The sequence below is a fragment of the Capricornis sumatraensis genome, chromosome 2 (assembly GCF_032405125.1).
Source record: "Capricornis sumatraensis isolate serow.1 chromosome 2, serow.2, whole genome shotgun sequence".
Classification (NCBI taxonomy): Eukaryota; Metazoa; Chordata; class Mammalia; order Artiodactyla; family Bovidae; genus Capricornis; species Capricornis sumatraensis.
This window is the reverse complement of record NC_091070.1, coordinates 75,775,193-75,898,939: the sequence shown is the minus strand read 5'-3', so window position 1 is coordinate 75,898,939 and position 123,747 is coordinate 75,775,193. Positions and strand designations below refer to the sequence as shown.

Sequence of the window (123,747 nt, the reverse complement as noted above, 5' to 3'; positions counted from 1 at the left end):
CTTCATTGCCTTGCAAAGGCTGTCTCTAGTTGTGGTGTGCAGGCTTCTCACTGCAGTGACTGCTCTCATTGCGGAGCACAGGCTCTGGGTGCATGGGCCTCAGAATTTGCAGCACTCAGACTCAGTAGTTGTGATGCAGGCATTAGTTGCTCCACGACGTGTGGAATCTTCGCACACCAGGGGTTGAACACGTGCCCTCTGCCTTGGCAGTAGATTCTTATCTACTGCACTACCAGGGAAGTCTGCTAGCCTTAGTTTTGAAATGGTGGTTGGAATGAGAAGAGAGGAAAAGGTTTCTGATGTGAAGGGGGACCCTGGCCAATGGTCCACTCTTCAGTGAGAGGGCTCTGGATTAAGCCAGGTAACAAGCTGGGGCCTTGGGCAAGTGCACTGAGATTCAGGGCAATATTTCGCCTCCAGAAGGGAAGTGGAGTGAGAATCAGGAATTAGGACAGAAATCATTCCTATAGAGTGGGCAATCATGGCAATCCAGGAATTAGGTAACAGTTTGGTGAATTCCTAGAGGTGCAGGATTCTTATTTTGGTAAATCAGATAATGAGCCAAAGTGTTGAATATCCTCCCCTACTAGCTGCCTCCACAGTCTTCCTTCAGACTCCTTTCTGGATGAGGGTGGAATTTGCACACTTGCTCTCATCTTTTCCAGGTTGATTCAGAAACTGGATAGGACTAGGAAGTGTGCAGTTTCAGTACCGATAAGCCTGTTAGACTATAAGAGTCTCCTATGCCTAATTCATGGACAGAGGAGCCTGGTGGGCTACAGTCCATGGGGTCATAAAGAGTTGGACTGAGTGACTAACACACACACACACCTAATTCTGGGTTGTCCATGTTCCTCTCTTACCTTGCTTCATGGTGCTCTTCAGAAAGCTCACATCCCCTCTGTCCTAGGCCTTAATGACTCACTTGGGTTCTGGTTAAATTTTTCTGTCTTTTAGCAGCCCTCACCTCCACTTGGATTTACCACTATCATCAGTTCGGACTCAATCATGCTTTGTTGGTGCTATCGTTTTTCTTAGAAATGACGACAAAGCTTTTCAAAGCTTTGTCATCACCTTGAGCTTGTTCTCCTCTTATTTTCACTCGACTCCTCATGGAATTCTGTACTACTGAAACAGGAACTTTACTGATTCCTTCTCCCAGTATTTCCCTGTCAAATATACTGTTCTGGGCATCTGGAAATCTGATAGCAGAGAAGTTTAAAAAACAAAGGAAAAATATATACAAAAGAGTAAATATCACATAAAAATCCTACTTTAGGAAACTCCCTGACAGTTCAGTGGTTAGGACTTGGCCCTTTCACTGCTGCGGGTCAGGGTTCAATCCCTGGTTGGGGAACTAAGATCCCAAAAGCCCTCCAGCGCATCCCCCCCCAAAAAAATATCCTACTGCAAAACTAAGTGCCATTATTTACCTAGACTGACAGTCCAGGATATAGAGGCAACAATATCCAATTCCAAAGAGTGAAAAACTACATAGAAAGATTGTTCAGTAGTACATGGAATGAAGAGATTTTGGAGAGAGTGTAATTCCTTTACACAGTGTAAGAAGCCAAAGCAGGTGGCACAGTCTGGATAATGAAGAGAACATTTTCAATGAGCGCAATCTCCAAGTGACATTACATGGGGACCCAGAGACCGGCTGGGACAAGCATCACAGGTTAGGTTTATAGGCAGGACAGCCATAATTACTCTTTTAGGGCCACAGACTACATTCCAAATCTGAGCTAACTCTTGGGATCAAAGGATCATAGCTGGAAAAGCGTGAATTTATCACAACTCCTGCTAATACAACTACAAAAAAAATACATGTATATATACATATGCATATATACAAGCATGAATACATGTGTACGTCATTAGCGGTGAGATTATTGTCTTTTATCGTCTTTATTTCCTCTGATAGACATTTATAGATGATTCAAAATACAATCATTTGTATTTCTAATCAGAACAGTGAAAAAAGTACAGCTTGAGAGTGAACTGAATTAGAAGTAGTAACTTGAGCTCAAGCTCCAAATCAATTGCTGTTTTGGTTATCATGAGTAGATCCCTTAATCACTTTGAATGCCAGTATCTTAATCCATAAAACGGGGATAACACCTATATATGAACATCATAGGGTTATTATAGTCACAAGCTACAGAACTTGGGATAGTCCTAAGGACCTCTATGCACATCTTGAAAAGAATTTAGCTGATAGTTTGTAAATTCAGTTTCCAGGCTACATCCTTTTAGATTAGTGAGCTAGATGATGCCAAAAAAAGGGGCCAGTGTGCTGCAGCACCCCCTGAGACCACGAGTGCCATACAGAGGGTTACAGGTTTATGCCCAGCTAATGAAGACTAACATTGCTCCTGCGATAGGGATGTGGATTCATCTGGACTCCAGCTGAGGGTAAGGCACTTAGGGGGCTAGAGGTCTGCTAGTTATATATCAGTTTGACTCATCAGCAGACAGGTAATCTGAGCCCCAATGCATTACATGCTTTTCAAACAACTTACTGATGAATGTCAACTCTCATAACAGAGAAAGAACTAATTTAAGTGTTTGCTATGTGCCAGGCAGTGTGTTAAGTGCTTTACATGCATTATCTCATTTAAATGCCAATAAAACCCATAAAAAGTTGATGCTATTATTACCCTCATTTTACAGATAGGGAAACTGAAACTCAGAGGCATGAATTTATGCACCCAAGGTCACAGAGTTTATAAATGCTGAGCATTATTTAAACACAAGTAGAAGGACTTTTGAGCCTGCTTTCTTTATCATACCACATCTCCAGTGTAGATTCACCTCCATGGATGAAACTTATTGATGAAACTCTTACGTGGACTCTAAAAGTGGAAACAGTTAAAGGTTATCAATATCTTCTAGCAATCTATAATGGAAAAGAATCTGGCGAAATTCCCTGGCAGTCCCATGGTTAAGACTCAGCGCTTTTGCTGCTGTGGCCTAGGTTCAATCCCTGGTTGATAGCAAGTGCTCTCAAATAGGTGCTTGTTCATAAACCACTTGTCCAGTGCAAGTGGACTTGCATAGACTTGCATAGATTGAATAGAAGCTTCTCTGGTGGCTAGCCATAAAGAATCCACCCACAATGCAGAACAGGCAGCTTCCATCCCTGGGTGGGGAAGATCCCCTGGAGAAGGAAATGCAACCCACCCTAGTATTCTTGCTTGGGAAGTCCCATCTACAGAGGAGCCTGGCAGGCTATAGTCAATGGGATCCAAAAGAGTCAGACACAACTGAGCGACTGAGCATACACACACACAATTAGGCTCTAATGTTGTTTCAAATAGAAACATAAGGCATTTTATGCATAGTTTAATATACACTAAAATTTCTAGGAATGCCACTACCATGAACAACGTGGGATGACTATACCTTGTTTTGTTCAAAAATTTGCTAAAAATTATTTTGGAAAATCATGCTACATCAGCAATTCTGTTTGTGATATCTGAATCACCATTGAACATCCCTGTATCATGCTGCATCTGTAACTGTTAAATTCAAGGTGATGTTATAGAGAGATGTATACATCTAAGTATCTCATTGTGTCTTCTTATCGTGTCCAACTACTTATGTATATAAACACATAGTATTTTATAATAAATTACCTTCTCTCTACTGATTTTTAATATCTCTTTAGACATTTTATAAACTTTTGGACTGTGTATCTAGCTAAAGTACACTATTTATAATTTGTAGCTCAGGATCAAACAGGGAATATAAAAATATGTCTTATAAAAAGAGTGTTGGTACTAATGGGATAGGTGGTAAGAGAGGCAACTAAGGAAGTTAGGTGGGATCTGGTGCCTTCGATTCTGAGATGAAGCTCAGTTGTCACCTGAGAATGCAAGCGCCCTCCCAGGCTTGTATGCATGTTCAGCTGTGTCCAACTCTTTCAAGACCATAAATTGTAGTCCACCAGGCTCCTCTGTCCACAGAATTTCCTAGGAAAGAATACTTTAGTGGATTGCTACTTTCTCCTCCAAGGGATATTCCCCACCTGGGGATTGAACCCTTCTCTCCTGCTTGGCAGGTGGACTCTTTACTACTGAGCAAGCTGGGACGCCCACTCCCCACCCTTAGGAAAAGTGAAGTTAGTCACTCAGTTTTGTCCGACTCTTTGTGACCCCATGGATTGTAGCCCATCAGGCTCCTCTGTCCATGGAATTCTCCAGGCAAGAATTCTAGAGTGGGTTGCCATTTCCTTCTCCAGCAGATCTTCCTGACCCAGGGATCAAACCCAGGTCACCCGCATTGTGGGCAGACTCTTTACCAATGAGCCACTAGGGAAGCCCACCCTTCAATTCAGTTCAGTTCAGTCGCTCAGTCGTGTCCGACTCTTTGTGACCCCATGAATCGCAGCACACCAGGCCTCCCTGTCCATCACCAACTCCCGGAGTTCACTCAGACTCACGTCCATCGAGTCAGTGATGACATCCAGCCATCTCATCCTCTGTCGTCCCCTTCTCCTCCTGCCCCCAATCCCTCCCAGCATCAGAGTCTTTTCCAATGAGTCAACTCTTCGCATGAGGTGGCCAAAGTACTGGAGGTTCAGCTTCAGCATCATTCCTTCCAAAGAAATCCCAGGGTTGCTCTCCTTCAGAATGGACTGGTTAGATCTCCTTGCAGTCCAAGGGACTCTCAAGAGTCTTCTCCAACACCACAGTTCAAAAGCATCAATTCTTCGGCACTCAGCCTTCTTCACAGTCCAACTCTCACATCCATACATGACCACTGGAAAAACCATAGCCTTGACTAGATGGACCTTAGTTGGCAAAGTAATATCTCTGCTTTTGAATATACTATCTAGGTTGGTCATAACTTTTCTTCCCTTAGGAAAGGGATATTTTACTGGAGACAGGTAATCATAATCTGTTTTATATGAGGTAAGCATGTTTCTCCTGCTGGAATCTGTTTGGCTCTGCTCTTTATGAAACAGCACTAGCATTACCATCGTAAAGGTCACTTGTCTCTTTCCTGAGTCTGGTCTCACCTTTTGGGAAACAGTTCTGCATCACTCATTCAGAATGGCTCCAAAATTTTTTTTGTAATCCAAGGACCTCTCCCAGATGGACATAGGCATGCTCTTAGCTCACTCAGGTTTGATCATTTGATATTTACGTCCAGTTATAGGCAATTGCTTTAGACCTACCCTTCCCTTTTACTTCTATTTTTACCAAGTAACTTGCTCCTGAATTAACAGTCCCACTATATTTGATACCAGAACAAAATGTGTCCAGATCAGCAGCGAACATTGGAAGACAAAAGAGGAAGTTTCGCAAAATAAGAGAATTTGGTAGCAGGGGAAACCTGAGGGACAGGAAAAGAGAGGGCGAGGAAGGGGAAAATAAAGTGCGGCTTGAGAGTGGCACTAACCGCACGCCCCAGAAAAAGCTGCAAAGTGCTCGATCAATCCTCGTCGTCAGCCGCTCGTCTCTCCGCCCCGCGGGCCGCGCCTAGTCCTGCACAGTCTCCGCCCAGTCTCTCCCCGCCCCGCTCCGCCTCGGGTTTCCACTCTTCCTAACAGTGGAGCCCAGAACCGGATCCTATTTCTGCTGCCCGGAACCGAGCGTCCCGCGTGGCAGCTGGCTGCTCCCGGCCCGGGTGTCTCCCGGGAGGATCGAGCGCCGGCAACACCCGCCCCGGCCTGGATCTCTGCGTGGGCTCGGCCGCCGGGGCCAGCGGGAAGGGCCTAGCGCGGCCAGGTAGTGACCTCCCCGGACGCGGCAGGGCGGGCGCCGCCTGGAGTGCCTCGGCTGGGCTACTCGGACACCTCTGGGAGCGGAGGTGGAGTGTGAAAGAGGGAGCGAGAAGGCTGAAGGAACGGGAGGGCCCGGGGATGGGAGGGACACTGGAGGAAGGAGGAAGAGGCCAAATGAGAATGGGTCCTCTTCCTTGTTCTGTATGCTCCTTGGAAGGGAACCTGGGCTGTGCTTAAGCAGGGTAGAGTGTCACACAGTCAACTTAAAGGTGTGGTAGCTATTAACGTGCTTCCCAAGTGGCACTAGTGGTAAAGAACCCGCTTGCCAACGCAGGGGACATAAGAAATGCCAGTTTGATCCCAGGGTTGGGAAGATCCCTTGGAGGAGGGCATGGCAACTCACCAGTATTTTTGCTTGGAGAATCTCATGGACAGAGGGGCCTGGCGAGCTACAGTCCATGGGGGTGCAAAGAATCTGAAAGGACTGAAACAACCTAACACTACAGCTTCTAAAGTATGATTCTGTTTAGTGTTGTTTATGCCAAAGGCTTTAACTGTGTGGATCACAATAAACTGTGGAGAATTCTGAAAGAGACGGGTATACCAGACCACCTGACCTGGCTCTTGAGAAATCTGTATGCAGGTCAGGAAGCAACAATTGGAACTGGACATGGAACAGCACACTGGTTCCAAATAGGAAAAGGAGTACATCAAGGCTGCATATTGTCACCCTGCTTATTTAACTTATATGCAGAGTACATCATGAGAAACGCTGGGCTGGAAGAAACACAAGCTGGAATCGACACCACCCTTATGGCAGAAAGTAAAGAAGAACTAAAGAGCCTCTTGATGAAAGTGAAAGAGGCGAGTGAAAAAGTTGGCTTAAAGCTCAAATTTCAGAAAACTAAGATCATGGCATCCGGTCCCATCACTTCATGGGAAATAGATAGGAAAACAGTGGAAACAGTGTCAGACTTTATTTTGGGGGGCTCCAAAATCACTGCAGATGGTGACTGTAGCCATGAAATTAAAAGATGCTTACTTTTTGGAAGGAAAGTTATGACTAACCTAGATAGCATATTGAAAAGCAGAGACATTACTTTACCAACAAAGTTCTGTCTGGTCAAGGCTATGGTTTTTCCAGTAGTCATGTATAGATGTGAGAGTTGGAATGTAAAGAAAGCTGAGGGCCAAAGAATTGATGATTTTGAACTGTGGTGTTGGAGAAGACTCTTGAGAGTCCCTTGGACTGCAAGGAGATCCAACCAGTCCATCCTAAAGGAGATCAGTCTTGAGTGTTCTTTTGAAGGACTGATGTTGAAGCTGAAACTCCAATATTTTGGCCATCTGATGCAAACAACTGAGTCATTTGAAAAGACCCTGATGCTGGGAAAGATTGAAGTCGAGAGGAGAAGGGGACGACAGAGGATAAGATGGTTGGTTGGCGTCACCGACTCAATGGACATGAATTTGGGTAAATTCTAGGAGTTGGTGATGGACAGGGAGGCCTGGCGTGCTGCAGTCCACGGGGTCGCAGAGTCAGACATGACTGAGTGACTGAACTGAACTGAACGGAATCACTCTTTGTGACCCCATGCACTATAGCCTGCCAGGCTCCTCTGTCCATGGGATTTCCTAGGCAAGAGTACTGGATTGGGTTGCCATTTCCTTTTCGAGGGGATCTTCCTGAACCTGGGATGAAACCTTTGTCTCCAGCATTGTCAGGTGAATTCCTTACCGCTGAGCCACCTGGGAAGCCCCCAGATTACAGTCCAGTGACTCGATGAATTCTGCCTCACAATGATAGAAGGTGCTGACATCAAACCATCAAAGAAGAATCCTCTTGGTGTAAAGCAAAAGAAAGGAGGGGGTGGTGGATATGGGAGAAGAAGAAGCATAGACCCTACATGTACTTGTATATGCATAGAAAGTTTCTGAAACTTCATATAAAACTTAGCAGTGGTTGTCCCTGGAGAATGGATTTCGAAATGGGGATTTTTACTTTTCATTTGTAGGTCAGTTGAATCTCCTTCACGAACACCAGGGTGAGAAAAACATGTAACTTTATTATGGGACTTCTTTTTAAAATCTTGAGTCAATTCTGAGATTCCCCACTCCTTTTGCTGGGGGCTTATATAGCACAAAGACATGAGGGAAATGTACAAAGCATACAGGCTGTCATTCTTTTTGTTGTTGTTGTTATTAGTTTTTTTTTTTTTTAAAGATTGAAGTATAGTTGATTTACAGTGTTGTGCCAATCTCTGCTTTACAGCAAAGTGACTCAGTGATATACACATATACATTTTTTAAAATATTCTTTTCGATTATGGTTTTTCATAGGATATTGAATACAGTTCCCCATTCTATATATTAGGACCTTGCTTATTCATTTTAAATGTAATAGTTTGTTTCTACCAACCCCAGTAGCTTGTATGTACCAATCCCAGTCCATCCCTCTGCCTCCCTTCCTTCCCCTTGGCAACCACAAATCTGTTCTTTATGTCTGTGAGTCAGTTCCTGTTTTGTAGATGGGTTCATTTGTGCCATATCTTAGATTCCATGTATTAGTGATATATGGTATTTGTCTTTCTCTTTCTGACTTACTTCACTTAGTGTGATGATCTTTAGTTACATCCTTGTTGCTGCAAGTCAGGCCATCGTTCTTTTTGTAAATTTATTAAATTTTGGCTGTGCTGGGTCTTCATTACTTTGTGAGGGCTTTTCTCTATTTGTGGTGAGTGGGGGCTTCTCACTGTGGTAGTTTCTTTTGTTGCGAAGCATGGGCTCTAGGGCTTGTGGCCTTCAGGATTTGTGGTGTGTGGTCTCAGTCATCGCGGCTCCTGGACTCTAGAGCCCAGGCTCACTTGTTGTGGCGCACAGGCTTAGCTGCTCCATGGCATGTGGGATCTTCCCTGACCGGGGATTGAACCTGTGTTTCCTGTGTTGGCAGGCAGATTCTTTACCACCAAGTCACCAGGGACATCCAGGCCATCATTCTTCATTCCATTTGCCCACACTGATGTCCCATGAGATATCCGTTGTCCTTTCTGGTTCTGGATTGTCAGTCCATTCAAGTTTTCTTGGAAGTATTCTATATTTCAGTACATAAACTCTTACATATTAAAGATTAAATGACTGACTTAATCCTACAACATACTTTTTTCCTAAAATACTTAAATGTAAACAGGAGATAAGCATTTGTCCAAATAAGAGAGTATATGCTGCTGCTGCTGCTAAGTCGCTTCAGTTGTGTCCGACTCTGTGCAACCCCATAGACAGCAGCCCACCAGGCTCCCCCATCCCTGGGATTCTCCAGGCAAGAACACTGGAGTGGGTTGCCATTTCCTTCTCCAATGCATGAAAGTGAAAAGAGAGTATATACATTCCTAATAATATTAATTCAAGCATTCTGTCCAATGGAAGTTCTTAATTGGCAGTTAATGGAGATTCTAGGAGATACATGGGTGGACTTCCTGAAAACTGAATGCAAACTAGTATATACTCATGTGAAAAACCTCCATAGCTTTCACCAGATTTTCAAAAACTTCTGAATCCCATGGACTAGGCACTGTTCCACCAATGGTGAACAAGGCTGAAGGGTCTTTGTCCTCAGGAATTTATAGTCCAGGAGGATGAAAGACAAATGAACAGACAATTACAATACAAAGATGTGTTCTCTGCTTGAGGAAGTACAGCGTGGGAACATAGAAGGACCACCTGTACCAGGCTGGGGGCTGGGTTTCACCCGAGGCTCCGACTATTAAACTGAGGCCTTCAGAGTGAGAAGGAAGTAGAATTTGGCCTAGTAAAGAAGAGGCTGGGGAAGAGGGGTGGTCTCAGTAGAAGGATGAGTGTTCCAGGCCTCTGCCTGTGCGAAGATCGAGAGTCAAGAGATACCTCGGCAATTCATAAGCTGAAAAGAGTTTGTATGGTTCAAGCATAAAGTTAGATGGGAGTAGCAGGAAGAAATGAGACTGGGAGATTAGAAGCCAGGTTATGTGTGTGATGCTGGGCATACAGAGGTGAACCAGACAAAGGAGCCCTGACCCTCAGGGAGGTTTATCTTATTAAGGAGAAATGGTGAACAAGGAGGCAGATAACCTAACAAGATAAATTTTTATCTTGATGAAGTAAAGTGATGCAGTAAATGGTGGCTTCGGTATGTATTGCTACTGCTGCTAAGTCACTTCAGTCGTGTCTGACTCTGTACGACCCCATAGACAGCAGCCCACCAGGCTCCTCTGTCCCTGGGATTCTCCAGGCAAGAACACTGGTATGGGTTGCCATTTCCTTCTCCAATGCATGAAAATGAAAAGTGAAAGTGAAGTTGCTCAGTCGTGTCCGACTCTTCGGGACCCCTTGGACTGCAGCCTACCAGGCTTCTCCGTCCATGAGATTTTCCAGGCAAGAGTACTGGAGCGGGGTGCCATTGCTTCTCCGGGGTACGTATTGGGAGCTCCTTTAGGTAGAGCTTCGTACTGTGTGCCATGTGGACTGGAGCGTTTCAGCAAAGATGGTGACAGGCAAAACAGAATTAGATTTGGGAGATATTGAAGGAATAGAATCAATAGGATTTGGTAGTTTATTGGATGATAATAATAATAAATGACAACTTGCATTTAAGCTCCAGGCACTACTCTAAGTGCTTCATATATTTTTTTCTTCCTTATTCCTGTACAACTTTATGAGGTAGGAATTTATTTCAGTTTTGTTGATGAGGAGACTGGCACAGAGTTTAAGGAACGAGTCCAAGGTCTCATCGGGATTCAAACTCAAGCCTATTTTATTCAAACCCCTGTAAGCAGAGCGGGCAATGAGGGGAAGTGGATTTCGGGAAGATGTAGTAAAATGATGCCTTTGGGACCTATGGAGTATTGGGTACCTTTGGGTCATCCAAGTGGTGATGTCCAACAAGGGAATGGATAAATGAGTATGAAGCTCAGATGAGACCTGGGTCATGGAGAAAATATGTGAGTTGCCAACGTAGCAGTTATTTGGAGCAACAGAGTAGGTGAGACCATCTTGAAAAAGTAGTATATAGAAGGGTTAGAAAAGAATTCTAAGGAATATCAATATTCAAAGAATGGCAGAGGAAGAATCCCCAAGAGGTGCAGTCAGGGTTTTAAAAGGAAAACCTGGATGGCACCATGGAAGCCAAAGGGAGAGTTTCAGTGAGAGAGTGATCACAGTGTCATAGTATACTTGAGAGATAAAGTAAATAAGGGCCAAGATATGTCTATTCTTGTAGCAACCAGAATTTTATGTTATCTAAGAGGATAGCCTTGGAGAAATAGTGGGGATAGAATCCTATGTAGTTGGTTAAAAAGTGAGTAAGAGGCAAGAAGTTGATGTGGTTTTTTTTTTTTCTGCTTAAAATTGCTTTTTAAAAAATTTTATATATTTTATTAAAGTATAATTGACTTACAATGTTTCAGGTGCTCAGCAAGGTGATTAGTTATACATATATTATTTTTTCAGATTATTTTCCATTATAGGTTATTACAAGATATTAACTATAGTTCCCTGTGCTATACAGTAAACCTTTGCTTGTTTGTATCTATTAAAAAAAAAATTAGAATCCTAACATTCTATTCATACTGAGTCAAACAAGTAGAATCAAAATGTCATAATTTTTTTAGCTAGGCAAAAATTCATGTCCTCTAAAATATATATTATACATACAGTATATATATGTATACAAAGCCTTTTCTACTATGCTTGATAAAAGCTTGAGCAAGAACATTAAAAAATTAAAGAGACAAAGAAATTGGAAAACATAAATGAAATGAAGCACTGAATATGAAATAGAAAAAGTAAAACTAGATAAAAGTAAAAGATCATCATATAGTCTGGTTTTTAAACATGGCTGGTCATTAAAATGGAGAAGGCAATGGCACCCCACTCTAGTACTCTTGCCTGGAAAATTCCATGGACTGAGAAACCTGGTGGGCTGCAGTCCATGGGGTCGTGAAGAGTCAGACACGACTGAGCGACTTCCCTTTCACTTTTCACTTTCATACATTGGAGAAGGAAATGGCAACTCACTCCAGTGTTCTTGCCTGGAGAATCCCAGGGACGGAGGAGCCTGGTGGGCTGCCGTCCATGGGGTCGCACAGTGTCGGACACGACTGAAGTGACTTAGCAGCAGCAGCAGCTCATTAAAAACACATCTGGAGTTTTGGAGAAAAAAAGCAATAGAGGTGGTGAGTATTGATACCTGATCAAGATGTTTGTTTTTCTTTCACCAAGAATCCAGTCCAGATGACCAGTATGGCTCCTGTGCTAAGTTGGGATCATACTGATAGCTCTAGAGTTTTCCTTACCCCTTCATGTGAAGACATGTTCCTTTCCTGTCAAGCCCTTGCTTTTTCTTTTCTTTTTTTAAGACTTCCTTACTCTTAAACTTCTGCCTTATCTTTTCCCTATTCCTCCTCCTTAGAATACTCCCTGTATACTCTGGATTGAATACTCCCTGAATATATCCTTGGAATGAACCCAGTCCTAGAAAAACAAATAATGGTTGTTCTCTACCTTCAGGTCACTGGCATTACCAGGAGGACTATGGGAAAGATTTAGTTGCAGTACACATGCATTCCCAGTACAGCCAGCTGCTCATCATCTGTCTTTCTCTCCTTCTAGCTATATACAGGTTGGGCCCCAGTCATGGAGAAATGCCATGGGTGTGCGTCTACCCACATGGACATCCTTTCCTTGAAGAACCAGTGCCTGGCCACATTTCTTTACCCAAAGATGTCAGAGAAACCACCCGGGCATGTGTCTGCCCACTCAGACATCCTCTCCTTGGAGAACCGGTGCCTGGCCACCCTTCCTGACCTGAAGACCTTGGAGAAACCACCCGGGCATGTGTCTGCTCACTCAGACATCCTCTCTTTGGAGAACCGGTGCCTGGCCACCCTTCCTGACCTGAAGACCTTGGAGAAACCACCCAGGCATGTGTCTGCTCACTCAGACATCCTCTCCTTGGAGAACCGGTGCCTGGCCACCCTTTCTGACCTGAAGACCTTGGAGAAACCACCCAGGCATGTGTCTGCCCACTCAGACATCCTCTCCTTGGAGAACCGGTGCCTGGCCACACTCACCATTTTAAAGAGCACTGTGTCTATCAGCCCCTTGGTCCAGAATCTCCAGATATCTCACTTGGCTCAAGCTGATCTGTGCAGCCTGAACAGCAGCAACCACCTGCTCTCTGAGCCTCCAGCCTCGAGGGCGCAGTGCCTCTCTGACGGACGAGGCCTTCTGACCTGCTCCAGGGTCTCGAAAACCATCTCTGCCCCAGAGAGAGTTCAGGAAGCAGCTCTGGTAATGGCTCCGGGCAGTTGTGTTCACTGCAGCCGTATGTGTTGGATGCTCTAGTCACTAGCTTTCAGTGCCACAGTGTCCCTCTGTTCTGCATCTGTGTACCCTCTCTCCTCACAATCTCTTCCTGCGGTGCCCTTTACCCAAAGGCTGTCTTCATCAGCATCAATACTCTTATTGCACATATAGTTCAGAGGTTCTGAAAATAGAGCAAAAGTAGATTTTGTTCTTGGAAAGCCTCTGCATGGGAGGAGAGCTGGCATTATATTGCAGAGCAGAGTCAGTCAGAGACACAGCTGTAATACCCTGGATCACTTCACTGTGTGTGCATGTGCAAACACACGTCCACTTACACATCTGTATAAACACCCTTGGTATACAGGTCAGGATCGATAGACAGATACACATTCCTTCTGTGGAGACTTGAGATTTGGACTGAGGGAAAGGTGAATCTGAGCCTTCCCCCTTCTCTGCCTATTATTACAAGCCACTCAACCTTGGGCAAGACTCTTAACCCTTTGAAGCTTTCATTTTCTTACCTTTAAGATGAAGTCAGTGAAAGTCCACCTCATAGGGTCATTGTCAGGATTACAGCTACTGCCACCTTACATTTATTTAGGGCTTTGCAATTTGCAAAGAGTCATATACACATCCCATTTAATCTTCTAACAGCCCCAACAGGTAAGTGGCAGAGGATGAGGAAGCTGAGGCTCAGAGAGTAAGATCACGATTGCTGGGGGATTAATCCGGGACTTGGTCTTTTTTTCTTCTAACTCCATAATACCTTAATATCAATTAGAAGATGTGTTGTGAGGGGCCCCAGGTTTCTAGGCTATGAAATCAATAAGAAGATGAAAGCAGATCATGAATCATCTGAGCAAATACTCAGAATGTTGATTTGGGAAAGGGTGTGTGTGTCTCACTCCATCAGACAGGATAGATCCATGCTAGGGTTGAAGGGAGAGGAGTTTAGGTGCTAGAAGGTAGATGTGGACTCTTCCTAGCCCTGGATGTTGCTTTCAGCTCTCTGTCTGTTTGAGGGGCTGCTGGTATATGCTGGGATTAATAACTGCCACTATCCCCAGGGTCAGTGGTCATCTTCACGAGAGAAAAAGCCAGAAGAGAAGGAATGGGCAGAGGCTCAAATGCCTTTTTATAGCCTAAGCTTGGGAGAGGAGGAAGAGATGGAGGAGCTGGCCCTGAAGCTCACCCCTGGGGACTCTGAATCTCATCCTGAGCCTACTGAACAAGTCCTTCAGGAAGTGAAGGTAAAAGTTCCGGAGCTGGGAGAGGTTGGTGGTGGTGGAGGGGAAGGCATGAGGAAGATTAGAAGAATGATCACCAAAGGCTGATCCAGATCCCCTCAATGGAAAGAGAGGACAGGAGCTCTGGTGTTTCACTTGCTAATCCTCTTTTCAACCTCTTAGCCATCTTCCTGAATCTGGGTTCTTTCTGTCGGTCTTTGCCTTTGTAAGTTGGCCTGAGTGGATGCTTAAGTTGGTCTTTCTGACCCCTTTCCCCCCTTTCTTCCCTCTCTTTCTCAATTCCCAGATGGTTCTCATGAGTTTTCTGTGTTCTTCGCTGGTGGCAAATGTAAACACAGATGACGCAGCAGACTCTTCCCAGGCTTTCCTCCTCAAAGTCTGTAGCGAAGTTGCCCGCTTTGAGCCTGAATTTATCCTCAAGGTATTGTGACGTGAAGGAAGGGATGGGAGTGGGAAGCTAGGAGGAAGGGAATTTGGTTATGGTGTATGAGGGGGATGGTGGGCAGCTTCGTATTAGGGGCGGGAGGAGCTTTACTTAAGAAGACAGTAGGATCTCTGGGTGAGCCTGAGGCCCAGTCCCTAGGGTTCTCTGAGGAGGAGGGGAAGAGAGGATTGAGAAAGAGTATACTAGGGTTTGTTTATTTAGTAAGTTCAGTTCAGTTCAGTTCAGTCGCTCAGTCATGTCTGACTCTTTGCGACCCCATGGACTGCAGCACACCAGGCCTCCCTGTCCATCACTAACTCCCAGAGTTCACTCAAACCCATGTCCATCGAGTTGGTGATGCCATCCAGCCATCTCATCCTCTGTCGTCCCCTTCTCCTCCTGCCCCCAATCCCTCCCAGCATCAGAGTCTTTTCCAATGAGTCAACTCTTCCCATGAGGTGGCCAAAGTACTGGAGGTTCAGCTTTAGCATCATTCCTTCCAAAGAACACCCAGGACTGATCTCCTTCAGAATGGACTGGTTGGACCTCCTTGCAGTCCAAGGGACTCTCAAAAGTCTTCTCCAACACCACAGTTCAAAAGCATCAATTCTTCGGCACTCAGCTTTCTTCACAGTCCAACTCTCACATCCATACATGACCACTGGAAAAACCATAGCCTTGACTAGACGGACCTTAGTCAACAAAGTAATATATCTGCTTTTTAATAAGTGAAAGTGAAGTCACTCAGTCGTGTCTGACTACTTGTGACCGCATGGACTGTAGCCTATCAGGCTCCTCCCTCCATGAGATTCTCCAGGCAAGAGTGGGTTGCCATTTCCTTCTCCAGGGGATCTTCCCGACCCAGGGATCGAACCCAGGTCTCCTGCATTCCAGGCAGACGCTTTAACCTCTGAGCCACTAGGGAAGCCCCACAGGCTAAATACACAATGCCTTGAGGGCTATACCAAAAGATATAATGATACTTGGATCTGGCTCTTAGGGCATGTGTGGTATTGTTAGGGAAACAAAAGCAATCCCAGATATTATGTAAATGCAAATGGAGTAGTAGATAGCAAATATCTCAGAAGCAGAGAAGAGGGGGAAAATATTTCCTATTAGACTTTGGAAGATGGCAGGATAAATCAGCAGTCTGTAAAGTGAGAGGGGTCTTCCAAAGAGGGAAAGTGAAAGTATTAGTCACTCAGTCATGTCCAATGTTTGAGACCTCCAGTCTCCTCTGTCCATGGAATTCTCCAGGCAAGAATACTGGAGTAGGTTGCCATTCCCTTCTCCAGGGGATCTTCCCAACCCAGGGATCGAACCTGAGTCTCCTGCATTGCAGGCAGTTTCTTTACTGTCTCAACCGCCAGAGAAGCCCTCCAAACAGGGAAAGGGTTAAAGGCCCTTAAGTGGGGGGTATGGAGACTTAGGAGAAGACTGGTGAATAAGGGCTAGATTATGGAGCATGTAGAATGCCAAGCCAAGAAGCTTGGACTTTATAGACAATATGGAGGGCTCAGGAAAGGTTTTATGCAGGCAGGTTAGATAAGGAAGTTAGTTTATGGCATGATGCTATGAAGAGGTGGCTGAGAGGCCAGTGCTACCTACCCTGTTCCCTAGGCATCTCTGTACACCAGGCAGCAGCTGAATGTCCGGGATGTGGCCAACAAAGTCTTGGCTATTGCTGCCTTCCTGCCACTCTGCCGCCCCTACTTGCGACGGTACTTCTGTGCCATCGTCCAGTTGCCTTCTGATTGGATCCAGGTAGCCAGGTTCTACCAGGTACGGCATTCAGTTTCCCGAGCTTGGATTCTCACTTGGTTCCCTTTCCTTTGCTCACTGCATCCCTGGAGAAAACTCTCAGACACTTTGACCTGCTGTCTCAAGCCCGGTGCCCAGACAGGACAGTTTCTTGCAGTACCAGGCTGGGTTGCCCAACAGGGAGGGCGTGATTGAGAAGGGCTGGGCGGAGTTTGAGAAAAATTGGTGTTACTCTGGACCTCGTGTTTACAGTGAAGAGAAGGAGACTCTGAGAAGTCTGCTGACAGGTCCAGGACCACAGAAACTGTCGTTGTCGAGCTGGGGATGGGGACTTGGTATCCTGTGCTGTCACTGAACCCCATGAAGTGGTCTCACCCTTGATGGTTTTTCATCTCTTTGACAGCTCCTGTGTGGAGAACAGGAAGACTGTCTTGCTCCCCTGCCTGCCTGCCTGCGTGCTGCGATGAGGGACAAATTTTCCCAGTTTGATGAGTACCAGCTGGCTAAGTACAACCCTCGGAAGCACCGGGCCAAGCGGCGCCCCCGACGGCCACCCCGCCCTCCAGTCAGTCCCTGCCTCAACCCTGGTCATTTACAGCCTGGCCCCTTTTTCCCCAGAAAGTTGGCGGGGACGGGGGGCAAGGTGAGGGAACACACTGATTCCCCCCCCGCCGCCCCAACCTCCTCTGAACAACTGACATGTTTCTACCACCAGGAACAGAAGGAGTCAGAGAAATGCAGAGGAGCCGAGTAGCGCTCAGGCAGCGGAGAGCGGGGCCCTCCTCTTTCCCAGCCGCTTCCTTTGGATAGAGATGGGCTGTTGGAATGGGTCTCTCTAGGGACAACCATCGCCTCCCTTTTTGAAACGGTTTCTTCTGTCCTTACAGAAGGAACATACATTTTCTGAGACACAGACCTATTTGCCAAGGTTCATTTGGCCTATTCGAGGTGAACAGAGGATGGTGAGTGCTTTTCTGGGGTTCTAAATGTACATGTACAATCTTTTCTCAATTAATACTTTGAATGGAATTCCACTGGGTCTAGAAATACTAGTAGTGGGTGTAGTAGGCACATGCCAGTGTCCTTGGAATTCTCAGCTGTGATTTTGGGGCTTTGAGAACACTGGGAAAGGCTCCTTTTGTTTCCATTTTGCTCTCCTTTGTATCATTCTTTACTGACAGATGTCATGTCCAGCTGGATAAGCGAGTTAAAAACATGAAATCTCCACCTTCCACAAATTTAAAAAAATAAGCCCAATAAAAATTTTTTATTTTCTTTTTTACTTTAAGAACACTAGTCTTAGTGGTTAGGGCTTCCCAGGTGGCTCTAGTAGTAAAAAGCCACCTGCCAACGTAGGAGACACAAGAGATGCAGGTTCAGTCGTGGGGCTGGGAAGATCCCCTGGAGGAGGGCATGGCAACCCGCTCCAGTAGTTTTGCCTGGAGAATCCCATGGACAGAGGAGCCTGGCGGGCCACGGTTGCCATAGGGTCTCAAAGGGTCGGACACGACTGAAGTGACTTAGCATGTGCACGTACACACGCTTAGTGGTTAAGAGCATAGAATCTGGATCCAGACCACCTAGTTTTGAATCCCACCCCATCCCCACTCCTTACTTGCTGGCTGTGCAACCTTGGTCAAATGAGTTACCTTCTCTTGCCTCATTTTCCTCACATATAAAATGAATCGAATAATAGCAGGACCTACTTGACTGGGTTTTTTGTGAGGACTAACTAAATCAGTTACTGTATTTAAAGGATTTCTAACAATACCTGGATCTGAATGATGATATCATCATCATTAAAATAAGATTATTAGGGAAATATATTAGTATTACAAGAAAACACATCTTCAGTTGGTCCACTGGTCTTTTCATCCTATTAATATATCCCAAACTTAGCTCTTCTAAGACAGAAGATTCTGAAAGCCAGCTTCTTTCATTTTTAAACTCCTCACAGCTTACATTGTGCTCCAGTTGCATGTTTTAAGTCTCAGACATTTGTTCCCCAACCAGGGATTGAACCCATGTCTCCTGCAGTGGAAGCCTGGAGTCTTAACCACTGGACCACCAGGGAAGCCCATCAATGATTTAAATAAGAGCTGCTTTCCCTCTCTCTCCCTCTAAGAACCAGCTGTTCTCTGTTTAGTCAATCCCCATCTTGCTTTTGACAAGCCATTCATCCATTGTTAACCATTGATAGTCCAACTTGTATAGGTGAAACACAGTGACCCCACACAGCTACTCAGAAGCTCCTGCCGCTGAAGAGTTTTACTCTTTAGTCCTATTCTTTGTCAAATCTAGGTGTAGGATGGTCTTGTTTTCTGAAGAAAATGACCATGTGATAGATTGAATGACCCCTGTGGGACTTGGGAATATTTCCACAGTTTGAGACAACCTACGGTTCCACGTCAGAGAAAAAGAGTGAGCAAAGCTTCACCCTGAAGAAGTTGGTGCAGAGACTGCACATCCATGAGCCTGCACAGCTTGTCCAGGCCCTGCTGGGCTGCAGGTGAGAAGATGCACACTCCATCTGGATAACCCCCTGAACCTTCAACACCCATAGCCCCAGTCCTTATAGTTTGAGCAGACCTGGCTTTAACTGGGACTTACTGGGTTTGACTGACTCACTGCTCCTTTCGGAGTTATTTTCAGATGCCTTTGAAATAATGTTTTTCCTTGTCTGTTTCAGATATCCCTCCAACCTACAGGCCTTTTCTCGAAGCCACCTCCCAGGGCCCTGGGATTCTAGCAGAGCCGGGAAGCGGATGAAGCTCGCTCGACCAGAGACCTGGGAGCGGGAGCTGAGCTCACGGGGAAACAAGGCCACTGTCTGGGAGGAACTCATCGGTAGAGTGACCTTGACTATCATGCTCCCTTCCTGTCTTGCTCACTCATGCCTCTACATTTTGGCCCCTGAAAGAGAAGTTTCCATGGCATGGTACAGTTATTCTCACTTGGTAGTTCCATCATTGGAAATGATTGGATTTAACAGGTCTGCTGTTGACCACACCAAAGGGGCCAGTGGCCTCTGCTTTGAATAGCACTGACATCATAGGTAGGTCATTATTTCAGACGTGACTAGGTGATATGTCAGGTGATATAATACAAGCCTTTATCAATACATGACGAAAGCATTACCTTCTCTCTGACATCAGTTGTGTCGATACCTGTGTCACTCTTCCAGACAAAGTAGGACTGGGACATGGCACACTGAAATCTCCACCAAAGCCCGTTTTTAGGACACAGATGTTCCAGGTCATATGCCCACATGAGTAAAAAGAATTCAGTGGGGAGGACCAACTTACTCTCAGTCTGTTTTCTGGCTAGTTTATTTTTAACTGTAGAAGGCCCTTTTTACTCCATGTTTTCTTTTACTTCCTCCTTCATCTTTGAAAGTTTAAAATCAGCTTCTTTCTGTTGAAAAATATCAGACTGTAGACTTTTTGACTGCTTGCGGGTGTCTTGCGTTTGTTTTGTTTTCGTTTGTTTGGTTTTTAGTTGACTGTGTCAGGTATTAGTTACGGTGAGTGGGATCTTCCTTGCACCCGTGGAATCTTTCATTGTGTTGCACCGACTCTCTAGTTGTGTGCAGGCTCAGTAGCTCCACAGACAGCATGTGAGATCTTAGTTCCCTGACCAGGGACTGAACCCGAGTCCCCTGCATTGCAAGGTGGACTCTTATCCATCCACTGGACAAGCAGAAAGGACCACGAGAAAGTCCTGGCTGTTTGAGTTTTATGGACTTCATATTTTGGAGCTTCAGAAACCCAAGCTGGCTTTTCTTTCTCTGTGAGCTCTCACTTAGAGATTGTACTCAGGGCAGACCGAACAGCTCAGCCGCTTATCATCCCTCTCACTTTGTGATTGTCACTGATGGTGTATATATCAGAATCACATGAGAATTAAAACACAAAAGACACACACACACATACACACATGCTTGACAACCTTCTCCCTCCCCAACATTTGGTACAACTTGGGTAGAGTGGGATAAAGAGACCTGGATGGCAGCTAGCATGTTTTGGTGATTCTAGTATGCATCATCTCCACTTCCTCCCTCTGACCCTGAAAATTAAAACTGTGCCATTTATCTTGGTTGAGACAAATGCCCATAATCTAATCCAGTGGTCCCCAGCCCACTGGATTATATATTGCAGAGATAATTTTGGGGATACACCAGAATATATGTACATGTATTTTTAAAAATTTTATATGTGTACTAATAAATTATGTACTTTAGGAACTACATAACTTATATAAATATAGCTATGAAGATAAATGTAAAAAATAAAGTATACAATATAAGATAAAATATAATTAGATATACAGATCCCTCTTTGGTCCTCAGAGACTCATTAGTAACTCATTAACAGATTTTTTAGAATGAAATCAGTGAACTACTTCATCTATAGAATGAGTATTCATTTTATTTTCTAGTGTATCAAAGAATATGATATTGAATTTAATTTCTTATCAAATTGATCTGGTATATCTTTCATATATAGCAACATTTGAGCAAAACTTATGAGTTGACAAAGGATGCCATAGGTCATGACTTGTCACATACCACTTACACTGTGTATACAACTTAATTGTTTCACACAATCTAACTCAGAAGAAGACTTATGACTGGAGAACCCCAGGACTTCCAGGAGGCTGAAAGCTTTCTAGCTATAATTCAAATGAGACTTATGTAACCTTAAAAAAGTACCACCACTTTCCTAATGAAAGCTGTTGATGGTAGGCCTAGTGACTGGGATGTGGGTTGGGGCCTCATAGGCCAGAGCTGTAATGTGGTCTGAGTGTGTTTTGGGGGGGTACCCGGGAAAAATATCACACCTCCTGTTTATGTCTACCTTTATCGAAAGAGTGTTTCCAATATTTACTAAACAGATTGAACCCCTGTAATCACTTAGTCCATGTTACATGGTTGCTAGTACTCCATGTATATAATTTATAAGATTACACTTGGAAATTTCTCTTTTAGCCATCTAAAAAGTTTGGAAATCATTACTGTAGAGAATGTATTTTGCCAGTTGAGCCCAGTCTCAGGACTGGAGCCAACAAAGTGATGACCTAAGTTGTTTGTTGAAATAGCTAATTCCATAAACGTACAGATTTTGCTCCAAGACCAGGCAACCCAATTTTTATCTTTCCAGGCCTTTAAAACATTTTGTGGACAATAGATCACTTATTAGTACCTCATTTCCTCTAACGTAAATATTCTACCTGGCCTCTGATCATCTTGCTCTGACCTCTGACCTCTCTCATTCATCCTTTGTTTGCTTTTGTCATCCTGTGTCTACCTTCGGCAGACAGTGGGAAGCTTCCCTTCATGGCCATGCTTCGGAACCTGCGCAACCTGCTGCGGGTTGGAATCAGCGCCCGTCACCACGAGCTTGTGCTGCAGAGACTCCAGCATGCTGTACGTGTGAGGGGCGGGGAGCCAGGCTTCTCCGAGTGGCTGGGGAAGGTCATAGCCACTATGCTGTTTGAGAACTTTCCTTTTTATCTTCTGAGATCATTTCTGTGATTTAACTCGCTTAGGAGGGAGTCTGATATAAAAGAAACGGAACCTTCTGTTACTTCCTCTCCTTTTTTCTTTCCTCATCGTCTCTCAGGACATCTATTCTTTTCTACCTTTGTCTAATATCTATTTTGTCCTTTCCCACCTTCCCACAGGTCTAATAGAGGGGTTATCTCATCTTGCTGGCCCTTGAAGCCTCTGATGCTCCCCATCCCTCTTGGTCCTCTGCTCATGACCCCTCTCTTGCTTTGCAGAAGACGGTGATCCACAGTCGGCAGTTTCCATTCAGATTCCTTAATGCTCATGATTCCATCAATGACCTTGAGGCTCAACTCGAAAAGAAAGGTAATAAAGCTCTTCTTCCAACTCCTGTTTATCTCTCATGTCTGAGAACAGATGAGATAGCAGCACTGGTATTTTCAGCCTCTTACTTTCCACTCACAGTGTATGGGGCGGGCAGAGGTCAGACACTGGCCAGCCTCAGGAGTCGGGACTCAAGACAGCATTGATGGGAAGATAAGAGGAGGGAATAGAAGCTGCCTAACTCAGATACTTACCTGTTGCCACCCAGAGTTGCCATTTCCTTCCAACACACAACTGATAAAGCAGATAATAATTAAAAACACAAAATATGGCAAGAAGCATGCCTATTCCTGGCAGTTTCGCCAACCAAGCCGTCGGGAACTTCGGACAGCAATGATGATCCCTGTGATATATGAACAGCTCAAGCGGAAGAAGCTGAAAATACACAAGGCCAGGTGTGTGTGTGAGTATGTGCTATCTGGGAGCAAAGGGTGGGCGTGAGAGGCACCCTAAAAGGGCTTGGAAGTCATCTGGAAACCTAGCTTTTATTCTGTGAAAACATGCTTGTCAGTCATCCTAGTCGCTGAAACTTGACTGTTTCCCAATCGTCTTTTGCATAGAAAACCTAGTCTTTAACCTTGTCCTGCAGAGAGATCGTGAAACAAAACTAGTGTTTGGCCTCACTCTGTTATCTGTGGTTGCCTTGTTGGCTTCTGTGGACTCTGTCAGCCTATGTAGCATTTCCCTTTGTCCACGATAGTGCCTCTCCCCCTGTGCTCTGGTTCATGCTCTTCTTCCTTTTTCTTCTCTGTCTTTTCTGTTTCTTTTTCTTTTTGTGTCTCTCTTCTGTGAATTTTCTGACCCATTCACTTTCCTTTCTCTTTTGATACATATAAAATTGTTATCCTCAAGCAGACTCAAAGATAGGTATAAAACCGGTTCTGTAAGCTTGATGAGTTCCCAGTATGTTGTCCTTTTAGATACTTCTTCATTCATTTTCATTCACGACAAATGCAGGTCTCATCTAACCTTCTAATAGGACTCAGTGGCCAGGACTCGCCTGCGTCAGTGGGTCAGTGGCTGAACACAGGGCCGTTAAAGAATTAAGCTGAGGGTGTAGTCCTAACAGTGTGTCTTTGCTGGTCAGTTTGGTAGCCACCAGCTACATGTGGCTCTTGAGCACTTGAAGTGTGACTAGTGGGAACTGAGATGTGCTGGATTTTGAGGGCAGTGTGAAGAAGGATGCAAAATATCTCATTTTTAATTTTTGTATTAACATGTTGAAGTGAGAAATACATATATACATTAGACTAAAGTAAATGTGATATTAATCTTTCCTGTTTCTTTTTACTTTTTAAAATATGGCTACTAGAAAAACTTGCATTACATGTATAATTTCAATTTCATTTCATTAATTGTAATTTATTTCTACTGGATAGGCAATGGTAGAGACTGCTGGCTTCTCTAGATTAAAAAAATGATGAAAAAAATTAAGCATGTACACAGGTAATGAGAATAACATAATGGACTCTCATTCAGTGAAAAATCAAGATTTTACCAGCCTTCCTTTCCTGATCCCTCTCTTTTCTTTTTTTGAAGATGTTTTTAAAAACAAATGCCAAATAATATGATACATTTTCTATCATTCCCCCATATTTACTAGCTGGAGCTCTGAAAAGAACCACCCTCTGTGAACTAAAGCTATTTAGTTACTCTGAAATAGAGACTGTCTTGGAAAGGTGGGATGAATGTTTCTTTTTCCTTTAATTGCCATTTTTCAGAGTAAGAAGTTAGTGTTTGTTCTTCAAATTGCAATTTAAAAATAAGCAGCAGTTGGAAATTTCCTGGTACTCTGACTACTGGGGCCGGTTTTGTCCCTGGTTAGGCAGCTCATCTATCCGAAGCTGCCCTGCACAGCCCCCACCCCACAAAAAAGTTGCAGTTAAATCTTGCCTCATGAAGTAAATATGGATTGATGTGGTAAGCATGGCAAGCAGTGTCTGAGAGTGGGTCTACTCCATGGGATAGATTAACAGAGTTCTGTAGAATGGGGCCAAGGGAAGTTCTGTCCCTATTTTTTCTACTGACACTGGAGACAGGCTGTGGATGGGTGGAAACTTAATACTTGAGTGGCAAGTTCTCATCTTCCTGCCTGCGTCCAAGTGGCAAACAGAGAAGCCCCTGAGCCCTCCGTCTGTTTCTTTCCTGCCTGCAGACAGTGGAAATGTGACCGTGAGATGCTGGCTCGGTATCGACAGGCCCTGGAGACAGCTGTGAACCTCTCCGTCAGACACAGCCTGCCCCCACTGCCGGGCCGCACCCTCCTGGTCTATCTGACAGATGCCAGTGCAGACAGAATCCTTCCCAAGAGCAACCCACAAGGGGTAAGACGCTCCTGCTCGGCAGGCGGATTCTTTACCACTGAGTCACCTGCGAAGCCCTTCTACTTTTGTGGGGAGAGGATTTGTTTATTTACTTGTGTGGCTGTGCCAGGCCTTAGTTGTGGCATGCAGCATCTTTAGTTGTGGCATGTGGGATCTACTTCCCTGACCGTGGATTGAATCTGGATCCCCTGAATTGGGAGCATGGAGTCCATCACCAGAGAAGTTTTTGAAACTATTTCAGCTGGGGACTTGGTCCACTTTTCCCTAACCAGTGAAGACATTTGGTCTCCAGATTTGGGTGGGCAAAGTGGATTCTAAAATAGGGGAGCCGATTTCACCCTGATGCTTGTCCAATCAGCCCCCTCTGAACTATGTGCTGCTGTTGATCGCGATGATGATGGTACGGACGGAGCAGGTGGAGCTTTTGCTGTGTGGAGGGGGCATTGTGAAGACTGCTGTGATTAAGGCAGAGGAAGGCATCCTGAAAACTGCCACCGAACTCCAAGCTCAAGTTCAGGTCAGACACTTACCCCTACCTTGCAAAACTGCATAACTAGACAGATGCCTGGGAACAGCTAACTTCAGGAAAGGCTCGGATCTACTCAGTTCTGAAGATTAGCAGACTACAGTATTTGTTGTTTACTGACCATCTCCTGTGCAACTGCATGACATGAGTTTCTTTCCTTCAGAAGTCAGATGAAAACTGTGAACAGTCCCTGACTACTTTGGGGAAGCACTTGCTGTCTCTGGCTACCCAAAGGGTCCCTGTGAGTACTGCTCCTTCCCTGAGAAACTCTCCCTTCCTCCATGTTTTCCTCCACATGGATGTATCTCATTTTTCAAAGCTTCTTTGTAACCTGTGCACAATACCCTGCTGACTGCAACCCCCTACTCAGTGGTATGCTGGTAAATATTTTTTTTTATGCTGGTAGATATTTGCCTCAAAAACAATCTGGAAAAATCATCTTAGTTAATAGCTTTTGGTAATTTCCATGGTATAAATACTTCTTCCATGACTGATTTCAAACTATTCACATGCTTCATTGACCACAGAGTTAGAAAGAGTTGCTCAGTAGCACACCTTTGTATAGCAATTCTATAGTATATATAACATGGATGTAAATAAGGTCAAGAGTATTATATGGTGAAATGTGGTAAAATAATTAGGTAGTGATGATGTTTTAGTATTTATTACCTTTGTTTTTAATGTAATTTATTTTACTGTGAGCTTATACAATTTAATATTTAATGGTGGCCATATTTAACAGCTGGCTCACAGAGTTCTTATAAGTTTGACAGTCAACTTTTGTGAGCCTAAATGTGCCAGCTACACACTGCCCCTACCCCAAACTCCACTTTATTTTTTATTTTTGTTAAAAATTTAATATAATTTTAAAGGTTACGTTCCAAGTACAGTTATTATAAAATATCGAGTATAGTCGCCATGTACAATACATCCTTGAGCCTATCTCACACCCAGTAATTTCTGTCTCCCACCCCCCCCCCACCCCCATATTGCCCACCACTGGTAACGACTTGTTTGTTCTCCGTATGTGAGTTTGCTTCTTTTTTGTTTTATTCTCTAGGTTGTTGTATTTTTCAGATTCCACACATAAGTGATACCATATAGTGTTTGTCTTTGTCCTGTTTGACTTATTTCATTTAGCACAATGTCCTCCAGGTCTACCCATATTGCTGCAAATGGCAAATTTTCCTTCTTTTTTATGGCTGAGTAGTATTCCATTGTGTGTGTGTGTGTGTGTGTGTGTGTGTGTGTGTGTGTGTGTGTGTGTGTGTGTGTGTGTGTGACATCTTCTTTATCCATTCATGTTTGATGGATACTTAGGTTGCTTTCATATCTTGGCAACCCCTAATCCACTTTGATGCTCTTCATGTCAGGGTGAAATGACTTTTTGCACCCTAAGTATGCTCCAGAAAGGCCATTTACACCTACCTCAGAGTTCTCCTTGTTCCTCTGCCCTCAGAGATCCTGTCTCTTGATATGCTGAGCTCTTTGGCACCTCCCTGGGCTCAGCCCCTCCCCTTTCATCTTACAGGTGGACAGGGTCATTGTCTTTGGCCAAACTACAAACGAGAAACTGATAAATGCAGCCAAACAGCTCTTCTGGCAGCATGTGAATCCCAAGTGCCTCTTTGTTGGTGTTCTCCTAAGGGCAAGTTACCTGTAAGGGCGCTCATGGTCCTTGCTCAGTTCCAGCAGATAGTGATCCGTATTTCCTGTCTATCCCTACTAAAGCTTGGGATACTCCCACTCTCTAGGCCCCTCCCCATTTCTGCCTCTTACCTCTGTTGCGCTTCTAGTGCTGGAACCTTCTCTGAAGTCTTCAGCCTGGCCCCGTACCCCTTTGTGACGGTCCACCCCAGTTCTAGTCTAGCACAGAACCCTATTGAAGGTGCAGAGGTCGGGGTGGTGGTCCATCCTAGGGTGCTGGGGAGCAGTGACCCTGTGTTCTTGGCACTGTTCCTAACTGCTAGTGACTTCTTTCTTTGCCAGATGTACCGATTTGAATCCCAATGACGTGACACTCTCAGGCTGTACTGATGGGATACTGAAGTGAGTATAGCACGGACACTGGAGAGGTTGGGGGCTTTGTTAGAACATCTTTTAGAGATTATCTATGGCTTCTGCTCTAACCACTCCATTTTTAAGCAAGATAAAAGATTATTCTGCTTTTACAGCTGTCTAGGCTTGGCAGCAACATGATGTTACAGGTACCTGGGCATCTTCTATCTGTTGCCCCACCATTTTCAAATACTCTGCTGCTACTTTATTGTTCAAGTTGGCTGCTACAGCTCCAGCCATCACTTTTGTATTAATCTAGTGGGAAAGGAGAAAAGGGAACATAGCAGATTTTACTGTTTGCTTTTAAGGGTACAACTCAGGAGTTGGTCCCATCATTTCTATTCATTCTCTGAGGCTTTTGTTCCATTCCATTTCAGAGGAAGTACCATGTTAACTTTATTTATTTATGCCTGATCTACAGAAATCTTTGTTCTTCGTTTTTTCCTCCACTATTAGGCTTCCCACTTATTCGTTTTCTCCTCTTCCGTTTCCTTTGGATGCCACCCATTGCCTGATGTTAGGAAGCCTCATGCTCCTCCCTTCCCAGGGAGCTTTCATGGCTGGTACAGAGCTAATCAAGCCCAGAGCTGATCAACCTTAATCTTTACATCTTCATTCAGCCCAATTGCCCCTGGTCCAACAGAAAGCCTGTGATAACCATGCACACAGAAGGGGCTATGCCTGGGTTTCTTCTCGATTCCCTCATTCCTCTGGTTCTTCCTTCCTTATTTTAAATCTATGTTTATGGTAATCTTCCAAAGAAACTCCAGTTAACTGGTTGACCTAATTTAGCCATATCTTTGTCCCTTGCCTCCTCGGAAGACCTTCCTGATTTCCTCTCACTCTGCTGTTTCGTTCTCATTTATTTTGTCACTCTTTATTTCAGGTTCATTGCAGAGCGTGGGGCCTCCCGGCTTCTAGAACATGTAGGCCAAATGGACAAAATATTCAAGATTCCACCACCCCCAGGGAAGACAGGGGTCCAGTCTCTCCGGCCACTGGAAGAGAATATGCCAAGCCCCTTGGCTCCCGTTTCCCAGCTTGGGTCAGTCTGTTTTTGATGCCTTTGTGAACTGGGAGGGGCTTTAGTTGAAACCTAGAGAAACTCAAGTGACTGAAATTCTGGCTGTTGAGATGCTGCTTGCTCTATTTGCTGAGGAACATTTCTCCTTCCCAGGCAGGGGTTTGTCTAACACAGATGGTGAGCATGTCCCTTACTGTACTAGGGAGAGGGGGCTAGAAGGTGAGGCAGGCACTGGGCACCAGGGCTCAGACAGAGGCCTTCTTGGCACGGGCCGTGGCTTTCTCATCCTAGCTTTGCCAAATAGTAGCTGAAGTTTGGGCTAGTTGCTTGATGTCTTAAGCTGCAGTTTCTTTCATTTATTTATGTTGGGTTGCACTGGGCTTTTTCATTGCTGGGTGTGGGCTTTCTCTAGCTGTGGCTAGCGGGGCTATTCTCTAGTGGCTGTATGCAGGCTTCTCATTGTGGTGGCTTCTCCTGTTGTGGAGCACGGACTTGAGGCACACGTGCGTTAGTGGTTGTGGTGTGTGGGCCCGGTAGCTGTGGCTTATGGGCTCTAGAGCACGGGCTTAGTAGTTGTGGCACGCAAGCTTAGTTGCCCCATGACATGTGGAATCATCCCGGACCAGAGACTGAACCTGTGTCCCCTGCACTGGCAGGCAGATTTTTAACCACTAGGCCACCAGGGAAGTTCAAGCTGTAGTTTCTTGATCAGCAAATCAGATAGAAGGATTGTGCTTACCTCACAGTGCAACTCGGGCCCATTTCATGGGCAGGATAGTAGATGCATAATAATCATTGCTGACACAGGAGGGGAACACGAGAAATAGCCAGTGGGATTTAATTTCCAGGCTCTGCATTTGACATTACAAGCCTGTTATTCCCTGGAGGCCAGTTGGATACCCGCTGCCATCTGTTGTACCTGGCTCAGCAGGGTGAGGGGTGGTCACAGGCCTGTCTATGGGCTGTGGGGCTGACCCCTGGTTTACCCGCAGGTGGCGAAGCATCCGGCTTTTCATTTCCTCCACTTTCCGGGACATGCATGGGGAGCGGGACCTGCTGCTGAGGTCCCTGCTGCCAGCACTGCAGGCCCGAGCCGCCCCCTACCGCATCAGCCTTCATGCCATCGACCTGCGCTGGGGCATCACTGAGGAGGAGACCCGTCGGAACAGGTGTGGGGGCTGCTGAGAAGAGGGGCTGGGTTGGAGATGAGGGGCTTGAGTGGCGGCAGGGCTGGGGCTGCAAGGATGGCTGAGGGCTGTGGGCCAGAGGTGCTCTTTGGATGCTATGGGATGTGAGCCGGCCCCGTCTCCCTGACACGGTGCTCCCATAACCCTCCTGCAGACAGCTGGAAGTGTGCCTCGGGGAGGTGGAGAACTCGCAGCTGTTTGTGGGGATCCTGGGCTCCCGCTATGGCTATGTTCCCCCCAACTACAGCCTCCCTGACCATCCTCACTTCCGCTGGGTAAGACAGACACGGTTGGGGCAGGGGTGGGAGAAGTCACAGTGTGTCGAGAACCCCGGGACTCTGCACAGGCAGATCCTTGAGACTTGAAGTGAAACACAGGCAGAAGGTTCTGTGAGTGACCAAGTCCTAGGTGAGGGAATTCCTTTGGGAAATACCTCTGGGTTGGCCACAGGATGCGAGAGGTAGGCGGTCGGTCTGATTAGGCTTTGCCATCTGACAGAGCTGGGTTCTGATCACTCTTCCGTCACTGTGAGGCTTAATGGAAAATGGTTTATACTAATCTAGACTCAGCTTCTTCCTATGTTAAGGAGAAGCAGTGACGTCTACATTGCAGGGTTATTATGAGAATCAGAAATCTATTCCAAGAAGGCTCAAAAAAATGTCCAGCCTGTGAGAGGCATTCAATAAACGTTAGCTATTAGCTCTATTTTTACTGGCTAGTGTCTGGAGAGAGAGGGGAACGTTACCGAGGTGAAGTGCCCCAGGTCATGGCAGGTCTCACGGGAGGGAATAGTGTGACCAGGACTGAACCCACCTGCTCCCTGACCTCTCCCTGCAGGCCCAGCAGTACCCTGCAGGTCGCTCTGTGACAGAGATGGAGGTGATGCAGTTCCTGAATCGGGGCCTCCGCCTGCAGCCTTCTGCTCAGCCTCTCCTCTACTTCCGGGATTCTAGCTTCCTCAGGTACCTTCACAGAAGGCCAGATGGGCTCAGTGGGGGTGTCTTCTCTTCCTAATGTTCAGAGTACAAGAGGGGGTGCCTAGGATGGAGAAGCAGGAATCATAGAGCTTGCCTTGCAGCTGAAGGCAGGAGATCTCCATTGGAGAAATTTCTTGAGGAGTTTCAGGGAACCACAGCCAGGTCTGGTGGCTGGCGGAGGAGAGGTGCTTTGGTCTGAATCCAGCCCCACTCTTGGGGTGTCTTTGGTGGTCAGCTCTGTGCCAGATGCCTGGAAATCGGACTTTATTTCTGAGTCTGAAGAGGCTGCCCATCGGATCTCAGAACTGAAGAGCTATCTGAGCAGACAGGAAGGGATCACCTGTCGCAGGTGAGCTGGGAGAGGTAGGGAGCACCTGTCTGGAGAGATGCAATGAGGGGTGGGCCAGGCCTGCTCTGACCCTGCTTGTGCTCGCTCTGCCCACAGATACTGCTGTGAGTGGGGCGGTGTGGCAGCTGGCCGGCCCTATGTTGGGGGGCTGGAGGAGTTTGGGCAGCTGGTTCTGCAGGATGTGTGGAATATGATCCAGAAGCTTTACCTCCAGGTCAGCAGGAGTGCTGGTGGCCAGGGGGGTGGAAAGGGGGTAGGGTGTCCTGGGTGGGAAGTGACTTGGTGGGGGTGCTGTAAGTTTTAGGCCTGGGGTCCTGAGGAGTGTGGAAACATAGACAGTCACTGCCCCATGTGCCCTCAGCCTGGGGCCCAGCCGGAGCAGCCAGTGCCCATCCCAGATGACGACTTGGTCCAGGCCACTTTTCAGCAGCTAAAGAAGCCGTCGAGTCCTGCCCGGCCACGCCTTCTTCAGGACACAGTGCGGCAGCTCACGCAGCACCAGGGGAGGCTGAGCCTGGTGACCGGGCAGTCGGGACAGGGCAAGACCGCCTTCCTGGTACAGGGTCCCAGAGGCCTGGATGGGAGGGAGGGAGGGCTGCGTGTGCTCAGGAGGGCTAAGGAGGTGGGGCACCGGAAGCTGGCATATGTGACCATGTTTTCTGTTCTCTTCCCCCTCAGGCATCCCTTGTGTCAGCCCTGCAGGCTCCGGATGGGGCCACGGTGGCCCCCTTAGTCTTCTTCCACTTTTCAGGGGCCCGCCCTGACCACAGTCTTGCCCTCACCCTGCTCAGACGCCTCTGTGCCTATCTCCATAGCCAACTGGAGGAGCCAAGTGCCCTCCCCAGCACCTACCGGTGTGTTTCTCCCCCACCTAGACCGGCCTGCTGATAGCCCCTGATACCACCCCTGCTGACGCTGGCCCTCCCCCTCTGCACACAGGGGCCTGGTGTGGGAGCTGCAGCAGAGGCTACTGCCCAAGTCTGCTGAGTCCCTGAGAACTGGCCAGCCTCTGGTGCTGATCGTCGACGGGGCTGACAGACTGGTGGACCAGCGTGGGCAGCTGATCTCGGATTGGATCCCAAAGACCCTTCCCCGGGTGAGTGTGAGAAGGAGGCGAGGTGGGATGATGTAGGGAGAGGGGCTTCTCCAACAATATTCTCCCCGCTTTCCTTCTTCATCGCTACCCTTTTGTCCAAATCTCACAGGGGGTGCACCTAGTGCTGAGCGTGTCCAGTGATTCTGGCCTGGGGGAGACCCTTGAGCAGAGTCAGGGTGCCCACGTGGTGGCCCTGGGGCCTCTGGAGCCATCTGCCCGGGCCCGGCTGGTGCGAGAAGAACTGGCCCTGTATGGGAAGCGGCTGGAGGAGTCACCGTGTAACAACCAGGTTGGGTCCAGGCTGGGGCTGATAGATGTGAGGGCTGAATCTGGGAGCTGTGAGGATCTGAGTGCTGAAGCTACTAGCTGCCCTGCACAGACCAGCTCCTTCATCTTCTCAGGAAGTCTGTGCAGGGGAAGAGGACTGTGATTGCTGATAATACTACCTGGTCCTTTTCCCCTGGTGAATGGCTGTGGTTATCTATCTGGGTGGGCTGAACCAGCAGGTGCAGGGGGAGAGTGGGGCGAGCTGAGCAGAGAAGAGCCGGGCAGAGATGGCTGTGTCCTGAGCGACACGGTGGGTTTCTCCCCTGTGGGGGCTCTCAGAGAAGAGGCTGCCCGCACTGGGCTTGGTGCCCGAGTGGAGGGCAGTGGCCGGGGGCCGGCTCTCTGGTCCAAAGCTGAATCCTCGGCGTCTCGTCAGATGCGGCTGCTGCTGGTGAAGCGGGGGTCTGTGCTGCCGCTGTACTTGCGCTTGGTCACCGATCACCTGAGGCTCTTCACGCTCTACGAGCAGGTCGGTTGAGGATGTGACCCCTCACTCCTCATCTTCGGTATCCTAACCCCATTTCCCATTCACCATTCAACCTCTTCATCCGCATCCCTCACCCTTTCCCACCCTCCTCCTTTGCCACTTCTCATCCACACCCCCAACCTGCTTCCCTCCCACCAGTGTTTCCTTTTCATCCCTTCCCACGCTTTTCCCTGCTGCCCCCTCTCCTACCCACACCGAAGCTGCCTCTCCCCTTCCCTGCGCTGACGGAGGCCCCTCGCGTCCTCCCCCAGGTTTCCGAGAGGCTCCGGACACTGCCAGCCACCGTCCCTCTGCTGCTGCAGCACGTCCTGGGCACCCTGGAGCAGGAGCATGGCCCCGACGTCTTTTCCCAAGCCTTGGCCACTCTTGAGGCCACGCGCAGTGGTCAGCGCTTGGAGTGGGCTCAGGGGTTGGACGACCTTGGTTCTGTCGGAGTCTCAGCAGGCTGTGCAGGGAGTGATTAGGGATTAGGTGGGGATGGGTATGCTGCCTGGTTTAGGGCCTGAGCGACCTTGGGCTTTCAGGTCTGACCGTGGACCAGTTGCACGGAGTGTTGAGTGCATGGCGGATCCTTCCCAGGGGGACCAAGACCTGGGAAGAAGCAGTGGCTGCTAGTAACAGCGGGGACCTCTACCCCATGGGCCCATTTGCCTGCCTCATCCAGAGTCTGCGCAGGTACAAGTGCCCTCACTGAGCTCCCACTGACCTGTGCCTCCCCGTCTTTGAGGCAGGGCCCCTGTGACCCTCTCTCTTCATCCTCTTCCTCTCTTGGTATAGCCCCTGACACTTGTCTCCAGACCCTGCATGGCTGTCACTCAAGTTACCACTGTTTGAGGTGGGACTGGGAGCCCACCTCTGTGCCAGGCTGCTTACTGACAGGCCTTCTCCCTCTTCTCTTGCCTTCTTTCCCTCACACGGGGTCAGCTTGCTAGGGGAGGGACCCCTGGAGCGCCCTGGAGCCCGGCTCTGCCTCCAGGATGGGCCCCTGAGAACGGCCGCCAGGTGTCGTTACGGGAAGAGGCCGGAGCTGGAGAAGATGGCGCACCTCCTCACCGCAGGTGACTGCAGCCTGGTTAACCCCCAGGGCACTGAGCGTGGGGCCTGGTGCTCCCCATCGGCTGGCCTCCTCACCTGCCACCCCAGTGAGAGGATGGTTCTCACTGTAGCCTGAGGGATGTGATCTTTGGAGATGCTTCAGGGCCGAGCTCATCTCAGTGTCTCTTCCTGTGACTCACACCTGCAGCTCAGCTCTGGAAGACGTGTGACCCTGATGCCTCAGGCACCTTCCAAAGGTGCCCTCCGGAAGCCCTGGCAGACCTGCCTTACCACCTGGTTAGTCCCCAGAGCCCATCGGCACCTTCTCCCAAGGAACTGCTTTGGCCGTTCTGAGCCCCCTCTTCCCCCAACTGCCCCCATCATCCCCACGGCTGTTACCTGCCTTCCGCACTCTCTGTACCTCTCTTCTTTCAGCCCTCCTCCTTCAGGTCCTTTGTCCCAGCTCCTAAGTCTAAGTATCAGCTGCACGGGCAGGGTCCAAGACTAGACTGTCCCTCCTCACCAGCCTTGTCACATCCCTAATGAATTCAGTCTTACTTTCCAGCTTCAGAGCGGGAATCGTGGCCTTCTTGCCAAATTCCTCACCAGTCTGCATGTGGTGGCTGCACACCTGGAACAGGGTCTGACCTCTCAGCTCCTGGAGGCCCATGCCCTCTACGGTGAGATGAGTTACGGGCTGGAGTCTTCTCCAAGCTGTGGGGTCCTGGGTGTGTTCATGGGGTCCTGCTCAGAGGGAGCTGTAATGGAAGGAGCAGTTGATTTCTATTCCAAGGTAAAAAATGCCATGAGGGTAAGCAAGTGATTCTTAGGAGACTTTTTACTCAGCTCTCTTAAATCTTAGTGGCCATAAAATTACTTGGGAAACTTGTTCAAATTGCTGATACCTGGGTCCTCAGATTTGGTTTCCTAGGTCTAGAGTGAGACCCAAAGCTTTGTACTTTTTTAAAAAAATAGTTTTGTTTACTTGTTTATTTTTGACCGTGCTGGGTCTTCATCGCTGTTTGGGCTTTTCTCTAGCTGCAGTGAGAGGGGGCTCCTCTCTGGTTGCTGTGCACGGGCTTCTCACTGCGGCGGCTTCTCTTGTTGTGGAGCATAGGCTCTAGGGCGCGTAGGCTCCCAGGCTCCAAAGCACAGGCTCAGTAGTATGGCGCACGGGCTTAGTTGCTCTGCAGCATGTGGGATCTTTCCAGATCAAGGATCGAACCCGTGTCTCCCACATTGGCGGGTGGATTCTTTACTACTGAGCCACCAGGGAAGGCCGGCTTTGTAGTTTTAACAGATGTGCCTGATCTGGAACCAGAGGGCCACACTTTAAGACTTAGCATTTTGGACACATCATATGATTGGCTTGGTGCTGGGGTTCATGGAAGTCAGGCTGACTCTGCAGTGATTCTCTGCATCTCTTCTCTAGCTTCCTCAGTCCCTGGCGAGGAACAGAAGCTTCCTGAGGCTGATGTTGCTGCATTTCAAACCTTCCTGAGGCAGCAGGCTCCCATCCTCAGCCAGTACCCACTGCTCTTGCACCAGCAGGTAGCCAACCAGCCTCTGGACTCGCCTCTTTGCCGCCAGGCCCCCCGGCTCTCCCAGCGAGAGCACCTCCAGTGTGTGCTGCGTTGGCTTAATAAACCTCAGACCCTGAGGCACCAGCAAAGGTAAAACCCTTGACCCCAGATGCTGACAAGCCCTACCAAAGAGCAAGCTGCAGCCCTCTCTGAAACTAGAGTATAAAGAACAGACCAGAGTCACCAGTGAGAGGGGACTTCAGGCAGAGAAGTGCACATCCTTCCCCTGGTCCCTCATTTCCACCTTTTCTTGATATTTTTTCTGTAGATCCAGCCTGTCCCTGGCAGTTTCCTCCTCCCCCACAGCCGTGGCCTTCTCCCCTAACGGGCAAAGAGCAGCCGTGGGCACTGCCAATGGTACAGTTTACCTTTTGGACCTGAGAACCTGGCAGGTATGACACTCAAGACGGGGCAGAGTTTACCTTCAGAAAAGCCTCCCGGCCTGCCCTGAAGCCCAAGACAAGCCAAACCTATCTGTTATCACCCTGTTTGATTCAGCAACTTTACTTTCACATCAGATCCCAAGGGCTTGGTCAAAAAATCAATCCTACAGCAAATCCTTGCTCTGTACTTCGCTTTGAAGGCAGTGTACTAAGCACTGAAAGAAACACGGGACTTAGGACATTGTCTTTGCCCACCAAGTGGTCAGTTTTGTTGAAATTTAAGGCACAGAAGGTTAAAAAGGGAACCAGAATGTAGCCATGTGACGTAGATAAGAGCTAAGTGAACTGTGTAGGTACTAGAGGACACAGGATGAGAAGGGCAGGTGTTCCAGGTTGAGTGTGGAGCCTGGGCACAAACATCGGGGGGAATGTGTCCTTAAACTGCTGGCAGTGATTGCAGTGGAGTGCAGGTAAGGGAGGGTCCTAGTAGATGAGGCTGGAGAGGTGGGCCCCCCAGCCAGTCATTCTCTCCTCTTCCACCCATGTCAACCCTTCTCCCCCAAATATATGTATGTGTATAAGGTCATTCCCAACTCAGACCAGTCAGAATCTTCTGTGACTTGGGGATGCTTATGGGGTTTGAAATGGGGGAGACGATGTGACCTCACTTGGATCATGAGGTCCCACTTGAACCTGTTCGAGCTTGGCCTGGGTCTGGAGTGGGGCCCAGAGCTTTGCACTTTTCACAAGTGTCCCTGCTGTGGGGCCAGAGGGCCATAATTTGAGACTCAGCAGGGACTGTAGAGAGCCAAGGGCTTCGGCTCTTCTAGCCATCGCCTCATTCCTGGTTGGGGCTTGGGGGAGCTGGACATGGGGTGGTCAAGGGAGTGCCCTGAGTGACTTCTCCGCTCGCTGTCACAGGAGGAGAGGTCGATGGTGAGTGGCGGTGATGGGGTTTCCTCTTGTTCATTCCTCTCGGACAACGCCCTCTTTCTAACTGCCTTTGATGGGCTCCTGGAGCTCTGGGACCTGCGGCACAGTTGTCGGTAAGGGGTCCCCGTGCTCGGCATGAGGGCCCTCCCTGTTTATTGGAAGCCCAGGGGAAAGGGAATGAGGAGGGAGGCTGTGGCCAGCGGACTCTGACCTTATCTCCCTGGGGTAGGGTGCTCCAGATCCAAGCTCACCAGTACCAGATCACTGGCTGCTGCCTGAGCCCAGACCGCCGGCTGCTGGCCACCGTGTGCCTGGGCGGAAGCCTGAAGGTAACAGCCAGGGGCCTGTGGTGGTGAAAAGGGCCCTAAACGTGGCGTCAGCCCCGTGAGGTGGCTCTCTCAGTGGGGCAGAGGCTCTGACTGCTTGGCCTGCTGAGGGCTGGGGAGTGGACAAGGTGGCCCCTGGAGCTCTGGGACCCAGCAGCTCAGACGTCTATTCAGCATCCCGTGTCCTTTTCTCCTTCTCTCTCCTCCAGCTGTGGGACATAGTCCGAGGGCAGCTGGCCTCCCAGCACCCCTGTCCCAAGCCCCTGAACTGCGTTGCTTTCCACCCAGAAGGACAGGTGATAGCCGTTGGCAGCTGGGATGGTAGTTTCAGCTTTTTCCATGTGGATGGGCTCAGAGTCATCAAGGTGAGAGGAGCTAGGTGGCCCTGTGGCGGGAAGCACGGGAGAGTGGAGTGGAAGGTGGGGAAAGGCACTGGCATCCTGGCTCACTCTGGGTTTGGGCTGAGAGCAGGCCCTGCCATTCCAGTTTCTCTCTCTTTGTGTAGGAACTGGGGGCCCCTGGAGCCTCTGTCCGTACCTTGGCCTTTGGTGTGCCCGGGCGGGTTGTGGCTGTGGGCCGGCTGGACGGGATGGTAGAGCTGTGGGCCTGGCAGGAGGGGGCACGGCTGGCTGCCTTCCCTGCCCACCAAGGCTTCGTTGCTGCTGCCCTTTTCCTGCGAGCTGGGTGCCAGTTACTGACGGCTGGAGAGGATGGCAAGGTCAGGTTACCGAGAGCTGGTGGTGGGGTACGAGGAAGGGGCAGCAAATGGAAATATTTGTGTGAGGGTGGGGCCTTTGTTGAGGAGTCTAGAGGGGCTTGGCTGGAGAGCTACATCGAGAGGGCTGTGGGTGTGTGCACAGAAGCTCTCCAGATGAATTTCTGGCGGGAGGACTTTAATAGGGGCGGAGAAGAGGGTGGGTTATCTTTAAGCCCCTTTCTCGGCCTGCAGGTTCAGGTGTGGTCCGGGTCTCTGGGTCGGCCCCGTGGGTGCCTTGGTTCCCCACACCTCTCTCCTGCCCTCTCCGTGGCTCTCAGCCCAGATGGTGATCAGGTGGCTGTTGGGTACCGAGCAGATGGCATTTGGATCTACAGAATTTCTTCAGGTACCGAAGGGAGGAGGGCTGGAGTCTTTGAGCCTGGAAAGAAACCCCCACCTCTGTTCCTGCCCAACTCTGGCCCCCTGTGCAAGCGGCTTATTCTCTCGTCTCTTATTCTCTAGCCTCCCAGGGGGCTCAGGGTCAAGCGCTTGATGTGGCAGTGTCTGCCCTGACCTGGCTCAGCCCTAAGCTGTTGGTGAGTGGTGCAGAAGATGGGGCCCTGCAGGGCTGGCTGCTCCAGGGGGGCTCCCTTCAGTCCCTCTGGCTCTTGTCCAGACACCGGAAGCCTGTGCTGGGACTGGCCACCTCCCAGGAACTCTTGGCCGTTGCCTCAGGTACAGTGGGCAGGGTTGTGAGTCACTCTTCCTTTTAAATATATGAATACATTTCTTCAATTCATATGTATATATGTGTGTGTGAAAATACACCCGTATAACTGTTTTTTCCCAACTTTCAAAGTGCTTTTATTTACTTATTTTTTAAACTTTACTTTTAATATGATAAAAATCACATAACGTAAAACATACCATTTCAACCATATTTGACTGTTCAGAGTGTTTTTAAATGCATTTATCTTGCATAATCAGTCTAGGCTGTTTTCTTCTTGTTCCCTAACCCTGATTCTTGGATGCCTTTGTAAACCCTGTAACCCTGTGAGTTTCTGCCCAGTGGGGATTTTGCCGTGTGAAGAGTTTCCCTTAGGAGAAGAGAGGGAGATGTTGAGGTGAAAATGCAGGATGGCCTTAGTTCTTTCTAGGTAGGAGGCTTGATCAGAGTGACACTGGGCACTTTAGCAGAGGAAAGAGTGGAGGTGTGGTTAGAGAGAACTGCAGGGCTGGAGCTGGCTGTCCTGCCATTCCTGTCCTGTGACCTCCCATGGGATAGACCTGTGTCCCAGGTCTCAGTGTGACTCTCAGAGTCCCTCCATTGGAGCTGTGCCTTGAGACATCACCCTCAGCCCCCAGGATCACCTTTGTCTTTGGCTTTCCAGCCTGTCTCACTTCCTCTTTTCAAGAAATCTTCCTCTCTGCCCATTTCCAATGCAGAGGACTTCACAGTGCGATTGTGGCCAAGGCAGTTGCTGATGCTGCCACAGAAGACAGAAGACTTTCCTCATGGCACTGAGCTCCGGGGGCACGAGGGCCCTGTAAGCTGCTGCAGCTTCAGCTCTGAGGGATGCAGGCTGGCCACCGGGGGCAGGGATCGGGTGAGTCTCAGGAGGATGCACCCCTGGACCCCCCTCCCCAGGGACCTCCAGCCCCTTGGGGGCCCACAGCCCCTCTGGTCCTGGATTCCCTAGCAGCTTTCTTCCTACTGCTTCCTCTGGCTTTTTGCTTTCCTAAACCTCCTGTACTGGATCTGCCCACCCGCCCTCCTTTGTTATTCCTTCTTTTCTTGAAACTTCTTACCTGAGATGGCCCTGCTATTCCTACCTCTGTCCTACTATCCTGACGACTTCCTCTCTTGATACCTGTGTCCAGAGTCTGCTCTGCTGGGATGTGAGAACACCTAAAGCCCCTGTTCTGATTTGCTCCTTCTCTGCCTGTCACCGAGACTGGGTCACTGGCTGTGCCTGGACCAAAGACAGCCTTCTGGTGAGTGAAGGGGTTGGGATGGTATTGGGCTCAGCGGGATTCCTGGGAGAGGGAGGTCAACACTTTCTACCTCATCCTATTCCTAACGCTCATTTATAATAATATAGTATTAATATAGTTTTCTAACACCCAATATAATAGAGCACTTTTTGAGCACTTAGTATATGTCAGACATTGGACTAAGGCCTTAGCATGTGTTGCCTCATGTAGTCTTTACAACACTCTGTAAAGAAGTTACTGCTATTCTTTCTATTTCATAGACAAGGATATTGAGCTCAGATAGATTAAAGACCATTTCCAAGGTCATGTAAATGAAGAAGGTGAGCCAGTAAACTTTATGATAAGAAAGCCCATACTCTTAACAGGAACACAGAGCTGTCTTTCTAAAGGCTTAGGATGCCCTGTTCCTGCAGGAGATGTGTATTGCTATGATTTCTTTGGTCTTAAGTGAAAAATCAGTCTCAATTTATGCACTCAGGGTTGGTAAAGCCTAGTTTCCCAACACAGAATCACTGTTGTTCTCAAAAAGAAATGAGTAACAGTTGAATAGACTTGTCATAGTCTGTCCTGCCCCTGCCTTCTAGGCACAGATCTCTCCTGGGTGTTGCAGACTTTTCACCTTTGTCAGGGTGAGACAGAGTTGTTGACTGACACTATGTTAATAACAAGGACAGTAGCTACTATTTATTCAGTGCTCACTATGTACCAGGCAGTGTATTAAGTCCTGTATATAGATGCTTCAGCCCCATATCACTAGGTATCCTGTCCTTATCTTGGTTGAATAGATGAGAAATTTGAGGCCCAGAGAGATGAACTGGTCACCAAGTAATGAATGGTGGAACTAGGATGAGAACGCAGGACGACCATTGCTCTTAATCACAAGGCTTACTGCCCTGCCTCCTACGTTATAAGCACAGAGAGATGCTGGAGGGGTGCTGGTTAAGTCTGCTCCTCCACCCCCTGGCTCTGCAGCTCTCTTGCTCCAGTGATGGTTCCGTGGCCCTGTGGGACCCAGAGTCGAGACAGCAGCTTGGTCACTTCCTGGGTCATCAGCATGCTGTGAGCGCTGTGGTGGCCGTGGTGAGAAGGCGGTGGAGAGATCACGGGGGGTCCCTGGAAAGGTGAAGGGGACTTTGGGAGGCTGGATGCACGGGGTATCTAATCCTAAAGTCAGAAGTACCAAGAGTGAGATGCGTGGGCCTGAATGAGGGCAGGGTTAGGGTGTTGAGGCTGAGGCTCGGTGTGAGGGGAGGGAGAGCATGAAGACACGGTACCCTAGTGTCACGGCCTTGCGGCGGGATGGCAGCCCTGAGCCCCCTGGCCCCATTGCCCGGTTGTCCTCTTTCTTTGACAGCAGCTTCTAGGCTCTTAATGCTCAGCCTGCACCTCTGTGATGGGAACCAAAATTCCCATGTCCTGCTCAGTGTGACTCTTCTCTGATCCTGTTTCCCGGGACAGGAGGAGCACGTCGTATCCGTGGGCCGAGATGGGACCTTGAAAGTGTGGGACCATCAGGGCGTGGAGATGACCAGCATCCCTGCTCACTCAGCACCCATCAGCCACTGTGTGGCTGCTCTGGAGCCCCGTGCAGGTACCGAGATATCAGCCACTTTCCGGTCCCCGCTGCCTCTTCCCTCCTCCCCTTCTTCTGACTCAGCTTCTGCATCTTACCAGCTGGTCAGCCGGGGTCAGAGCTTCTGGTGGTCACTGTTGGATTGGATGGGGCCACACGGTTGTGGCATCCACTCTTGGTGAGTTCCCTGAAAGGACTGGGCTGGGGGCCATGGGAGGGGGTAGTGGGACAGCCTCCTGTTGTGTCAACTCTTCACTCTTCTATCTCCATCCTTTTCTTCCAGGTGTTTCAAACACACACTCTGCTGGGTCACAGTGGCCCAGTCAGTGCAGCTGCTGTTTCAGAGACCTCAGGCCTCCTGCTGACCACCTCAGAGGATGGCTCCCTACGGCTCTGGCAGGTGCCCGAAGAGGCAGGTGAGTGAGGTGTGGAGAGAGGCAAGGTGTGAAAGGGGGGTGGTGTGTGTAAATGGGACCAAGAAATTCAAGAGTAGCCTGCTCTCTCCTCTTGTACCCCAGCAGTGGTCCAGCTCCTAATGAATCATTTCCTTTCTTCTCCAGATGACACATACAGACCCAGGAGTCCTGCAGCCATCACTGCTGTGGCCTGGGCCCCAGACGGTTCTGCAGCAGTGTCTGGGAATCAAGCGGGGGAACTGACCTTGTGGCAGGAAGCTAAGGCTGTGGTCACAGTACAGGTGAGTGGAGTAAACTTCAGTTTTATGTGAATTCTGCCCTGGTTGTGTATCTGGTGGCATGTGCTAGGGTCAGAGGTTGTGTAGAAGCCTCTGTGTAGAAGGGGGTGGTGGGTGTGGACACATTAATCCTGGTTCCTCAGAAGGGTGTTCAATGGAAGGACTGATGTTGAAGCTGAAACTCCAAAACTTTGGCCATCTGATGCGAAGAGCTGACTCATTGGAAAAGACCCTGATGCTGGGAAAGACTGAGGGGAGGAGGAGAAGGGGCTGACAGAGGATAAGATGGTTGGATGGCATCACTAACTCAATGGACGTGGGTTGGGGTGAACTCCGGGAGGTGGTGATGGACAGGGAGGCTTGGCATGCTGTGGTTCATGGGGTCGCAAACAGTCGGACACGAGTGAGCGACTGAACTGCACTGAACTGTGTTTTCCAGGCACCGGGCTGCATCAGTGCTCTGCTCTGGTACTCAGTAAACACCTTGATTGTTGTCAGTGCTAATGAAAAAGTCAGCGAGTGGCATGTGGAACTGCAGAAGGGGTCAACACCCAGAAATGTCAGGTGAAATGAGGCGGCTGGGTTAATGGACATGGTTAAACCTGGGATTTTGCTTAAATCTCTCCTCTCTCTTTCTGAACTCGGTCAACAGGATATTAGTTAGTAGGCAGGGAAAAGGTCCCTGGGAAATTGTTTTCTGCTCCTCATTATGTCAATTAAAATAATTATCAAGTTTTTACTGTATGCTAAGTTCTGGGCCAGGCAGCATGAACCAGATTGAAATTAATTTGTATTTAAGGGAGCTCACAGTAGAGGAATATGAATATAAGTAAACTGCCCACAATATGTGGAGTAATCACTGCTATAATAAATTATATAAAATTCCTGGGGTTGCAGAGTTTAAGAAATTGACTGTTTACAAGAGTGGCTGTTTGAGATTGGGCTTAAAGTAAGGGCAGGGAATGGTGTTTTAGGAAGAGGAGGTAGCATTAATAAAAGGCACAGGGGTGTGAGAGTACATGGTGTTTTCTGAGTATAGCTAAGTCTTTGGGTTCCTGGTGCGAGTGGTCGTGGGGTATTGCATTGAAATAATACACTGGGGCCAGGCTAAGAATTTTGAGCAGAATAATTATCTGAATTTTATTTTTTATTTTTGATTAAAATTTTTATTTATTTATTTTTTATTTTTTTACTTTACAATACTGTAGAAAGAGAGCTCTAGTGGCCATGTGGAGGATGGATAGTAGTAGGGAGATACTAAAGGTAGGGCGACCACATTTACAGATGATGCTATAGTCCCAGGAAGACATAACATGGGCCCTAATCTGGGCAACAGGGATGAGATGGAAAGAAAGATTTAGGCATATGTTGAAAGTTGACTCTGCAGTGCTTATCGATCAGGCCAGGAGGGAAGGAAAGGACAAAAGTGTTAGAGATTCCTAGTTTGAGCGATTAAGGTGATACTATGATAAATACTAATATGAGAGAATCAGAAAGAAGGCAATTTGTAGGGACGGCGATACAGTTTGTTTTGTACTATACTCCCGAGGAATTCATGGGGAACTGAGGAGCCCGAGAGACGTGGACTAAAGTAGACTCTTTCTTGTCCATGTGCCTTGTTTGAACTTCAGTCTTCGCCTGAACCGAGTTCTTCAGGAGGACTTAGGTTTCCTGACAAGTGTAGGCCCGGCCCCTGATGCTCACTCCCTCATCTTGGCCAAAGCGGATTTGCAGTTGTTGCACATGAAGCCCGGTGATGAGCCTTCTGTAATCTGGTAAGACCCCAAGTGCTGTTTTCTGTTAGGCTGGAGAAAAAGGAAAAGTGGGTTAGTGGTTACCCTGAGGTTGGGTCTAACTGAAACAAGCATTGGGGTCTTATGGAGGGGTGTTGCTGGGCTTAGCCTCTTCCTTTCTCATAAACCAGGCAAAGTTATTCAGAAGATCCTATGATGTTGTCCACCCACCAGGACTATGGTGTGTTTGTCCTGCAGTCCATGAGACTTCAAGTTCTTCCTTTCTCAGTAAGTTCTGTTTGGGTGTGTGTTAAAACAACCATTTGTTCTGGACTACTATTTTAAAGTCTTGAGGCCATGACTGAGTAAAAGAGGAAGGAAGTGAAAAGCTGCTGCTGCTGCTGCTAAGTCGCTTCAGTCGTGTCCGACTCTGTGCGATCCCATAGATGGAAGCCAACCAGGCTCATCCATCCCTGGGATTCTCCAGGCAAGAGTACTGGAGTGGGCTGCCATTTCTTTCTCCAATGCCTGAAAGTGAAAAGTGAAAGTGACGTCGTTCAGCCTTGTCCGACTCTTAGCGACCCCATGGACTGCAGCCCACCAGGCTCCACCACCCATGGGATTTTCCAGACAAGAGTACTGGAGTGGGGTGCCCTTGCCTTCTCAGTTGGTTCCAAATCCCCTTCTCCTCCTTCAACTGGAACTCTACTGAAGAGTGTTTTATATTGGGTTTCCTTGTAAGATTTCACTGATACAAAAGAGGATTCTATTGTTTAAAAGAATCGTGGGAAATCATAAACCTAGGTGGGATGTTCAGTAGCTCAGCCGCATCTGACTCTTTGAGACTCCATGGACTGTAGCCCACCAAGCTCCTCTGTCCATGGAATTTTTAGCAAGAATACTGGAGCTGGTTGCTGTTTCCTCCTCCAGAGGATCTTCCTGACCCAGGGATTAAGCCTGCATTGGCAGTTGGATTCCTTACCACTGTACCACCTGGGAAGCCCCTAAACTACACTTCATCTTAGCCAAAAGGCTGAGAAGTGATCGACCTAGGCATTTTCTTAATTGCACTATCTTCATGTCTCTTGTCACTATGGGCAGTAGTCTGGAACAATACAGACATATCTCATAGACATTATACCAGGTGAAAGAAGCCAGACACAAAAGAGTACATATTATATAATTTCACTTAAATGAAGTTCAAGAACAAGCAAAACTAATTGATAGTGACAGAAGTCAGAATATTGTTGATTCTGGGGGTGGTGATAGGGTAAGGGGCATGGAGGCAACTTTCCAGGGTGGTAGAATGTACTATGGCTTGATTTGGGCAGTAATTACATGGATGGATACATGTGTAAAATTTTATCAAGATGTCCATTTAAGATCTGTGTACTTCACGGTATCACAGATACAATTTTGAAAAGTCTTGACCAGCTCGGAGCAGAAAACAGTTTACTTTGTCTGGGAAGCAGTGATACAAATAGGCTAAACAAAATGCTCTGTCCTTTCACAGGGGCAAAAGGAATTAGGAGAGTTTGAAGAGTGCCTGGAATTTGATCTGAATTTAGAGAATCCAAGTAATACCCTCATATCAGTAACCCAGGCCAAACCTGGATCTGGTGAGTGGTTTTGGGAGGGCCCAAGGAATCCAGAGATGGCCTCCGGGAGGATGGTGGATTCTTCAAAGTCTAAGACCTGGCTCAAACTCTGCCCTTGAAATGGCAGAGTCCTCATTTTTGTGTGCCAGCTCTGATGGGATGCTGTGGAACCTAGCCAGATGCACCGATGAAGGAGAATGGATCACAGATAATATCTGGCAGAAAAAAGCAGAAATGCCTGCAACTCAAACTTCAGAGACAGAGTCACATATATGTACTGACGCCTACAGCTGGTCAACAGTCACAGAGCTAAAGACGCAGCAACGTAGAAAGGTGAGTTTGAGGGAAAGGTCACAAGATATTGGGGAGGAGGCTCTAGGTCTGATCCAGCAAACTTCTCTGCTCCCTTGACTGAGAAGGGTCCTTCTAGAACTCACCACACCTCTTCCTCTTCCTCTAAGATTCACTCAGGCCCTGTCACAGCCCTCCATGTGCTGCCTGAGTTGCTGGTAACAGCTTCAAAGGACAGAGATGTTAAACTGTGGGAGAGACCCAGTATGCAGCTGGTAAGTGTGTGTGTGTGTGTGTGTGTGTGTATGTGTAAGGAGGACAAAAGGGATGTCAGAGACCAAACTTGGGTAAGGAAAGTCAGAAGATCAAAATTGTTTTCTTCTCTCCTTCTTGCAATAATGTGTAACTAACTTGTTTCTAAATAAAAGTCATTGGTGTGGGAGACAAATAAGTTAGTAAGGAGGCCCTAGGCTTGTAGCCCTCATCTCCCGTTTTTGTTCCATTGCAGCTGGGCCTGTTCCGATGTGAAGGGGCAGTGAGCTGCCTGGAGCCGTGGCTGGGTCCTGACTCTACCCTGCGACTCGCAGTGGGAGACACACAGGGCAATGTCTACTTCCTCTCCTGGGGATGAAGATCACTACTCAGGGCAAGGAGACTGCTGGTGCTAGAGAGGCAGAGCCTGAAGACACCAGTGGCTACTTTCCTGATACAATTATATAAATAAAGGGACAGAACATCTCAGAGTGTAGTCCTGTCTGTGTTCTCATGTGGATTTGGACCAAGAGGGAAGAATATGGATGTTCTTATGTTTCTTTTCTGAATTAACATTAATCCTTACTAGAACTGTAAGAAAGTGGAGCAGAGCTTTGGTAGACATTCTTTGAAATTAGGCTTTAGAATTCTTGTGTCATTTGCTGGCCCCAGAACCCTAAGGGATGACTCTTCCCAGGAGGAGGTATGAAAATGATGTTGACGAGCACTTAGTCTGAACACGTATCTGAAGACCTCTCACTTGTTCAAAGAGGAAGAGAAGGAAGAATGAGTCAGTTGTCTCCTGTCTAGGGCACTGGGAAAGAAATAGGATTGAACCAGGACATCACTAGGTTCCTCTCAGAAACAGCCCGTCTACTCAGAGCCAACAGCCCAGGTGAAAGGTGAGAAGCCAGGATACCGAGAGCAGAGGGAGTCTTCTGGCTTTCTCAGACACTAACGGACCAGCGGCAGCCACTTGGCCTGCAAGCATTAGTCAGTATCGTAATTTGCCTTCTCGGAAGAGATCACCAAAGGGTTATCTTTCAAACTGCACAAAGATTAAAATGAGTTGAAAGATGAAACAGTGCACACACACGGACTAGCTGTGGACTGTGACCCTCTTAAGTAAAAGTTCTCCAACCTTATAGTCTTATCATCTATTTTATGGGTGAGAAAGTTACCCAAGGCCCTTTCTAAGGGTTAAGGAAGGGTTTAGGGTCTTCTGTGTCCAAGAATTTGAGGACTTGCAAATGATAAGCTAGTGCTGTTACAGGATTTTATCCTGGGTTTGTAGGGTTCTTTCAGAGAAATACCACTGCACGCTGATGTAGGGTTTTCAGGACTTAGGGATTCGAGGGGTACTCAGTTTTGTTCTTACTTTGTCTGAAATCACCTGAAGAATTTTATCTTATTTTTATCGATGCCTCGTATTCATCCTCAACCTGAGGATAAAGACATGAGGAATGCCAACAGCTGATGTCTTAATTATAGGCCATGCTTCTGTCATTTCTCATGAGCCTCATGCAAGGGCTCTAAATATGCCTTATAGACCAACTGTTCCACTTGTACCTTGTGACTAGAAGTCTAGGTTAAGGTGATTTGAAACCTATGATTCGTAATACTATCCAGAAATGCTACAGAGAACCATGACACAGCACCATCCAGAAAGTCGATGGTTTCATTTGCCTTTTGTTCCCCTGAAAGCATGGGCCAAGGACAGGAGGAAGCCCTAGATGTCTGTCTTCCGAGTTCTAAAACTTCTATCAAAGTGCCCCAGCTGAATCTGGAGGTGTGGGGCTACTTGCTCATTTAAGACTCAGGCTTGTTGGCCAGGTCCACATGAAGGGTGTGTTCTTTCTTGAAGATACACAGTGAGGCCAAAGGATAATTGCTGTAAGTGAAGATAAGAACAGACTAGTTAACAGTAAATATGTACCTAAGGGAGTTGAAAGGAAAATCAGCTTAGGTTTTACACTGAATATTTTAAAAAGGACATTAAAAAATTATTGTTATATATTTTGGCCTTGTGGGACCTTAGTTTCCTGACCAGGGATTGAACTTGGGCTCCCTGCAGTGAAAAGCCAGAGTCTCAACCACTGGACCACCAGGGAAGTCCTCACATTAAATATTTTCTGGGTTCTTATCACTAAACCGAATTTCAGGATTGTGATGAGTTGCAATTACAGTCACTGGATTGTAGGATAGCAGCACATTGGAACAGTCTCTTCTGCGTGTGTGCTAAGTTGCTTCGGTCATGTCTGACCCCATGGACTGTGGCCTGTCAGGCTCCCCTGTCCATGGGATTTCCCAGGCAAGATTATTGGTATATAGTTAATGTCAGATGAAACCTGGACTCCATTCTTCAGTTAAAAATAATATATATGGGGAACTGATAGCATTTTATTAAAAAAGGAAAAAACCACTTGTCAGTGCTAAATCTTCTACCTGGAAACGAAACATTGCTTCCACTCATATTTTATATACATGAGCAAAGCAAGTCACATGGCTCTACCGAATGTCAAAAGGGAGGGAAGTATCATCCTACCACGCACCTGGGAGGAGAACTGGGAACCAGATACACAGTTATCCCCCAAAGAAACTGTGTTGATGCTTTTTCCAGTAGAATGGCTTGTAGTCCTTAAAAATATATCATTTAAAATTTACAGAGAATCTTCTCACATACCCTTCTTCACTCGGCTTCCTCTGTTAGCATCTTACATAACCAAGACATTAACGTTGATATAATATTATTAATTTGGATACAGATTTGGATTTTTCCACTAATGTCATGATTTTGTTCCAGGGTCCAATCCAGAATACCACATTGCATTTAGTCATCATGGCTCCTTAGTCTAATCCTGCAACTGTGCCACTTTCTCAGACTTCCCATAATCTTGACATTTTTGGAGAGTTCTGGTCAGGTGTTTTGTAGAGTCTCTCAGTTTGGCTTTGCTGTTTTCTCATGAAAAGATTAAAATTATGAATTTAAGGGAAGAATACAAGAGATGATATGCCCTTCTTGTTATATCATATCAAAAGCAATCATATCAACATGATTTATTACTAGTGATGTTAACTTTGATCATTTTTAAAGCTGAGGTGGTATTTGCCAGGTTTTTCTTACTGTACCATTTTCATCTGTTTGTCAGAAGCAAGTCATTAAGTCTAGCTCACTTAAGGGGAAGGGGACTAAACCACTAAGAGGGAGATGTATCAGAGAATATGTGATAATTGCCACAAAATCAATACATTTTGAGGTAAGTTTTTTTTTAGACTATGCAAATACCCTGTTTCACTGACTGTTTAATATTTATCCATGAGCGATTACTACTGTGATTTTCTAATGATGATTTTCTATTTCCCTCTTCTGTATTAATTGAAATTCTTCTGAAAGAAATATTTATGCCTTCTTCCCTACTTATTTATATACTGGTTGAGTCATTCACATATCAGTCTGGAATCATGAATATCTAGGGGGGCCTGTATTTTATTACTCAAACACCACAGTATGTATATATCGGTGCAACTTTTTCTGGCCACTATTTATAAAAGAAAAATATAGATCACAGAAATTCAGCACAGCATTTTTGAGGTATAATTCATTTTCACCCCCTTAAAGTGTGCAATTCAATGTTTTCTAGTATATTCCAACACTGCAACTATCACCACTAATTCCAGAACATTTTCATCACCCCCCAAAAGAAACATTGACCCATTAGCAATCATTCCCCTTTCACGCCTTCCTTCAGCTATTGGCGATTGCTCATCTACTTCTTATATTTATGGATTTGCCTATTCAAGACATCTCATATAAATGGAATCATACAGTGGCCTTTTATGTAGCTTCTTTCATTTAGCATGTTTTCAGGGTTCACCCATTTTGTAGCATATATCAATACTTTATTCCATTTTATAATAATAGTAAAATACAACAAATAACAAAGTAATATTCCATTGTATAGATAAACCATATGGTGTTCATCCACTCATCAATGGATAGACATTCTGGTTATTTCCACTTTTTGGCTATTACTATGTTGCTATCAACAGTCATGTGCAAGTTTCTATATAAATGTTTAATTCTCTTAGTTATATCCTCAGGATTGGAACTGGTAGATCACATGGTAACTATATGTTTAACTATTTGAGGAACTGCCAAACTATTCTCCAAAGAAGCTGTGCTATTTTACATTCTCACCAGTAACATGTGAGGGCTCTAACTGGTTCACATCTCCACCACTGCTTGTTATTGTTGGTCATTTTAATTGTAGCCCTTCTAGTGTTTGTCAAGTGGTATCTCATGGTTTTGTTTCCTTAATGTTTAATAATGTTGAGCATCTTTTCAAGTGATTATTATTGGGCATTTGTTGTTTCTTCTTTGGAGAAATTTCTCTTCAAATTCTGATTTTTAACTGAGTTATCTTTTTATTGCTGAATTTTAAGTTTTTTATATATTCTGGATAATAGATCCTCATCAGATTATGACTTGCCAATATTTTCTCCTATTTTTGGTTGTCATTTCTCTTTCTTGACACTGTCCTTTGATTAACAAAAGCTTCAACTCTGGGGGGAAACAGTATGTCAGAATCAAGGGAACTATGATAATATAAATCATAGAAGAGACATATATTCCTAGAAATGATATTTACTTATTGATAAAATTTTCCAATTTTGGTGAAGACTATTATTTTCTTTGGTTAATTGTGCTGTTGATGTCCTATCTTCACAAACTATTGCCTAGTCCAAGGTCACAAGATTTCCATGTGTTTTCCTAAAGAGAGAATACATTTAACCAGTTCCTTTTTTATGGCTTTTTGTATATAACAATTCTGCAGTAACATCATCTATGTAAACCTGTATATCTGTAATTTAGGTCAAAGGGTGTGTATAAATTTTTGATAGATATTGGTAATCTGGTCTCTAAAAAGTTACAAGCTAATGTTTTCATTTAAATAACCTTCATTGTTACCCTAAGTATGTTAGATGTGTGTGTTTATCTGTGTTACATGTGTTTACAAATAGTTACGAAGCCTGTGGATTTGACTTTGGTACTTCTTAGATGGGGGGTACATCAAAATCATTCTACTCTCTCTTGCTCTCTGAGATCTATTTAGGCTTAGTGATAGTCCCCCAGGTACTTCCCAAATTTTGGACATCTGCTGAGATCTAGGATGCCAAGTGGTGGGAGACCGGGTCTGCAGATGGTAAACAGGGGAAAAAGGCAAGTGAGAAGATTTGCATGGGAAACAAGTAAGCCTTTGCTGCCTCTACCCTTCCTATAATATTACCCAACAAACTCTAGTTTGCAGAAAAACTGTGTTAAATGAGGAAAAGCTTTAATCTCCATTTGTCTCCTTCATTGCACAGAGGAGGCTATTCTGTGAAAGAACAGAATCCTGAGTAACCTGCAGCTAGCTGCAGGATATGTAGAGAAGCTATACTTTCTGTCTACTAACATCAGAAGAAACATGTGCTTGCAGAAGTAAAGCCCCAAGAAGCCAGTGATAGATCTGTACTATCTTTATTACAGAAAATATGAGAAAAATCAAAAGTACAACATTGCCTGTTTCTTGCTTGAAGGTCACATCTTCTCTGGTTTATATCTTAATATCAACAGTCACCACAGCTGCAGGAAATTAAACTGAACCTTTAGAAGGTATCGCATACGGACCTGGTTGGGGTTATAGACGATAAATTCATTGTAGTTGAGGGTGTAACCCTCTGGATTCAGAATTCCTGTGTCACTTGCTGGTCCTAATGGCACTGTACTCCCATTCCTGCCAAATGGAAGACAGTGTGTCAACATCTGCCTCTGGTTCAAAGACTGGAATAGAGAAAGTGGAGTCTTATCTGGCCAAAAGGAGTTTTCTGGCCCTCCAGCCTCCGAGTACTTACAAGGTGATGGCGCACGCAGGACTGGGAGCCATCTTGCCCAGCCCCTTGGTGCTGTGTTTGCCTTGCAGTAATCCTTCTGCCTCTGGATTGGCCCCGAGTAGCTCATTACACTGACCCAGAGCTACCTGCAAAGCGAAACATCTTTAAATGACCACATCCTCTAAAGCCAAACAGAAACCCCATCAGTATTTTCTTCTCCTATTCCAGCAGAAGAACTGAACGCAATGCAAACTGTGTTTGGCTTCCCTCTCAAGTTCTCCCAGGTGAACCTCTTGGTTCTGTGGCCAGTCCTTTCTCTGGAAAAATAGGGACTAATGATTAACTAGGTATCATAGATGTGTTCCTGCCTCACCTCTGATAAGAGCAGCAGCCCAGTATCCTTTAGGCGAGTGGCAAAGCAGTAATTGGCACTCTTGGAAGACATGTCAGCAAAGTAGATTCCTTTTCCGAACTGAAATATATAAATAAACAACGGTCAACTGCCGAACCCAGTGTGTTACAAGAAAGGCTCATGGCACTACCCTGCGTTCTAGTATCTTAAACACAGTAAAGACCCTTTTCCGTTTCCTCTCCCAATTCTTTTTCAAGAGGAGGCAGAAGCATCGATAAATCTCTGTTTTCTGGGGGGAAGGTGAGATACCTTTAGGAATTTAAGAAAGGAGGGTCACAGTAAATGCCAGGGTTGTGAGTGAGCTGGTTTAATTCTCAGGAATGTCACCACTTAATCCTAATCTAGAAAAAAAAAAAGGGTTCCAATTTCTACTCACCATGTAACCTGTGATGGGAGCCTCAGGTGGGGCGATTCGAAGCCCATGGCTTAGGATTCCTACCCAGTTACTCAGCCTGGAGCCATGCCAGAGTAGCATCCTAAGGAAAAGCCAGTATTACTGTACTCTCTCTTGCTCTCCTACAGACACAGGCCATAGGCATCAAAAAGCCAACAGCTGTCTGGGTTATCATTTTTTATGAGTTCCCTAACTGCACTTCAGGCAAGGGACTGTCTTCCCAAACCGAAAGTTAAATGGAGACCTGTTATGAAGGTCCTCTCTGAAGGCTTCTTTTTCACCCTCCTTCTCAACTTCAAAGACATCCAGCAAGGTCATGGTATAGTCACTGTGTGTGGGAGCATGGGTAGACTGTAGGTACTGGGAAATCACCTGTGAAAAAGAATGAAAGATAAGGTTGACGTGGACTCTGTAAGAGACCCGGCTGAACTGAAGAACCTTGGCCTTCTTGTATAAACTGGCCTAAGTGGCCTCACAAGGGCCGCCACAAAGAGTCTTACCTTCCCAATTCTTAGTAAATAGAAATTCTGCCCTAAAGTTTTCTCTTAACCAAATGCAGTCAGAGAACAGTGGCATGGGGAGGGTGGATCTTAATAGTAAAAATAAATGATCATTTTTCTTACTTTGAACTCATAACTCTCATGGTCTAAAGGGTGCAAGGCACACTTTAGTTTTCTATAGTGTTGGTCCAATGGGTGTTCTGGGCTTTGCAGTTCTGTCTTCACCAGCTTAATTGCAATTTCAATGTCTCCCAAAGCCTGACAAGATGAGACAGAGAATCAATGTGGGAGAAACCTGGGACAAGGGATTTAATACTTCCCAATCCACATGTATCTCACCTCCAGTAGCTGTACTTTATCTGACAGTTCTTTCTCTGTCCGGATTAATGGAGGGGTACGGAGTCTAAGGGCAGAGATACAGCCAATAATTAATTCTCTGAGGTGTGGCCAAAAGGCATATGACCAAAAACACAGATTAATATAGGTCCTTTAGAAAACAGGTATAAGGACAGCAGTTTTCCATTTGAAAGAGATCTGTATGAGATTTTTAGCTTTCAAATACATGAAGAGATATTATGCATATATTCTGAGTAGGATAAAACAAACTACATAGACTTTGACCTGTGGCATGTACCAACATCAATAAGGAACAATTTGGATGAAGTCCTATCTAGAAATACACAGGTAGAAATGTACCTGTTGACCACTCAGGGTTATCTCTAGGTCACAGGCCTCTATAAAGCAACAGAGGAATAAAAATAAAGGAAGCAACAGAATGCAGAATCAACGAAGATAAAATATATTTTATAAACCTAATATCATTTGAGTTCACAGAAATGTTGGTGTGTTAGTCACCTTACAGAACTGGGTGATATGCCTGAAGGTGTTTGACATGCTGGTTGGATGGCTAGACCCACTCCCCCTAGAGTTGGTAACTCGCTTGATCAGAGAATATGGCTGTAGATCAAGGCAGGAGACTGCATCCCATACTCGTAAACTGATTAAATAGGTTATTTATAAATTATGTTGGCTCTGTATCTATTCAAGATGATCATTTCCTTGGAAATGACAAGTTAAAAAGATGATAGTTCCTGCTGAGTGACGTAGGGGATACTGTTGGGCAGAATACCAAAGTGAAGTAACAGCACAGGGCATACCCAAAGTCATGTGGGATTCGGGTGTAGAATTCATTGCATGCTTCGATGAGAGCTCGTCCACGCTGGCCAGCCCGAATACAGTCCTCAATCTTCTTAAGAGACTGGTAACCTGCCTTGATTTGTGCCACTGTCAGCTTCCCTGCAGACCCAGAAAGAGATCAGACTCCACAACTACAGGTACATCCTGGAAACTGTATTTATGACCCTGCCCAACACAGACTCTCACCTTTCAACTTTCAAAACTGCTCTCCCTCCCCGCCATACAACTTCTTACCCCAATTCTCTCTTCCTTTACTCAGTAATATCAGCAAGCTTTAAATCATGATGGTGATAAAATATCCTGTTAAATGAACTAGGAATATGCAGTGAGCATGTAGGATAGAATCTGAAGCCCTACCAAGTGGAGCTTTCTTGGTATCATATTTCATTTCTACCATCATCTCTTCCATGGCCTGGACATTACAGATCAACTTTATCAGCGCCTGTACACGAAGATCTAGCTGTGACTCTAGTTTCAAGGGGGATTCAAGAGATTCCTCTTTCTTTGTTTCCTCTTCATTCTGTAGCTCAAAAAAAAAAAAAAAAAAGGAAAAAAATCATAGAATCTGAAAAGATTTATTATATGTTCCTTGCAAGGACTGGCTATACAATATCCCTGGCAGAAGAACACCAGCTTTTACTTGGTGCACTGGGATGACCCAGAGAGATGATAAGGGGAGGGTGGTGGGAGGGGGGTTCAGGATTGGGAACTCCTGTACACCCGTGGTGGATTCATGTCAATGTATGGCAAAACCAATACAGTATTGTAAAGTAAAAAAAAAAAAAATAAATAAAAAATAAAAGCTAATGATTAGCTTAAAAAAAAAAAAAGAAAGTAGGCCCATCCCATTATAAACCTAGTTAGAGTACTCAGTGTGATTTCCACCTTCTAGTCTTACTTCTGCTTCCCGTAGTTAAACACTCAGAATATGTCTACAAGGTCCTCCTAATATAACATTAAGCTTGTAAAGACAGCTCAGTTGAGTTCAGTTCAGTCACTCCGTCGCGTCTCTTTGCGACCCCATGAATTGCAGCACGCCAGGCCTCCCTGTCCATCACCAACTCCAGGAGTTCACTCAGATTCACATCCATCGAGTCAGTGATGCCATCCAGCCATCTCATCCTCTGTCGTCCCCTTCTCCTCCTGCCCTCAATCCCTCCCGGCATCAAAGTCTTTTCCAATGAGTCAACTCTTCCCATGAGGTGGCTGAAGTACTGGAGTTTCAGCTTTAGCATCATTCCCTCCAAAGAAATGCCAGGGCTGATCTCCTTCAGAATGGACTGGTTGGATCTCCTTGCAGTCCAAGGGACTCTCAAGAGTCTTCTCCAACACCACAGTTCAAAAGCATCAATTCTTCGGCACTCAGCCTTCTTCAAAGTCCAACTCTCACATCCATACACGACCACTGGAAAAACCACAGCCTTGACTAGATGGACCTTAGTCGGCAAAGTAATGTCTTTGCTTTTGAATATGCTATCTAGGTTGGTCATAACTTTTCTTCCAAGGAGTAAGCGTCTTTTAATTTCATGGCTGCAGTCACCATCTGCGGTGATTTTGGAGCCCAAAAAAATAAAGTCTGACACTGTTTCCACTGTTTCCCCATCTATTTCCCATGAAGTGATGGGACCAGATGCCAGGATCTTCGTTTTCTGAATGTTGAGCTTTAAGCCAACTTTTTCACTCTCCTCTTTCACTTTCATCAAGAGGCTTTTAAATTTCTCTTCACTTCTCAAATCTTACCTTAAAAAGATTGGTTTTTCCATTTTTCAAATTTGAAAAATTTGTGACAGTTTTCAGGAAAGATCCTTTTAGGAAAGCATCTTGGTTGTACCTCAGCATTCAAAATTAAAATAAACAAAAAACAAAACTGTTTTTTTTGTTTTAGGACCTAAGATTTTTAAGGACTTTAGTAAATAATAGAGACTAGGACCTCATCCAAGCCACTCTACTAGACTTCACTCTGGTTAAGAGGAAAGGGTTTTCCCTAGACATACAGAGTTTACCTGTGTGTTGCTAGCATAGTCCATCTGTAGCATATCATATTTTCCAGGTATCTTCTTAAACTTCTCACGATCCTCCCAATTATTTTTTGTTTTGTCAAGGAATCTGTAGAGTTCAAGTTGATGAGAAAATCTTACAAATAAGGGTTTACTACTAGGGATGGGCTTTTTCGTAAGAATCTCTCTAAAACTTTTTAGTTCTTACACCATCAATATTCCATAAATCTGGATTCTAAATTAGGACCCTGAATCAACAGAAAAGCTCTAGAGAAAAAGGGAACAAAAAGTGGTAAAAAAGGTCACTGAACTTCTCCCAAAGGCTCCAATCATCACTAAAGTCATTAAGATTTAAGATAAAAGATTACTATCCAATCCTTTTCTCTGAAAGAAACATTCCCAGGGACTCCAGAAAGTTTTCCATGAATCCCATGGACGGAGAAGCCTGGTAGGCTGCAGTCCATGGGGTCTCGAACAGTTGGACACGACTGAGCAACTTCCCTTTCACTTTTCACTTTGATGCATTGGAGAAGGAAATGGCACCCCACTCCAGTGTTCTTGCCTGGAGAATCCCAGGGACGGGGGAATCTGGTGGGCTTCCGTCTATGGGGTGGCACAGAGTCGGACACGACTGAAGCCACTTAGCAGCAGCAGCATCAGCAGTAAAACAATTCTAAAGAAAATTATTTATTTGGCTGTGCTGGGTTGCTGCATGTGGGACCTTTAGTTATGGCATGCGAACTCTTAGTTGTGGCATGCGGGATCTAGTTCCCTGACCAGGGATCAAACTAGGGCACCCTGCACTGGGAGTATGGAGTCGTAGCCACTGGACCCCCAAGGAAGGCCCATACGTTTTAAAACTGGAGCTGCAAATAGTCTCATCTCATTCTCCCCAAATTTCCTAAATTGTTGGTCATGTGCTGAATATGTTAGCTTCTGATTTTAGTCAATTTCTGGTTCCAAGTGATTTAATCACTATCTAAGGATCAGTTTGGTGTTCCAGTGGAAAGATGTTACAGTGGAAAGACATTATCAGTTAAGTCAACTCACACTTATTATGAAACTCCTAAAGACGATATATCCAAGAAGATGAAAGATACTATTTTGTACTCATTTCTTAGCACTCACTTCTTTTGAAAGATGTCCTTGGCCTTGTTGAGGTCCCCGGAACAAGCCACCAAGCTGTGCTGCCCTGTCTTCCCAACTGCAAAGTAAATGCCACATGTAAGGTGGTTCCCTGCCCCCTCAACCCAAGAAGAGTTCTCTGGTAGTAACAAGCCAGATCTCTAAGGTCTCTCCACTTAGCATCTGACACACAGGCAAGAAGGAAAGAAGGAAAAGATGAAAGGGCTTAGGGAACCGACCCCGTTGCCTCTGAGCAGCACTTGCAGCCCAGTCGCCGTAGAGTTCTCAGCTGTGACAGGCTGCTCTTAGTTTTTCCAGTGCCAATGAGGATGCCTGCCATGCCCCAGTTTCAAGCAGCACAATTTGATTCCTAAGCCTCTCTCAGGTTATAGAAACTCCACTACACCAACTGAAACCCAGAGAAACCTTCGGCTACTCACTAAACTGCTTCTGGCTTTCTGAATAACAACTCACAAAATCCACAATAAAAGCAATTACCTCGGCCCCATCTCATCCAAACACTGAAGTTTCTCTGGGCATCATCTTCTAACAGCTGAATCAGGTAATACTTGTTGTTGTTGAACTGGAGATTGGTCTATGATATGAGAAATATGAACATAAAAGGACAGGTTTGCAAATGGAAGCCACATAAACCAATGACTCTTGGTCAAAGGTTACAGTAATTGCCATGAGGAAAGGACAGCAAGGGACAAGAAAATCAGGTTCAGTTAAGATTAAGGATGTAATAAAAGAAGAAAAGGGTTTCTATATTATACTTTGAATTCCTAGGAATTAAAGGCTGGCTTTCTAAAACCTCTGCTGCTGCTGCTAAGTAGCTTCAGTCGTGTCCAACTCTGTGCCACCCCATAGACGGAAGCCCACCAGATTCCCCCGTCCCTGGGATTCTCCAGGCAAGAACACTGGAGTGGGGTGCCATTTCCTTCTCCAATGCATCAAAGTGAAAAGTGAAAGGGAAGTCGCTCAGTCGTGTCCGACTCTTCGCGACCCCATGGACTGCAGCCTACCAGGCTCCTCCGTCCATGGAATTTTCCAGGCAAGAGTACTGGAGTGGGGTGCCATTGCCTTCTCCGGCCTAAAACCTCTACCCAACCTCAAATATCCTATATTGATTGGCTCCTTCTGTTTCTTCCTGCCTCACCTCCCTCCATAGATATTACAGAGGCCGTAAGTGTTTTTCAGCTCCCAATGCACTTGCAGTCATTATTTTCCAAATGAAAACAATTTTGATGCCCCTAAGATCTGTAACCATCATGCTTGTTTGTTTAGACAACTTATTCTTTAATAGTACTATTTACAATTTTGGCTTGTCACCTGAAACAATTTGACCATGAGTTGAGAGTAGAACAATGTTAGGAGGGGAAAAAGGATAGGCAGAAACCACTGCCACCCCTACCCCATACCTAACATGACCAGGAGACATTCAGAGAAAATATGACCAGTATCTAAAAAGGTATCCTGTGAGTAACCTACCCCAGTGAAGAGAGGGAGCAGTCCATGATAGGGAACGGCAGCTTGTGCTATAAAGCCGAGTCCTGGTTACCCATCCACTCTGCGTTGTTAAGCGTGTTACTTGTTCTACCTCTTGCCTGCTCACATTATAAATTTGCTGAATGGTAGAACAAAAAGGCCTTAAGACCTTTTCTATCTGCTTATGATATTTTATGAAAAAAATGGTAACAGAGGAATTCAATGTAGCTGTTAGAAGTATATATGATAGATCAATAAATTCAAATATGAAGACATATTCAGGAAATACCAAGCATGTATCTATCCAAAACAACAAAAATAAGCAAAGAGGAAAAGACAGAAAAGAAAAAAAATGGAGGTCAGTGGCATGATGGAGAAAAAAATGCTCCCTTCATCTATCCCTTTCAGTCTATGAAAGTAAAAAATCCACAGCTCAGCACAGGTGCCCACACACCAGAAAATTCCACACATCTGTACATCTAAAGGTGGGTGGACGGGAACAGAGGAAGTGGAACCAGGGGAGGAGTGGAGGCGCTGCCTGCAATCCCGTCCCGGCAGGGAACCCGGCAGCAGCAGGTGACGCAGTGCACACGACTCTGGCCTCTTGGCTGCAGTGGCAGCAAAGACGGGAGCCATGGAGGGCCCATGACTGTTTCCTTCACCTTCACCCTCCCTGGCAGCTCCTGGCTGAAAGCAGCAATACCAGAGATCCCAGAGGCACTGGCAAGGCAACCTGGCTTCTTGCTCCCCTTCCTCCTGAGGTGGAGCCTATGACTTAGGAGATTCCAGATGCACGGAAGCTCCTACCACCCTGGTGCTCCAGGCGGTGATGCCAGTGACAGTAGAGGCAGCGAAGCACCAACAGCCTTGGAGGCACAACTGTGATAAGGCGGGCACCAGGTGATCCCTCTGACAGAGGGTGGAAAGAGCTCTCAAATACCACTAGGGGCAGATCAGATAAGAGAAACCAAAAACTTGTGCTAGAGCGCCACCTACTGGAAAACAAAAGAAAGCCCTCTAATTTCTAACCCACTGAATCCTTAAAAATTAAGATTAAAAAAAAAGCTTTACCTAAAGAACAAAGGTGTTCATTACTTCAAATGTGCTGGCAGAAGAACACCTTATTAAACACTAGGAATAATCCTAGTTACAGTGTATTGCGAAAATAAAAGGACAATTTTCCAGAAATGAAACAACGCCACGGGATATTGTGATCTAAATGATACAGAATACGAAATAGCTGTCATGAAGAAACTCAGTGAGCTACGAGAAAACTCAGAAAGGCAGTTTAGTGAGTTCAGGAATAACATTAATGACCAGAAGGAATGCTTTACTGAAGAGATTAAAACTCTGTAAAAAACCAAGCCGAAATTTTGGAGCTGAAGAACTCAATAAACAAGACAATGTGTTAGAAAGCACTGGAAACAGGGAAGACCTTATAAAAGACAGAATAAGTGAGCCCAAATACAGAAATCTAGAAAAGACACAGGTAGATTAGGAAAGAGAATTAAGATGTAAAAAAAGAAGGAGGAAATTCTATAAGAACTATCTGACTCTTTTTGGAAGGGTGACATTAGGTAATGGTATTTCAGAAGAAGAGAGGGAGAAGGGAGCAAAGGGTTTAGCTACAGAAATAATAGCTGAGAACTTCCCAAACCTAGAGAAGAAAACTGGTACTACCACTCTATGAAGCTACCAGAACACCTAATTGCCTCAATACAAAAAGATCTTCTCCAGGACACATAATATTAAAACTGTCAAAAGTCAATGATAAAATAGGAATTTTAAAGACTGCCAGGGAAAAAAAAGGATGCTCACTTACAAAGAAGTCCCCATTAGGCTATATGCAGATTTCTCAGAAGAAACTCTACAGGTCAAGAACGACTGGAATGACACTCAAAATACTGAAAGATAAAAGCTATCAGCCAAGAATACTCTATCCACCAAAGTCATCATTCAGAGATGAAGGAGAAAAAAAGCTTTCCCAGACAAAAGTTGAGAGAGTTCATCACCACTACACCTGCCTCACAAGAAATGTTGAAAGGAGCTCTTCTATCTGTAACAAAAGAGCAAAAGTACACAAATCTTTGAGTAAGGTGATAAACAGAATCAGAAAACTGCAACCCTATCAGAATAGATTTTAAACAGTTTATTATAGCATAAAGGTTAAAGGGGGGAAAAAAAAACAGAAAAAACAACTATAACTACTTCAATTTGGTAAGAAACTCACAATATAATGATGTCTGGCAGAAACAAAATTCTGTAAAGCAATTATCCTTCACTTAAAATATAAATAAATTAAAAAAAAGAAGAAACTCACAACATAAAAAGGAATAATCTGAGACAACAAAAGCGTAGGAGGGGAAGAGGATGGAACCTGTACACGCAAATGAAGGCAAGATGGTGTCAGCAGAAAACGGACTAGTTATCCAAGAGATGCTTATACAAACCTCACGGCAACCACAAAACATACACCTAGAGCAGAGATGCTAAACAGTAAAGAAAAAAAAAGGAAACAGAAAAATGTCCCAGAAAACCACCAAACCAAACTGGAAAATAGAAACACAAGGAAAAAGAAAAAAACAGTGATATCAAACAACCAGAAAACAAAAGATGAAATGGCAACAGTAAGTCTTCATCTATCAATAATCATCCTAAATGTAAATGGTTCACCAATCAAAAGACAGAGTGGCTCGATGGATTAAAAAATAAGATCTAACTATATGCTGCCTCCAGGAGACTTACCTCAGCTCTGAAGAAAGACATAGGCTCAGAGTGAAGGGATGAAAGACGATACTCCAAGCAAATGGCAGCCAAAAGAAAGTGAGTGTAATCAACACTCCTATCAGACAGTGAAAGCGAAAGGCGCTCTGTTGCGTCCGACTCTTTGTGACCCCACAGACTATACATATACAGTCCATGGAATTCTCCAGGCCAGAATATTGGAGTGGGTAGCCTTTTCCTTCTTCAGGGGATCTTCCCAACCGAGGGACTGAGGCCAGGTCTTCCGCACTGCACGCAGATTCTTTACCAGCTGAGCCACAAAGGAAGCCCAAGAATACTGGAGTGGGTAGCTTATCCTTTCTCCAGTGGATCTTCCCGACCCAGGAATCAAACTGTGGTCTCCTGCACTGCAGGCGGATTCTTTACCAACTGAGCTATCAGGGAAGCCCTAAAAGGCCTATTTTATCTATCAGACAAAATAGATATAAGAAAAAAAGGTAACAGTGGGACTTTTCTGGTGGTCCAGCGGCTAAGACTCCGAGATCTCAATGCAGGAGGCTTGGGTTTGATCCCTTGTCAGCAAACTAGATCCGGCATGTCACAACTAAAGAGCCCATGTGCTGCAATGAAGATGGAAGTGCTGCAACTAAGACCTGCTGCAGCCAAATAAATAAATTAAAAAAAAAAAAAGAAAAACAAAGGTAACAAGAGACAAAGATGGACATTATATAATGATAAAAGGAACAATTCATTAAGAAGACATTTTTCAGTATATGCACATGCAACTTTGGAGCACCAAAATATATAAAACAAGTATTAACAGACCTAAAGGAAGAAACTGACAGCAACACAATAATAGTTGGGGACTTTTAACACCCAAATTACATCAATGGATAGATCATTCAGATAGAAAGTCAGCAAGGAAACAGCAGCCTTAAATGAAACGTTAGATGAGATGTTTCATAGATTTGTACAGAACATCTCATCCAAGTGCAGCAGAATAAACATTCTTCTCAAGTGCATATGGAACTTTCTCAAATATGTTGAGATACAAAACAAGTCTCAATACACTTAAGAAGACTGAAATTTTATCAAAAGTCTTTTCTGATAACATGGCATGAAACTTCTACAATGATGCAGAAATCAAGAAGAAAGCTGGAAAAATCACAAATACGTGGAAAGTGACAATGCGCTACTAAACAATATGCAACTGAATAACTATGAGGTCAACACAGAAATCAAAGGAGAAATTAAAAATACTGAAGATGAAAATACGACATGCCACAATCTACGGGATGCAGGGAAAGAATCACTAAGAGGGGAGTTTAAAGCAATACAGTCCTACCTCAAGAAACAAGGAAAATCTCAAATAAATAATCGGACCTCACACCTAAAGGAACCAGGAAAGAATAAATGCAGCCCAAAGTCAGTAAGAGGAAGGAAATAACAAAGATCAGAGTAGAAATAAATGAACTAGACTAAAAAGATAATAGTAAAGATCAATGAAACGAAGAGCTGGCTGTTTGAAAAGATAACTAAAATTGACAAACTTTTAGTTGGCCTCAGAAAAAAAGAGGTAAGACTTTGATAAAGGCAGAGACGAAAGAGGAGAAATAAGAATGCGTACCAAAGAAACACAAAGAATTATAAAAGAATATTATAATTATCTATATTCTAACAACTGGACAACCTAGAAGAAATGGACAAATCTTAGAATCATACAATGTTCCAAGACTAAATCATGAAGAAATAGAAAATGTGAATAGACCAAACTCTAGTAAAGAGATTGAAGCAGTAATAAAAAACCTCCCCCAAACAAAAGTCCAGGGCAAGACAGCTTCCCAGGTGAATTCTATTAAGCATTCAAAGAGGATTCAATACTTCTCCTCAAAGTCTTCCAAAAAATTGAAGAGGAGGGAATACTGCCTAACTCATTTTACAAGGCCCACATTATCCTGATACCACAACCAGACAAGGACAGCACAAAAAAAGGAAATTAGAGGCCCATAACTCTGATGGGCATGGAGAACTGTATGATGATGGATGGGAACTAAAGTTTTGGTGGTGAGCATCCTGTAGTAGGTATTTCTACATAGTAGAAATCTAATGTTTTACATGTGAAACTTATAGAATGTAATAAATCAATGTTACCTCAATAAAAACAAATTTAAAAAAGAAAAATAAATTTAACTACATAAAAAGTTAAAACTTCAATATGGGCAAAAAGTATACTATAAAGAAAATCAAAAGGAAAATGAAAAATTTAGAAAATATATAAGCAATTTATAGGATAGATGAAGGACTATCCTCCACATTATATAAAGTTCCTCAAAGCCCATAAGAAAAAAGACCAACAACTTACCAGGAAATGTGCAAAATCATAGGAACAGTGGATTCATAGGTTCAATAAAGACATAAAAACCTGCTAAAGGATCTGCTTCTTATAGAGACTCCACTATTAGGCAGAGTGCACTAGAGTTGAGTATTTGGGATTATGGGGCTAATATAAGGGACTTCAGAATTAAAGATCTGGGCTTTGGGACACTGTCATCAATAATTATCAAGAAGAAATTCTCAGTTTCTTCCCTTACCTGATTTAGCATGACATCATAGACATCATTTCCTTCACAGTACACATGGGCCTAGAGAGAAAGAAAAAACTGACATTTGTACGTTCCCAACCCTGATGAGATCATAGGTGAGGTTCTAAATTTTGTATGCCCCAAACTATCACTCTCCCACATTACCAACATGCATCTTCCAGGGGAAAAAATGCAAAAGTATGTTCTTCTAAACATAACCTGTCAATCCTATAATGAAAACATGTTGCTTTTATGTAATTACAGAAACACAAATGAGTCTAACTCAGTAAAGGAAACCTGCTCCAGAGGAAGCCTTTCTTCTGTATTCTTACATACCAGTGCACAGTTTCTCATTAGAACACTGATAATGATACAATTTTCTAATTGGGAAAGAGGTGTGGAAAGCTGATGACAACTCCTAAGTTAACCATGCTAGAAAATACCATGATTAGTACTCCCAAACCCCATGCTGTTCATCCCTTAGCCTTGGAGAAAATTTTGGAGAGGATTCCTAAAATAGATAATAGCAATGTTCCAGACAAGAATCCCAATAAGAACAATGGTTCTTTGAGAAATTAGTGGGAGTCTCTTACCTTCCCCACCTTGGCTGTGCACTCTGGGTCCACTGGAGCTTTGCCCTTTAACAGCAAGGTCTTCACAGACTCTGAGGGAAGACAGATAAGTACTACATCTACTCATATGGGAAACAAAAATAGCTGCCATGGTTAGATAGAAACCTGTCGATTTACTCTGCCCTTCCCAAGCAAGCTTGATCTGCTCAAGTCTCAGTTTATTGTAATAAAATATGTGAAACTAAAGCTTTTGAGAAACTAGGTTAGTCTTATGGTATGCCCCAAAGATAGAAAGTTAATTATATCTTCAAGGAAAGAAAAAATAAGAGTTGAAAGAACAAAATACTCTCCCACCCTCAGCTCTCCCAGGGACCCTCTTGCTGGTCCACGTTCTCCATGGTGTATGTCTGGGGCTGACCTTGCTTGTCTTCAGTCCTGTCATTATCTGCCTTTCCTTCAGCCACAGGCTCCTTTTTCACCCTGTGACATTTTCGAATTTTCTTTGCAGGAGGAGGGTCTTCTGCAACTGTTTTGCCATTATTAACTCTTTCAGCTTCATTCAGAATAGGCAAGAAGAATGGGCAAAGAAGCAAAAGAATGAGTACACACTGAATGTGATGCTACTGTGCAAAAACATCTTTTTAAAATAGATTGAGATGGTTTTGTAAATTTACAAAGGAATAATAACTGCCATACCACTCAGAAAACAGTCTGAGTTCCTGAACTGCTATTCCAGCCAAACAAAACGAAAGCAACTCACAGACCATGTGAGTTCATGGCCTCAGGCATCAGTCTCAAACTGCTTATCTTCTCTGTTTACTTGTGCCCCGATACCCTCCAAATACCTATCCTCAAACTACTAAAGGTGGTATGAAACAGGTTAATAGAGTGCTCTGGAGTCTGTGCCCTGTCTCTTCTAACTGGATAGTCAGTGTAGAAGTTATTTCATCTCTTTGTACTTCAGTTGCCCTAACCGAAAAATCTAGAGGAAGACAACACATTTAAGAACACAATACACAGAGTATGATATGTCTGTCATAAGTCAATTTTAAGAGCTGCATTTTGGAAACTGGGATGCATTTTACAAGGGATGACTTGGAAGCTCCGAATCACGTTTTAACTGGAAGCGTTTTTCCTTGCTCAATGGTACATAAAATAATGGTGCACCTCGCACTTAATTTTTTAAACTGTTTTGTATTAGGTATGTAAAACCGTGGTGGCACTAAGTTGTAACAGGTCAACAGGCCGTCAGACACAATTCTGTAACCCTCAAAAGCTATGACAACCGAAATTTTCAAAGTTCGGCATCAAAACAAGCGCTGGTTCAGGGAGCGATGGAAATAGGAAGGGCTGTAGTAGAGGGCACAGTTCCTTTTCTGAATTCCCGCCCCCAGTATTCTGGCCCCCATAGTTCAACCCGAACCTCGCGTTCTGCCGCCGGCAGTCCCCCGCCGCCGAGCTGCCATGGAGCCCAAACGCTGACGTCATCAGTCCGCTCGCTGGAATCGCCAGCGCAGTCTGAAGGCGGGAACCGTAGTGCGTGTGCGTCCTAGCGTGGAACTACCAGGGCGGGATGCACTAAAATATTTGCATGCCGCAATGTCTTGTGGGAAGTCACCGTAACCGAAAAGTGGCTTTAGGTATGAGCTCATTATAAATGCTGTTTGCGCGAGCTATTTGCCGTAGGGCGGAGGGAAGCTCATCAGTGGGGCTACGAGCTGAGTGCGCTTAGTCACTCTATCCAATGTCCCTTGGGAAGGTCTGAGACTAGGGCCATGGGCGGCCCTAACAGGGCCCTCCCTGAGATTCGGGGAGGTGAGTTCCCAGAGAACGGGGCTCCGCGCGAGGGCAGACTGGGCAGGAGATGCTATGGACCCCGCCCTTGCGGAGGGGCCTAGCGGATGCCTCCTTAGCCGGAGCTTGGAACAGACTCACGGCCAGCGAAGTGAGTTCAATGGCTGAGGTGAGGTACCCCACCCCGCGTGGGGGCCTCATAACCCAATTCAGACTACTCTCCCGCCCGTCCTTTTTTAATGAAATGAGAATGGTAATGAACTAAGGAGGCCAAGTGAATTTTAGAACGGGTGGGTACCACCGTGGGGGATGGGTGGATTCTGCGTTTTTAACAACTAAATATTGGTGACTTTCATACAGATTTTTATCCCCCTTTTTGTAATCCACATATTTATTGGACACCTTGGCGAGTTTTGGGGATATGGTAGTTCAGCCAAAATAGACATGTTTCATGTCTTGGGGACAGACATTAATCAAGTAATTACACAAGCAAAAGCAGCAACAGTGCTATAAGAAGTATACAGTATTTACGGAAGTTGTGTCAGCTGTTAGTCGCTCAGTCCTGTCTGACTCTTTGCTATCCCATGGACTGTAGCCCTCCAGGCTCCTCTGTCCATGGGATTTTTCCAGGCAAGAATACTGGCTGCTGCTGCTGCAGCTGCTAAGTCGCTTCAGTCGTGTCCGACTGTGTGCGACCCCATAGACGGCGGCAGCCCACCAGGCTCCCCCGTCCTTGGAATTCTCCAGGCAAGAACACTGGAGTGGGGTGCCATTTCCTTCTCCAATGCATGAAAGTGAAAAGTGAAAGTGAAGTCGCTCAGTCGTGTTCGACTCTTCGCGACCCCATGGACTGCACCCTACCAAGCTCCTCCGTCCATGGGATTTTCCAGGCAAGAGTACTGGAGTGGGGTGCCATCGCCTTCTCTGAAGAATACTGGACTGGGTTGCAATTCCCTTCTCCAAGGAATCTTCCGCACACAGCGGTTGAACCCATGGGAAAGTAGTACTTCAGGACTTTATATTGTCACCTTGCTTATTTAAATTATATGCAGAGTACATCATGGGAAATGTCGGGCTGGATGATTCACAACCTGGAATCAAGATTGCTGGGAGAAATACCAACAACCTCAGATATGCAGAAGATACCACTCTAATGGCAGAAAGCCAAGAGGAGCCTGGTAGGCTACAGTCCATGGCGGGGCGGGGTGCCGTGTGGGGTCGCAAAAGAGACACAAGTTAGCGACCAAACAACATCAACAATGCTATGAGCTTTACACATATTTAATTCTCACAACAACCCTGTTGTTAGGTAGGTATTATTGGCTGTATTTTACAGTTGAGAAAATTGAACTCTAGAAAAATAAGAGTAATTTATTTAAAGTCGCAGTGTATTGGTTTGCTAGGGCTACCATCACTAAAAACTACAGACTGGATTCCTCAAACAAGAAAAATTTATTTCCTCAAAATTTTGAAGGCTAGAAGCCCAAGATAAAGGTGATGGCAGCATTGGTTTCCCTAAGGCTTTTCTTCTTGGATTGCAGGTGACTGTCTTTTTCCGGTATCTTTCTTACTAAGCTTGTTAACTTGAATATTTCCCTGATGGTAAGTTCTACCTTGAGTAGATCTAGAATACTAACCCAAAAGAATGAAAATTGCAGTAGTCCATCTAAACTAGAATGTGTGTAAATACCTTGAATTAGTCCGTGCTAAGTATATTAACTCAAAAGGAAGCTTGGTTTAAAAAGTTGAAGAACAGTGCAAGTAGCATCTTTGGTCCTTAAAGAGACAGGTACCTGAAGGGTGTGGGGGTGGGGCAGGTTGCATCTTTCCAGCCTTTTAAGGTAAAGGAGGGAGGGAATCATCATTAGCCAATCAGGCCCTGAGGTGACTTCTCAAAGTCACTTCCCGTCTCTCCACTTTCTCTCTTTTCATTTTGGTGGTGGGCTGGTGAGTGTGCATTTAATCTTGATTCCTAATTGTTTTGAATTTCTCGTCAGTTTGAGCCACTGTATCCTTGTGACAGCCTTAATTTCCAGCTAGCCTTGGAGTGTTTGTGAGCTACTAACAGATTAATTTCGGCTGTGTGGAAATTGGAGGAAGGCAGTGAAATGATCTGCCTGGTTTGTTTCCACGTGGGCCTCTGCAGGACCCGGTCTGCCTTCCTTTTCTGAGACAGGGTGACCTGGGAACAATAGACTCTGCTTCATGTACATAGTGTTTCTGCAAAATGCCTGAATTCATTTTGCTTGGCAGAAAAGATACTGTTATTTTCTCAATGCTGTTTTGACTTCTGTCTTTTAGGGAGAGGGTAGATCTTGGAAGAGAAGTTTAGACCAGTCAGCTTTAATTCTGCTGTGTCTGCAGGGCTCAGGTTTTTACTGGGCTTGTGGGAGCTGCATTGGATGTTGTTTTTGCCCTGGTCTGCTTCCCTGGTGGCTCAGAGTTTAAAGCGTCTGCCTCCAATGGGGGAGACCTGGGTTCGATCCCTGGGTCGGGAAGATCCCCTGGAGAAGGAAATGGCAATCCACTCCACTATTCTTGCCTGGAGAATCCCATGGACGGAGGAGCCTGGTAGGCTACCGTCCACAGGGTTGCAAAGAGTCGGACACGACTGAGCGACTTCACTTCACTTCACTTTGCTCAGAGCAGTTCATCTTTCTTGTTGGGAAAGACGCTACAAACTCTGAAGTCACATGGTTTTAACAAGCTTCAGGAGGAGCTCCCAATTTTAATGTCAGCACTGTGGTGATGGTACCCTCAAAAGCTTAGGATGTACTGAAAAAGATGAGGGCCTGAGCTTAGTGCAAGCCTAAATGAAATTCCATCACCACAGTTTACTCCTCCAGTGATCTTAGATGAGTCAGTGAACCATTCTGAGGCTTAGCTTTTGAAGATCAAAGTATATGAAGTCCAAGCACTAGTGGATGTATAATAAATGTTACATACCTTCTAGAAATAAGCAATAAATATATTTTATGTATTATTTTTCTCCTAAAAAGTTTTGCCCAGTGACCTTGAGTGATATACATTAATATATGAGTTATCTTTACAGGTAGAGGGTGTTGAGCAAGTAAACTTGTATTTTACATTGTTAGGAAAAATGGAAATGTACTGGGGACTGTAAACATGCAAAATAAAAGAGGAAGACTGAATTCCTCCAAAGCTATTTATTTTAAAAAGTCTTAAAAGTCCCAGATCATGTCTTGTGAAACAACTAGTTTTTCAGTTAGAGGTTTCACTGAGTGGGAGAAAAATTAGTTTTCTATGGAGATATGCTTTATCTTATTTTATATCTATCTATTTTACATAATTTAATCTTAACAGAATTAAGGAAAGGAAAGGAAATCTGAGGCTTAGAGAAGCTGCATAACTTGCCCCAGGTCACAAAAATGGAGCTAGGAGTCAAATCTAGCTCTGTCCAACTTCATTATCTTAACCATTAAGCTAAGTTGCCTGCCACTTATTTAAACCTTGCTTGGATCATAATAAACAATGGAAAATTCTGAAAGAGATGGGAATACCAGACCACCTGACCTGCCTCTTGAGAAACCTATATGCAGGTCAGGAAGCAACAGTTAGGACTGGACATGGAACAAAAGACTGGTTCCAAATAGGAAAAGGAGTACGTCAAGGCTGTATATTGTCACCCTGCTTATTTAACTTATATGCAGAGTACATTATGAGAAAGGCTGGGCTGGCAGAAGCACAAGCTGGAATCAAGATTTCCGGGAGAAATATCAATAACCTCATATATGCAGATGACACCACCCTTATGGCAGAAAGTGAAGAGGAACTAAAAATCCTTTTGATGAAAGTGAAAGAGGAGAGTGAAAAAGTTGGCTTAAAGCTCAACATTCAGGAAACGAAGATCATGGCATCTGGTCCCATCACTTCATGGGAAATAGATGGGGAAACAGTGGAAACAGTGTCAGACTTTATTTTTTTGGGCTCCAAAATCACTGCAGATGGTGATTGCAGCCATGAAATTAAAAGACGCTTACTCCTTGAAAGGAAAGTATGACCAACCTAGATAGCATATTCAAAAGCAGAGATATTACTTTGCCAACAAAGTTCTGTCTAGTCAAGGCTATGGTTTTTCCAGTAGTCATGTATGGATGTGAGAGTTGGACTGTGAAGAAAGCTGAGCGTCAAAGAATTGATGCTTTTGACCTGTGGTGTTGGAGAAGACTTTCTGAGAGTCCCTTAGATTGCAAGGAGATCCAACCAGTCCATCCTAAAGGAGATCAGTCCTTGGTGTTCTTTGGAAGGAATGATGCTAAAGCTGAAACTCCAGCATTTTGGCCACCTCATGTGAAGAGTTGACTCATTGGAAAAGACTCTGATGCTGGGAGGGATTGAGGGAAGGAGGAGAAGGGGATGACAGAGGATGAGATGGGTGGGTGGTATCACCGACTCAATGGACATGAGTCTGAGTGAACTCCGGGAGTTGGTGATGGACAGGGAGCCCTGACGTGCTGCAATTCATGGGGTCGCAAAGAGTCGGACATGACTGAGCAACTGAACTGAACTGAACTGAACTGTATACCTATAAAATGGAAAAGATAACATAGTGCTTGCGAAATGATTTACTCTAAGGACAGTGCTTTATAAATTTTAAGGCAGAGTTATTATGAAATAGATAAAATATGAAGTTATTCCTTACTGCTGTTTTGACCCAAAGCCCTCAGGTACTGTATTTTTTAATTTCATTTTTATTTTGCTCCACCAGCGATAGGACTAGGATTGGGTGAAATAGTTTTCTCTTGGGATGAACTGCATGATTATTCACTGTTTCTGATCTTCCTACTTTTATTTCATATATGCTCTGAGTGGATTCCTCTTGGAGTTCAGTTCAGTCACTCAGTTGTGTCCCACTCTCTGTGATCCCCTGGATTGCAGCATGCCAGGTTTCCCTGTCCATCACCAACTCCCAGAGCTTGCTCAACTCTTGGCCATCGAATTGGAGATGCCATCCAACCATCTCATCCTCTGTTGTCCCTTTCTCCTGCCTTCAGTCTTGCCCAGCATTGGAGATGCCATCCAACCATCTCATCCTCTCCTGTCCCCTTCTCCTGCCTTCGATCTTGCCAAGCATCAGGGTCGTTTCTAATGAGTCAGTTCTTCGCATCAGGTGGCCAAAGTATTGGAGCTTCAGCTTCAGTATCAGCCCTTCCAATGAATATTCAGGACTGATTTCCTTTAGGACAGACTGGTTGGATCTCCATGAAGTCCAAGGGACTCTCAAGAGTCTCCTCCAATACCACAGTTCAAAAGCATCAATTCTTTGGCGCTCAGCTTTCTTTATAGTCCAACTACCACATCCATACATGACACTGGAAAAACCATAGCTTTGACTAGACGGACCTTTGTTGGCAAAGTAATGTCTCTGCTTTTTAATATGTTGTCTAGGTTGATCATAGCTTTTCTTCCAAGGCAAGCATCTTTTAATTTCATGGCTGCAGTAACCATCTGCATTGATTTTGGAGTCCCAAAAAATAAAGTCTCTAACTGTTTGCATTGTTTCCCCATCTATTCGCCATGAAGTGATGGGGCCAGATGCCATGATCTTAGTTTTCTGAATGTTGAGTTTAAGCCAACTTTTTCACTCTCTTTTCACTTTCATCAAGAGGCCCTTTAGTTCTTCTTCACTTTCTGCCATAAGGTGTCATCTGCGTATCTGAGGCTATAGATATTTCTCCTGAGAATCTTGATTCCAGCTTGTGTGTCAGCCAGCCTGGCATTTCACATGATGTACTCTGCATATAAGTTAAATAAGCAAGGTTACAATATACAGCCTTGATGTACTCCTTTTCCTATTTGGAACCAGTCTGTTGTTCCATGTCCAGTTCTAACTGTAGCTTCTTGACCTGCATACAGATTGTCAGGAGGCAGATCAGGTGGTCTGGTATTCCAATCTTTTTAAGAATTTTCCAGTTTGTTGTGATCCACACAGTCAAAGGCTTTGGCATAGTCAATAAAGCAGAAGTAGATATTTTTCTGTAACTCTCTTGCTAATTTGATGATCCAACGGATGTTGGCAATTTGCATCTCTGGTTCCTCTGCGTTTTCTAAAACCAGCTTGAACATCTGGAAGCTCACAGTTCACGTACTGTTGAAGCCTGGCTTGGAGAATTTTGAGCATTACTTTGCTAGTGTGTGAGATGAGTGCAATTGTACAATAGTTTGAGCATTCTTTGGTATTGCCTTTCTTAGGGATTGGAATGAAAACTGACCTTTTCCAGTCCTGTGGCCACTGCTGAATTTTCCAAATTTGCCGGCATATGGAGTGCAGCATTTTAACAGCATCACCTTTTAGGTTTTGAAATAGCTAAAAGGCAAAGGAGAAAAGGAAAGATGTATCTGAATGCAGAGTTCCAAAGAATAGCAAGAAGAGATAAGAAAGCCTTCCTCAGTGATGAATGCAAAGAAATAGAGGAAAACAATAGAATGGGAAAGATTAGAGGTCTCTTCGAGAAAATTAGAGATTCCCCCCGCCCTGAGAGTTTAAAACAATCGGAATTTTTAGCTAAAATAACTGACACTAAGTGGGAAATAAAACTTGAGGGTCTGTTCAGCCTTAGAGAGCTGTCGCTAAAAGATGACTCTGCCAAGCAATTAGTTTAGCATTTACTTCACATACAAAGTTTTTATTGTTTTCCTTTTGCTTCAGGTTGAAGATGGAATCTACTGAGGAAGGAAAGCCTAGGTCTTCAGCACCACATGTGCCAGCCCAGAAGCGGCCGTGTGAAAACCTCTATAACATCTGCAGACCCCTAAAAATTAAGAAGACTTTGATTTGGACATTCTTAGTAGGAATGGTTAAAGGCTAATGGGACCATAGAGGCAAGTACTTGAACTTTGACTAAGATATGACGCCTTAAAATGTTCTGTTTTACATGTGTAAGTGTCTTTTCTATCCAAAAAGACAGGAGGTTCCTTGAGTTATCATTGTATCCTGTAGTGTGGGGTACACAGTAGGCACTGAGTAAATTGGAATGGGACTGAGCAAAACTGAGTGATAATATGATCTTAAAATGGAAGCATCAGCTCATCAGCATGATCAGTTTGTGTTTTGTATCCAGCCTCATGAATCATTTGTTCACATGTAAAATGTACCTTTTGTCCTTTGAAGAACTTATTTCCACAGGAAGCAAAATGAGTGGGTCATTGATTGCCTATGGGATATTTACAAAATATTTACTTTAGCTCCCTAAGCAACTCAGTAAATGTACAGTGGTCTTCATGTGGTGGAATGACACTTTATGAAGCATAACTAAAATCCTGCACGGAGCATCACACATTGGGAAAGGCATCATGTGCTATACCAGGCAGGCTTTGTGCTATGTGCCACGGAAACAAAGACCAGGCCCTTTGCAATCTGGGTTTTGTTTTTGTGAGATAAGCCAAATAGGCAAGGTATACCTTTAAATCTATAATTATTTTTCCCATAAGAAGTACTTGGATGCGGGCTTTTGAGGTGGACAATGTTAAAACTCTTACAATAAGAAATGGTGAAATTTTGCAGTGTCTGAATGCTTCCTATGTTCCCTTAGTTAATCTCACACGTTGCTGATACCCAAAACATTAGGAATAATTAAAGCACTATTCAAGTATAGGACAAGAACAAGTAAAATAACACTTTGATTATATCTCTGAGTTACTAAAAAATTTGTGGTTTATATCAAGCCTTATGAATCATCTGTTCACATATAAAATGTACCTTTTGTTTTTTGAAGAAGTTATGGCCTTTGGAAACAAAATGAGTGGGTCTGTTTCTTTCTGGCCTACTGAGCCAGTATGCCATTCTCCCCCCTCCCCCCCCCCCCCCCCCCCCAGTATGCCATTCTTAATACGTTTTAAAGCAAATTGTTGTTTGCAGTTATGCTTCTTAGTTCAGGTAGTAAGGGGCATAGTGAAGTGAAAATATGGAATTTTGACAGAATTGGGCTCATATCCCGGGTCTTAATAGCTAAGTGGACTTAGAAAACTTATTTAACTTCTCTGAGCCACAAAATTTCCTTATAAATTTGGGAAAAAACTTCTGTTGTAAAGTTTGAAATAATTTCAGTAGTTCTTGACAGATTATAGGTAGGACTTTAAGACTGATAACTACTGCTTCCTTTTTTGTCAGCTTACTTTTAGTCATACCCACTGTTAAAGGCACTGCTCTTCAACAGAACTTGAATGTTGAATATTTGTACTGTCCAGTTCGATAGCCAGCCATATGAGGTTACTGAGCAATTAAAATGTAACTGAGGAATTTAACTTTTAGTTTAGTTTAATTTAAGTTTAGGCTGTAATAGGTGTTAACTATTGGACAATGCAGTTATTCTTTTAGAGATATAATTCATGTATTATGTTATATTAGTTTCAGGTGTACAACATAATGATTCAGTATTTGTATATATTGATATTAGGACATGATTACTACAATACATCTAGTTAAGATCCATCATCACATCTAGTCAAAAGTTTTTTCTTCTTGTGGTGAGAACTTTCAAGATTACTCTCTTAGCAACTTTCAGATACATAGCAAATACTCTTCTAAGTGCAGTTTTGAGACTCATTCAAGACCTATTTTTTCTTCATGAAGCCTTCCTTGACCAATGATTCTTCTAAATATAACTTGGCTCTCTCTCTGACTTGTTTGGTACTTACCATGGACATTAATTTTCTCGTGTGTTGTCTTTCTAGCTAGGTTGTATTTGAGATTATGGAGTTTTAAATTTCCCCATTGCTTCATGAAAAGGAACATGAAAAAAATATAATTGTAATATTGTAGTTAATGATTTTATATGATCATTAAATATAATAGAAAGAAATTTTACTTAGTAATTCAGTGAAGAGTAGGGAATAATATAAAGATTGCTTTCCGGATGAGCTTTGTGTCTAGTCTGTTTCAACTAAAAATTCAGATTACACTCAACCTCTGGAAGAACAAATTGAAGCTTCTTTCTTATACTGCCATCTCTTGGCCAACTTGTGCTCCAAATGATGCTAATTCAATTTTGCTACATCAAGGGAAGGTTTTCTTTAGTTTATTGTGATAAATACTTTAACAGAAGTAGAGGTTAAATATAACTGACACTGGCTCAAATGAAATTGAAACATACTTTGAAAAAAAAAAACTATTTTAGATTGCCTTCTCATTTATCTGACACTTAACCAGTTCTTGAAAGTGAAAGTCGGTCAGTTGTGTCTGAGTCTTTGCGACCCCATGGACTATGAATTTTCCAGGCCAGAATATTGGAATGGGTAGCCTTTTCCTTCTCCAGGGGATCTTCCCAACCTAGGGATCAAACCCAGGTCTCCCTCATTGCAGGTGGATTCTTTACAAACTGAGCTATCAGGGAAGCCCTATCAGTTCTTAGCTCCTTCCATTTATTTATTTATTTTTTCTTTAAAGGATTTTGTGAACTTAATGATTGTGGTCACCCTGTGGTTACAAGTGTTTTCCGTCATCACATACCCTGCGAACTTGGAGAGACTGGCAGTAACTCATACCATTTATGCCCCATCTCCCTGAATTTGTTCCCATGGCTGCCATACTTTGGTTGCAGCCATCAAGGAGCTTCTTCTCTTTGCATACCTATTCTCTGTTTAGACTGTTGACTTTTATTAATGTAATCTTTCAGAGATTGGTTAGACTTACTGTATAGTTTTACCCAAACTTTTAAATTTATACAAATAGCAGAGCTTGTACAGAAGTCTTGTCCTAGTCTGATAATGAGTTTGGGCATTTGATGATGTTCTCCAAGTAGATGGGTCCATTTATATTGCTGAATGGAGATTCAAATAAAGAATGAATAGTTTTCTTTGAGTTAATTTTCCTTGAGGCTTTATGGGTGTGACTTGGTGTGGAGTAGGCTGGTATACATTCAAGTCTTGTAGTCATAACCTTTGTGTATTTGTTTATTATTTAATTTTTTATTCTCCAGAGATACCAGATGCTTGATAGATCCTGTAGTTCAACTTGATTCCTAGAGAGAATCTGTTCATATGATACCAAAAGTAAGTGTAAAGAAAACCTTCATTTTTACCTCATTTGAGTTTCTAACCACCTCGCAAGTTTCGAGATTGAGTTTTCTTAGTGGTTGAAATTTGGTAGTTGAAGGGGCTCAGTGCTGAGAGTTTCCCTGGTTTGGGGATAAGGACCTGGTGATGGTTTGTTCTTCAGCAGTCAGTCATTTGCAGTTTGCTGTGATGAAACACATGCTGAGCCTATGTTTCAGCTGGCTGCCCTGATTGTTTCATTTATTTATTTTTCATTTGACTGCACATGTGGCATGTGGGATCTTAGTTCCCAAACCAGGGGTTGAGCCCATGCTGCCTGCATTGGTAGAGTGGAGGCTTAACCATTGGCCTGCAGAGAAGTCCTGCTTGCCCTGACTGAACACATGCTCTAAGCAGACTATAGCTAGCGCAAACACTTGGAATTGAATTCTATTTCTTGAAATTCTTACTGGGATCTAGCCCATGATGTTAGGTAATTCTTAAATCTTTGAACTATGAGTTTGCTACTACAATACCTGGTTGAGCTTTGATCTTTTGTTGTATCTCTTTGAGATAGAACTTGGGTCAAGAATCCTTAATCTAAAAATTCAAACACTACAGAAAAAACGCTGATGACTGTTATAATTCTGTTATCTTTCTTGAAATGGAAGACTATTTATGATATATTAATTTAAAACAAGTTACAGAGCAACATGTATAATCCTTTTTCTGTTTAAACAGTTTTATGTGCTTATGTTTACTTGAGAAATCATTTGAAAGGATATATTCCAATACCAGGGATTATTGTCTTTAGATTGGGTTCTATGGATGATCTTGTTAACCAATATTTTCTGACTTTATTACATTCGTCTATAATTTTAAGTTATTTAAAGCAGTCTAGATAGGACAGGCTTGTATTCTTGTACTTGCAAGTTTCAACAGAGAATGGGGCAACATATGAGTTTGAAATATAGGAAATACAAATATTTAAAAGCAATGTTCAAAGTAACATCAGCACTTGAAATAATTTTTTAGCTTTCGGTTTTATCTTTTGTAGAAATGAAATTTCAGGAAACTAGACTGGAGTCTCACTTCTTTCCCAGCCCGGAACTCTTGGGAGCTGTAATCCTGGATATACAGTAGATAATAATGGTGTTTTTGTTTTATGGTAAGGCTTATGTTGAAATTGAGAAGCTTTGACATCCATATGAATCTGTGAAAACTCAGCTTAGTGACTTCATGGCTAGCTTTTAAAGTGCTACAAATTTTATTTTTGAAAAAGCCAACTGAAGATGTTGAAAGGTGGCATAGCATAGTAGCTATACATGCCTCTGAAGTCAGACTTGGTTCAAACCCACTCTCTATCACTTAAGCAGCTATGTAACCCTGTCAAGTTTCTTAATATTTCAATGTCTTAGGGTCTTTATATCTTAGAAGGTGATAATAATAGTACCTGACTCAAAGGAATAATACTTGACTTAGAAGATTAAATTAGATAACAAATGTGTGGGGCTTAGAACATTATTAACATATGCTAAGTGCTAAATAGATGTTAGCTATTTTATCACTGGAGTCCATGTGTATATTTATATTATATTTGTACTACCTAGCAATTTCTGACATGCATAATAGTTATGAGAAATTCCTTGTTTTTATTGCTTATGTGCATCTTTCTGGCAGTTGGGCTATGCCTCATTATCTTTACCCTTAGCACACAGAGTCTAATTTGGTTCTGCTACTACTACTACTACTACTACTACTACTACTACTACTACTAAGTCGCTTCAGTTGTGTCCAACTCTGTGCGACCCCAGAGATGGCAGCCCACCAGGCTCCCCTGTCCCTGGGATTCTCCAGGCAAGAACACTGGAGTGGGTTGCCATTTCCTTCTCCAATGCATGAAAGGAAAAGTGAAAGTGAAGTTGCTTAGCTGTGTCCACTCTTAGTGACCCCATGGACTGCAGCCTACCAGGCTCCTCTGTCCTTGGCGAGAGTACTGGAGTGGGTTGCCATTGGCTTCTCCAATGTGGTTCCAGAGTTAGGCAAAGTACGGTAATAAGGCCTATAGTGTATATCCCAATATCATTGTTTCAATAGCATTTTCTTAATTAATCTTCTTTTTGATGCTAATTTATTCATCATCTAATTCCTCTTTTTGTCTGTCTACTAGCTGGACCAGTTGATACTTAATGGTTCTTCTAGTTCTCGACTGACCCTTTAAAAATTTAGAAGTGATAGTGATGTTTCTTAAAACATTTATTGAAGTGATTGGAGATAATCTTTGATGGCTGTTCCTCTCACTGCTTGGAGCCTTAAGTAGTGGGATTTTAGTCCATCATATAGCTAAACTGACTTGTCTTCACTCAGGGCACTATGGGGGTGGGTTGGCTGTCCGTTAGTGCCTTCTGATTTTTGCGGAGTCAAACAATTGTGAAGCAGGTGGTGACTCTAGATTAAGAATTATACTTGGGATTAAAAAACTCCATTAATTCTAAAACATGAGGATCTAATATATAGAGAGCCCCCTGATTGCAACAGATTTGAATAGCACTGATCTAATACTATGAAAGGAAGCACTCTAGTTAGTTGATTCTAGGAGTTATTAAAACATACTCTGAAGTCATTCATGTTTAAATTTTAAATGGTTTACTCAATTTTCTATTGAGTAGCTATTCACTTTTCAGGGAAATATTAAAAATATCTTTTTCTCTGCAGCATGAAGGTGGATGATTCTTCAAATTAGAGGTGGACACTGACTTTTCTCATCAGAAATGGTTTATAAGAATCAACTTGCAAAAATTTAAGAGGCAGTAAAAGAAAGAGTAAAATATTTTCTTCTATCATTGTTTGATTCTTTGCTAGATTGTAAACTCCATGAAAGCAGGATAACTTGCTTATCTGCAATGCCTGACCCAGAATAGATATTCAAGAAATACTTGAAGTTAATGAAAATCTCTGTAGAATTTTTTTGTTTTGAATCTCTGGAAATGACAACCATTTTAATGGCATTTCAACAAGACTACATGGAATACCTGGGACTTAAATTTTGACTTGATAAACTACCTGGATAGCAATGAGTCTTAATAATAACTTCTCTTATAATATGAAACCTATTCTTTAGAAACCTATAATATGAAACCTATTCTTTGTTAAAGCAAATATAAATATCAAATTAGATTTAGAGTAGATGATGGTGACTATCTTAGATTCAAACATAATAGGAAGATTATTATTTCTGAAGCTCATAGAGAAATGTAGTATATAATATAGCCAGTAAGTACTTATAATATCTAAACAAGATCAAAATCAAATTTCATGGTAAAATACCAGTTAAATGGTATATGATAATGAATGCACAAATTGTGCTGTCAGAGTTTATCCAGACTTTTTATGTTAGGAAGAATGGATTAAAGATCTGTAAATTGAAAGCAAAACTTCAAGCCTATATAAAAGCTAAGAATATGGCACTGTGAAATTGGATTAGCCATAAGGCAAAAGAAAAGACTGATAACTTTGTATACACTAAAATTCAAACTTTGTTTGCATGCCGTGTAACTGACAAAGGCTCCATTTAAATTAAGAAGATGATCAAAGGATATGAATGGGCAATTCATAGATGAGGATCCCTGAGTAGTCACATGAAAAGATGCTTAATCTAACTACTAATAAAATAACTGTACATTAAAACAACACTGAGATTCCATTTTACTGCCATCAGATGGGCAAAAATTGAAACAGAACAGACGAACTCTGACACTTAAACATGTTGTCAAGGCTGGAGTTGCTGGTTGCAGTGAAATTAATTTATTACTTTGGAGATGGTTTGGCAACATCATTTGTTTGGAAGATGATTATACCCAATCTTTGGGTATTCTTAAGGAGTTCTTGACATGTGTACTCAAGGAAATGGGCACAGAAAGTTTATTGTAGTAAAATATTTTTAGTTGTAAAAGCCTGGAACCAATGTCCATTAGAAGAATGAATAAATAAATTGTGGTTTGTAGAATTTGGCTGTTAAAAATGAATTAATATAAGGTATGTGTATTAACTTTACACCTCAAAAAAAAAAGACTTAAAAATGGCCAACTGATATGTATTGTGTGAGATTTAGTAGTTTGAGAACATGAAAACAAAGTTTGATGTATATACGTATTAAAAACCTGTATGAGAATGATAAACCCCCAAATCCTGGCTTGTTTACCTCTGGAGAGGTAAAAGAAAAATGGATTGAATATCTGTTAACTTGTTACCTCATTAAAAAACATCAAACTTGAGAAAAGTTTGGGTTTATTAGATTGAGTGATGGTCATTCTCCACACATTTTTTATATGTTTAATATTTAATAATAAAAACCTGTCTGTTTTTTAGCATTTTATTTATTTATTCATTTAACATCAAAAACATTTTGTATTGGGGTATAGCCGATTAACAATGTTGTGGTAGTTTCAGGTGAACAGTGAAGGGACTCAGCCATAAATATACATGTATCCATTCTCCCCCAAACTCCCTCCCATACAGACTGGCACATAACATTGAACAGAGTTCCATGTGCTATACAATAGATCTTTGTTGGTTATCCATTTAAAATGTAGCACTGTGTGCATGATCTTCCTAAAGTCCATAACTGTCCCTTCCTCCCAGGAACCATAAGTTCGAAAAAACATTATTTTAAAATGCTCTTTTTGGTGGTTAGGTCTCTGTATCCCAGCCTTGATTGATTTCAGTGGTTTCATCCTCAGGAGCACCTTAGAAATGAGCCACGGAAGGGTTTTTCTATGCCATGAGAGAACAGGACGCAATCCACCAAGAAACAGGTTAAGTCAATTCCTGGTATTCCAGACTAGTGGGATATTATATTAAGCCTTTGTAGCTCCCCCCACTTTTTCCTATCTGGCAAAACATATCCCTGTTGTCCCCCGTCGCCCCTGACCCCCTGCACCAAATGTATGTGTGTGTAGGTATATCTAATCTGTATATATATATACATACACACACACACAATTCATATAGGTTTTTAGTCAAATGGGTTGGAAATTGGGAACTGACTTTAAAAATGGTGTGGGTTACACCAAGCTTTGGGGAAACAATGAAGTTGAAGCAGGAAGGGATCATATTGTAGCACCAAGGTGACTTGGCTAGAATTACAAAGTTAGGTACTGGTCAAATGTAAATGTTTTGTGTTTTATAACTTGACATGAGAGTGTACCTTTTTATTGTACTCCAATATTTCTACATTTGGCATAGTTAAAACCAGAAAATGCACAAAAGGCTCAGATAACCAAAACATGTTAGGGATTACATGGTTTACAAATGAAGCCCTTATTTTCTTCAAACCCATTTTGTAACTCTAGATTGAATTTCCATTTTGAACTCTCAGAAGACATTTTAGGAAACGTATACAAAGGCCAAGATGACCTTGATTACTGTGAACCAGTTACAGATAGACAAAAAACTAGAGAAAGTTGTTTAATCAGGGTAGGTTTTTGTCTGAAGGAGAAAGGTTTAGTATCTAGATTCACAACCTATAAGGGGTTTTCAGGGATTAGTGTCCTTGTTGTGTTGCTGAATTATTGGATTGTTTGTTTCTAATTCATACTAGTGTCACATCTTCAGGAAAGGTGGCTACAAAACTAAGCATTAGGCTTATATTCTGAGGACCCCTGGAGCTCTCAGCTTAATTTCTAATATGAATTCTAATAGACTCATAGATTGAGCAGAAAGTCATACAGTAAGTACAGAAGAGAAAATGTAATAGGTAAAAGTATTAGGATAAAATGGGTGCAAACATTTAAACAATTAATAATCCAAGCAGGCCCAGGAATGTACACAGGCAGATGATGTCAGAAAAGCTGTGACACCTAACCCTATTGCTTAAGAGCTGTAATGAACGTTCATATGCAGATTCTAAATCGAGTTCTTTATATAGAGGATGGGAAAAACTGGAGAGATGTCTATCTTAAGACGGATTAAAAAACGGCAGAAAATATAACAGAGGTGGTAGGTGTCAAATTATAGATATCACACAATTTGGGGGACTTTGCTGAAATACAAAGTCTTGTTGACCAGCCAGTACTCACTAAAATTTCCCAGGACAAACACCTGCATGGACTCACTCCTGTTGTTAGCTTCTCAACTGTCCCCACTCTGTTCTGACCTCAAATGTTAGGCTGAGGACAGCTAGGAGAGACGGGCTTGGTGGGCTACAGTCCATGCGGGTCACAAAGAGACACGACTAGCATGTAACTAACAGCTTGAGCCAGTCGAGCGAGGGCTGAAAACGGCACACAATGACAGTATCTGCGAGGCTCCCAAGTGGGACACCTAGACCAAGCTCAGTCAGATTCACTCAAAGATTCGTGCGCCTGAGGGTGCAACGCCCATAGTCTAGGTGCCAAAGGCCTCGGGTCCCAGGATCCTGAGCTGCGTGACTCGGCGCCCACCACCCGGCAGGCTCTGGGGCGACCCCGCGCATGCGCCCTAAGACGTAGTGGCGACGCCAGTGGAGAATCCTCGCTTGTCGTCGTCGTCGTGGTGGAGTTAAGGCAGCAACGGTGTTTTCCCGCGCTTTTCTTGGGAGTCTCAGGTAAGATTTTTTTTTTTTAAATTTGTATTAATCTTGTTAGTATTTTCTTTTGAGAGCGCTGCTAGTTTGAAGTTTCCGTGAGTCTAATCTTCAAAACTTGGTCCTCGCTAAATTGGACAGCTCACTAAATTGACTCTTTCCCCGACCTTGTGGAAAATTTTGAACTAGCTGTACCTCTCGCTCTGCCTGGTGCAGATCTCCTGGAGAAAGGAATGGCCACCCACTCCAGTATTCTTGTCTGGGAAATCCCGTGGACAGAGGAGCTTGGCGGTTGCAAAGAGTCGGACAAGACTGAGCAACTAACATTGGCTCTGCCTGGTAAGGGACTCAGATTCCAAACTGTTCCCAGCTCTTCTGCTTCCCGTCTGCACTCTACCTTGCCGGAGGGACACAGGCCTTGTAACTGCGGCCACCGGGTACCTGTGGAGACTCCTTCAGCAGGGACATTTGGGGTAAAAAGTGTCGGAGCATCCTTGTCCTACCCCTGTGACCCAGGCAACTGTCTTGACAGAATTTATCTGTTTCTAAATGTGACCATCTTCCCTTGGTGTGTAATTGGTGTGTCACTTATTTTATTAGTGACACTATAATTTTATTTGTTAGCCGCTCAGTCGTGTCTGACTCTGCAACCACTTGGACAGTAGCCCACCCGGCTCCTGTGTCTGTGGAATTCCCCAGGCAAGAATGCTGGAGTGGGTAAGCCATTCCCTTTTCCAGGGGATCTTCCCCACCCAGGGTCAAACGCAGGTCTCCTGCATTGCAGGCAGATTCTTTACTGTCTTGAGGCACAAGAGAAGACCAATTTTATACAATAATGACTAATTTTGATGTGTTCAGGATATTGTTGCCTCGTTTGGATTAAACTCCAGTGACAGTAGACACTATATTGAAAAATAATGGAATAGAAGCATAGCATTGAATAGTATTTACATTAATAGGTGAGTTGTTTAATTGGTGATAAAGTTTGCTTTTATATAGATTTTCAGGCTTTATAATGTCAACTACTTGAATGAATTAAATTAGTTTCTATTTAATAGTATAGGTTACTACTAGTCTTTTTTAGTCAAGGCAACACAGTTAAACAATCTGAGGAATCTCAGCATATATGAAAACCTAAAAATGTAACTTAAAATACTTTGCATTAAAAATGGCTAAAATTAGTGCCTGGACTTTTTATATCTGCCAAGTGTGGAAGTGATACTAAAATATTCTAGCAAACTATGAGGGTAATACATTTGGATTTTTGTTTAGGTATTGAGAAATGGCAAAAAGCACAAATTTAATTTTTATCTGTACTTTGTAAATGTTCCTAAACCTTTTTTTTTTTTTTGCATGAACATATTATTTTTAACTTATAAGTGAGATGTGGAACTACCTTTGTCTTTAACTTTTTCCTTAAAAATTTTTTTCATGGCCTTAGCAGTGGTTTGCAAAAAGAAGGAGCACAATATTGTTGGGTGGCTGAAATCAATATTATATATTGATTGTAATACGAAAGCATAATAAAAGGTATATTATTTTGCCTTAGTAAAATAAAAACATGTTTCATTTATTTTAATTTATTTAATTTTACTGCAAATTGACTTTTTCATTTATCCTTTTTTAGGATTATTTTCAGTATCTGGAGACTTTATTATCTATTATGTCTTTGTGTGAAGACATGCTGCTTTGTAATTATCGCAAGTGTCGTGTCAAACTCTCTGGTTATGCATGGGTCACTGCCTGCTCTCATATATTCTGTGATCAGCATGGTAGTGGTGAGTTTAGTCGTTCACCAGCTATCTGCCCTGCCTGCAACAGTACTCTTTCTGGAAAGCTAGATATTGTCCGCACAGAACTCAGTCCATCAGAAGAATATAAAGCCATGGTATTAGCAGGACTTCGACCAGAGATTGTGTTGGACATCAGCTCCCGAGCGCTGGCCTTCTGGACATACCAGGTTAGTGCTTAGGCTAGTTTTTCTGGAGAGAATGTTTTAAGGTGTATGTGAGTGCTCCTAAAATTTTTCCTTCACTGTGTTTATATTTGTTTTTTAATAAATGTATGGAAAAATGTTCTTTTTAATTTTCTTTTTTGCAAAAGTAATATGTTTAGTGTTGAAAATCCAATAATCCATAATTCCATCACTCAGAGATAACCACTCTTGATACTTATGTTTGTATATTACTAGATTTTCCTGTGTATAAATATATGTTTATATATATTTTGTCTACACAAACATAGGATAATACCACAGATACCATTTTTGTGGCCAGGTAAATTGACAATAGATTATGCCTGTTATGACTATTTTATTAAATATTTAAAAATTAGCCATTCTATAATCATAATTTTAATGGTTATAATGTATCATAATTTATTTCCAAGTTATTAAAATGCTGGGATGAGTACTGTTATCATTAAATTCATATCCTAATTTTTTGCTAACTTTAAATACCTGAAAGTGAAACATTTCAAAGTTTTAAAAATTGTGGTATTAAAAGTTGCCTTCCAGTTAGATCATGTCAGTTTGTGTTCCCTTAAGAAATGTAGGAGAGTGCTTGTTCACCATACTTTCTGCTTGCCAATTAGGTGTGGTTACAGTAGAATCTCATTGCTCTCTAAATATGCATTTGTTGGATGACCTTTAGATGAATACATTTTCCTGTATTTTAAGTATATTTTTCTTTTATTGTCTGTTTTATGTCAGTTGCTGTAGTTTTTCCCCCACTGATTTATAAGAATTCTCTCTATACATATACTTAACTCAGATGTTGCAAGAATTTTTTTTCACTTTTGTTAGTCTTCATTAATTTTTTTGACATACAGAGGTTTAAAATTTTTGTGTGTTTGATGAAATCATAATTTTAATGATTGAATTATATCATAATTTGTAAGTTATTTAAAAAAATGCTATAATGAGCATTCTTATCTTCAAATTCATATCCTTATTTCCTTTTTTGATTTTTGCCTTTGGCTTCTTTTTAGAAAGGCTTATGTGTGGAGAACTTTAATCAGGTCCTTGAGTATAATAGTGTTATATATGCAATTATAATAATGCTTCTAAAATGTCTGTCATCTGTCATGTAAATATTTTCATTATATTTTTCTAGGTAAAATGTTCCTTTTATATGCTCCTATATCTTCTTATGCTTATTTTGTTGTATTATTTATACTATATTGTAATTACTTATATATTTGCTCATCTTTTCTAGTTAGGAGAGTTCTTTAGGTCATGTTTGATTCCTGTGTATCTTTGGGTCCTCAGTGGCCATCATAGTTATTGGTCTTAAGTGTCAGTAAATACTTATTGACTGAAATGAATAGACAGTATATCTTAAAGTAGATCCCAGTTTGGGGGGTAGTATTGATTGAACATGAACATGTGGTATTGTAAAATCTATCCTTAAAGTCATTGTGACCTTAGTATTTTGCTGGCTATTGCCCAGAGACTGCTGTTAGTCATTTGCCTGTTGGGCTTTCCAACTTGGTCTCTTGCTTCCACAAATCCAGCAAGAGAGAGAGAGTATGCTAGTAAGAGAAACTATATTCTTATGTAATGTACTGATGAAGCGATATCCTGTCCTTTTTCCTGTAATCTAGTCACAGGTCCTGTTTAGATCGGATATAAGTGTCAGAAGGCAGGGATAATTGGGGACTGTTTTATAATATGTTCTCCACATTATGGATTACTTGAAACATAGTGTTAGATTTCTTGGAAACCTTTGGTCTACATGTCACTTGTTGAGGTTAAACAAATATTCACATTTTTTGTTGGTGTAATGGTCATGCTTTGAAGTATTTCTCCAGTTTTTTTTCTTTGCATTTAGTGACATAATTATTCTTTTGTACATCCTAATTTCTTCTTAATCTGGTTCTAAAATTTAAAGTAATAATATTCCAGTATGAGTGTCTTTCTTTTCTTTCTGTGTTTGTAAAAAGTTAAAATAAACAACTTTGCATTTATTACCTTAAATCTTTTCTCTCTTGGGACAGGTACACCAGGAGCGACTCTATCAAGAATACAATTTCAGCAAGGCAGAGGGCCATCTGAAACAGATGGAGAAGATATATACTCAGCAAATACAGAGCAAGGATGTAGAATTGACCTCTATGAAAGGGGAGGTCACCTCCATGAAGAAAGTGCTAGAAGAATATAAGAAAAAGTTCAGTGACATTTCTGAGAAACTTATGGAGCGAAATCGCCAGTATCAAAAGCTCCAAGGCCTCTATGATAGCCTTAGGCTACGAAATATCACTATTGCTAACCAAGATAGTACTCTTGAACCATCTATGATTGCACAGTCTGGTGTTTTTGGCTTCCCATTAGGTAAGAAAGGACATGTAATATCCAGTATCAGTTCTTTAAATTAAATTAGTGATGTTTCACACTGTGCCCTGCATAGTTCCATGCAGTTAGTGGAGACTCCAGAGGCCTAGAGTGGTAGTATTAGTGGTAGGCTCTAGGTTCTTCATCTGTGTCTCAATCAGCACATCCTTACTTTTATCTGTTTTATTTGCTTACATTTTTATTTACATCTTCAATTTATTTGAACAGAGTAAATAATTCCAAAATTAAAACTGGCAAATTTCCACTTCAAGTGAAAAGCTATTTAGTTGCAGTAATAATAATAATATTAGCTGCCATTTATTAATTCCTTACTAAGTATTAGAAACTATTATAATTTCACATGTATTTGTGTCATTTATAAAACTTTATGAGGTAGGTGTTTATTATCATGCCTATATTACAGATGAGAAAGCTGAGGAACAGAGGTTAAGTAATTTGGTCAAGGTCACAGAGCTATCTTCAGAGCCCATACTCTTTTAATTATATACTATCCTGTGAGAAGACCATGTTTTAGTTTCTTTCACATGACAATACTGATTGCACAGTTCTTAAGTTATTATTGGTTGTTCTTCTGTTTATTCATTCATAAATTTATCAAATATTTATCAAGCATGTTTCATGTGCCAGACTGCTGGAAAAAATTTTGGGCAATGGGGATGTAAGGATTATCCAGATAGGATTTCTGCCTCCTGGAAATATACAGTTTAGCTTTTTTCTACTTGGCAGATGGCAGTGAATCTCTTCCTGAGTTCTCTCCTTTATACCACTCTTGATATAACAGAATCTAATAGTTTTTACTATGCTATTAATATACTTTTTTGACACACAAAAAAGTGAAACTTCTTGAGATGAACTTTTATTTGAGCTGGATTTTTATAAAACCTTTTTTTGAATTTTATTGTTGAGGAGAAGATGATATCCTAGAAAAGGCATGAAGCAGTGAGATGGAGAATATCAGATAGGAGAACTGAAACAAAAATAAGTTTCAATTTAGCTTTCAGTTAATCATATGATTTAGTCAATCAAAATATTATTGTATATGGGCATTATATATATTCTTATTTTTTCCTTGTGACTACCCACATTTATTTCAGTTTCTTCCATTTTTACCAGTTCTTACCTGTTCCTTTTTTTGCACACACATATCTTTTTCCTTTCACCTCTTGCCACCATTGTTGGCTTGAAGTAGATATAGTCAGCATTCTCCTTTAGTTATATAACTAAAGCCAAGGATGGGTTCAGTGAAAGTGAAAGTCGCTCAGTTGTGTCCGACTCTTGGCAACTCCATGGACTATACAGTTCATGGAATTATCTAGGCTAGAATACTGGAGTGGGTAGCCAGCCTTTCCCTTCTCCAGGGGGTCTTCCCAATCCAGGGATTGAACCCAGGTCTCCTGCATTGCAGGCGGATTCTTTACCAGCTAAGCCTCAAGGGAAGCCCCAGTAGAAGCTGTTAAATGTTTATTATATCAGATCTATTGTATAATTTTTCTTAAGGGTGTGTTAATTAATCTTGGGACGTGAATATGTGCCAGGTTTTCATGGTAGTCATATATTTTCCAGAGCGCTTACGGAAATTGTAAAAAAGAAATTTGTTCTTAAAGAACCTGGGACAAAAGACACACACACGCATACACACACACATGAATATATATGATATTCCTTGGATGTAGATTAATAGATAATGAATAAAATTATGATACTGTAGATTCTAGCTCTACAAAAGTATTTCACTGTGTTAAATTACTTTTGGTGGTGAGGTAATGGCTATCACTGGAAACTGCACACAGAAGAAGGTTATATATATATATACTGTGGTAAGGGGAGGGGGCCATCTTTTCTTTATCCAAGGTTTATGTTTTACGCATGTCGTAAGTGTTGAGTTCTGTTAAAATATTATTGAATGACTTTGTTTTTTGATCCAAGGAAATAGATACTTAAGTTCTTCCCGTATTTTTCTTCTAGGGAACAACTCCAGGTTTCCTTTGGACAGTACACCAGTTCGAAATCGGGGTGTTGGAGATGGAGATTTTCAGTTCAGACCATTTTTTGTGGGTTCTCCCACAGCACCTGAACCTGCCAACAGCTTTTTTAGTTTTGCCTCCCCAAATAATGAAGCAGAGCAGCAGCCAGTCTCTAGCAGGGCCTTTAAAGTAAAAAGAATTTAGTTGACCTCAAACAGTTTTCTCTGTTCTCTTTCAGTGATTTCATTTAGTAAATAATCTTTGTTTTATATAGGAGTCACCAGCCTTTTGTGTTTGTACTGAGTCTTCAAAAGTGTCTTCACATTTCCAATTTACAGGAGATTAAGTGGCAGTGGGCGGGGGGTGGCTTCAGGTTTCCTTTTCAGTTTCTTTTATTTGAGGCATAAGCATTTTAAACTCAATTTTAGGGTGAACTGTTGAGTTTTCACAGGTAGCAAAAAGCTTGCAATATTTTGGGGTATTTGTAGATCACCATTTGTTTATGTTTGAGCCATTTCTGGCTGAGCCATATGTTTAAGTATACTGTATAAGCACCTCTGTTTTATGTCTACATGTCAGTTTGGGTTCTGGTGTATATATGTTCCTTTACATTTTTTTTTGTTGTTGTCGCATTTGACAGTATGTTTATGTGAAAATTTTGGTTTCAGGAACTAGTGAGTGAGCCTGTAGCTTGTTATTTGGGAGCATACATTTATTTGTATATACTTAATGTATCTGCCCATGTATGAACTTGTTTGGAGGTATCATATCATTGAATGAAGGTACAGTTTGATGCATGTATGTTTAGTTCCTATTTCTGTTTAAGAGTAATTCACGTTGATAAAGCTATGTTGAAAGGTAACTTTTTGGCATTTAAGATAAAATTACTTCTTTATTGCTAGCTGTTTCCCTGGATCTACTTATTTAGGAATGCACTTCTACTGCAGAAAACTTGCCAATATGTTGTTGATCTCAAGATTATAGTAATTAAAATACTTATAATGATTTATTCCTTGTTTTTCTTTATTAAATAGTGGTCATTTATGACTACTATCACAGTAAAATATAGAATCAATAAAGAAATTTTAGGATACTTTCAGTAACTTTACATCCTATTAGAGGTAAGACTTGAAATCATACTGGTTGAGGAGCCAGAACATCAAGGTTCTAGTTATTTTTTTCCCCCATATATTAGTTGTACAAGTTTAAGTTTAAACTTTTGGTGCCTTTGTTTCTATGTCTGTGATGTAAGGGGTTGAATTAAATTATCCTTACAGCCTTTTCTAATTCTTAGATTTTGTGATTTATTGTTACTGGCTTGGGAAGAACTGCCATGGAATTAACTAAATTCCAAGTTCCATTGTTTTTTAGGTAGTAAAAGTCATAATAAAATCATTTGAGTGTATTTTATATTTAGTCATTGTAGAAAGGCAAGTAAATACCCTTGCTTTACCTAATTTAATAGCAACCAAGTAACATTTTCTTCTTTAAGGGTATAGAGTATCAAATCTCTTAAAAAATAAATTTTATAGTTCAGTTCAGTTGCTCAGTCGTGTCCGACTCTTTGCGACCCCATGAATCGCAGCACGCCAGGTCTCCCTGTCCATCGCCAACTATAGTACCCCAAAGTTAAAATGGTATCTGAGAAAGAGGATGAAAAAATCTTTACTTAAAAGCTCAAAAACACCCCTTTCTATTTCATTGCTAATTACACAGATTTTATAGGTTGAAGAGTTTTTTCTTCCCTGTGAAGTTTTAAAATTTGTTGAAAAGTGATGTGAAGAAATAATTTTTGTACATTCATAATTTCTGTCTGAACCTTTGCTTCCTTTGTTAGATTCACAGAATCAATTTGAAGTATAAGTAAGCTATAATTAAAACTAAAGAAAAACTCTGGTGGACTATTACATGCTGCTGCTGCTGCTGCTGCTAAGTCGCTTCAGTCGTGTCTGACTCGGTGCGACCCCATAGACGGCAGCCCACCAGGCTCCCCCATCCCTGGGATTCTCCAGGCAAGAACACTGGAATGGGTTGCCATTTCCTTCTCCAATGCATGAAAGTGAAAAGTGAAAGCGAAGTCGCCCAGTCGTGTCTGACTCTTAGCTACCCCATGGACTGCAGCCTACCAGGCTCCTCCATCCATGGGATTTTCCAGGCAAGAGTACTGTAGTGGGGTGCCATTGCCTTCTCCCTATTACATGCTACTTTTTAAAGATTGCATTCTACTTTATTTTTTTAAAAAAATTTATTTATTTTAATTGGAGGCTAATTACTTTACAGTATTGTATTGGTTTTGCCATACATCAACGTGAATCCGATGGGTGTACACACGTTCCCCATCCTGAACCCCCCTTCCTCATCCCTCCCCGTACCATCTCTCTGGGTTATCCCAGTGCACCAGCCCCAAGCATCCTGTATCCTGCATTGAACCTGGACTGGCGATTCGCTTCTTATATGGTATTATACATGTTTCAATGCCTTTCTCCCAAATCATCCCACCCTCTCCCTCTCCCACAGAGTCCAAAAGACTTGTATACATCTGTGTCTCTTTTGCTGTCTCGCATACAGGGTTATCGTTACCATCTTTCTAAATTCCATATATATGCGTTAGTATACTGTATTGGTGTTTTTCTTTCTGGCTTACTTCACTCTGTATAATCGGCTCCAGTTTCATCTGCCTCATTAGAACTGATTCAAATGTATTCTTAATGGCTGAGTAATACTCCATTGTGAAGAGTTGACTCATTGGAAAAGACTCTGATGCTGGGAGGGATTGGGGGCAGGAGGAGAAGGGGACGACCCAGGATGAGATGGCTGGATGGCATCACCAACTCGATGGACATGAGTTTGAGTGAACTCCGGGAGTTGGTGATGGACAGGGAGGCCTGGCGTGCTGCGATTCATGGGTTGCAAAGAGTCAGACACGACTGAGCGACTGAACTGAACTGAATACTCCATTGTGTATATGTACCACAGGTTTCTTATCCATTAGTCTGCTGATGGGCATCTAGGTTGCTTCCATGTCCTGGCTATTATAAACAGTGCTGCTATGAACATTGGGGTACACGTGTCTCTTTCAATTCTGGTTTCCTCGGTGTGTATGGGAATTGTGGGATTGCTGGGTTGCATTCTACTTTTAAAAAAATGTAAGAGTTTAATACATTCACATGGTACAAATTCCAAAGGTACAAAAAATTCATAGAGTGAAAACTCTTGCCTTTCACTCCTATTCCTGAACTACTCACTTTTCCTTTCTGGAAGCAGTCTTGTAGTGTCTTGTTTCTCATGCAGGGATAGTCTGCTGCTGCTGCTGCTAAGTCACTTCAGTCGTGGCCGACTCTGTGCGACCCCATAGATGGCAGCCCAACAGGCTCTGCCATCCCTGGGATTCTGCAGGCAAGAACACTGGAGTGGGTTGCTATTTCCTTCTCCAACAGAGATAGTCTTGGTGGAAGCAAATCCTTTTTTTTAAAAATTATGTTGTTTTTGAATAGGTAATACATTTACATGACAAACATTCAACAGTGTACACAATGAGAAGAAAGTTATTTTCCTAGACAGCTCTCAGTCCCCCTATTTCCCTCTTCAGACACAGTCAATTGTTTGTTAAGTACCCTTTGGGATATAGTTTTCAATATATAAACATTATTAGTGTTCTGATACATATGTGTGTGTGCTGTGTCCAACTCTTTGTGACCCCTTGGACTAGCCTACCAGGCTCTTCACACACGCATGTGCGCACACACACACTACCCAGGGATCCAGCGCGCATGAACACACACACACACTCTACCCAGGGATCCAGTGTGCCCGCACATAGCACACACACACTGTTAGTGTATTAGTGATGGCTTTCTTAATACCATTCCAAGTGTAGTCAATTTATTAGGATAGTGTTTTAAAAATTATAAAATTCCTCCTATATAGAAAATCACTGTAAAGTTTGGAAAACATTCAGGCAAGTTACCTTACCACTACTACACTTCCTTCAAAATTTTAAGGTTATAACACAGGCACCCACTTTCTTAGTGCTTTTCTCCTGGGGTATTATAATCTTGGTATAAACAAATATGAATATACAAAACAATAATACGCAGGTACTTAATCTGAGAATATTTTGTTTGCAGGACTTGGAAAAGACAAATTTATGAATTTGAAAGTGATTGCAGACCGTTTCCTCTGGGCTGTAGGCATTGCAGGCGGATTCTTTACAGTCTGAGCCACCAGGGAAATCCACTTAGCAGTTAAGTTTGGAGCGGCGCGCTTCCTAGAAAACCAGCTCTTTCACTCAGGTGCCATAAGCCTCCAGAGCTCTAGATGTCGCTGTGGCTCTATCTTGGGGGCGGGTATGCGTCTCTGTGGTTTTAGGTCGGGGGCGGAGAAGCTGGGAAATGATGGCTGTTGAAGAGGAGGAAGTCAAGGAGGTCTTGCAGAAATTGCAGGTGGGGTCATAGATTAAAATACATATCTGCTTTTGTTACTTGGGAAGAAGTAGAGAGCCCAGTTTATACACTGCCTGCGAATTTCTTGACACATATCCGACGCTACTTGTGTCCCCGTGGTTACTATAACAACTCCCGAAGGTGCAGCCGCAACGGGCTAGAGGACACCCTCGGGGCCAAGCGACAGGCGCAGCCAGTTTGTTGGGATCCCGTGGTGCTGACCCGACTGCAGTCAATTTCAGTCCTGTAGGGAAGAGGATTTATTGCTCCTAACTTTATTCCTGTACATTGTTGGGAGGTTGTATTCCCCCCTCCCCCCATTCACCCATAACAAATAGTATACACGTGAGTTTGGCACATCTGCAGGAGCTATTACCTATTGCTTTTAGTTTTGATAAGACCCCTTCTTCAGTACTTTAATGCTTTCAAATTGGCAACAATCACAGTAATGGCTTGCACCGCTTGCATTCTGGTTACTCTCCTTAGAATTTAACAGTTTTGATTTTTTTGTGTACTCCACAATTCCAGTTTGGGGTCTAATGCAGAAGGCTCCAGACTGCACTCGGTCCACAGTTGACTGTGGTAACTGGGACAGTCTTGTACTTGGTAGATAGGAGCTAACTAATTGCTTGACTCTTTTCTTTTAATAATCCAAGATTTTTCTTAAATATCAGAAACTGAGTTTTTTGTATTCTAAGGCAGCCTGAAACGTAAATGTTAGACTTATGACAGGTTTGTAACTTTCTTAAAGGCTTCTACAGCAAAAGTTTAAACATTGATGAGATTTCTTTGTTTCTTTAGTAGATTAGACTAATAACACTTTTTAGAGTGTGAGCTTTACCTCACATCCGGTTGACTTGGATGTAATTCTTTTCCCTAGTGTGACTGTCTGAAATCAGAGATTCTCAAATCTAGCACTGTATTTACAAACATTGTGTATGTATGTTTGTATATGTATAGAAAAAACCTGAAAAGGTAAACTAAGCCGTGGTTATCTCTGGGGTTATTGGGATGATCATGAAGAATTTTTTACCCTGCTTATTTTACATGTACCTATTTGAATTTTAACAACATATATATATTGATTTTTGCCAGGACAAAAGTTACTAAAAATGTTCACTGTAGCAAAACAAACCAACAAAGCCAAACAATTTCTTGTATGTTTTCTATTACAAGTAGAAGCAAACAGTAAGACCTTCTCTGCTGCTAAGTTGCTTCAGTCGTGTCCGACTCTGTGCGACCCCATAGACAGCAGCCCACCAGGCTCCTCTGTCCATGGGATTTTCCAGGCAAGAACACTGGAGTGGGGTACCACTGCCTTCTCCAAGACCTTCTCTATAATTCTTAATATGTAGCTATTGCTGACGGCATGATGAAAGGAAATGGGTTGTGATATTTGCTGAGAGTTGTCTTTTCCTGCTCTTATTTGTGGTAGATGCCCTAAGCAGCGAGGTAGAGGATACTGGGGTATCTTGGGGGTGGGTGGGGAAGGCGCAAGGATGGAATGGGAGAATGGAGTAGAGAGAGGAAAAGGATGGTGATGTTGCTATTCATGGGAATGGTGGTAAACTTTATTTCATTGTTATAGACATTTTAGGTTAGAAGGAATATATTAAGGATTTTTCTCAAAGTGTATTTTACAGGTCATTTCTATTAAAGTCATGCAGGGTGCTTGTTAAAATGCAGAATTTTGAGTTCTGCTAAAACCACTAACATCAGAATCTCTGTAGGCTGGGTCCTGGAAATAATACAATAAAACTTGAAAAGCACTATTATAGAAGGAGATAATCTAATTTCATCATTCTGGGTAGAATTTTAATTTCAAATACTGTGAAAAAAGTAGGAGTGTGATTTAACAGTAGGGTGGAGGAGGAAGGAATTACTTTCGTTTGGGTAGTCAGGGAAAGCCTCTCTGAGGAATTGGTGTTTGAACTGAGACCTAAATAATGAAGAGGAATGAGCCATGCAAAGGTCTGGAAAAGGAACGTCCAGGCAGAGGGAACAGCATGTGTGTAGGCAGGATTGAGAGTGGATTTGAGGACCTGGATGAAAGCCAGTGTGGCTTGAATAGTGCAGGAGAGTGATAAGAAGTGAAGTTTGTGGCAGGATGAATGGTGGGAGGTCAGATCTCACAGTCTTCTAGGTCGTAATAAGGAGTTGGATTTTATTCTGTCTGCAGTGGGAAACATGTTTGTGACATGACCTACATTTCTGTAAAACCACTCCAGCTATATGAGGTGAATGGGAAAGAGTAGAAGCAGAGCGACCACTTAAGAAGCTGTTGAAATAGTTCAGGCAAGTAACGATGCTGATTTAGTTGAGGGTCCTCATAGTGACATGGAGACTGGTGGATGGATTTGGGATGTGATGGAGGTAGTTGGTAAGACTTGGTGGGATTGGATTACACCTTTCTACTGCTGTTTTGTTTTAGGAAAGAATAGATAATGGAAAAACTTTGACTGATGTCCCAGGAAGACTCAAACAGAGATATTTAAAGAGGAAGGAGAACATTTACTTGGAAAGAGTGCAGGCGAGCCAAAGGATGACTTGATAAAAACTAAACAAACAAAAAACACAAATATCTAAAGAAACAAAACTGCAAAAATACAAAATTTATCAAGCTTAAATTGGCCTGTTTGTTGTAGAGAATGGCTCTCACGTTTGTCATACTCACAAATGTCACATGTTTTCAGATATCGGCATAGGAAATATCAGGGGTAAGGGATTTTTATTGTTAGGAAATCCAGTTTTAAGGGTAAATTTCAAAATTTTATACTTAGGGACCAGTACTAGATAGGATGATCTTATTAACTTTGTTTTATCTCAAGGTGCAAAGCATTTCCTCTCTCCTGACTAAGGTATGTGAAGTGCTTAATCATACTGGAAGCTCTGCTGGGTCTAAGAAGAGAGACTGTCATCATGGTACAGATTGACTTGGGACAGTGTGAGAGTGGGCTGAACAACTTTCCTTCCCTGTCTGCAACCTGCCTCTTGTGTCATTCCTAGGTGAGGTAGAGGATCAGCATTTCTAGGCCAAAAGTTGGTATGGCTAGCCAGTCTCAAAGCTTACTTGTCTGGTATCCTCTCCACTTAATGGAGACCGTTCTTATAATGGTCTCATTCTTATATTCCTAGGAACTGGTGGATCAGCTGTATTCATTTCGCGAGTGCTATTTCGAGACACATAGTGTTGAGCATGCTGGGAGGAAGCAGCAAGATGTGCGGGAAGAGATGGAGAAGACCCTGCAGCAGATGGAGGAAGTAGTGGGTATGAGTCCCAAAAGAACACACAACCCGCTGTTCCTCATTGAAATGTGATGGACCTTTGCTCTCTCTGTAGACTCTTTGGTATCCTGTTTGTGGCTGCTACAAGTTGGTACAACAGAATGTTTCTTCTAAGGGTGCCTGTGCAGGATGGCAGCCTTTCCGTTCCCTAAACTCCATTTCCAAATGCTGTGAAATGAAAAAGAGCATACTTATTGCTTGATTACTGTTGCAGTAATCTTCTTAACTGACCTTTCTGGCTCTTAATTTCTTTTACTTTCAAATCTACTTAAATAATGACCAAAGGCCATAATCTTTCTAAATAATTGCTTCATGAATTTAATCGCATCTCTTGTCTGCCTCTTTGCTCAAGTATCTTCAAAGATTCCTACTCTTGACTGGTTGAGGTCTAAACCAGCCCTTTGTTATTCAAGTCTTCATTGTCTGACTTTTTTCCCTCTACCCTTATCTCTGACTACCTACTTACAGAGGAGCCTTTTGTTTCATTGAGGTTGAACCATCCATCCTCCCATGAACATGCCACATGTATTTCTCCTTTCTGCTTCTTTGTCTTTGTTTACATCATTTTTCTCCCTGGAGGGTCTTGTCTTTTCTCCCTTTCACTTTGTAAAGTCCATTTATTGGGTGTATGCGGTATGCTCTTTTTCATTGTGTTTTAATTTTCCATGGATAGACATTGACCTCTCCACTAGATTGTAAGCCCCTCAAAGGTAGAGATAATGCTTTCTTTGTTACCTTGTTTTCTAACATAATAGATTTTCAATAAATTGTTTGTTCATGAAGATTTTCCTCAATTATTTGATTGCTAGAACTTGCATAGGGTGATTCCTTGAAAGTACCCTGGTCTCACCTGTAAAACTGTCTGGGTTTCCTTTATCTTTTCCCCTCCTCCTAGGTTCTGTCCAGGGCAATGCCCAGGTTCTGATGCTGACCGGGAAAGCACTGAATGTGACTCCTGACTATAGCCCCAAGGCTGAGGAGCTTCTGTCAAAAGCTGTGAAGCTGGAGCCCAAGCTGGTAGAAGCCTGGAACCAGCTGGGTGAGGTGTACTGGAAGAAAGGGGATGTTGCAGCTGCCCACACCTGCTTCTCAGGAGCCCTCACCCATGTGAGCTGCCCACTGTGCCCTCAGAAAACACAGATGGGGAGGATGGGATTTCTCTGGTTTTGTGTTTCCCTAGGCCATGAATACCAGAGTAGAACTGCATGGGAACTAAGAGAACAGAATCAGAAGAGGGGAGAAAGGATAGGGGAGCAGACGTGGATGAGGAAGATGATGGGACCAGGTTCAGAGGTAGATGAGAAGTGAAGAAAAGTAACCAAGTTGATCCTTGTAGATGGGAGTCTTAGATACAGATGGCAGTAAGAGTTAAGATGAAAAATTAGAAGCCTGAAATAAAATAGATCTGGAAAGGAGAAAGAGAACCATGAAGGTTAAGTATGTGGCTTCTCCATTTGTAGTGCAAGAACAAAGTCTCCCTTCAAAACCTGTCAATGGTGCTTCGCCAGCTGCGGACTGACTCCGGAGATGAACATTCTCGCCATGTCATGGACAGTGTCCGACAGGCTAAGTTGGCTGTGCAGATGGACATCCTTGATGGCCGCTCCTGGTGTGAGTGCTTTCAAAAGATCTCCAGCAGGTTTCTAGAGCAGTGGTTCTCAACCGTGGCTGCACACCAGGATCATCTGGAGCCCATCTGTTGAGTCTGACTCTTAAGTGTGAAGCCAGGGCATCTTTGCTTTGAAGGAGCCCAAAAGGTATTTTGATGAACCACTATTCTAGTACCTCTTGGACCTTATCATTGAAGAGAGGAGGCTTATGTTTCCCTGTAAGCAAAGCGGGGCTTTTGTGCAGTCTCCTGTTATTTCCTTTGGGTTCATGTTTGCCTCTTTATCCCAGAGGAATTTTGGGTATACCCTGAGTATAGTGTCATCACTGGTTTGTTTCAGATGTGGGGCCTTTCATACAGACTTTTGAGGGTGACCAAAATAGTTATACTTAGCACTTGGGTTCTGAGATGGTCCATCACTGTGTTTCTCAGTTTTTTCTCTGCCCTTCTACCCCCACTTAGGAGGCACAGGATGGCTAGAGTTGGAGTTGGATATTTCCCTTCCTTAGGTCAGTTACCGTCTGATAATACCTTAGGCTCTGGTTAACTAGTTTCTCCTGGGGGTACTTGTTAAGAATGGAGTGTTCAGGAGTTCCCTGGTGGCCTAGTGGTTAGGATCCCAAGCTTTTACTGCTGTAGCCCAGGTTCAGTCCCTCGTTGGGGAACTGAGATCCCTCAAGCCACGTAGTGTGGCCAAAAAAACCCACGCAAACAACAACAAGAATGGCGTGCTTTGGCATATTTCAAAAAAGTTTCTTTGTCCCCTCCCTCTGCTAGAAATACAAGGGTATTCTTCGATATTTGCTACGGGAATCTGGTTGAGCTCTTGGAGGTAAATCTTACAATATTGTTGGGGGTCCCTTATGACTGGTACCCCTGGAGTTTTTAACTCCCAGGTTTGTCCACAGTGAGGCTCCAGAATTCATCAATTTCAGTTTAGGTTTTCCTAGCCCAGCACTGTTGCTGTGGTAGCTCCTGAGTTTCTGCTAAGTGATAACTCCCTATATTCAGCTCTGTCTGTGTAATTTTGGAGCAGTGGTTTACCCCTATTGTCTCCTTTATTATGCATCCAAGAGGAGTTGTGGGTTTTTTAGTCTCTTCAGCTTTTTACTTGTTAGGATAGAGTGGTGACTTTAAGCTCCTTACATGCAGAACCAGAAATCTGTGTTTCTCTTTCAGATATTCTGGGGAATGCCTACCTTTCTCTTTACTTCAATACTGGCCAGAACCCTAAGATCTCCCAGCAAGCCCTCAGTGCTTATGCCCAAGCAGTAAGTATTTATGGTCACCCAGGCTGGATATGTAGAGGCAGCAACAGAAGCAAAAATGTTGTTCAGTCTTCTTTGTGACGTTTTAGCAAGCAGCGTGGAGAGTGTTTGCTGGCATGTGATGGGTGTGGTTTTATGAAGCCAGTCCTGCAGAGGTGAGGTATTTCTTCCTATAACTTGAGTATTAGCAGTTGCTTGCAGTGTGTGCCTCAGTGTGAGATAGCTATTTGAGCTGTCTAGAGTTCTTATATAGGCTTGTGTAACCAAATCACAGAACCCATCCCAATATGTTCATCTTTTTGAATGGGGAAAAAAGTATATGTTAAAAATAATGTTTATTAATATATATACACATTTTAAAAAGAATTAAAACTCTGCTACTTAAGTATAAATTAAGCAGTATCCCCAGATTAATCATTAAATAGTATGAATCTGGATTTCCCACAGGCTAAAATAGAAAATAGCATGTAGTCCATTCTACATTATATCCGAGGGATCAGTTCACTGGAGCTTATGATTTGCTTTAGGTTTTCAAGCTGTTTGTATTAATATCCACTTGTAGGGGGGTTTCCTTCAGGCTTTGAGTCCATGACTGCTCATTGTTAACAAAGTTTGCATTGGCCTCCTGAGTACTTTTTATTTAGACTTCGTATTCACCTTCTTTTGTTTTCTCTTGACATAGAGACTCACTTTTCAATTTATTTTGCTCTGAGTGGCAGAATAAGGAATATAGCTACCTTATATTCATGTTTGCAGTTTAGGGACTGTTCTTTTTTCTTTTTTTTTTTTAACCATCCCACAGAAACTTTATTTTTCACAAAACTGAATTCTGAAACATAGATAACCATTTTTAATAAGCACAGTCAAATTTTTAATCACAGAATGTCTCCAAGAATTATAGCTTAAAATATACAACCAATTTTTGTATTTCAAAAATATCTTAACTCAAATAAGTTAGTTTCTTAAAAAGTACATTTCTCATACTGTTTGTTTGGCTTTATCCTGGTATACTCTGGTGCAGCCATACCCCGAAGCTGTGGGGACAGATGTGTATACCAGGCTCTTTCTCTTGCCTCTGTGCTGATGACTGCAGCTCACCTGGTAGGACTCACACTCACGACAAAGGAACATGCAGTAATAAGATGGCTTTTTAAAAAATGACAGAGATGACTTCCTCACACACTGTGCTTCTCACTGTAGCCTTAACAGTGGCATTTAACTCAACCCAACCTGTGTAGTCAGCAGGTTTGGTTTTTATTCAATCAGGGAACTTTTTAGGGAGAAGTATTTTGTTTTACTCTGATTTCTTAATCTGGTAACTGCTTACATTTTAAGGTATAATATGATGTACTCGTTTAAAATTTTATATTTGGCTTCTGCTAAATAATTGCTTTTAACTCTTAATTTCTTCATCAGACCTGCATTTTTAAACATATTTCAACCAGTCATTTAAATAATTTTAATTCATGTTGTCTGTGCTTTTGCAGTGTGCCAGGCAGTGAATAGAGTTAAAAAATAAAGTGATCATAGCCACGAAGATAGCTGCAGATATGTTTGTCTATACTGTTGTATGGTTCCTGGCCAGCTATTTAAATTAGTGAATCAGAATTGGCTCTCTCTGTGTGTTTTAAGGGGGCTTAGATGTAGTAGCATGATTCCGTTTGTGTCTGAAGCTGGACTCATGGGCAGAGGAAATGTGTTAAATTAGCATCACTTGTCTTCTAGATTTTCTTCATTTATATTAGCATTTCATTAATTAAATTTTTTTATCAGATATTAGTCACATTTTACTTCTATCTTTATACTATTACTTGGGTAAATTATAATCATATTTTAAAGTTCCACATACATACAAAGGCCTTACATCCTTGAGGTTTCAGGGACTGTGTAATATGTTCCATACAAGCATTTACTGTATAATAGTGTGGGTATAGGAAATAATTTGACAAGCAAAAACTTAAATTTTTCCAAGGAGATGGACGAGGTTTAGGACATGTTGTATATGGCCATCCTTAAGACTGAGACAAGAGCCACTGATGGTCTTCTTATTCCACTGTAGGAGAAGGTTGACAGGACAGCTTCCAGCAATCCTGATCTTCATCTGAACAGGGCAACGGTAAAAACAAAAAGAAATTATCGTTTATATTGGGGAGTGGTCATCTGAAAGTCAAATACATAAGCTATCTAGGTCTTAGCCTGTGAGGATAACAGTACTCACAGGGACAAAGTTGGGTACTAACTGCTAGAGGAAAGCTAAATTATTTCTGGGAAAAGCTTGCTTAGTTTGACTAAAGTATCCAGAGGGAAAGGAAAGGGGGCTGAGTTGGTGGGAGGGTGAATAGAGGATGGGGGGCAGTTTATAAGACTTTCCTAAAATCTTCATTATAAACATAAAAATGGAATCACCCAATATATGCAGCTTAACTGTTTTAGAGTTTGGAAGTTAGCTTCTTTGAAATGATTTCACCTTTGAGGTTGTGATCACCTTGGCCAGGAAAAAGGATATAAGGTATTACCAGCTCTTCATGCAGTTCATTTGTAGAACAGGAAAGAAACTGGGAATGTTTGTAGAGTAGGAAAACAATTGGGAACAGGAAAACAGTTTATTTCTCAAGATTCCTAGCCCACTGTGCTAGCCCACTTCTGCATAGTTTGTGTTAAACATACTTTAATTGGGAGGGTTTTTGTTACTTCTTGTGCAGTTACATAAATATGAGGAGAATTATGGTGAGGCTCTGGAGGGCTTCTCTCGGGCTGCAGCACTGGACCCTGCCTGGCCAGAGCCCCGGCAACGAGAGCAACAGCTCCTGGATTTCCTGACTAGATTAACCAGCCTCCTTGAGAGCAAGGTAAAGATGTCTGAAGACTGAATCCTGCTTTTTTATTCTGCTGTAGGTCAATAAAATAGTAGGCCTCGGTAGTAGCGACCCTACAGAAGTGGGTAGGTGGTGGGGAGGACTAGACTCTCAAGGAGAGTGATTGGTTTCCAGCTTCTTACCTGTTTCCTTTTTCTTTGCAGGGAAAGGTGAAGGCCAAAAAGTTACAGAGCATGCTGGGAAACTTGCGCCCAGCCCACCTGGGCCCTTGTGGTGATGGGCGCTATCAGTCAGCCTCGGGGCAGAAGGTGACTCTGGAGCGCAAGCCCCTGAGTGCTCTGCACCCTGGTGTAAATAGTGGAGCTGTGGTCCTGGGAAAGGTGGTGTTCAGCCTCACCACGGAGGAGAAAGTCCCCTTGTGAGTTTCTCTTGCCTTTTCTCTTTTTCATCCTTTTAAACTAGTTGCTCTCATTTGCTGGCCTTTCTCTGAAACTTGAAGATAATTGTTAGTGGTCAGAGATCAGTGAGTTCTCTTTCCCTCCTGTGACTGTCCCAAGAGACACTGTATTGTCTAAGTCATGTCTGACAGTCTCTCTGTAGATTGTGTTACCACCCAGTTTTTCCCTGAGTTTGGTGTTCTGTCGACTCTTACATCTGAAGCTGAAATTTGACAGCTACATTTTTTTTTATAAGATAGGAAGTATTTTTATAAGATGGAAACCTTAAAATTCTCCTACCTCTTTGTATTTTCATGATCATAGAAGTAAAAGGAGAACGAATTCTAAATCCTGTTTGGACTTAGGTATGCCTAAGCAGTTCTGGAAGGTGAGCTTTGAGTTTGAATTTAAGGCCTGTTGGAGAGATTCTCTCAGATGTTATTCAACAAATATTCATTGAGCATCTGCTATATGTGTTGTAGGGAGTTAAAAAACAATGTAACACACCCGAGTGAATGGTTCTTAGAGTTGAGCAGAGGAAATGAGTTAAGAATATTCATTTAGAAAATTCTAACTTTTGAAAAATGAGGGTTCAGTCAGTGCCATCATTCCTGGGTCCTTTGCTCACTTCCCAATCCCTCATTGACTGGTTTCCTTTTTCTGTTTTCTGTTGAAACTTTTTTGTTTCTGGGATCACCAGTGTTTGACCCAGTAGCTTCTACTACATGCTCCACAGCATTCTGACTTCTCTGTTACTATTGCCTTTCAAATTCCTTCTGCTTCATTCAAGCTAAAATACAGCTCCTACTGTATACTGATTTTCCTCCATGGCTTTTTCGTGGTGTATGTATTTGAAGAATTGAAGAACAGGAAGATAGTTGAGAAAAGTTCAGTTACTAGAGCAGACCTTAGAGTTAAGAGGAATGAGGAAGTATAAACAAAGGTAGGTTAAGGGGCTCCGGAACACATATTTTGCTACTCTTTGGTTTCTCTTTTTCTGCCTAATTTCTAAATGTTAAGTTCGAGGTAGACTCTGTTTTTGTTTCTTTCCTTTCTCTGCTGCTGCTGCTGCTAAGTTGCTGCAGTCGTGTCCGACTCTGTGTGACCCCATAGACAGCAGCCCACCAGGCGCCCCTGTCCCTGAGATTATCCAGGCAAGAACACTGGAGTGGGTTGCCATTTCCTTCTCCAATTCATGAAAGTGAAAAGTGAAAGTGAAGTCACTCAGTTGTGTCCAACTCTCAGCGACCCCATGGACTGCAGCCTACCAGGCTCCTCCGTCCATGGGATTTTCCAGGCAGGAGTACTGGAGTGGGGTGCCGTTGCCTTCTCTGTTCCTTTCTCTACCAGGATGGCAAATAAGTGCCAACTTTGATCACTTGGCAGTGGCTGCATGACTTACTGTTTAGGATTCTGAGGCTTTTTCACCAGGAGAGGATGCTGTGCTTGATTGCAGTGTTTGCTGTGAATTCGAGTGTGCCAAGTGAGCATGAGCACTGATTCCTCACCATCTCATTTGTAGGTCATCTCATTTGGTGATGTCATATAAACCCAAGGCTTTGGCTGCCTCCTTTATGCTCACAGGTCTAGCTCCAGCCCAAGCCTCAATTCCAAGTTTTGGATTCCTGTAGTCAGCTGCCTCTGGGCTTTGATAAAATCTCTAACTCATTATGTTCAAAATTACTTATGTCATCTTTCTCTGTCAAGTTGCTTCACCTCCCTGAATTCTTTGTCAATCAGTGGTATCAGCTATAGTCAGTCACTTAAGACTTCTAACTTCTCCATTCTTTTGCCTTGAAGCATTCACCAAGATCAATAGATATATCTTTTAGTCCCTACTTCTTTGTGTCTACTAATTTAATTCAGCCTCAGCACTTCTCCAGACAAGCCTCCTTATTCCCTGTTTTTCCTCCAGTGTTCCACAGTGTGAAGAAATATGCCCCAGATACAGATTTGACCATTGCTATTTCGTATTTAAAATCTCTTACTGGTATTGTGTAACTTTGGGGATGAAGTTTTAACTCCTTAGTTTAATATACAAAGCCCTTTATGATTTTTTCCCCTGTCTACTGTCTTCTGTCATTTTTCCTCTTGTACATTTTATTCCAACCTTAGGATTATTTTGTAGGTTTTAGAACAGCTATTTTCATGCCTCTGTGTCTTTACACACAATTATTGTACCTGGATAATCTTTTTGCTGCTTCTTGATATAGATTACATTTTTTCCCCCAACATTGTATTATAAAATTTTTCAAACATACAGCAAAATTGAAAGAATTTTACAGTGAACATTTGTGTACTTATATATTCTACTATTCATATTTTATTATACTTAGTTTATCACATATCTGTCTATTCCCTTATTCATCTGTTGATCTCTTATTTTTGGTGCATTTCAAAGTAATTGCAGACATTAGTATGTATTCAGCATGTAATCATTAACTAGAGTTCAGTATTTGTTCATAGTTTTCTTCTTTTTTATGTAAAATTTACATACAGTGAAATGTGAAAAATCTTAGTGGACAAATGGATATTCTCATATAACCCAGATGCCTTTAGAGAACAATACCACCACCTCAGGAAGTTTTCTCATGTTCCTTTCTTGTCAAGCCCTATTCCCTTCCCTGTAGAGGTTTTTTTTTATTTCCACTGAGGATTAATTTTCCTGTTTTAACCCAAGTAGTTTTTCATTCCTTAAGATTCAGTTTGAGGGTCTTGTCTAAACGGCTGCCTTCCTGGCTTTCCATTGATTTAGACATTTCTCTGGGCCTCCACAGCCCAACCTTTGGCTTCACTGAATTCAGCACAAGAAAAGAGCTATTCTGGAACCTTTTGCAGTTGTATTGTAAGTGATGGTTTAATTGTCTGACATCCACTAGACTAATAAAGTCACTCATAGCTGGATTGATGTCTTACTGCTAAGCACAGTGGCTGACACCTGATAGGTAATCAGTGAAAGTTTGTGGAATTAAGTAAATTGGCAGTGATGGTTAGAGAGTTTGATATTGTGATAGTTAAACTGGTAGAGCAGGAATACTGTTCTGCTGTAACATTTTGAGCTAATTCATTATTAATATTTGTTGAAGGCTTCAGTGTGCATATTTCCCAGGTTCTTGGGAAAGTGAGAGATTGATGAGTCTTAGGGATGTTTTTTAAAGATACATATCTAAGACAAAGGAGCCCTCAGGTGTACATAGTGAATGATGGTACCTGCCATAGTATTTCTAAGGAAGTAACTATGAAAGCATTTGTTTATTTTGCTGGTATTATTAAAATCACTGTTTCTGCTTTTCTTTGCTGCTCACTTCTTTTTTTTCCCCATCCCTCTTAACCCATCTTAACCTGGCAGTACATTTGGCCTGGTAGATTCAGATGGACCTTGCTATGCAGTTATGGTGTATAATATGGTGCAGAGCTGGGGAGTGCTCATTGGGGACTCTGTAGCCATCCCTGAGCCTAACCTTCGTCTTCACCGAATTCAGCACAAGGGAAAGGTGAGTGATGGCTAGGATTCTTTCTCAGCTCATAGGCTCTCAAAGTGGGACCAAGTTTACCTCTTATAAAAAATATATATGTTCAGTTCAGTTCAGTTGCTCAGTTATGTCCAACTCTTTGTGATCCCATGAATCACAGCACGCCAGGCCTCCCTGTCCATCACCAACTCCCGGAGTATATATGTGAGGTAATGCATATATATGTGTGTATGTGTTGTATGATATCCTATATCTACACACATATATATAATTATTTTTTACTAAAAGCTAGGTTATTATTATTATTATTATGGTTTTTCTTTACTAAAAACTACTGGTAAACAAAGAGAATTTAAAAAATGAACTGAACAGAGCAAAGAAAAATACATGTGATATCACATGTGGAATCTAAAAAAACTGAACTTGTGAAGACAGTAGATGGTGGAATTGGGGAGGTTTTGTTTAAGGATACAAACTTGCAGCCAGTAGATACATAAGTCCTGGAGACCTAATGCACAGCATAGTGATTATAGACAACAATATGGAATTATAAACTTCAAAGTTACCAAGAGACTAGGTCTTAATTGTTCCCACCATAAAAAAGAAATGGTAATTATGTGATGTAATAGAAGTGTTAGCTAATACAGTGGTGGTAATCACATTGCAATATATCAATATATCATATAAACACATTGTATTGTATACCTTCAACTTACGTAATGTTATATGCCAATTATTTCAATAAAAATAAAATTCTAAAAATAGACTGAAATATTCTCATTCACATGTTATTGCTGTTAACAGTTTGAAATGTAAACCTGTAGTCTCTTCTTTTCAGAAAAATATATACACACTTGTATGTATATTTTAAATTATGAGTGGAATATTATATGCAGATGTTTGTGAACATTTCCTTTGGCTTTCCGTATTCTACAACTTTGTTTTGAGTTAAGACCGAGGAGCTGATGATGATGAGGATAGTAAAAATTTATTGAACACTTAACTAACTCTAGATGCTGTATTTAGAGTTTTACTGCCTACACTGGCTCATTTAATCCTCATAAAACTCTAAAGAGCAGGTGTTTAACCACTTTTTCAAACCATTTAGATCTAGGGTCAGCAAATTATGGCTGATTGACCAAATCTGGCTCATTGCCTGTTTCTATATGACTTGTGAGCCCCAAATGGTTTCTATATGTTTAAATAAAAACAATGGAAAGACTAATAATTTATGGTATGTGAAAATTACAGGAAATTAAAATTTCAGTGTTTGTAATTAAATTCTTTTGAAACAAAGTATGCTTATTTGTTTACTGTTATCTGTGGCTACTTTGGGGGTTTCCCAAGTGGCTCAGTGGTAAAGAACCTGCCTGCCAATGCAGGAGGTGGAGGAGTTTCAGTTTGATCCCTGAGTTTGGAAGATTCCCTTGAGGAGGGCATGGCAACCCCCTCCAGTATTCTTGGCAGGGAAATCCCATGGACAGAGGAGCCTGGTGGGCTCCAGTCCGAGGGGTCACAGAGTCAGATACGACTGAGCATGCATGTGGCTGCTCTTACACTATAGTGTCAGTGTTGAATGGTTTGGGACAGAGACCATATGACCCACAAAGCCTAAAATATTTAGTGTTTGACTTTTTACAAAGAAATTTGCTGATCCCAGATCTAGATTATTTACAATTTTTCTTTATTCTAAAAGTACCATAGCAAATATTTTTATCTGCCCATATCCATGATTATTACATAAGTTTAATTAATTGACTAAAGAAATAAAGTGAGTTTCTAAGGTAAAATCTTAGTTTCAAAGCTTATGCAGTCTATGACTTTTGATATATACTGCCAAACTAGTTTTTGGAAGGTTCTACCAGTTAATAACCAACAGTGAATGTAGTTGTATTTCTTTGCAATTCTGTGTAGAAATCTTTGAACTATTTGCTGATTTTTCATGAAAAGGATAGCATTAGTATTCTTTGGCTTTGGTTTCTTGATTATTGGTGAGGTTGAAAATTATATTATGTTTATTGACTATAATCCTTTATAATTGTTTTTTGGGGGGTCATTTACTCATGTTCCTGTTAGGATGTTTCAAAAAAATTGCTTTATGAGAATCTCTTTACTTTGACTTAAAAAGAACCTCCTTTACACTCCAAGTGGAACTGTATATTTTGGATAAAGATCTTTTAGCAACATGTTTTACAACTTAAAGTACATTTGAACTGATAAAGTGAGCTGATATCTTCTGTTATTAGGAGAATGTTTAAAACCTATCTTCTGTTAATTCCTCCCTATATAAAAGGAGAAGTCAATCTATATTTGGCAGATTAATTTATAGCCTAACAAACACTTGATCTAAGAGTTCCTCAGACTTTCCATTGGCTGTGGATTGCCCACTGTGTGTATTTAGTTATAATTGTTGATAAACATTGTGGGAAGGGCAGATTTTGTAGAGCCAGTGGGACTCTTTTTGTTGGGCATTGCCAGGATCCTGTCCTTTTTGAATTAGAGAATTGTCTCTCTTTTTTTTTTTAAATTTTTATTGGCATACAGTTGATTTACAATGTTGTGTTAGTTTTGGGTGTACAGCAAAGTTATCAGTTATATATGTACATATATCCAGTTGTCCCTTTCTTGTAATAACAGTACTGGCAATCTGCCTGCCCCAGATATTCCTTTTGAAGATTGAAAACTTTGGGAAAATTGCATTCCTTATGTAAGCTCAGGTTTGTTTAATGTGAGATGGAGGTTAGGGGTGTATCTACTGAAGAAGGTAGAAAGGAGGAGAAGAAAGTCAATATGGTATATCCCTGTTAAGGAGTTTCTTCCATCCTAGGATCTGTAATTAGTCTCTGTGTATCTGTCTTTTCCAGGACTATTCCTTTTCCAGTGTTCGTGTGGAGACACCCCTCCTGCTGGTGGTGAATGGGAAGCCTCAGGGCTCCAGCAGCCAGGCTGCTGCTACGGTGGCATCGAGGCCACAATGTGAATGACCCTCCTTGGATTGCATGCTGAAGAGAGAGTGGAGGCAAGGAGATAAGCTCAAGGGCACTTGGCAGCTCCATGAGCCACTTCTAGTAATGCAGCTGGAATTGGGAGGATGTTTTAGATTACAGCTTTCCTTCCTCTGCCCTGTAAGACACTTGTGTCTTGTATTATGTTTCAGCTCTCTCTGGGGCCACACATGTTTGTGGTGTATCTCTTCTGCCTCTTTGCTTGCTCTTCTATGTTTTGGCAAAGAGTGTGGAATTGGTAGAAGGGTTGGGACCTTGCCATGGGATAGAGTCCCCAAGGTTCCCCTTCTTGCCTCCTTCCTGAGCCTCATGTGTATATATCATTTCAGTATTTATTGGTAAGGGAGGGGGCTTAATTTTTTAATGACTTAGTTTTTAAGCAATTTTTATTTTATTTTTATTTTAAAATTTAGATTCTTCCCCTTCTTTGGGGCTGGAACAGAATTAAATTTGTTTGGAAAAAAAATACTGTGTAGTTTGGCTTGTTTCATTCTCTCCAGGCTTGAATTCTTGGTTTTAGGATCACTTCAATCCATTGGCGCAGTACCCTTCCCCCACTTTTTTCTTTATTCAAAATAGTTTATTTTTCTTTCAGTTAAAAGAAATCTGGCAATAAGCAGCTTGGGGCAGGAATGGCAGTTCCATGAAGTCATTGTGAACCAACTTTCTTCCATTTCCATATTATGTCATCCTCGGGAGGGGTCCTTATCATGTCCAACAGGACAGCAGTAGTGTTCTAACAGTGTTATTAGGCTGAAAGACAAGACAGAGTTAGATATTCAGTTCCTTTAGGTTCTAGTGATATGTTTTACAATAGTTTTATTTAATATCCTTGTGGGAAAATAGGGAAATATGTGGGAGGATTATTAACCAGCTGAATGGTTACATCCAGAGAGTTCATTAATGGATACAGATTAATTTGGAAGACTTCTAGTGCCGTGCCTCTGGTCTTTGTCCTTGCTTCTTGAATATTGTCGATGACTCATTCAGTTTATGAAGAATGTAAAATATGGAGAAGTCCTTAGAGAATGGATGATAGAATAAACGTCACTCTAAAGAAGTTATAAGGGCTGAATCTAAAATAAAAATTAGAAGTCCATCCTTTTGGTCCCAAAAGGGCAGTTTTCTAAGGTGTATCTTTGACATCATATATGAAAAATTACTCAGAATTTTAGTAGATAAGATAAAGTCAGTAGGAGTAACTCATATGATATAGTTGCAAAACACTTGTTTTTAGACTATACTATACTGTACTTTCTCTGCTAGCCAGAGAGAGTTTTTACTATATTGTCTGGCAGACCACATGTGAAGTCTTGTATCCAGTTCTAATTGTTGATTGTGAGGTGTATAGTCATGAAACTGATCAGGAACTTGAGGGAATGTAAAATATCTGGAGAAATGGTTGAACGATTGGGAAGGAGGAGGGTGGTAAGATGTGTATGTTAAAGTCAGTAGAGGAGATCCAGTTGTTGTTTAGTTGCTAGGTTGTGTCTGACTCTTCTGCGATCCCGTGGACTGCAGCCGCTCTGCTCCTCTGTCTATGGTATCTGCCAGGCAAGAATACTGGAGTGGGTTGCCATTTCCTTCTCCAGGGGATCTTCCTGACCCAAGGATTGAACCCATGTCTCCTGCGTCTCCTGCATTGCAGGTGTATTCTTTACCTGCTGAGCCATCTGGGAAGAGAGGAGATCCAGTAACTACCCCTTTTATTCAAGTCCTGAGACAAGGTTGGGCCAGACAATAGAAAGATGGACAGTAGGTGATAGCAGTGGAACTTAAAAGATTTAATGACAAAATATATGTACAGTTGAGTATACAAAATATACATGTCCAGTTTAAAGAGTAATTAGAAATGTCCACTCATGATCTCATCTTGTTTTTACAGATAAATATCTCATTGTTTGATTATGCCACAATGCATTCATTCTATTGTTAAAGGATATTGGATTTCTTTTTTATTTTGCTATTAAGGCAGTACATTATTAGTATTCTTTATGTGTCCTGATGAGTAAGTACAAGAATTTCTTTTATAGTGGTGGTTCTCAAAGAGTTCTGATGCATACCAATATGTGAGAACCATTGTTTCAGAGTACTGGCACAAGGGTAGAATTGCTGGGTCATGGAGTTACATATACTCAGCTCTTTGGAGAAATATCAAATGTTTTCAGAGTGGTTATATACCAGTTTATATCTCTGCTATCAGTGGATGAGTCTTCCTAATGAGTCTTCTGTATCCCCATTTCTATTTGGTTCCCTCATTATGTTTTAGGGTTCACAAATATAGGAAATTTGAGTATTTCCCTGTGGCCTTAATGTGCATTTCTCTCACTATTAATGGCTTTGAGCATCCTTTCATATACTTTTTCATGGTAAAATGCCTATTTGTGTCTTTGCCCACTTGTGCATTGGATTTCAAATTGATTTGTAGGATTTGCTTATCTCCTGTACTGATCTTTTGTCATTTTATATGCTGCAAACATCTAAGAGTTTTTAGCTTTTTTTTTTTTTTAAGTCTATATTGGATCTTTTGTTGAACAGAATTTTTAATTTCAGCATTATTGAATTCATCAATATTTTCTTTTATGATTAGTGCTATTTGTGTTTTAATAAGTCCTTCCCTATCCTGAAGTCATCAAAACATTTCCTCTCTATTGTTTTTATGAAATTTTAACATTTTGTCCCTTTCTTTTATTATGACCTTTCCTTATGTTGTGATGTAAGTATATAATTTTTTTCCCAATGAGTAATTGATTGGTCCAGCACCTTTTATTAAAGATCAATCCTTTACCCACTGATCTTTAAAGCCCAGTCTGTCTTAAATTTTCATATATAGCATGTAGGTCTGTTTCTGAGCTTTCTCTTTCTATCTTTTCTGATCTGTTTCTTTATTTCTGTACCAGTACCATATTGTGTTAAAGTTTTATGAAAAGTCAGTATCCAATCAGAGTAACAGCCATGTTATCCTTAACGAATGAGCCCATTTATATTTTAGGATCTAAATTTTCATGAAAAATTCCTCTGGGATTTTGCTTGGGATTGCATTGAATTTATAGATCAATTTAGGAAGAATAGACATGTTTATAACACTGAATCTTCTTTTCCATGATTTTCTTCATTTATTTAAGTCTTCTTCAGTGTCTTTCAATATAATTGTATACTTTCTCTGGGAAAGCCCTGTATATCTTTTATTAGAATTTTTTTCCTAGATACTTCATAGTTTTTTATGCTATTATAAATGGTATAATTTGTAAAATGGCATTTTCTAACTGTACTTGAGAAGAGATGTACAATTGACTATTTTATATATATTATATATACATATGTTTGTGGCTGTGACTTTTTAGAACTCTCTCATTCTAATAATTTGTTGATTCCTTTGGTTTCCCTATAAATAACACCTGTTTTGTGTCTTCCTTTTCAGTCCCTTTACCTTTTATTTTGTTCCGTTTTCTGCAGTAGTTAGGATCGCTAGTAGTTTTCTGCAGTAGTTAGGATCTCTGTGTTGAATACAAGTGATGATTGCAAGCAGTCTTATACTTAACGGGAATATTTTCAAAATTTCAATATTAAATGTTTGTTATATGGTTTTTACATATACTTGATCTTAGATTTCGAGCCTATCATGAAAAGGTATCATTTTGAGTTTTTATCATGAAAAGGTATTATATTTTTATTACTGTTTGGTTGCTAAGTTGTGTCTGACTGCAACCCCATGGACTGCAGCATGCCAGATTATATTTTATCTAATACTTTTTCTGCATTTATTGAGATAGCAAATGATTTTTTTTCTTTTAATCCCTTAGTGTGGTGGATTAGCATTCTCTGCTTTTGATTAATGAACCAAACTTGCCTTCTTGGTACAAACCTTAGTTGGTAAGGATATATATATATATATATTTTTTAACATTGCTGGATTCACATGGGTAATATTTAGGGTCACAAGTGTTATTGGTTTATAAGTACACTAGTTCTTAATCTGTTCTAGTCTAGTTTTGGTATGAAAGTTACTCTAGCCTCATGTAATGAGTAAAGAATATTTCTCCTGTATGTGAAAAGTTTATATAAAATCAGTTTATCTTTTTCTTTGCAGAGCTTGCCTGTAAAGACATCAGCACCTGGCATTTTCTTCATGGAAAGATTAGCTTCTGATTTAAATTCTTTAATGTCTGAATTATTCAAACTTTCTCTTGATTTAGTCTTGATATATTTTTTAGTAGTTTATTTTATTTAAGTTTCCAAATCTACTCTCCCAAATATTTGTAATATGTTCCTTATTTGTTTATTCTCCATGGTATCTGTTAATTTTATTTCCTTTTTCTCTACTGATATTGTTTATTTTTAACTTATTTCTCCTTCAGCCTTTTGTCTCTTACAGGTCTTCAAAGAACTTGACTTTGTTTATTGTCATTTTTTGTATATTTTTTCTGTTTCATTAGTTTTTATTTTTATCTTCATAATATCCTTTTTTCTCCCAAGAGTGCCTATTCATGAGCTGGGATATAGGTTTTATATTCAGTAGGCAACATGGCATTTCATTGTTTTAAATTTGCATTCCTTTATTTGTGATGTTGAACATCTTATAATAAAATACTGTTAGCTACTTATAAATTTGATATAAAATGTAAAAGAGAGCATCCAAGACTGAAGAAAATGTATTAAAAAATTTTAGAGAGATAGGTTTAGGAAATGATATAGCACTTTGTACAATCTATAATTATATGGCACATTTTATTGTATTATGATTTCTTGATTATATGAACTTTTAAAAGGAAAGCCACTAACTTACACTTACCTTTAAGTTCTAGACATAACTATATACAATTCTGAGTGTTAGACATTACCTGACTCGTTAACAAATGGCTGTCTGACTGGATGGTGGGTTAGGCAAATAAGATTAATATAAAGGGTGTTAACACCTTGTATCAGAATAATAATGATTTAATGGTGGGTTAGGCAAATAAGATTAATATAGAGGGTGTTAACACCTTGTATGCAGAATAACAATGATTTTGAAACTATTCTTTTGGCTTGAAGAGCCTTTGAAACAGGGCTCCGGCTCTGGTAATTGTCTTCTTGTAGTTCCCATAGATCTCTAGCCATTCAGAGAGACAGTGGAAATTGTGCTATTCTTTATCAGAAAATGAGGTCTATGGAGGTCAGAATTAGGAAATAGGAGGATGGAATGTATCAGTTATGGTTCAGTCAGGGGAGCAGAACCTTTATGAGTTATGGGACAAGGGATTTATTATGTAAATTAGACCTTATGCAAAGTCTTATGTAACAATATTTTGCGTAAGGTTTATGTAGTAATAAACCCTGAATACTCACTGGAAGGGCTGATGCTGAAGCTGAAGCTCCAGTATTTTGGTCACCTGATGCGAAAAGCTAAATCATTGGAGAAGTTCCTGATGTTGGGAAAAATTGAGGGTAGAAGAAGAGGGCGTCAGAGAATGAGATGGTTGGGTGGCATCTCTGATGCAATGAGCATGAACTTGGGTAAACTTTGGGAGGTGGTGAGGGACAGGGAGGCCTGGAGTGCTGCAGTCCACGGTGTTGCAGAGATTTGGACATTACTGGGCAACTGAACAACAAATGTAATAATATGTTTGTTATATAAAAAAGACCTTCTGCAGTTCAGCTTAGCAGGTTGGCAAAGTACAAACCAGCATGTAGGACTTGTAGGAAGCTACTCCCAAGAGTAGAGCAGAAGTTGAAGATGAATAACTAATTTCTACAGAGGAGGATAAGAGGCCTAATTACAGTGATTAGGGGAAGAACTGGAGGGAAAAACACCCAGAGTGTTGAATCTGAGAAGGTAACCGTTAACATAGTGAATCCAGGTAAGTGCCAAAGCACAAACTGTGTCTAACTGTGGATACGATGAGCATAGCCCTGGTGAAGTCAAAATCTTATTGAGACCTACTAGGGACACTTCTCATCTTCTCTTTAAATGATGCTGGCCTTAAGAGTTCTACTTATGGCCTGCTGCTTACCTCCCTCAAAACATTTTCATTGAACCATTTCACTCATACCCATGTGTTATTCACTTACCAAACTACTAATTTTCCTAAATCTGTATTTCCAGATCTCTTTCCTTAGAACTAGTGATCAAGTTACATCAGATTACCAGGCAATATGTGTACAGACGTTTAAAATCCAACATATCTAAAGTAGAATTCATTGTCTCTAGCAGCCACCTGTTGTCTCTGTATGAGCAGCTGACATCGTCATGTATTCAATTATCCAGGCCAGAAACTTGGGAAGTCACTTCTGATTCTTTGTAATTTCCAGTCTGTCATATGGGTATTGTGTTGATCATATCTCTTTAACATGTCTTTATTTTCTTTCTGTTCATATTGTCTTAGTTCAGTAATTCTGCATTTCTTGCTTGACTGTGGCAGTAGTTTTTTCCCTATAGTTGAAATCTTACTTTCTCTATTTTTTTTCACATTTAAAAAATCAATTCAGTCGCTCAGTTGTTTCCAACTCTGACCTCATGGACTGCAGCACACCAGGCTTCCCTGTCCATAACCAACTCCTGGAACTTACTCAAACTCATGTCCATTGAGTCGGTGATGCCATGTAACCATCTCATCCTCTGTCATCCTCTTTTCTGCCTTCAGTCTTTCCCAGCATCAGAGTCTTTTCCAGTGAGTCAGTTCTTCGCATCAGGTGGCCAAATATTGGAGTTTCAGCTTCAACATCAGTCCTTCCAATGAATATTCAGGACTGATTTTCTTTAGGATGGACTGGTGGGATCTTGCAGTCCAAGGGACTCTCAAGAGTCTTCTCCAACACCACAGTTCAAAAGCATCAATTCTTCAGCACTCAGCTTTCTTTATAGTCCAACTCTCACATCCATATATGACTACTGGAAAAACCATAGCTTTGAATAGCTAGACCTTTGTTGGCAAAGTAATGTCTCTGCTTTTTAATATGCTGTCTAGGTTGCCCATAGCTTTTCTTCCAAGGAGCAAGCATCTTTTAATTTCATGGCTGCAGTCCCCATCTACAGTGATTTTGGAGCCCCTCAAAATAAAAGTCTGTCACTGTTTGTACATGAGGTGATGGGACCAGATGCCATGATCTTCATTTTCTGAATGTTGAGTTTTAAGCCAACTTTTCCACTCTCCTCTTTCACTGTCATCAAGAGGCTCTTTAGTTCTTCACTTTCTGCCATAAGGGTGGTGTCATCTGCATATCTGAGGTTATTGATATTTCTCCTGGCAATCTTGACTCCACCTTGTGCTTCATACAGCCTGGCATTTTGCATGATGTACTCTGAATATAAGTTAAATAAGCAGGGTGACAATATACAGCCTTGATGTACTCATTTCCTGATTTGGAACCAGTCTGTTGTTCCATGTCCAGTTCTAACTTGCTTCTTGACCTACATAAAGATTTCTCAGGAGGCAGGTCAGGTATGGTATTCCCATCTCTTTAAGACTTTTCCAGTTTGTTGTGATCCACACAGTCAAAGGCTTTGGCATAGTCAATAAAGCAGAAATAGATGTTTTTCTGGAACTCTCTTGCTTTTTCAGTGATCCAGCAGATGTTGGCAATTTGATCTCTGGTTCCTCTGCCATTCCTAAATCCAGCTTGAACATCTGGAAGTTCACAGTTCATGTACTGTTGAAGCCTGGCTTGGAGAATTTTGAGCATTACTTTACTAGTGTATGAGATGAGTGCAGTTGTGCAATAGTTGGAGCATTCTTTGGGATTGCAACGAAAACTGACAGTTTCCAGTCCTATGGCCACTGCTATATCTTCCAAATTTGCTCTCATATTGAGTGCAGCACTTTCATAGCATCATCTTTTAGGATTTGAAGTAGCTTAACTGGAATTGCATCACCTGTATTACCATTGTTCATAGTGATGCTTCCTAAAGCCCACTTGACTTCTCATTCCAGGATGTCTGGCTCTTGGTGAGTGATCACACCATTGTGGTTATCTGGCTCATGAAGATCTTTTTTTGTATAGTTGTTCTGTGTATTCTTGCCACCTCTTCTTAATATTTTCTGCTTCTGTTAGTTCCATACCATATCTGTCCTTTATTGTGCCCATCTTTGCATGAAATATTCCCTTGGTGTCTCTAATTTTCTTGAAGAGATCTCTGGTGTTTCCCATTCTATTGTTTCCCTCTATTTCTTTGCGTTGATCACTAAGGAAGTCTTTCTTATCTCTCCTTGCTATACTTTGGAACTCTACATTCACATGGGCATTTCTTTCCTTTTCTCCTTCGCCTTTTGCTTCTTTTCTTTTCTCAGATGTTTGTAAGGCCTCCTCAGACAACCATTTTGCCTTTTTGCATTTCTTTTTCTTGGGGATGATCTTGATCCCTGCCTCCTGTACAGTGTCATGAACCTCTGTCCATAGTTCTTCAGGCACTCTGTCATATATAAATCCTTAAATCTATTTGTCACTTCCGTTGTACAATCATAAGGGATTTGATTTAGGTTGTACCTGAATGGTCTAGTGGTTTTCCCTACTTTCTTCAACTTAAATCTGAATTCAGCAATAAGGAGTTCATGATCTGAGCCACAGTCAGCTCCCGGTCTTGTTTTTGCTGACTGTATAGAGCTTCTCCATTATTGGGTGCAAAGAATATAATCAATCTGATTTCAGTATTGACCATCTGGTGATGTCCATGTATAGAGTCTTCTCTTGTGTTGTTGGGAAGACGGTGTTTGCTATGACCACTGGGTTCTCTTGGCAAAACTCTATTAGCTTCTGCCCTGTTTTGTTTTGTACTTCAAGGCCAAATATGCCTGTTCCTTCACTTCCCACTTTTGCATTCCAGTCCCCCATAGTGAAAAGGAAATCTTTTTGGGTGTTAGTTCTCAGCCTTGTAGGTCTTCATAGAACCATTCAACTTCAGCTTCTTCAGCATTACTGATTGGAGCATAGACTTGGATTACTGTGATATCGAATGGTTTGCCTTGGAAACAAACGGAGATCATTCTGTTGTTTTTGAGATTGCATCCAAGTACTGCATTTCAGACTCTTGTTGACTATGATGGCTACTCCGTTTCTCCTAAGGCATTCTTGCCTACAGTAGTAGATATAATGGTCATCTGAGTTAAATTCACCCATTCCAGTCCATTTTAGTTCACTGGTTCCTAAAATGTCGATGTTCACTCTTGCCATCTCCTGTTTGACCACTTCCAGTTTGCCTTGGTTAATGGACCTAACGTTTCAGGTTCCTATGCAATTGCTCTTTACAGCTTTGAAGTTTACTTCCATAACCAGTCACATCCACAACTGGGTGTTGTTTTTGCTTTGGCTGTGTCTCTTCATTCTTTCTGGAGTTATTTCTCCACTGATCTCCAGTAGCATATTAGGCACCTACTGACCTGGGGAGTTCCTCTTTCAGTGTCCCGTCTTTTTTCCTTTTCATGCCGTTTATGGGGTTCTCAAGGCAAGAATACTGAAGTGGTTTGCCATTACCTTCTCCAGTGGACCACATCTTGTCAGAACTCTCCACCATGACCCGTCCATCTTGGGTGGCCCTACACGGCATGGCTCATAGTTTCATTGAGTTAGACAAGGCTGTGGTCCATGTGATCAGATTGGTTAGTTTTCTGTGATTGTGGTTTTTGTTCTGTCTGCCCTCTGATGGAGAAGGATAAGAGGCTTATGGAAGCTTCCTGATAGCAGAGAGTGACTGTGGAGGAAACTAGGTCTGTTCTAATGGATGGGCATGCTCAGTAAATCTTTAATCCAATGTTCTGTTGATGGAGGAGGCTGTGTTCCCTCCCTGTTGTTTGACCTCTGCCAAGCTATGGTGGAGGTGATGATGATATTGGCGACCTCCTTCAAGAGGTCCCATGCATGCACTGCTGCTCTCAGTGCCCCCAACCCTGCAGCCAGCCACTGCTGACCCACACCTCCCCTGGAGACTCCTGGACTCTCATGGGCAAGTTGGGGTCAGTCTCTTGTGGGGTCTCTACTTCTTTCTCCTGGGTCCTCGTGTGCACAAGGTTTTGTTTGTGCCCTCCAAGAGTCGTTCCCCAGTCCTGTGTAAGTTCTGGTGGTTCTATGGTGGGGTTAATGGCCACCTCCTCCAAGAGGGCTTATGCCATACCCAGATCTACTCCACCCAGAGCTCCTGCTCCTGCAGCAGTCCATTGCTGACCCATACCTTCTCAGGAGACACTCAAACACAGTTCTGGCTCAGTCTCTGTGGGGTCTCTGGGTCCTGGTGTGCACAAGGTTTGTTTGAGCCCTCTGAGCATCTCTGGCAGGTATGGGGTTTGATTCTAAATGCAATTTTGCCCCTCCTACCTTCTTGCTGGGGCTTCTCCTTTGCCCTTGGATGTGGGGTATCTTTTTTGGTGGGATCCAACATCCTCCTGTCAATGGTTGTTCAGCAGCAAGTTGTAATTTTGGAGTTCTCACAGGAGAAGGTGAGCGCATGTCCTTCTACTCTGCCATCTTGGAGTCAAGAATAGATGTTATTTTTGCTTATCTATTATTATCTTAGTGATAATGATCATAATAGCAGTATTGTCCCAAGTTTATAAGCTTGTAACTAACAGAGCTATTGTTTGAAATTTTAACTATTATTCTGCTCTAAGACTGTGGGAGAGTTTCTTAGCTCTCTGAGATTCAGTGTCTCCATCTGTAAAATGGAGGTAATGTTACAACCTACCTTGTAGGATTATTATGAGGATTAATGAACTAACACATGTCCTACACGTGGTACAGAGACAAGCAGGGCTCATTTATGCTAGAATTCCACCTGTATTAGAGCTGGGATTTGAACCCCGTTCTCCCGAGTCTAAAATTTATACTCTACCCTTACGCTGACATGCTCTTCTGCTATTTCTGAAGTGGGAAATGTTGCCAACAGTTTCATCTTCTCAAGACAAACCTGATCATTTAATTTCCTTGTTCAAAAACTCTCAGCAAAGGACTTTTCTGGCAGTTCAGTGGTTAAGATTTTCCCTTCCAATGCAGGGGATGCAGGTTTAGTCTGAGGATCTAAGTTCCCACATGCCTGGTGACCAAAAAACATAAAACAGAAGCAATATTGTAACAAATTCGATTAAAGACTTTAAAAATGGTCCACACACACACACACACACACACACACACACACACATCTCAAGAAAGCCCTCAGCAGTTCTTTAATTCCAATATGATACTCCCTTCATATGGGCCACAGCCTTCCTGTTTCAGTGTGCTTATCTATATTACCTCATTTCTGCCCTCCTATAATTCTAATGCATGGCAACCCCAGCATATGTTTAGTATCTGTTTGTTTCCATGCTCTTTCATACCTCAGTACTTTTGCACATGTGATTCTTTCTGTCATCGCTTCTGGAGAGTTCCTAATTGTCCTCTGAAATTCAGCTCAAACATTACCTCTTTTGTGAAGTCTTCCTGAGCATATTCAATTTTGAAGTGTTTCTTGCTATACTCTCAGAGCAGTTTTGTGTTTTAATTATTTGCCAGTTTCCTACAGGCTGTGAGCTTTCTGAAGGTACTCATCTTAGCAGTCGTAAATCCTGGCTCAGTACCTGACACAAGTGCTTGATAAGTCTTCATGAAATCAGTTACTAAGGGAGCGTTTATGCTGTCTCCTTGATAGTCTCCTATTTTAGTCCGTGGTAATGACTGCCCCTTGGTGCCAGGATTCTGTTAACATTTTCCTTGGCTATTTACTGATCTACATACATCTGTGATTTGTAGAGTCAGTGTTTCGTTGTTGAAAGTGACCTGAGAGGCAATTTCTTCCAATACTCTGTCAATATATAGATTATCTTTAAATGTGTGTAGCTGCATTTCCCATTGTGTCATATCTCTTGATATTCAGGAAAGGAAGTTTTCCCCCTTTTTGTCAGTGACTTGCCAGGCTGTTGAGTATTAGGGAATTGTATTCCCCAAACTGGCAGATATTATGGCCTTCATTCTTTCTAAAACTGATCCTTCATACTGAAGTGCTAGCTTATTTTTCTATTCTCTCAAAATATTTGAACAAAAATGCTGTTTTTTCCCCCCAATAAAATGTATTGTTAGAATCACTCTAAGCAAGATCACTCAAGTGTGCTGGAATTCAATTTCTTTATCACTTGGTTGGCTTTCAGCATACTCTAAGCTCCTGGCAGATTTGCACAGAACAGGCAATCATGGGAAAATTCTCATAGAAAGTTGTGTTATGTATATGTACATGTACATGTGGATGGTGAGGATGGGGAATAAGTGGGAAGATATAAAGGAAAGAGACTGTCCGCTCTCTTTACCCAGCGTGGGAGACAGCACTATACAGAGGTAAAGAGAATTGGATCGTGGTTTTCTGCTCCCTAACTGTAACTTTATTTTCTTTTAATTTTAGGAAATTGTATATACAACAGTATAAAATTACCAAAAAATAGAGAAAAGAAAGCTTCATTTCCACTCCTGACTCCTTCGTCTGCTGTAGTAACCACTCCATTTTCTTACATTTTTTCTGGGGATATTCTGTGTGTATATAAACTTAGTGGCATATCATTTAAAAGTATAAAAATAATACTGCCTTTATGCTTTTAGGCAGATCTCTTGAATTTTAGCATCAACTTTTAAAACTTCTTAGATGGAAATACTAATACATAGCCACTAGAATCCACAGGGATTTTGTGACCATCAGTGAAGTAGTATTTGTGAACATACTTGAAAATCATCATGTATTTTACAAGTACAGGATGGAGGGGAGAGTAGTGGTGGAAGTAGTATTGGTGTATGCAAGAACGGTGAATCATGTGTGACCTGATTTAACAGGAGCAACTCTGAATGGGTGGCAGGTCTGTTGCATCAGCAGCGTCCTGGTGAGCTTTTTGGGCGTGTTTCCCTGCCTGCAGGTCCTGTCCCTCTTACGGCGTGGTATTGGGGTTCTCTGCATGGCTAATCAGGAGATGCTACCTGCACCTTAGTTGTCAGGTGTGTACTCACTTGAGATGAGAAGTGGAAGCTTGCCAAAGTGTGGGATACCCCTGCTTCCCTCCCTTGCCCCTCCTCTTTGCTCTCTCTTCATGTTCAGGGAGTTGGTGCTGGAACTTGGATGATGCAACAGTTTGAATCATGGTCCCTTGATACTGTGGGATCCATTCACTTTTAATTGGTAGTTGCTAGAATCATTTCTCCCTCCCTCATCCTAACTTCCTTTTCTAATTGGCTCTCAGGGGCCTCCAACTCCTGCTTTAATCAACCAAAGCATAGCTTCTGCAGAGAGTTTAAAACTGGGACCTTGGGGACTCTAGGTTTTTCTGTTATGACACTCCAAGTTTCTTTTTAATCTATTAAAATAACTTTGGATTAGGCCTGGGGGTATAGGGTTCCTTGGGGGAGTCCTTTCACCAAAGCAGCTTAAACAGTGCCAGACTCTTCTAGATTTTGGCAACTACTGTGTTTGACTTGAAGTTTTTTGTTCTTGCTGGCAGAGAGGGAGAAGATTTCTAGTTGACGTGTCTAAAATGGGTCTGGGGAATGATGGGAGTAGATGAAAAAATTGATCATTTGAGGAATGTGAGTCCATTTTGGTTCACAGATTGCTTCTCTATAGCAAAAAGCCTTGTGGAAAACTTACTTTGCTTCTGTTTGTCACTGCCTAAACAAACAGTAGTTGCACAGTTTTTGACAATAATCATTATTGGGTTATATTTTTAATAAGTATTTTCAAATAGACTTTATTTTTTTAGAGCAGTTTAGGTTCTCAGCAAAACTGAGTGGAGAGTACGGAAAGTTCTCATATACCTTTTGCCCTCACACAGACACAGACACACACACGTGCTTCCCACCATCAACATTCTCCATCAGAAGGGTGTATTTGTTACAGTCCGTGGACTCACACTGACATATCATTATCACTGAAAGTCCACAGATTACATTAGGGTTCACTCGATGTTGTACATTCTATGGGTTTTGACAAATGTATAGTGACATCTCTACCATTATAGTATCATACAGAATAGTTTTAGTGCCCTAAAAATCCTGTGTGCTCCACCTGTTCATCCTTCCCTTCTTGCCTAGCCCCTGATGACCACTGATCTTTTTTACTGTCCCCATAGTT

General features: G+C 42.4%; 4 protein-coding genes and 1 non-coding gene across 5 annotated transcripts; 4 read left to right on the top strand and 1 right to left on the bottom strand.

The window, feature by feature from the left end:
* The first annotated feature begins 12,469 nt into the window (after positions 1-12,469).
* TEP1 (telomerase associated protein 1) lies at positions 12,470-46,292 on the top strand. Its single transcript, XM_068966741.1, has 54 exons — positions 12,470-13,051; positions 14,134-14,316; positions 14,600-14,734; positions 16,358-16,519; positions 16,902-17,063; positions 17,389-17,460; positions 18,883-19,007; positions 19,188-19,345; positions 21,814-21,923; positions 22,280-22,370; positions 22,597-22,783; positions 24,544-24,712; positions 25,071-25,229; positions 25,402-25,479; positions 26,770-26,897; positions 27,228-27,287; positions 28,183-28,341; positions 29,313-29,489; positions 29,662-29,782; positions 30,345-30,469; positions 30,720-30,833; positions 30,930-31,047; positions 31,195-31,389; positions 31,512-31,687; positions 31,773-31,929; positions 32,039-32,218; positions 32,633-32,725; positions 32,995-33,127; positions 33,268-33,418; positions 33,668-33,801; positions 33,987-34,075; positions 34,344-34,458; positions 35,211-35,451; positions 35,630-35,753; positions 36,666-36,790; positions 36,907-37,006; positions 37,213-37,368; positions 37,509-37,721; positions 37,953-38,106; positions 38,223-38,435; positions 39,147-39,307; positions 39,582-39,695; positions 40,668-40,775; positions 41,154-41,286; positions 41,370-41,446; positions 41,552-41,684; positions 41,829-41,965; positions 42,402-42,526; positions 43,594-43,737; positions 43,887-43,983; positions 45,209-45,314; positions 45,421-45,626; positions 45,755-45,859; positions 46,093-46,292. The coding sequence occupies exons 1-54, from the start codon at positions 12,482-12,484 to the stop codon at positions 46,213-46,215; spliced, it is 7,881 nt and encodes a 2,626-aa protein (XP_068822842.1). The 5' UTR covers positions 12,470-12,481; the 3' UTR covers positions 46,216-46,292.
* Positions 46,293-51,413: 5,121 nt separating this feature from the next.
* On the bottom strand, positions 51,414-66,167 carry PARP2 (poly(ADP-ribose) polymerase 2). Its single transcript, XM_068966742.1, has 16 exons — positions 66,125-66,167; positions 65,120-65,266; positions 64,723-64,793; positions 64,139-64,189; positions 57,834-57,930; positions 57,339-57,414; positions 56,217-56,319; positions 54,571-54,733; positions 54,174-54,312; positions 53,356-53,419; positions 53,140-53,274; positions 52,761-52,888; positions 52,499-52,598; positions 52,084-52,182; positions 51,732-51,856; positions 51,414-51,613 (listed from the first exon to the last, which is right to left on the bottom strand). Exons 1-16 carry the CDS (start codon positions 66,165-66,167, stop codon positions 51,454-51,456), a joined length of 1,701 nt encoding a protein of 566 aa, XP_068822843.1. The 3' UTR covers positions 51,414-51,453.
* A 12,603-nt stretch (positions 66,168-78,770) lies between these two features.
* On the top strand, positions 78,771-78,918 carry LOC138074772 (small nucleolar RNA SNORA79). Its single transcript, XR_011144582.1, has one exon. It is a non-coding gene; the product is annotated as a small nucleolar RNA SNORA79 (small nucleolar RNA).
* Positions 78,919-84,713: 5,795 nt separating this feature from the next.
* CCNB1IP1 (cyclin B1 interacting protein 1) lies at positions 84,714-89,625 on the top strand. Its single transcript, XM_068966601.1, has 3 exons — positions 84,714-85,010; positions 87,047-87,380; positions 89,367-89,625. The coding sequence occupies exons 1-3, from the start codon at positions 84,714-84,716 to the stop codon at positions 89,567-89,569; spliced, it is 834 nt and encodes a 277-aa protein (XP_068822702.1). The 3' UTR covers positions 89,570-89,625.
* A 4,131-nt stretch (positions 89,626-93,756) lies between these two features.
* Positions 93,757-109,803, top strand: TTC5 (tetratricopeptide repeat domain 5). Its single transcript, XM_068965832.1, has 10 exons — positions 93,757-93,807; positions 96,943-97,075; positions 97,988-98,199; positions 98,553-98,703; positions 99,881-99,972; positions 102,029-102,085; positions 102,672-102,818; positions 102,989-103,203; positions 106,572-106,716; positions 109,560-109,803. Exons 1-10 carry the CDS (start codon positions 93,757-93,759, stop codon positions 109,677-109,679), a joined length of 1,323 nt encoding a protein of 440 aa, XP_068821933.1. The 3' UTR covers positions 109,680-109,803.
* The last annotated feature ends 13,944 nt before the right edge of the window (positions 109,804-123,747 follow it).

Coding starts and splice junctions, on each gene's coding strand:
- CCNB1IP1 (XM_068966601.1), top strand. CDS start 84,714: ATGTCTTTGTGTGAAGACATGCTGCTTTGTAATTATCGCAAGTGTCGT. Junction 85,011..87,046: donor TGGCCTTCTGGACATACCAG/GTTAGTGCTTAG, acceptor CTCTTGGGACAG/GTACACCAGGAGCGACTCTA. Junction 87,381..89,366: donor TGTTTTTGGCTTCCCATTAG/GTAAGAAAGGAC, acceptor TTTTTCTTCTAG/GGAACAACTCCAGGTTTCCT.
- TTC5 (XM_068965832.1), top strand. CDS start 93,757: ATGATGGCTGTTGAAGAGGAGGAAGTCAAGGAGGTCTTGCAGAAATTG. Junction 102,819..102,988: donor CCAGCCTCCTTGAGAGCAAG/GTAAAGATGTCT, acceptor TTTTCTTTGCAG/GGAAAGGTGAAGGCCAAAAA. Junction 106,717..109,559: donor GAATTCAGCACAAGGGAAAG/GTGAGTGATGGC, acceptor TGTCTTTTCCAG/GACTATTCCTTTTCCAGTGT.
- TEP1 (XM_068966741.1), top strand. CDS start 12,482: ATGTCAGAGAAACCACCCGGGCATGTGTCTGCCCACTCAGACATCCTC. Junction 16,520..16,901: donor AGGTAGCCAGGTTCTACCAG/GTACGGCATTCA, acceptor TCTCTTTGACAG/CTCCTGTGTGGAGAACAGGA. Junction 27,288..28,182: donor TGTACTGATGGGATACTGAA/GTGAGTATAGCA, acceptor TCTTTATTTCAG/GTTCATTGCAGAGCGTGGGG.
- PARP2 (XM_068966742.1), bottom strand. CDS start 66,167: ATGGCAGCTCGGCGGCGGGGGACTGCCGGCGGCAGAACGCGAG. Junction 65,267..66,124: donor TGCCGGCGGCAGAACGCGAG/GTTCGGGTTGAA, acceptor TCTTCTTGCCTA/TTCTGAATGAAGCTGAAAGA. Junction 54,313..54,570: donor TACCAAGAAAGCTCCACTTG/GTAGGGCTTCAG, acceptor CTGGGTCTGCAG/GGAAGCTGACAGTGGCACAA.